Genomic DNA, 144,179 nt, shown 5'->3' with positions numbered 1-144,179 from the left:
GAGCTTCTGAGCTTTCTTGAAATGATCATGCCAATTTGCGATGACATTCCCGATAGAAAAAGTGGATAACTTTGTTACAGCCATTACTCATATATATGTCAATTTTGATCATGTTTTCTTCCCTGGTGATTGATGTAATTATTCTTAAACTAGTCTCACATTTTTTTCTACAATTAAAGGCAGTGCACTGCTCAAAGTATCTTACATGCATCAATTTTTTTTTTTTTTGAGTATGCTAGAGGTTTTGTTTTGTTTTGTTTTGTTTTTTTAGGGAGGGGGAGAGAGAGAGAAAGTGAGTGAGTGGGTGGGGAGGAGCAGAGGGAGAGGGAGAGAAAGAATCTTAAGCGGGCTCCATGCCCAGCACAGAGCCTCATTCAGGGCTCCATCTCACAACCCTGAGATCAAGACCTGAGCCAAAATCAAGAGGCTGACCCTTAAACAACTGAGCCATCTAGGTGCTCCAAGATGTTTTTTTTTTTTTTCTCAGTCACCTCTTCTTTGTTTTTATTAATCTAAAATAGTTGCATTTTTAAAGAAAGAGAATAGGGGCACCTGGGTAGCTCAGTCGTTTAAGTGTTTGCCTTGGGCGCAGGTCATGATCCCAGGGTCTTGGGACGGAGCCCTGCATCAGGCTACCTGCTCGGCGGGAAGCCTGCCTCTCCCTCTGCCACCCCCCCTGCTTGTGTTCCCTCTCTCGCTGTGTCTCTCTCTGTCAAATAAATAAATAAAATCTTACAAAAAATAAAGAGAATGAATAAAAGAATAATAGAATAGGACTTAAAAGGATGAATGTATAAACTAAAATGAAGGATGAGTTATTCTGAATTACTTAAGAAAAGTGAAAGAATTTTTTACCATTATTGAAATATGTATTTAATGGATGGCTTTTTTGTTTACAAATAAAGGATTATTAAAATTTATGGAAATATTTAATATTTATATTAAGACAGTTGTGAGAAGGGAGGGGTTAGCTGATAGTCCCCAGCTGTTAACTGCTTTAAGTTTTGCTTCAGCCATTGCAAACTGAAATCTCACTTTGCTGATAACACTGCCAATGAATGACTGAGCAAGGTGGGGTAGTTGAGGACTTGGTTTTCCAGGGTGGATTGCAGTCAGTGTTTGAGCAGGTAAGTCAGTGTTTGAGGAGATAGGAGTCTCAACAGGGACTGCTAATTAATCAGATTTCAAAAAAGTAAGTTTGTTTGAAAAGATTGTTTCTCACAGCTTAAAAATACTCATCTTCTCCCTTGGCACAGGATTTACATACAGCTCTGTCTCCATTCTTCAACCTCTTTAAAACTCATCAGAGTTTTCTACCTCGAGGCTTCAGGAGCCTTCCTCCCATAACAAGAGGCAGCATTTACATTTCTTGTAGCTGTTCTTTGGATTATGTGATTTCTTTTAGCATTTCATTATATTCAATTTAGCACTTTCTTGCTGTATTTTTGCATTATTCCCTAATTTAAAAGTGCCTAACATGTCATCTTTGTCCAAAGACTGTAGTCTTGCAGGGAGAAACAATGTCAATTCTTTGTTTTGTATCCATTTTTTGTTTACTCACAATATTGTAACTTCTAGTAGGGATGAACCATGTCAAGTATTTAAACATCCAGGAGAATGTTTAAAGTTTCATAACACTTTTATTAAATTGAACTGACAGTAAATCTAGTGTGGGTAATACTGTTCTTGGTGCTATCTTCAGTTAATATGGCTGAACGAATGGAGTGAGTCATTCATGGATACTGAATTTTATATGTATATTTTCCATGAATAAAATTCACTATGAAAATCACTCTATTGAGGGATCTGAAGATTAAATAAAAGTATGAAATACAACACATCTGTTTTCTTTTACAGTGTTGGGATTCAATTATAGCTGCATGTGAGAAAACATTAGATATATATAGTTTTCACTTAACTATAGTTTGGTTTCTTTGTCTTTGATCCTTCTTTTACCTCTCTGAATTTCATTGGTGATATAAACAGGTTATAGAAACTCCCACCCCAGTTTTTATATCTTAGACTGAAGAACCCAGGCATATTTGAGTGGCCCTAAGTGAAGTAAAGATGGGACTAATTTGTACACTTGGATCCTATCTTTGCTCCATCTAATTACTGGGTGTTAAAGATTTTCAAGACTCTTTCAAGAGTTAACAATGAGACATGGGGCATTAAACACCAGCGATATTTTTACAAAATCAATCAATTACATATTTATAATATATAATTTAAATTTAAAAGTGTAATCGTATAAATGAATTATATATATTTATATATAATTGAATCAACATTGTTTAGAATTCCCTTTAATATTGTTTTATTTATTTTTATTTGTGTATAGGAGTAGTAAAATATAAACCTATAACTTAATGATAAAAACAATTTTCACTTCATACTTGCTTCAACTCTTGTGTGTATTTACTTATTCATTGAACAAATATGTTCCAAGCTTTGTTCCAAGCTCTTGGAATATGCTGGTAAGTAAAAGAGGAAAAAAAAAAATCTCTTCCTCAAGGATTTAGATTGCTGAGTCCTTGAAAATCCAAATGATTGCACTCTTGCATATAGAATGAACAGTTTTTACTGCTACGTTCCAGGTAAAACTGACCTGCTTGTGCAACCTTGTTTGTATACTACTAAAACATTGTTAGTCTTACATGTGAATTATTTATCATAATACTGACATGGTATTTAATAGCTTAAAATCCACATGCAAATCTGTCTTTGTGGGTAGTCTTTGTGGGTAACACAGGTAAGAACATTTATACAAAGTCAAGAACACTATAGAAATCTACAAGAGCTTCTATACCATATTAAAAGTACAGATGTTCCTAAAAACAGATGATAGATTTTGTAGTCACAGACACATGGGTATACATTACACCTCTGCATGAGTATGTGTTTTTGTGTGTGTCCCACAAGCTGATTGTATAAGCCCCAAAATTAGAGACTTAGTAACTGTCACTTTTCTTGGGGTACATCCTCTCATCACCACACAAATATGCTGGCTTAAGGCAGAGCATTTCAGGAGAGCTGCAATTGCATTCCTTCAGGCAGATATATGACAGATGAAATGCGAAAAAATGGATTTAATACAAATAATTCAAGAAAGTTGTCAGCTGTTCTTACTTTTTTCTGAGCAGCCCTAGGGGAAAAAGAGAAATTACCAACTAAGATAGGGTTGTGGGAATCAACAAAGAGGATTCTGCTAATACAATAGCACTTTCATCTAAACAACTGCATTAATGAGAAAGTAGAGTGCTTAATCAGAAGAGTGGCAGTGTACTTTTGGGGAGATATTTTTTTGCATTTAGATTTTTAATTCGCTAAACTGTTCAATTCTGTTCCCTAAAAACCAAACAAAAATAATAGAATAATTGAACTACCAAAAAAATAATTAAGACATTTGAGGCCACATGATAATCCATTATGGAAAGAAATTTAACATTCTCTAACTCTGTTGAAACAGTGGATAAAAGATCAATTAGTACATTAAATTCACCAGTCAATATTCTAGTTTAAGTTATCTTAAGATCAATTAATATTCTTCTTTTTAACATCCATAATACTTGGTGTACACCCACATTTGGAATATCTTCGTACAATATTTTTCATAGGCAAAACTTACTAGTAACTTGGAAATTGTAAAAACAAAACTATTTTAGTTTTTGAGTACCATCCTAATTCAAGAATACTCAGTATAAAATTTATGGATGATAACATAGCCACAGGAATCTGTTTTGAACTCTAGAGCAATGCAATGGTGAGAGTTTAGGAATTATATCAGAATTTCTGCACTACATTTACTGGTAGTATGAGGCTCTACAATGTTCTTTCTTTTTTTTTTTTTAAGATTTTATTTATTTATTTGACAGAGAGAGAGATAGCGAGAGCAGGAACACAAGCAGGGGGAGTGGGAGAGGGAGAAGCAGGCTTCCTGCCGAGCAGGGAGCCCGATGCGGGGCTCGATCCCAGGACCCTGGGATCATGACCTGAACTGAAGGCAGGTGCTTAACAACTGAGCCACCCAGGTGCCCTATAATGTTATTTCAATATTTAAAAAATTAAAGTAGTCATAACTTCCTTGGAATATTTTCTTTTTTTAACGGACTTTTAAAGTATGACATTTATATAAAAGTGTACCTATCATTAATATAGAACATTTCAGAAATCGTCTCCTCTGAAAACCAGTTACCCAGTCTAAGAAACGGAGCATTCACTGACACCCCAAAAGCCCTTCTGACCCTCTCTGTCTCTGCCACCTCTCAAGTTTAGCTACTACTATTTTTGCCACTTTTTAAAATTGCGGTGAAACTTACATAACATGTAATTAGGCATTTAAAATATGTAAGACCGTGGTAGTTAGTACATCCACAATGTTATAAAGTCACTTTTATCAAATGCCAAAACATTCTTATCACCTCAAAAGAAAACTCCAGCCTCTAGTAACCACTAAACTCTTAAAGTCACTGTGGATTTACTTCTTCAGGATATTCCATATTATTGGAATTATATACTGCATGAACTTTTGTGCCTTTCTTCTTTTACTTAGTGTGCATTTTTGAGGTCCATCCATGTTGTAGCATGTTATCAGTGCTTCATTCCTTTTTGTACCTAAATAACTCAACAATAACAACAAAAAATTCAGCTGAATATAGACAAAGAACTTGAATAGACATTTCTCCAAAGAGGATATACAACGGATTAATAAGAATATGAAAAGTTGCTCAACATCATTAGCCATTAAGTAAATGAAAATCAAAACCACAAGATAGCACTTTTTGATGAGTAGTAAAAAAATAGAAAATGAAGACTAGTAAAAAGTAGAAAAAACAAAAAGTGGAAAATAAGTGTTGACAATGATGAATGGGGAAATGATGATGAGTGATGGAACCACTGTGGGAAGCAGTTTGGGTGGCATTTAGTCTTTCATCATCAAGTATGCTGTTAACTATAGGATTGTTCATATTTTTTATCAAGTTGAAGAAATTCCTCGCTATTCTCATTTTCTATTTTTTTTCATGAATAGGTGTTGAATATTATCAAATACTTTTCCTGTCCAGGTTAATATGATCTTTTATTTTTTCTTTACCCCAATAATATGGTGGGTGGATTACAATGATTGTTTTTCAAATATTGAACTATCCTTGCATCCCTGGGATAAACCTCATGGGACATTGTATGTAATTGTTTTTATGGATTGCTGAAATCTATTTGATAATGTTCTGTTAGAGGCTTTTGCATTTATATTCAGGAGGGATATTGGGCCATAGTTTTCTTCTTTTGCTGATTCTTGTCTTATGTCAGATGCAGATGTCTTATGTAATCAGATGCTTGACTGATACAGGTGGGTCAGGATACAGAATGGGTGAATATTTGGGGCAAAAACAATGTCATGTTAAGAAAAATCATCCACTTGTTGGAACCTGATTTCTTTTTATGTGAATGGAAAGTAAGTCTGTCTAAGTTCTAGTTCTCATTTCAACCTTTTCTTTAGACATTTAATCCAAGTTCAGTTAAATTTTGATGGAATATGACAGTGGCACACTATACTTGTTCATTTTCATAGATTTGATATTTTTATATCTCTGACATTTCAAGCTACTGGATGTTTTATATACTTTATTCATAAAATCACTGCAAACAAATGTAATCAGGTTTCTCATTACTTTTTCTCCTGCTTCAGTCAGCACTAGAAGTGAGCATTTTGGCTTAAGAATGTTGAAAAGCCGGGGTGCCTGGGTGGCTCAGTCAGTTAAGCATCTGCCTTTGGCTTAGGTCATGATCCCAGGGTCCTGGGATGGAGCCCCACATCGGGCTCTCTGCTTCTCCCTCTACCCTTCCCCCTGCTCATGATCTCTCTCTCACTCTCAAATATATAAATAAAGCAAATTACTACCCAATTAATATGGGACAGACAAGGAGGGGGGCTGATGGATGATAAGATTCAAGAGCTGCTGTAACCCCATCCACCAGTTACCAATTTGTCCTGTTAGAATAGTTTAACAGAGGATCGGACACTCACCACAATGAATGTGAAAGTAGTGTGAAAAGTAGGTTAGGAACTAGAAGCTGGGAGTTATATGAAGGCTGTTATGATAGAGTTATATGGGATAAAAACTGAACTAAAAAATTAGAACTGAGAATGGAAAAGACTGTTTTTAGAGAAAATATAAGCAAGTCTTAATGATTAAATATGTAAGATGAGTTAGGGAGACAGAAAAGCAAATGACAACTATGCTGTTTGTTCTTAACGTGACCATCACCAAATAGGAAACTGAAACAAATTTGGGTTGGGAGAGGGGAATATAAGTTTGATTTAAGATAATATCAGTTAAGAGACATGATGCTGTGAAAGAAAATCGTATTAACTTCTATCACTTATGGAAAAAACATCAGAAATAGGTTCTTTTAGAATAGTGTTGGTGTTTTATAAGCTGTATGAGATATACAAACAAAATTGAAAAATAATAATTTAAAAGAAAATATATAGCTTTGATTCTTTTTTTTAATAATTTTTTATTGTTATGTTAATCACCATACATTACATCATTAGTTTTTGATGTAATGTTCCATGATTCATTGTTTGTGCATAACACCCAGTGCTCCACGCAGAATGTGCCCTCCTTAATACCCATCACCAGGCTAACCCATCCCCCCACCCCCCTCCCCTCTAGAACCCTCAGTTTGTTTTTCAGAGTCCATCGTCTCTCATGGTTCGTCTCCCCCTCCGACTTACTCCCCTTCATTCTTCCCCTCCTGCTATCTTCTTCTTCTTTTTTTTTCTTAACATATATTACATTATTTGTTTCAGAAGTACAGATCCGTGATTCATCAGTCTTGTACAATTCACAGTGCTCACTACAGCTTTGATTTTTATACACTAAAATGTTTTCATCAATGTCTTGACAACTAAGGAAAACATATCAGAAGATTTAAAAAATAAAGAAGTTCCTACACAATTGCCCTGACTCACCCAATTCCAGCCACATAGGCTTCCTTGGTCTTCCCTGTTTACATCATGGTTGCTTTTACCACAGGGCATTTGCACTGACTTTTCCCTGTACTTGGCTTATTCTCCTAGATACCCACATGGCCAACACCCACACCGCTTATAAATTTGTGTCCAAATGAACCTTCTTGAAGTTGTCTCACTATATTTTTAAAAATTGCATCCTGTTTCCCCTAATACTGAACCCTCAGTTCTACTCTACTTTTTTATAGTACTTGACACCCTCTGACATACAGCTTAACTAATTAATTATGTTTATTGGTCATTGTCTGCCTAGTCTTTTAGAAGTCAAACTTCATTCTTTGAGGATTTCTGTTTTGGTCACTGAATATTAAGTTGCCATAAGCAAATGGTAGATGCCATATATATATATATATTTATACACACACACACACACACACACAGAGTCAACCTAATCAATAGCTGAACAATTCAACCAGTGTGTGTGTGTGTGTGTGTGTGTATATATATATATATATATATATATATATATATAAATATAAATGTAATAAGATTTCCTTAAAGGAGAATGATACCTAGTACTTATAAAACTCATGCTGTTTTGGTAGCAATATTTTGTTTTTATACTGTACAAGTAGAAAGGTAATTGTTCATTTTTCTTGAGCCATAAACATCATAAACATAATCCAAAGACTTTATTTACTTCTCTGTTTTGAGTTGTGAGGTATTCTGATAGAAATATCTATTCAACATCTGGAATTTTAACCTAGAGCTCAGTACTGATCTTATACCAAGAAAAATTATTTGTATTTCTATCACTGTTTGGAAAACTATTACGCATTCAAGAACATATCCTTTCATTTCTTTAAACATTCACATTTATTTAATAGGTATCTATTAAGTGTCTACATGTTGTAGGCACTGGGCTACACACTGAGGTTGTGATGGACAAACATGACTGTGATCCATATCACCAGTGGTTTTATGGATAAAGAGATATGAGGTAAATAGTTAGAAAAAACTATTTTAAAATTTTAGGTGTGACAGGTGCTATGGAGAGATACATGTTACTATGTGAAAAATATTAAATATAGCTAATTTTTGATGTATAACTTTAAAGAACATCTGTTTTAGATATTATGATACAGATGATCATTATGCAATTAGCAAACTGGTTTAATACCTAAATCCCAAGATAATATTTTGTGTGTGGGACTCTTTGTGTTCTGGTGTGTGTTCATGTGTTTATGTGCGTAAAACCTTTCAGTGCTTGATTCTTGGACTCAGCCAGTCTTCTTTTTCCTATTAAATCATTTTGCTATGAAACACAAAAGTAATACAGAAACTTCTCTTTGCTTATTGACAGAAGAGATACAAAATTGGATGTATCATTTGTTTTTGTTTTTAGTTAATTCTAAATCAGACCTTTTTTATGTAATACCCAAAGAAGTTTTTTGTTTCATTTTGTTTCATGTAACTTGTCCTGCTTCATAAGTACTCTGTGGGAGCATGAACTCAATTACAGAAAATGATTTTCAGAATGTAATACAGGGAGCTTTTGTAAGATTAGGGTAAATTATTTTTCAGTCATTCATTTTTTAATGTATACAGGTAAGCGACAGTAATTTTCATAACCATTTAAATTTATTTCTCTATATGTTTCTACTTCTTTATGCTATATTGTCACTATTATTAGTGCTATCCTTTTCATCTTCAATGTAAAGCTCATTATTAAAATGGTAAAAACCAGTACAATAATTTTGTATGGATAATGAAGGCAAAATTAAATCTCCATTACTCTAAGATGAGAAACTTATATTAATAATATTAAATATATTTTATATTCCATTTTGACAAGACAATAAATCACATCACAAAATCTGTTTTCAGATGAGGAATAACAACATAGAGGATAAAAAACATCTATGTTTTTGCCATTTATTTTTGCCCTTCTGTGATTTTTGTTGGTAGCAGAATGCTCAGTATCAATCCAGATTTCATCATTAGTCTCAAGGGAAAGATTAACCTATGGTTGGATCATATATTTAAATTATGTGAAATGGGATGTACACTAGGAGGAAAACTAATAAGCCATATTTAAGAAAATAAAATATATTTATTAATTATCTTCTAGTTCCTTAAAAAGTTTTTAAAATTTTCCAACTGAAAAGTTGATGCAAATAGTCAGTGTTTGTTGTACCAAAAAAAAGTTAATTTTCTCTAAAAATCAGGAAATTTATTAGTTTTTTAAATCACAGAAAGTTAAATTATAAAGGAAGTGAGATCCACCCCTTCCTCCCCAAATTATCAACTGCCAGTTCTCCCTATGACTTTGAATATATTAGGTCATTGTGAAAATGCCTGATTATATAAGCAATAAAATATTCTTCTACTTAAAAGTTTGCTTTGCTTTCTAAACTAAGCCAAGCAAAATAAAATGAAATACTCTTATTAATTCTCTTATAAATGAATACATTAAAATGATATCTTGATTTCAAGCAGACTTCAGATGAAATTTGGTCAGATTTTTAATAAATTACTGTAGTCATAACTATTTAAAATTAGAAACAAGTGGGATATTTTCTATATCTCAAAACATTCTTTCCAAATAAATCTTAGTTTTATATAAAGTTCTACATTAAGATATAAGAGATAGTTTACCCAAAAATCTTTTTTAGAAATCTAAAAAAAGTATTTTGTTTCTCATTCTTTATTTTATCTAAGGATAGAATTATAAAGCCCAAACAATCTATTCCTGAACCTTTTCAGACCTACCTCAAGCCAAAATGCATTTACAACATTCTGAGAAGTTCTTTTTTCACAAAATAGGACTATATTTTCAAGGCCAGAGAACTTCAGATAAAGAGTTGAGCTCTGAGCCTCTTGTCTAAAACCTCAATGCCAAAACTCAAATTTACGCACTTGCTCCCATAATCCATGAAATTTATAGAAAACATACTTTTCCTCGTGCATATCCTTTTTCTGATCTAGCTATTTATAAGTGAATTTGGTGGAATGGGATGTTTTTAAAGTGTGTGCTTATAGTTAAATGAAATTCTTATTTAACTCAGAAACATCATTTCTATAGGTCTTTATATATGTAAAATTTTAAATAAAAGAGAATATAATTTATGACAGAATTTGTAAGAAATAGTACACAGGTTCAGGAATATGGATGGCAGGGCAATATATACAACAAATGATTTTAGAACAGTGTTAGAAAGATAGCTTATTAATTTACTGCCGATATTAAGCCAAGTCCTTTCCACCCACCAATGATAGTATTTTTTTTAATGTAGGAGGAAATCCCATAAAGATGTGAGGAGTAGAGAAAGCAGGAGAAAGTAACAGGAAAGTCTAAAAAATCAGTAAAGGGTCATTGAAGAGTAGGTATAATGCTGTGGGCAATAGGGGTTTAATCTTACTGGGGTCCTCTAAGAAGCTTTGTGGAATAAGTCTCAAAATTGTCTTCCTGGGTTTACTTTCACAAAGGATATGGAAAGCTGGTAAGACCAGTCACTGCTGTCCTCACAAAAAGAAAAAGCTGGATTAAAAATTATAAATTTTCTTCAGATTATTGAAGAGCAGAAGTTTCAGAGCAAGCAAGTAGCCTGAATTCTTTGGAAAAAACTAGCTCCTCCAAAGAGAAATGGAATATCAACACTGGATCACCTTCGCAGAGCATGAGCCAAATAGACACCAAGCACCACATGATTGGATGAAAATAATGTAGCCACAATACTTATAAAGTGCTAAACATTGAGTGTGTACTAGGGGGAGAGAATAGACCCCTGTGAGCTTCAGACACAAAGGGAGTTGGGATGCACTTGCAGGCTTTCTTCATAGATCTCTACTGGCTACTTAAGATGATGGTTAGAGATGAGGCAGGCACTGAAGAAAGTCTCCCTCAATGGTACAGACCTGAAGGATAAAAGTTGCTGACATTGAAGGAAGAAAAATCGCTCAGAAGGACAATTATACTCTACAGAACAAACATTTTAAGTTACTGGAGAAGGTCACAATCTCTGTGAGCACATGTGAAGATCCCATGTGGCTAGAGGAGAGGAACTAAAGACAAAACAAAATCCAAAAAATGTTTGCCACTCGCTGAGGGGAGGAAAATGTAGAGATTTCCTAGGTCTGAAGAAAAGATAAGAAATCCTCTCCTACATAAGAACTGCCAAAAAAGCTAGATCACTCACTCATTTTCAACAAAAATGTAGTCAGTGATTCAGTTCTTAGACTTAAAATAATTGTCTTTATTTTTTCCTGGATTTACATGAACTTTATGAACATATGCTTGGTGAAAATTAATCATAAGGTGATTGAGCAGACCATAAATTGACACGGCATTCAAAGAATGTGCAGGCTTGCTTAGGCTGGCTACCTTGCACATAGTAGGTAATTTTATTTCCTTGAGTCCCATGGATTCTAGACTCTTGAATATTAAAAAGGGATCCTTCTATTTTCTAGAGTTTGCTCCCATGAAAGAATATCATATATGGTATGAGAAACTTTATTTTGCCAAAATCAGCTGGGCATTGCTAGATGAAAGAGGAAATTCAGATGCACAAGCAGGTTCACATAAGAGGATGGTATAACAGGGCGCCTGGGTGGCTCAGATGGTTAAGCGTCTGCCTTCGGCTCAGGTCATGATCCTGAAGCAATTATAAGCAGCCGGTCAAAAAGTTTCATATTGTTCTCTCATCGTCCAGAACAATTTGGTAAAGTTCAATTAACCAGCAATACTATCACCTCTAATTTAAGATTTATATTAGTTACTTTTAATAATTTTTCCTAGCAAAAAATTTTCTGTAGTTATTACCGGATGTAACTGTGCTACAAAGAAGGTTTATATCATCATCCAATAATTTAATAACCCAGATCCCAGGGTTCTGGGATCGAGTCCCGAATTGGGCTCCCTGCTCAGCAGGGAGCCTGCTTCTCCCTCTGCCTCTCTCTCTCTCTCTCTGTCTCTTATGAATAAATAAATAAAATCTTAAAAAAAAAAAAAGAGGATGGTGTAACAGAATATATATATATATCAGGAACCACAGGGGTGATTTGTATAATAGCAGGAATGGGTATTAATGGATAATGTACTATCTGTGACTAAAACCACAGGTCTTCTCAAACCTAAACAAGGTTTTGTGATGATGACTATCTTTTCTAAACCTCTTTTTCTGGCAGTATTTTCAGTAGTGTTCCCAAGGAGCTGCCCTTTTGTGCAATGTAACTCTAGCCTTAGTTGACGGATACACAGAAGAGTCCTAAGAACATCTGACACCTGGTTCTAGTAGTTCCTAAGGGGTCTCCATCACTAACATTCTGTAGCTGTCCCATTGTATCTCACTAAGGTTAAAATAATTTCTCCCCTTTTCTTGGGTTTCTTTCTACCTGAGTCAGCTTTTGCTGCTTAACAATCACCACAAAATGTACTGTCTTAAAACAACATTTTATTATTGCTTAAGAGTCCATGAGTCAGCTGGGCAAGTCTGCTGATCTCACATTAGGTAGGCACACTGATGTCTGCACTTGCTTCCACATCTTTGTAGTCATGTAACAGACCAGCTTTGCCTAGTTAGATTAGGACAACTTCTGGTGGATGCCTTTTCTGTGCACCATATGGTTTCTCTATGTCCAGAAAGCTGGTCCAGGCTTGTTCAAATAGCAGCTGGGAGGTCTCCAGGAGAAGGAAAGGAAGAGAGCAGGGCCACCTAAAGTATAGGCTTGGGACTTTTACACTGTTCCATCTGCCACTATTCTCTTGACAGAGGAAGTCACAAAGCCAACCCAGATTCAAGGGATGGAGAAATGAATTCCAGCTCTTTTTTTTTTTTTTTTTTTTTTTTTAAGTACCCTCCATACCCAGCATGGAGAATGCTGTGCTTGAACTCACGACCCTGAGATCAAGACCTGAGCTGAGATCAAGAGTCAAACACGAAACTGACTGAACCACCCAGTGCCCCAAATTCCAATTCTTGATGGAAAGAACTGTAAAATCACAATTTAAAGGAGCATAATCTGAAGAGTGGTGGAGAATTATGACTACTTTTGCTACTGTCTACTGCAGTCTAACTTGTCTTAACTAATATAGAGTCCTCATTATGAAGCGAATTTTGTCCTAAAACAGAAGAATCTTGCAGTAGGGCTCAGGTTCACTTTCGAATGCTTTTTATACAACAGAATTTACTAACCCCTTGGTTAATTAAATTATTGGATGATGATATAAACCTTCTTTGTAGCACAGTTACATCCGGTAATAACTACAGAAAATTTTTTGCTAGGATAAATTATTAAAAGTAACTAATATAAATCTTAAATTTGAGGTGATAGTATTGCTGGTTAATTGAACTTTACCAAATTGTTCTGGACGATGAGAAAAGCAATTTTTGTCTTTCTGTTACCAATATTGAGAGAGCAATATGAAACTTTTTAGCCGGCTGCTTAAACCATAATGTGCAAGGAAAGTAAGAGCTGTTAAACTTGAGGGTATTAAATGCATGAAGCACAGATGGACTGAGTAGATGAGGAAATTAGAGAATTATTACATGATAAGTCAACTGAGGAAGATAACAGTGAAGATATCTTCTATATTATAATGTCCTATCACCACAAAGAGAAGATAAAACACCAGATATAGTAGATTGGAATCCTGTTTAGATCTATTGCAGTACTGATTCCCATTTTGATGATAGTGATGCAGACAAGAGGTCAGAGAGAGTTGAATTATTTTTAATCTAAATTATCTTACATAGCCCTTATTCATAACAATGTAAAATATTATTCTTTGCTATAAAAGGTGACTGCAGGGACACCTGGGTGGCTCAGTAGGTTAAGTGTCTGCCTTCAGCTCAGGTCACGCTGGAGTCCTGGGATCGAGTCCTGCATCGGGCTCCTTGCTCGACAGGGAAACTGCTTCTCTGTCTGCTGCTCCCCCTGCTTGTGTTCTCTCTCTTTCTGATGAATAAATAAATAAAATCTTAAAAATTTCATTTAAAAAAAAAGATGACTGCAAAATCATACCAATCACCAACAAGAAACATTAATAAGTCCTTATGGTGGACACTTTGCTGGGTGGGCCAATCAAGAGTCTTTCTGAAATGAATTCTAATCAAGACCTAAGTATTTCTGGGACTGAGACCTTCACCCTCCTCACTTTGCCAACATTTCTGAAAGTTAGTGCTTCTCTTGCCTTTTTCTATTCTTCTGAGACTCGGTGTAAGTTTTCATTGATGAGTAGATGCAAACTAATTTTTTCTCCTTAGTCTTTGGCTGCTAATTTTCAGGATGTAGGGAATATTAGCAGTAACAGAACCTATTTGCTAACATCTCTTCCTAATCAGTATAACATATAATTTTAAGCAAGTCTTCATGAAAATGTTGCAGATCATAGAGAAAATAAATAGCTTGGACACATGGCTGTGACCACATTAAAGAAAAACCTCAGGACATCTTCCCACCTATAAGAGGCAGGGGAAACAGCCCAGCCCATCAGGAAAAACAATTAGGTGAATTGATACTTATTTTTAAAAATAGTAAGGTATAAAATTTGTCTAATTTACCCTTTTAATGTAATTTAGAATTATGAAAATGATTATTACTGATGAGAATGTCGTATTTCATGACTTAGTAGTTTTCAATTTTAGAATATAGTAGACATCATTAGTTTGAGCCAATTTTTACATATTCAGAATACTGTTAGTGTATTATAAATTATAGTTAGCATATAAACATGAATATATCTTGATTACCCATGAGTTTACATAGTTATTTGTATAGTCAGCACCTGGCATTGAATCTTACATTTAGTATGTGTTCAGTTAAAAAAATGTAGTGCTTTTCATTGAATATTAATAACAAGATTGAGAGCATCAAGAAAATAAATGCCTTGGACACATAACTGTAACTATGTTATAGAAAAGCTTCACAAGACACCAGGTCTAATCCAGCTCATCGTCTGACCTATAGGAGGAAGAAAAAATACTTGGATAAATACTAATCATAAGTTACTTAACTTTGAGCTTTTCTTGGTAAGATCAAACAATCATTTCCTGGTTATCAGTCCCTTGAATTCTAGTTCTGATTCAATAATATGCAAGATGAGTTTACTATTGAAATAGATTTACTCTTAAAAACTAGTTAAGAATAAATTTGTTGAAAATTTTGTGATTTTTTTTTTGGTAGGGAGGGAAGACACATCTTTTTTCAAAATTTAATTTATCCATTTTAGAGAGTGAGAGAGAGCATGGGGGTGGGGAGAGGGGTAAAGGGAGAGGGAGAGAGAATCTTGAGCTGACTCCACACTGAGTTGGGAGCCCAACACGGGGCTCAATCCTACAACCCTGAGATCAGGACTTGAACCAAAACCAAGAGTCAGTTGCTTAACTGACTACACCACTGAGGCACCCCAGAAGGACATATCTTAGTGCTTATGACTAAGCATTATATTTTCAAAAAGTTAAAAAAAAAAACAACTAGGGAAAAATGTGGGTTTTCTTCCATTGAATATGGAACAGTGGCTGAATGAGAAAACAATTAGCTTATTGTTATACTAAAAAAAAAAAGAGACATCAAATTATTCTTAGTAACTGCATTTTTATTGTTCAAACAAAAAAAATCTTACTTTTATATATGAGTGCGAGATCTACAATCTCGTTACATGCATTAATATTATCTGACGAGTTCAGGATTGACAACGCTTTAAGGAACTTTCAAAGAATGGGAATGGACGTTCTATAGTCAACTAACTGCTTTTACATTTAAAAAAGAAAAGGGCAGAGATTGAAATTCCAAATATTTCACCCCTTACTTGAAAGCTGATGAAAACCATTCTCCATTCATTGTGAAAAATGGAGAAAGCAGAGTAAATACAACCTCATTTATGGCAAAGGTGCTTAGAAGATTTTTCTATATAACCTGCTAAATTTTCTCTCCTATAATGTTCTCTCCCACCCCTCGCTTTATTGAGATATAATTGATAAAACCTGCATATATTTAATGTATACAATTTGATGAGTTTGGACATACGCATATACTGGTGGAACTGTTACCACAAGCAAAGTACTAGACCCATCCATCACATACAAAAGTTTCTTTATGGCCTTTTGATTTTTTTGCTTGTTAACACTTAACGTAGGACCTATTCACTTAACAATTTTTTAAGTGCAAATGTAGTATTGTTAACTATAGATGCTATTTTATACAACAGATCTTTAGAACTTGTTCAGGATATATATTCAGAAAAATTGAAATCAGGATCATGAAGAGATAGAATGGTGATTGCCAGGGGCTGGTGGAAGTGGGAAATGGGGAGTTGCTGTTCAATTGATGTAAATTGTCAGTTATGCAGGATGACTAAGCTATTGAATTCACTCTACCCAAGCTTTGATTCTGATCACCAAACAAATTATTTTTGTCAGAGTTGCTAAATTCAATGTTCAACTCTCAGCCCTCCTCTTAATTGTTCTGTCAGTGCATGTAATACAGTGGATTAGTTGCTGCTTCTTGAAATTCTTGCTAATTTTGATTCTAGGTGAACACATTTTATTGGTGTTTCATAATTCTCACTGACTGACTACCTAATCTCTTTTTCTGGGACTTCCTCTTCTTTTCAAATTCTAAGTGAAGTAGTAGCATTTCATCCATTCTAAACTAAATCTCTTAAGTAAGAGACTCATGGCTTTAACACCAGGTGTATGCTGAAAAATCCCAATTCCTTTATGGAAATATAGTTAACATACAGTATTATATAAGTTTCAATTGTACAATGTAGCAATTGGACAATTCTGTGCATTGCTCAGTGCTCAGCATGATAAGTATAGTCACCATCTACCACCAAACATTATCACAATATTATAGACTACATTCCTTATGCTGTACTTTTCATCTCTATCACTTACTATTTTATAAGTAGAAATTTGTACGTCTAATCCCCTTTATCTATTTTGCCATCCCCTCTGATGACCACCAGTTCTTTGTATTTAAGAGTCTGGTTTTTTTGTTTGTTTCTTTGTTCATTTTTTTGTTTTTTAGATTCCACATATAAGTGAAATCACATGGCATTTGTCTTTCTTTGTCTTATTTCACTTAGCAGTATACTCTTTAGATCCACGCATCTTGTTGCAAATGAGAAGTATTCATTATTTTTTATAGCTGGGTAATATTCCATTCCCTATACAGACAACCCATCTTCTTTATCCATTCATCTATCAATGGACACTTGGATTGCTTCTATATCTTGACTATTGTAAATAATGCTGTAATAAACATAAAGGTGCATATATCTTTTTGAAGTAGTATTTTCATTTTCTTTGGGTAAATACCCAGCAGTGGAATTACTAGATCATATGGTATTTCTATGTTTAACTTTGTGAGTAACCTCCATATACTGTTTTCCATAGTGGTTTCACCAATTTATATTCCCTTCAACAGTGCAAACCCATTCCTTTTTCTCCATATCCAGGCCAACACTTGTTATTTCTTGTCTTTTTGATTCTTACACAACTCAACACCAAAAAAACAAAACAATCCAATTAAAAAATGAGAAGAGATGAATAGACATTTTTCCAAAAAAGATAGACAGATGGCAAACAGACACATGAAAAGATGCTCAACATCACTTATGAGTGAAATGCAAATCAAAACCATAATGAAAAGTCACCTTACACCTATCAGAATAAAACTCCAAATTTTAAAATTTTAATATATTTTCCGCTAAACTTCAGTCTTATATAATTCTCTACCTACCTGATATGTATATGTGAATGTCCTCTTAAACCACACAGCTAAAACTATTTTTTTTTTCTTTATGAGAGTCTATATAAGAGTTGATTATCCTTGGATTAAGTTACTAGAGGCATAGGGAGAGTCTGATCACGTTCTGGATCTATTTTGAAGACAAAGCCAGCAGAATTTGCTGAAGGTTAAGATGCTGTGAAGACAGAGAATTAAATGAGCAAAGACATGTTTTATATATTTCTTGCCTGAACAAACAGTGAATAGGAGTTTCATTTATGTAAAATTTTAAGGGAGGTGGATATATGGGATGACGTCAGTTCTAAATTCATCAAACAATATGAATCATATGAATCGATGCTTATAGAAGATTGTATATATTGCACTTAAAGGTAATACATGCCTTAAATCATACAAAAATATTTGGTGAGGGCTTACCTGGAGATAGAGCAATGAACAAAAACACGAACAATTTGCTGTCATGGCACTTAGATTTTAATGGGGGGGGAGGCAGTAAAACAAAGATAAGGTAATAAGATAAATGTACATAAATAGTAATAGATTTAATCTGATATGTTTAAGATATTTAAGATCCCTGAATATTATGAAATGAGGTGATAACTTGACAGGATGAGAAGGGGGATTATTTTAGATAAGGTGGTTAGGGAGAGTCTTCAGAGATGACAGACAAAGATCTGGGGATAGCATGTTCTAAGCAGGTTTGGGGTCCACTGTCTAAATAGCTGACAACCATGATAAGCCCTGGAGAGCAAGGGTTAGCAATTTTGTTCCCAGTGAAATGGGAAGCCACTAGAGGGTTTCATGCAGGAGGGTTATGATTATATTTTGATTTTACCAATAATGAGGTTACACATATGTATGTGGTTTAAGGGGTTCAAGAATGACAGCAAGGAGAAAATTTGGGGACAGTGTGACACTTGTAGATATGACAATGACTTGGATTAGTGTTCTCTGGCCAAATTTCAAAGCCCACAAATATTAATATATGGTATTATAACAGATATCAGTGCATATTTCTGGAGCTTTAAAGATTTTTGAGAAAGACTTCTTTTGCTTTATGTTAATTTATGTCTTCAGGAAATATTTGTTGAACACATACTTTGTGCTGGCATCATAGTCCTTTTTAGTCACTTTTAAAAGATTTAGGAATACTACAACTGGCAATTATTTGATCATAAAAAGAAGAATTTTTTGTTTTTAACTCATCTAAGCTTATAAGCAATAGGCATTACCTAATCAATCCTTCCCTCAGATAACTGGTAAGAGCCAGACACAAGTTAGATGTTTTTCTTCTTTTCCCCGATATAAGCTAAATTATTTTATCTTACTATTTTAAAAATAAATATAATTGCGCCTTCTTCTATTAGTGGCAAATATTTCATTTCTGTAACTGTTTCATAGGTAGTTTGTGCTAATGTGTTGGAGAAGCAAAACCTATATGCCAGCTCTAGGAACCACTTAAAGTTATTGTGAATTCTTTGAGAGTGGAATTTAGAGTATAAATATATAAAGAAGTAAACAATATTTGTTTCTCCAGTCCATTGTTACTTATTTCAAAGCTGTGGACAGAATGTTATAGAACAATAGGAAAGAGAAGAAAAATTTGAAGAATCAAGGTAACTGCATTTTTGTTGCTAGGATTGTAATAGAAACACAGTTCCTATTACACTGCTGTTTTGGGTTGCAATCTAATACAAAATAGGCAATTTTACCAAAATATAAATTCTATTTGATAACTTTTATTTGCAATGGGAATGGAAACAATCATTCATTATTGATACAGTTTTGCATTATGTTAAAGCTTTGGGTTCTTTTATTTCCCTATTCCATTATGTACAACAAAGAAGTCATCAATTACCCTCAATATTTTTATTCTAACTTCGACTAACTTAATTCAAGCTCTCATCTTATCTCACTGATGTATTGTCCCACCTTTCTTACTAGCATCTAGTCCAACTTCCATACCACTTCCAGAACAAACTGTATTGAGTGTAACAGTAGGTATAGAATGGTTCCCCAAAGATGTCCATGTCCCAATCTCCAGAGCCTATAAATATGTTACATGGCAAGAGGGAGTGAAGTTTGCAGGTGGAATTAAGTTTGCTAGTAAGCTGATCTTGATATGTTTAGGTTAATCTGGATTATCCAGGCAGGTCCAAAGTTATCACAGGGTTCTTTAAGGTGGAACAGGGAGGCAGACTAGAATGTCAGAGAGATGTGATATAAGAAAGACTCTTCCAGACCTTGATGGTTTTGAGTAAGAAAGGGGACTTGCACCAAGGGATGTGGTCAGCCTCAAGAAGCTGGAAACCAGTATTTTCCTCAAGCCTCCAAAAGGAAAGCAGACCTGCAGATATCTTTTTTTAAATAATTTTTTATTGTTATGTTAATCACCATACATTACATCATTAGTTTTTGATGTGGTGTTCCATGATTCATTGTTTGTGCATTACACCCAGTGCTACACGCAGAATGTGCCCTCTTTAATACCCATCACCAGGTTAACCCATCGTCCCAACCCCCTCCCCTCTAGAACCCTCAGTTTGTTTTTCAGAGTCCATCATCTCTCATGGTTCCTCTCCCCCTCCAACTTTTTCCCCTTCATTCTTCCCCTCCTGCTATCTTCTTCTTTTTCTTTTTCTTAACATATATTGCATTATTTGTTTCAGAAGTACAGACCTGTGATTCAAGTCTTGCACAATTCACAGCACTCACCATAGCACATACCCTCCCGTGTCTATCACCCAGTTGCCCCATCCCTCCCACCCCCCACCACTCTAGCAACCCTCAGTTTGTTTCCTGAGATTAGAAATTCCTCATATCAGTGAGGTCGTATGATACATGTCTTTCTCTGATTGACTTATTTCACTCAGCATAACACCCTCCAGTTCCATCCACGTCGTTGCAAATGGCAAGATCTCATTCTTTTGATGGCTGCATAATATTCCATTGTGTATATATACCACCTCTTCTTTATCCATTCATCTATCGATGGACATCTTGGCTATTTCCACAGTTTGGCTACTGTGGACATTGCTGCTATAAACATTGGGGTGCACGTACCCCCTCGGATCCCTACATTTGTATCTTTGGGGTAAATACCCAGTAGTGCAATTGCTGGATCGTAGGGTAGCTCTATTTTCAACTGTTTGATGAACCTCCATACTGTTTTCCAGAGTGGTTGCACCAGCTTGCATTCCCACCAACGGTGTAGGAGGGTTCCCCTTTCTCCGCATCCCCGCCAACGTCTGTTGTTTCCTGACTTGTTAATTTTAGCCATTCTGACTGGTCTGAGGTGGTATCTCATTGAGGTTTTGATTTGGATTTCGCTGATGCCAAGCGATGTTGAACACTTTTTCATGTGTCTGTTGGCCATTTGGATGTCTTCTTTGGAAAAATGTCTGTTCATGTCTTCTGCCCATTTCTTGATTGGATTATTTGTTCTTTGGGTGTTGAATTTGATAAGTTCTTTATAGATTTTGGATACTAGCCCTTTATCTGATATGTCATTTGCAAATATTTTCTCCCATTCTGTCAGTTGGCTTTTGGTTTTGTGGACTGTTTCTGTTGTTGTGCAAAAGCTTTTTATCTTGATGAAATCCCAAGAGTTCATTTTTGCCTTGGTGATGTTTCTAGGAAGAAGTTGCTGCGGCTGAGGTGGAAGAGGTTGCTGCCTGTGTTCTCCTTTAGAATTTTAATGGACTCGTGTCTCACATTTAGGCCTTTCAACCATTTGGAGTCTATTTTTCTGTGTGGTGTAAGGAAATGGTCCAGTTTCATTCTTCTGCATGTGGCTGTCCAATTTTGCCAACACCATTTCTTGAAGAGACTGTCTTTTTTCCATTAGACATTCTTTCCTGCTTTGTCAAAGATTAGTTGACCATAGATTTGAGGGTCCATTTCTGGGCTCTCCATTCTGTTCCATTGATTTATGTGTCTGTTTTTGTGCCAGTACCATACTGTCTTGACGATGACAGCTTTGTAATAGAGCTGGAAGTCCGGAATTGTGATGCCGCCAGCTTTGCTTTTCTCTTTCAAGATTCCTCTGGCTGTTCAGGGTCTCTTCTGGTTCCATACAAATTTTAGGATTATTTGTTCCATTTCTTTGAAAAAAGTGGATGGTATTTTGATGGGGATTGCATTGAATGTGTAGATTGCTCTAGGTAGCATTGACAACTTCACAATGTTTGTTCTTCCAATCCATGAGCATGGAACGTTTTTCCATTTCTTTGTGTCTTCTTCAATTTCTTTCATGAGTATTTTAGAGTTTTCTGAGTACAGATCCTTTGCCTCTTTGGTTAAATTTATTCCTAGGTATCTTATGGTTTTGGGTACAGTTGTAAATGGGATCGACTCCTTGATTTGTCTCTCTTCTGTCTTGTTGGTGTATAGGAATGCCCCTGATTTCTGTGCATTGATTTTATATCCGCTACTTTACTGAATTCCTATGAGTTCTAGCAGTTTTGGGGTGGAGTCTTTTGGGTTTTACACATACAGTATCATAGCATCTGCAAAGAGTGAGAGTTTGGCTTCTTCTTTGCCAATTCGGATAACTTTGATTTCTTTTTGTTGTCTGATTGCTGTGGCTAGGACTTCTAATACGATGTTGAATACTAGTGCTGATAGTGCACATCCTGCCGCGTTCCTGACCTTAGGGGAAAAGCTCTCAGCTTTTCCCCATTGAGAATGATATTCGCTATAGGTTTTTCGTAGATGGCTTTTATGATATTGAGGTATGTACCCTCTATCCATATACTCTGAAGAGTTTTGATCAAGAAAGGATGCTGTACTTTGTCAAATGCTTTTTCTGCATCTATTGAGAGGATCATACAATTCTTGTTCTATCTTTTGTTAATGTATTGTATCACGTTGTTTGATTTGCGGATGTTGAACCAACCTTGCAGCCCAGAGATAAATCCCACTTGGTCATGGTGAATAATCATTTAATGTCCTGTTGGATCCTATTGTCTAGGATTTTGGTGAGATTTTTGCATCCATGTTCATCAGAGATATTGGTCTGTAGTTCTCCTTTTTGATGGGGTCTTTGTCTGGTTTTGGGATCAAGGCAATGGTGGCCTCATAAAATGAGTTTGGAAGTTGTGGTTCCATTTAATTTTTTGGAACAGTTTCAGGAGAATAGGTATTAATTCCTCTTGAAATGTTTGGTAGAATTCCCCCTGGGAAGCCATCTGGCCCTGGGCTTTTGTTTCTTGGGAGATTTTTGATGACTGCTTCAATTTCCTTAGTGGTTATAGGTCTGTTCAGGTATTCTATTACTTCCTGGTTCAATTTTGGTAGTTGATACATCTCTAGGAATGCACCCATTTCTTCCAGGTTATCTAATTTGCTGGCATAGAGTTGCTCATAATATGTTCTTATAATTATTTGTATGTCTTTGGTGTTGGTTGTGATCTCTCCTCTTTCATTCATGATTTTGTTGATTTGGGTCCTCTCTCTTTTCTTGTTGATAAGTCTGGCCAGGGCTTTATCAATCTTGTTAATTCTTTCAAAGAACCAGCTCCTAGTTTCGTTGATCTGTTCTACTGTTCTTTTGGTTTCTAGTTCATTGATTTCTGCTCTGATCTTTATGATTTCTCTTCTCCTGCTGGGTTTAGGCTTTATTTGCTGTTTTTTCTCTAGCTCCTTTAGGTGTAGGGTTAGGTTGTGTATTTGAGACCTTTCTTGTTTCTTGAGAAAGGCTTGTATTGCTATATACTTTCCTCTCAGGACTGCCTTTGCTGCATCCCAAGATTTTGAACAGTTGTGTTTTCATTTTCACTGGTTTCCATGAGTTTTTTTAATTCTTCTTTAATTTCCTGGTTGACCCATTCATTCTCCAGGAGGATGCTCTTTAGCCTCCATGTATTTGAGTTCTTTCTGTCTTTCTTCTTGTGATTGATTTTGTAGTTTCAAAGCATTGTGGTCTGAAAATATGCAGGGAATAATCCCAATCTTTTGGTACCGGTTGAGACCTGATTTGTGACCTAGGCTGTGATCAATTCTGGAGAATGTTCCATGGCCACTAGAGAAGAATGTGTATGTCATTGCTTTGGGATGGAAAGTTCTGAATATGTCAGTGAAGTCCATTTGGTCCAGTGTTTCATTTAAAGTCTTTATTTCCTTGTTGATCTTTTGCTTAGATGATCTGTCCATTTCAGTCAGGGGGGTGTTAAAGTCCCCCACTATTATTGTATTGTTGTCAATGTGTTTCTTTGCTTTTGTTATTAATTGCCTTATGTAATTGGCTGCTCCCATGTTAGGGGCATAGATATTTACAATTGTTAGATCTTCTTGTTGGATAGACCCTTTAAGTAGGATATAGTGTCCTTCCTCATCTCTTATTACAGTCTTTGTTTTAAAATAATTTGTCTGATACAAGGATTGCCACCCAGCTTTCTTTTGGTGTCCATTAGCATGGTAAATGGTTTTCCACCCCCTCACTTTCTATGTGGGGGTGTCTTTGGGTCTAAAATGAGTCTCTTGCAGACAGCATATGGATGGGTCTTGTTTTTTTATCCAATCTGATAGCCTGTGTCTTTTGATTGGGGCATTTAGCCCATTTACATTCAGGGTAACTATTGAAAGATATGAATTTAGTGCCATTGTATTGCCTGTAAGGTGACTGTTACTGTATATTGTCTGTATTCCTGTCTGATCTATGCTGCTTTTAGGCTCTCTCTTTGCTTAGAGGACCCCTTTCAATATTTCTTGGAGGGCTGGTTTGGTGTTTGCAAATTCCTTTAGTTTTTGTTTGTCCTGGAAGCTTTTTATCTCTTCTTCTATTTTCAATGAGAGCCTAGCTGGATATAGTATTCTTGGCTGCATATTTTTATCGTTTAGTGCTCTGAAGATATCATGTCAGTCCTTTCTGGCCGGCCAGGTCTCTGTGGATAGGTCTGTTGCCAATCTAATGTTTCTACCATTGTAGGTTATGTATCTCTTCTCCCGAGCTGCTTTCAGGATTTTCTCTTTGTCTCTGAGACTCGTAAATTTTACTATTAGATGTCAGGGTGTTGACCTATTTTTATTGATTTTGAGAGGGGTTCTCTGTGCCTCCTAGATTTCTGTGACTGTTTCCTTCCCCACATTAGGGAAGTTCTCTGCTATAATTTATCCACTATACCTTCTGCCCCTCTCTCTCTTTCTTCTTCTTCTGGGATCCCAATTATTCCGATGTTGTTTCGTCTTATCGTATCGCTTATCTCTCGAATTCTGCCCTCGGGATTCTGTAGTTGTTTCTCTCTCTTTTTCTCAGCCTCTTTATTTTCCATCATTTGGTCTTCTATATCGCTGATTCTCTCTTCTGCCTCATTTATCCTAGCAGTTAGTGCCCCCATTTTTGATTGCTCCTCATTAATAGCCTTTTTGATTTCGACTTGGTTAGAATTTAGTTCTTTTCTCCAGAAAAGGTTTCTCTAATAACTTCCATGTTTTTTTCAAGCCCAGCTAGTATCTTTAAAGTCATGATTCTGAACTCTAGGTCTGACATCGGAGTAATGTCTGTATTGAGTAGGTCCCTGGCAGACGGTACTACGTCTTGTTCTTTTTGCTGAGGTGATATTTTTCGTCTTGTCATATTGTCCAGAGGAGAATAGATGAATGAGAGAACAAAATGGTAACAGGTTAACAACGTCCCCAGCAAATATACTCTATACAAATCAGAAAAGACCTGAGACCAGGGGAAAAGAAAGGGAAAGAAAGAAATAAGAGAAAAAAAAAAAAGAAAAGATAAAGATAAAGATAAAAACAAAAACAGAACAAAAAAAATATGAATCACAGAATATGATCAAATATGATCAGGCTAGTGCATAGATCAGTGCCACACACTAGATTTTGGGCGTATTTTGGTCTGTTAGAAGAAAGTGCCTCCTAAAATTTTAAAGGAAGAAAGACTTATATATGTACATATAAGGGTTGATACAATGAAGGGATGGCAGATGACTGTAAAGATGAGAATTATAAAAGATTTTATAAAAGAATTGATAAGATTAGAAGTTGTTTGAAAAAAGAAAGAAGAAGATTAAAAAAAAGAAAAGAAAAAAAAAAAGGAGAGAATGTGATCAGGCAGGAGACTAGAACAAAGCCATACAGTAGTGATTTAGGGTATATTTTGATCTGTTAGAAGAAATTGTATCTCAAAATTTTAAAGAGAGAACAACTTATATATATATGCCAAAAATAAGGGTAACTACTATGAAGGGATAAAATATGACTCTAAAAATGAAAAATAAAAAATGTTTTTTTATTAAAAAAAGGATTGATAAGATGTTGGTTGAAAAAGGGAAAAAGAAAAATTCAAAAAAAAAATAGTTAAAAAAATTATCTTTGAAAAAACTAATGAATCATGGTAAAAAAGCCATGATTTCTATGTGCACTATTTTCCTAGCGCTGGAGTTCTCCTGTTCTCCTTGATAGGTAAACTTGGTCTTGGCTTGCTGGCTGTTCGTGCTGATCCTCTGGGGGAGGGGCTTGTTGCCGTGGTTCCCAAATATCTTTGCCGGAGGCGGAATTGCCCCGCCCTTGTCGGTCCGGGCTAAGCAAGCTGCTCGGGTTTGCTCTCAGGAGCTTTTGTTCCCTGCAAACTCTCGGTACAGCTTTGGAGGACCAGGGTGAAAATGGTGGCCTCCCAATCTCCACCCGGAGGAACTGAGAACTCGGAGCCCCGCTCCTCAGTGCGCCCCCAGAGAAAAGCAGTCGCTCCTGTGTCCCCGGTCTCCGGCCGCACTCCGTGCTCACCCGGCCTGTGACGGAGCGTTTCTATCTCTGGCACCCGACCCCGTGTGGAGTCTCCAAACCCAGCAGATCCCTGCGGTGCGCTTCCGCGCTGCTCCTCCCGGGGGAGGAAGGGGAGTCTCCCCAGATCTGCCGCTTGTTGGGTCCCTGCTGGAGGAACAGTGGCCCGACTGGGCCGCGGATCACCGTTTATGGCCACCCCGAGCTGAGAGCCCGCGCCCCGGCTCCGTCTCTGCAGCCGGCTTCCCCGCTCCGATCCCTGGGAGCTCTGCCGCACTCAGGCACCCCCGGTCTTTCTGTGACCCCTAGGGTCCTGAGACCACACTGTCCCGGGAGGGTTCCACCCCCTGCTTAGCCACTGGAGCGACGTCCCTCCGCGGAGCCAACTTCTAAAAGGTCCGATTTTGTGCTCCGCGGCTCTAGCACTTGCCAGAAGCGGCCGGCGGAGGCCCCTCCCCCGCCGTCCATCCTCCCGAATATCGCCTCGGATTCACTTCTCCGCGCGTCCTACCTTCCAGTAAGTGGTCGCTTCTCTGTTCAGAGAATTGTTGCTGCTCTCTTCTTCGATCTCCTGTTGAGTTCGTAGGTGTTCAGAATGGTTTGATCCCTATTCAGCTGAATTCCTGAGACCAGACGAAACCCAGGTCTCCTACTCCTCCGCCATCTTGCTCCGCCCCCCTCATATTCTTAATATACATAAGAGGTGCAAAAAAGATTTGTTCTATTTGAGACAGAAGTAAAGAAGTTGAGAGAACTAAGACAGATTGAGTATGAATGGAATAATTTTGGTAAATGACCAAGGATAAGCCCCTCATTTCTTAATATTCTCTTTAGTACTCCACATCGTGCTGGAAGCACCAGCCCTGTGAAATCTGGGATATTGAATATAAATCAGCTCACTGAAAATGAGAAATCCTCAGGTTAGATTTCTAGAGGACGAAAACAAATAGCTTTGTGCTCTTTACAGGGGCCAAATTTTAAAAAAAATAGATAAAAAGAGTAAGAATTAAAAATCTCAAATTGGAGAAAATAAAGCCAGTATAAATCATAATATAAAACCTAAGGTGAAGAAGAGTAATTAAGTAAAAGAATAACAGAAAATGTTCAAACACTCCACGAAAAATGATATATCAGTCATGTACTTATAAGCAAATCAACTAACAAGATAGAATCAACTTATAAAGTGAAAAGTATTTTATTAGAATACACTGGCAAGCTTACAAATAATTTGGAAAAGTTGAGTTTATCTGTTTGACAATCTTATAGATCAAGAAGTAAAAGGGAGAGGGAAAAGAAACAGAAAGTAAATTATTCCAGTTCTGATAAGTAAGGTAGTTACAAGAGTGGGTCCTTCTACTTCCACCAGATATCCTATATGAAACATTTGAAAAATAATTTTTAGAAAAAACTTTGATAACCTAGCAAAAATGTAAGGTCTTAATTGTACCATTTACTGAACCTGCACATATGCATTGTGTCAAGGATATATTAATTAATATGTTGATTAACTGTTCATAATTTTATCATATCTGTACTAATTTTTTTAGTGTTAATCAGCACATGCTTAAGATTTCATAGATGGCATTATTCAGTTAGAATCTAGAGCTTCATGAGAAATAACATTATAAAAGAATGATCTATTATGAAACATAGACGTCCACAAAATCTATTTTATTCTCTCTAATATCTTTAAGTACCCAGATTTCTGATGTTGAGATCAATTTTGTTGTTTGATAACCTGTAGCACTGGTAGTCTGTAGTGATTCAAGGAGGGTAAGAAGCTTCTTGGCTGAGGTCTCTTTCAGGGGCCTGTTTCTAAGTACATGTCACACTCGAAAGACACATCAACCAAGATGGCAAAGAAGAATTATAGTGACTATGCGGTCTCCCACTGTTCATTATTTTGTTTTGACTGACTTTTCTGGAACACTTGTGATAAGGATCCTGGTCTCTGGTGTGTTTGGAGATGGGACTTTTTAAAAAAAATGAGTTCATGGCCCATATCTGAATCTATATTAGCTCCAAAATTATTTACAGCTCACCAGGCGCTCTTACAAGAACTGTATGAATAGTGAACCATTTGAGCCTCTGACTACCTTCCAGTAATGGTGTCCTCAACTGAGAAATGAGAAACTTAGGCAGAGATAGGTAAGGTAAGTAGGTAACTCTCTCTGAGTCACTCTGCTGAGTGGCAGAGTTGGAATGTTAATCCATATAGTCCGTCTCGATGGTTTGTCCATTTACAGTCTATGCTGATTTATCAGCTCCTTTCACAAACAGAACAGTGATGTCAATTGCATGATAGAAAATGGACACGAGTTAGCCCGAATATTTCCTCAGTCAATGTACTTTTTGTTGCAAGTACCAAAATCCACATTTACCAGATAAAACAAGGAGAAAAATGTGCCAAAGTGTCTAACAAAGTTTATCTGGTCCCAGAGCATAATTCCCAGTCAAGTCCCATGAGACACTAATCCTGTTCTTTTCCTTTCCTTCTAGTATAACCTCGTTTCTCACATCTGCTTCTCTTGGTTTCAGCTTCGTTAATTCTTACTGTAGAAACAAAACAAAACAAAAAAACTCCTCCATAGGGACTTTAATTGTGATTTCCCAATTAGTCTTACCTCCAAGTCTGTTTGGTGTAATTATTCGGGTTTCATATTTTGTGTTAGACTTTTCTTAACTCTGGTGCTCCTGGAGTTATTGCAATATAGAAAAAAACAAAAGCTAGATTCTTTGTAAGTGGCTATCCATGGTCAAGTTGGCACTGTGACCAACACTTCCATTCCTGCCTGGGCACTGTTTCTATGTAGTTCTTAGAGATGTCCAGTGATGGGAATTCCCTCCAGATTCACAAAGCCGAAGTGAGACAATAACCATTGGGAAGTCATGAGTGATTTCCTAGAGGCTTCATCAGTTTGTCGACTTTGCTGTTTACTTCACAGCCTCCCATGTGGCAAATGCAGGAGCTTCTAGGGAGCTATCCCCTAGCTTCTAGTCTGCTTTTGTGGTGAGCACTGCAGATTTCCCCACAAACTCCCTTTGCAACCTGCATTCCTGTGCTTTGGTCCAAGACCCACACGTGGGTGTATCTGACTTTGGGCAGCAACTACCCACATCTTCAGAGACACCGTTCTTGAACTTCTCTCTCTAGTTTTTCTAATGGTCATGTAGGATCATGATTTCTTTTAAACTCTTTTTAATAAGTATACATAAACTTCTTTTTTTGAATAAAACCTCTTGCTATATACCCTTGTAACATCTCAAGACATTTTTATGTTTGTTTTCCGTATGTAGTATGTATTTGAAATCATGGGCCAATAAATCAATTTAAAATTACTGGCTATTCTTAGGACAGTGACAATATGTTTAAGTTTTTTTTTTTTTTTCTACTTTAGCTACAACACACATTTAATGGCTTAAAATACCTACATTAGCATGTATGCATATAACAATAACTCTGCTTGAGTGAATTTTTGGATAGCTCATTTATGGAAAGTAGAGAATACTCAGCCCTATGAGAACACTAAAGCTAGTGTCCCCTAAAATTAATGCGCACTAAGTAGACTCACATTATTAGAAAGAATTTAAATTTTTCTATACTAGATTTAAAATCTCTTTTATGGTCAGAAAAAGAAAAATGAGAGCACAAAAATTTGGAGTGCTCCCTGTTAAGAGAAACTCCATTCATTTTAACAGACTGGGCCTGTAGATCTAATAAAACGGTATTAGCGGACCAATATGGTCAGCTACGTTTCCATCCTAGATTTTCTCCAATAATAAAACTTTCAATTCTCACACAAATGCCATTTATATAAAGGAAAAAGATAATCAAGCCAGGAAAGGAAGTCAAACTTACCTCCTAGTGATGATAATGATGAGAACAAAAGAAGAATGAGGAGACAAAGTCTGAAACCCAATTTGTTGGCTGCAATCCTGGCTTCCTTTTCTCATCAGTTTCATAAAGAATCACATGCAGAGGAAATAAATATGAGGAAAAAAGATAAAATTATTCAAATGAACCTGTATCAAAGAAAATAGATTTCACAATTAGAGTAATTTTCTTAGTGTATCACTATTTCCAATATTTAACCAATTTTTCTAGCCTTATGAAAGAACTATAATGGTAAAACTAATTCAAGATTTAAAAATGAGGAATGAGGAGCACCTGGCTGACCAGAATTTTCAAAATTTAAAATAGATATTGGAGAGTTTAAATTGAAGAAGGGCTAAAAAACAAAAGGCAAAAAGATTGGACTATTAGACTATCGGGCCCATTTCCATAATTCCCCAAGGGTCACAATGTCTCTGCAGCTGCTTCTAAAACAACTGAGGGTGTTAATATTTAGGTATGAAAATGCCAAAAGAAAACTTTTGTTATTCCAAGGGAAGCTTTCTATTGACTGAAATTTCTTTTTTTCTTTTTCTTTTTCTTTTCTTTTTTTTATTATTGTTATGTTAATCACCATACATTACATCATTAGTTTTTAATGTAGTGTTCCATGATTCATTGTTTGCATATAACACCCAGTGCTCCATGCAGTACGTGCCCTCTTTAATACCCATCACCAGGCTAACCCATCCCCCCACCCCCTCTCCTCTAGAACCCTCAGTTTGTTTCTCAGAGTCCGTCATCTCTCATGGTTCGTCTATTGACTGAAATTTCTGGATAGCCACAATTTACCAGATTACAAAAGAACAACACAATAGTTTCTACCTTACCTTCCTACGTTGGCTTTCTTAATAGCCAGCGCTCACTCAAGCACACATATGCATATAAAAAGTTGTCCTTGAACATTTTCTATTTTATGAACATGAATGTGGTAATGTGTGGATAATATTTCTTGAGGCTTAAATAAGATATATGACACCGGTAGTTAAAAATACGGTATGTTAGATAAACTTTATAATGCAAACCTTAAGGCAAGGGAACTCCAGCCTATTATTCTAAGTAATCTCATGGATTTAAAACATTATATAATAGAGACTGAGAACCATATCATGGTAATAATAATGTGAGATGTAAACCTTTCATATATCATGATATAAAATGATATCATTAAGTTTAAACATTACTTTCATTCTATGGAAATAATATTTAAATAGCACTATGATTATTTTACTCATAAAACTAGACATCATCACAGATGTAGGCAAAAGTTACAAGTTATTTTATGGCTAGCACTCTTTTCTGAGTAAAAGGAAGAGTTTATTGAATGGAATAAAATTCAACTTAATTTTAACATAAAACAGAATTTGTGTTATAAATGTAAAACTGCCAAGTATTTTTATTATATATTTTGATTTTGTATGTTTATATTCTTTTAAAAATTATGACATTGTCTTTTTTTTTGATTTGTAAATTCAAATTACCAGGTGCACATTTAAATATGTGTATAAGGAAACACACATAGAGATAAAACATCAGAGCTCTAAATATCATAAATGCCAACCCCTCCATTTTGCAATGAAATCCAGGCAATTGCTACTTGGTTTGTAATCCAAGACCCTGGATTCTGTCTCATAATACTTGTTTCCAAGCAACAGTCCTCCTTCATCATTTGACTACATGTAACTGCATTCAACAGATATTAGTTAAGTACTTACTATATGCCAGGCATTGTTCCAGAACAAGAGAACACACAAATGAAAGAACCCTACACTTTAAAGGGTTTAAATTTTAAATAGAACAGGGGCGGCTGGGTGGCTCAGTCAGTTAAGCGTCTGCCTTCATCTCAGGTCATGATCCCAGAGTCCTGGGATCAAGCCTCATGTGGGGCTCCCTGCTCAGAGGGGAGTCTCCTTCTTTCTCCCCCTCTACCCCTTCCCCTGTTCCTTTTCTCTCTCTCTCTCGCTCTCAGATAAATAGAATCTTTAAAAAAATTTAAAAAGAGCTGATTTTGACACGTACATAAACAAGTGTGACAGATTATCCTAAGTGTTTTATTAAAAGTGTGCAGCCACGGACTATGAAGTTTTCAGTGAGATCACCGGGAGCAGGTAGGGGATGAGAATCGCAACTGGAGTGCTGAAAAGTTAATATATAACAACACTGAATAAGCGGAAGAGTTGGAGCTCAGGGTTTGAGTCAACCAGGAGAGAATTGGAGAGTGAAGTAAGTATATGAAGAGAGAGAGAGGTGAAATCACAGATGGCTTTATTTTTTTTAAGTAAAAATTTGTTTCTTATATTACAAAACTCAATACTATCCCCCACTGCCAGGTGCAGCCAACTCAGGAGTATGTGTGATAGAGAAGAGTATTCTGTATTAGTCCCTTGAAAAGTTCCATCTATATGTAGTCAGTTCCATCCCTCAATCTGGCTGTACCAGCAAACACATGCTCAACTCTCAGTTAAATTATTCGAAAATTGCATAATAGATTTGGAGAGTCAAATTTGTCTGTCATCTGCCTGGGTTTTATTGCCTTACTTGGCTGCCCTGCACTCTTTCCTGATACGTGGAACTGCTCTAACTTCAGTTGCCTCACGATAAGACCTAGCCCACTGTCAACCTACTACCCAGGTTAACAGTAGACTTGGGTTTTATGAACCCTCCTATTCTTTAGCCATTCTATACTTCTGCTTTCAGAAGTAAACTGTTCTTACAGATCTCTGTGTGAACTCTGTATACTTCTGCTTTCGGAAGTAAACTATTCTTTTTTTTTTTATTTTTTTATTGTTATGTTAATCACCATATATTACATCATTAGTTTTTGGTGCAGTGTTCCATGATTCATTGTTTGTTCATAACACCCAGTGCTCCATTCTTAAAGATCCCAAAAACGTAAGGACTTTTTAAAAATTTCATTTGTCAAGATTTTCTTTAGAATCTTTTAGTTACAAATTAGTTCAGAGAGATTTGTTACCTTTCTTCATCACATTGTTTTAATGCCAAAGAAATCATATTGTCATAATGAAAATTATGTTGCTAGTTTGTTTCCAAAAGGCAAAAGCAAACAAACAAACAAAAAAACCCAAAAACCTTTAAAATAATGCGTCATCACTGAAGTGTTTAAATCAAAACACCTCAATCTAAACTTCTCCTTCCATTCCTGGTGTACACAGCTAAGAAAAATAAAGTGGCTGTGTTCTTGTCTTTTCGGACAAGCTATTACAGATAGCTGAGGAGGCTTACATTTCTAATGTGAACACATTATTGATGTCGGTAGAACGGTTCAAAGTGACCCAGAATACAAGCAGCTCTTCCAGTTTTAGTATTAGTGAGTTTCCGTGAAGTTTTCCCATGACACCAGCAATTGTTCCATGAGGACGTCTTAGTAATATTTTCATATGCTTGACTCTCTTCATGAGCATTTTGATGAAACAGATTGAGAGAAATGTGCTTGCTTTCCAAGTTATAAACTTGTTTTTTAATAATTGCTACTTAGGACATCCATTGGTTGTTAATCTTTAACAGATATGATACGCAGGTGTGGCTTTCCAACTTTATATGATTCTTAGAGATTATACCTATTCCTCGAGTAAGTAGGAGTGGGCTCATACAGTATATAAATGTTATGTAGAGATGAGATTTTGGAAAGGTAGAAATTAAAGATGATATGAGATTTTATGTCTGAGTAAATAATAGGAAATCTTCACTGGCAGAGTTTTGGTGTACATATTCTAACAATTACTGAGAGAGCGAGACAGAGAGAGGTTGATGTCTCCAACTGTAATTGTGGACAGGTTTATTTCTCCTTTCAGTTCTAGCAAATTTTGCTGCATCTATTTTGAAGCTCTGATTAGTCCATACAATTTAGAGTCTTTAAGTTTCTTGGAGAGCTGACCCCTTTATGACTGCATAATATCCCTTTTTAGTCCTGGTAAATTCCTTGTTCTGAAGTCTATTTTGTCTGAATTAATATGACAGTTCTAGTTCCTTTTTAAAAAAAAGGATTTACATGTTAGATCTTCTCTGTCATTTTTCTTTTAACCAATTCATGCCTTTATTTTTTAAAGTGACTTTCCTATAGACCACCTACAGTTGGATATTGCTCGTTCATCTCACACGACAATCTCTGTATTTTAATTGATACTATATTGTTTAATATTATTATTGATAAGTTTGGGTTAAAATACCATTTTTGATAGCTGTTTCCCATTTTTTCTATCTGTTCTTTGTTTCTTTTTCCTTTTCTGCCATTTTTGGTTAGTGAGGTTTTTTTTTTTTTTGAAGTTGCTATATAGAAAAGCACAAGGTTAGTATTTAAATGATATGTCAATAAAAGCAGTAATGATTTTGTAATACTTCTGTTCACACTTTACATAAGAACAAGAAGACTAGTATCTTCTAGTCTAGAAGGACTAGTGATCCTTGTCTATGGGAGGTGATGCTAGAGCCCCTCGCCCTCCTCCCGGAGGCTCCGTAATGAATACATCCAATACCAAAAGTTGCCTACTGTGTCGTTCAGGACACTGCCCTGTATATGAAGATTCTCGTTTTTGTTTTTTTTTTCTTTCTGACTTTTCCCTGACATGTGGGTCCAGGTATTGTTTGTTTGTTTATTATTATATTATGTTAATCACCATACATTACATCATTAGTTTTTGATGTAGTGTTCCATGATTCATTGTTTGTGTATAACACCCAGTGCTCCATTCAATATGTGCCCTCCTTAATACCCATCACCAGGCTAACCCATCCCCCCACCCCCTCCCCTCTAGAACCCTCAGTCTGTTTCTCAGAGTCCATAGTCTCTCATGGTTCGTGTCCCCCTCCAATTTGCCCCCCTTCATTTTTCCCTTCCTACTATCTTCTTCTTTTTTTAGCATATAATGTATGATTTGTTTCAGAGGTACAGGTCTGTGATTCAACAGTCTTACATAATTCACAGCCCTCACCATCGCACATACCCTCCCCAGTGAGATTTTTAAAAATTCAATTTTATCTATACTATTGATTTATTTTTAGTTTGCAAATATTATAAATATTGTTCTAGGGCTTATGGTATACATCTTTAAATAATAAGAATCTATCTTCAAATACTATTACACCACTCCATATGTGGTGTAAGGACCTTACAATGGTATATTCCCAATGGCTCTTTCCATCCTTTATACATTTTTTGTCACGTATTTTATTTTTACATGTGCTACAAACACATAGTACACTGTTACTCTTTTACTTTAAATAGTTTTCTAATAGGTATATTTAATGGAATATGTTTTATTTTTATTTCCTCCATTTCCATATTTTTGTGTGGATCCTTGTTTCTGTCAAGTGTTATATTACATCTGCCTGAAAGTCTACCTTAACATTCCTTTCAGGGCAAATCTACTGGCAATTAATTCACTCAGTTTTTGTCTGTCTGAAAGTCTTTATTTCTCCTTCAGTTTTGAAAGATATTTCCCTGAGTAGCTAGTAAACACTCTGGTACAGGGGTGAGGAAAAGCACAAGAGCAAATGTCAGTTTTCCATTTTTACATAAAAGTTCTGGTTAGCAAACAATAATCATGTTGTATTGAACATCATTAATCCAAGGATTAGTAAATATTGTCTCAGCAAATTAAAGTGGTTGAGTTAGTGAGACTTAGGCAGCTATTTTTAATGACTTGAACTTAGGTGAAAGTAAGCCCCCGTAAACATAAAACCGCATCTCTTATGTTAACGATCTTGGAGCAAAGGGAGCAGGGAAAGGTAGGAGAAATGCCGAATGAGAATTGATTCCTGGTCTTGGGAGACTGCTGTGGTACCAGGCCTGCCTGATTTCATAACATATTTATCGAGCTACAGCTGAACACTTTGGCTTCCACCTCTGCCCCAACAACCAAAGATGGGAACCTATGAGTGATTAAGGCAAGGGGCTAATGTCCACTGCCAGATACAGTAGTTAAGGAATCAAATTAGATACTTGTCTTGGTTTTAAGAGTGGGAATTTAGAGGGGACAGACAGTAGGCACCACTATCTATTCTACCAATTCATCTAAAAATAAGCATTTCTTTTTTCCTTTCAGGAGGAAAGTGTTGATTCAATTGGAATAAGCTCTGTTACTTTGTCTGAAATTACTGTAGCCAATTCAGGGGACCAATGGAAAGAAACAAAGTTTTAAAGAATTCTAAAACCCATATTTACCTACTTATCAAGTTCATATACAAAAAAATAACTTTTTATTCCTCCCTGAGCAATGCGAGTTAGGTCATAATGTAAGCTCTTCCACATATTTTTAGCAGATTTCCTGTATCTATGATTATTAATTTATTCATAAGTAATTTACTCCAAGATTTTAAAAAGTCAGGTAACTGCTATCTTGCTGCTGGAAGAACAGCAGCTTACAGGGATACAGAAAATGCAATGCAAAAGCTAAGTTTGAAACATGAGACAAGAAAAACATGAGTAGAACAACAGGAATGTGTGTGTGTGTGTGTGTGTGTGTGTGTGTGTGTGTGTGTGTACGAGCATGTGTGTGCGTGATTTTAGAGGATTTTAAAGAAAACCAAAAGGTGTAATGCCCAGACTTCTCTATAGCCCTCAAGTCTCTCAGTACACAAAGTACCAGAGAAGCCTACCTGTACCACTCTTCCTCATGTTGTCGCATTGCTACCTCAACTTGCTCTCTCCAGGTCCTTGTTTTCCAGCGCCGTGCTCTCTGGATGATTGACAGCCTGTCTCTTCCCTCACACCTTGCCTTCCTCTCTCTGCCTTTGGTTGCTGCTGTCCTGCTGACTAGGCAGACAACCCTCTGGGTGGCTGAATCTTCCTACTTAGCTCAAGGAAATACAAACAAAGCCAGATGTTGGAACTGTGAACTTTCTATTTAGACACACTTTGTCAGTTTTTGTGAAACCACTTTCTGTCAAAAGTCTGTCATGGGATTTTATAAGAAAGATGAACAGAAAATTTCTAAAAACACAAAATGCAGGCTTAAATAACTGAAGGCAGACTCAAAGGGATGAACTAAAATGTAGTAACCATAGTAATGACCATAGTAATGAGACGACTATAATAATAATATAATGTATTTGCTCCTCTCGTTACTACCTTAGGAAATTGCAGCATATAGTGATTAAGTTAATGGTCCTCATTTATGCATTTATAAAAGAGCAAAACCAAAATCTAGTTTCTTCAGGAACATTAAGCCTATGTCCTTTCTTCTACAAAGCATGCTTTAGTCAGTTGCCAGAGCATGGTGGCAGCTTTTCCAGATTGCAAAAGGTCTGGCGTATCTTGGCCAACTAGAAAACATATTCGTGGAAAAAATTTATGTGAAAAATCATAAATGTATCTTAAATTTAGTATATGGAATATATATCACTGCTTTAAATATTACGGAAAATAATTTTTAAAAAATAAGTCCGGAAGTGGGTGGGCAATAGGTGAAATAGATAAAGGGGAGAAACAATAAGTTAGACTGAGAAAGACAAATACCAAATGGTTTCATTCATGTGGAATCTAAAAAAGAAAATAAATGAATAAACTAAAAGCAAAATCAGACCTATAAATAGAGAACAAACTGATGGTTGCCAGAAGGGAAGAGGGTAGAGGAGGAAGTCAAAATGGGTGAGGGAAGTGGGAGATAACAGGTTTCCAGTTATGGAAAGGAAGGAATAAAGGGCACAGCATGAGAGGTATAACCAATGATACTGTTATAACGTTGTATGGTGACAGATGGTAACAACACTTATGCTGAGCACAGCATAACTTATTGAGAAGTTTAATCACCATGTCTCATACCTGAAAGAAATGTAACATTTTGTGTCCACTTAGGCAAACAAGTATTTTTAAAAATATTTTAAAAATAAGAGAAAGCTAAAATTATTACATTTTAAATGTGTCAGTCTTCTTTTTTGGAAATATAGAGTGGGCTTTGTCCGTAGTTAGAAAATAACACTTTCACTTCCACGAAATATACCAATGAATTCTGAGGACAAAATAAAATCACATGATTATATCCATAGATGCTGAAAAGTGTTTGAAAAAATTCAGTATTCTTGATTTTAAAAAATCCATCAACTATATGTAGATATATACTTATCTCTCTCAGATAATTTTTAATGGGAAAATCTGTCATTCACTTTATTTTTTGTCTTTCAAAACTAGAACATTTACTTTAAAAAAATGTTATTCACTTTAAAGTTAAGAAAAATGCCCTCTGTCTGTCAAAACTACTAACAATTCAACTGGAAGTATTAACATTTAGTTAAGCACAGAAGTAAAATAAAGTATTAAAAATGGGAAGAAATAGAAAAACATTGCCAATGATACAATTATGTAGAAAACCCTAGAGAGTGAAAGATTTATCTTAAAAACCGTACAAAGAATAATCCAACGGCATATGCACAGTGACATAAAAATGTATGTATAGGTAGCAACTGATTTCATGTTTACTATGAACCTGATAGAAAATACCACAAGATGAGAAGACATTTTTACAACAGCAATACAAAGTTATACTACATGGGAATAAACTAACAACATGTATGCCCTATGTAAGAAAATATAAAATTGGACGTAAAGGAAAAAGCATACCAAGATGTTGTATAAGGTTACTCAACATTATTAAGACATCATTTGGCTCTGGTTTAATTCATACATTTACATTACATCTGAAAAACTACCAAAGTAATTCAATCTCTTTTCAGTAAGTGGTGCTTGGAACAAATAAATATCCATATAGAAAGAAAAATAAGCTTTGTACTCTACCTCACATCAAACACAATTCCATTCGTATTTTCTCAATTATTGTGCAATTGTTTTCATAGGTTTTATTTTTACATATATTGTAGAACACATAATATTTGTTTATATAGTCATATTTAAAAGAAATATAAATAAGAAACCTAAAATGTAACCAAAATTTAACCAGATAGAACCATAACCTTATACATACCATTTCCAGTGAATTCTATTCTTTTGTGAAGATTCCTATTTCCATCTGGTATCATTTTTCTTCTGCGTAAAGGATTTCTTTTAAGCTTTTGTGTAGTGCAGATCTGTTAGAAATAAATTGTCAGCCTTTGTACATTTGAAAAAGTTTCTGCTTCATTTTGGAAATAAATTTTTTTCTGAATGGAGAATTATATGTTGAGAATTTTTTTCTTTCAGTACTTTAGAGATTTTAATATACTCTTCTCACTTGCATTGTTTCCAGTGAGAAATCTGCTATTATTCTTCCATTTGTTCTATATAAGTAACATGCCTTTTTGTTTCTGCCTGATTTCAAGACCTTATCACTTTATTTTGAGAAATTTGGTTACAATGTGTGTTGGTGTCATTTTCTTCACATTCCTTTTTTTAATTTTTTTAAAGATTTTATTTATTTTTCAACAGAGAGAGAGAGACAGCGAGAGAGGGAACACAAGCAGGGGGAGTGGGAGAGGGAGAAACAGGCCTCCCGCTGAGCAGGGAGCCCGATGCGGGACTTGATCCCAGGACCCCAGGATCATGACCTGAGCTGAAGGCAGACGCTTAACGACTGAGCCACCCAGGCGCCCTTCTTCACATTTCTTGAGTTTAGAATCCATTAAGATTTTCAGATCTATGAGGTTGTAGTTTACATCAATTTTGAAAATGTTTTGATCACTGTTTCTTCAAATAATTTTTGTTGCCTTTCTTTTCTGTCCTTGCTGCCTTAAAATTCTCTAAAATCCATGAACTGGGACAACAGTAGAACTAACCTCCTTTGTTTCCTATCTGTTAGGGATTAGTGTCATTCATTGCCTGGTGTCTGCTGTCCTGAAAACGACTATTTCATATATTTTTGTCTGGTTTTGTTGCTGTTGTTGGTAGGAGGGTAAGTTTGTCTTCTATTACACGATGGCTGGGAGTAGAATCTCAACATTCTGAGGCATTCTCAAGAAAATGCAACTCACTTATTTTACATATGATCTAGGTAGAAAAGTTAACTAATGCATATTTTTTTATGTTCCCCTTTATAATCAGAACTGTATTAGTTGCTATTAATTACAATTTTCCTAGTTAGGTTAAAACATATTTTCAAAGAACAATTATATTGATTTAGCGTGTTATATATTGTTGATGTTACATGAAAAGAAAATTGACATATGAATATTCATTTTATACTAATACTTGGAAATACAGAAGATGTAAGAATTCTGAAATTTTTCTTATTTAAATAAAAATGTCATGTGCACTTTAAACGTACTGATAAATTTAGGAAATACAGCTGATACGTAGAAATGGACATTTTACCAGTAAAATACATATACGTTTTCAAAATTAAACAAACACAAAAGGAACACAAAATCAATCACCATATTTATGTGATATGCACTATTAGAATTCTCAGCTCTTGTTCATTCAAATTAAGTCTGTAGTCCTCTCAATTTTTCCAATATTTAAACTGTCCCAGATGTACTGGTGAAAATACATCTGGAGATCTTCATACTTCTGTGCTTACTTGAAGATACACCTGCCCTGATTACTGCTCAGATTCCAAAACAAGTATTTTTCATCATTTCCTGCAGCAGAAGCCTACCGAAAAAGGTGGAAGAAACAATCCTTTGCTATTACTATATGCTTGCTCATTTTCAGTTTAAGCAAACAAGACCTACTTGCTGTATTTCTGTAAAGAGAAATAACATCAGATTTCTCTAAGGAGTTGCAGATAAATAGAAAATATAACCAATTTGATCTTACAAAATTTCTGTTTTTTTAATTTTATTTTTTTATTATGTTGTTAGTCACCATACAATACATCATTAGTTTTTGATGTAGTGATCCACGATTCATTGTTTGCGTATAACACCCAGTGCCCCACGCAGAACGTGCCCTCCTTAATACCCATCACCGCGCTAACCCATCCCCCACCCCCCTCCCCTCTATAACCCTCAGTTTGTTTCTCAGAGTCCGTAGTCTCTCATGGCTTGTCTCCCCCTCCGGTTCCCCCCCCTTCATTTTTCCCTTCCTTCCCCTAACGTCCTCCCTGCTATCCCTTATGTTCCCACCACAAAGTATATTTTAAAATTGATTCACTAATTACAAGAAGAGGATTTTTGTTAGTCTTGTTAATTATAAGAATAACAGCTATGGTAAAGATAACACTGAGGGCTCACATGATGTCAGTTACAGTACCTAAAGCTTTTGCATGTAATTAACAATTTCGTCTTCAGAAAACTCAAATTATTCTTATCTCCGTTTTACTGATGTAAAACCTGGGGCACAGACTGGTTATGAACCTTGTCATATATCACACCTAGATGGGTGAAGCCGGGATTAAAAACCAGAAACATGACCTAGACCTGGAACTCTCTCTCTACTACTGCCTTATCTCTTATGTATACCGACCTTAGAAAATCAATAAATTATTATTTTTTCTTGACAGGTCAGAGTCATCAATAAAATTACTCTCATCCACTCCATATTTCTAATTACTATATTTTCCTAACTTCAAAATTTATATCTTTTAATCCAGAAATCTCTCCTGAGATACCTCAAGCATCTCCATCTTGTCTTCAACATCATCATGCATGAGCTTTATTATTTTCACCCCCCCCCAGTATGATTGTTCTTGTCCTTATTTTTACATGCTGGTAGAAACTCTTTCAATAAGTATCTATACTCACTATTTCTAATTTTTCTAATAAAGAGGCTGAGAAAAAGGGAGATAAACAACTACAGGATCCCGAGGGCAGAATTCGAGGATAAGCAATAAGATAAGATGAAACAACATTAGAATAATTGGGATCCCAGAAGAAGAAGAAAGAGAGAGAGGGGCAGAAGGTATATTGGAGCAAATCATACCAGAGAAGTTCCCTAATGTGGGGAAGGAAACAGCCATCAAAATCCAGGAAGCACAGAGAACCCCTGTCAAAATCAATAAAAATAGGTCAACACCCTGACATCTAATAGTAAAACTTACGAGTCTCAGAGACAAAGGGAAATCCTGAAAGCAACTCGGGAGAAGAGATATGTATCCTATAATGGTAGAAACATTAGATTGGCCACAGACCTATTCACAGGGACCTGGCAGGCCAGAAAGGACTGGCATGATATCTTCAGAGCACTAAACGAGAAAAATATGCAGCCAAGAATACTATATCCAGCTAGGCTGTCATTGAAAATAGAAGGAGAAATAAAAAGCTTCCAGGACAAACAAAAACTGAAGGAATTTGCAAACACGAAACCAGCCCTCCAAGAAATATTGAAAGGGGTCCTCTAAGCAAAGAGAGAGCCTAAAAGCAGAAGAGACCAGAAAGGAACACAGACAATATACAGTAACAGTCACCTTACAGGCAATACAATGGCACTAAATTCATATCTTTAAATACTTACCCTGAATGTAAATGGGCTCAATGCCCCAATCAAAAGACACAGGCTATCAGATTGGATTAAAAAACAAGACCCATCGATATGCTGTCTGCAAGAGACTCATTTTAGACCCAAAGACACCCCCAGATTGAAAGTGAGGGGGTGGAAAACCATTCACCGTGCTAATGGACACCAAAAGAAAGGTGGGGTGGCAATCCTTATATCAGACAAATTAGATTTGAAAACAAAGACTTTAATAAGGGATGAAGAAGGACACTATATCCTACTTAAAGGGTCAATCCAATAAGAAGATCTAACAATTATAAATATCTATGCCCCGAACATGGGAGCAGCCAATTACGTAAGGCAATTAATAACAAAAGCAAAGAAACACATTGACAACAATACAATAATAGTGGGGGAATTTAACACCCCTCTGACTGAAATGGACAGATCATCTAAGCAAAAAATCAGCAAGGAAATAAAGACTTTAAATGAAACACTGGACGAAATGGACTTCACAGACATATTCAGAACATTCCATCCCAAAGCAACGGAATACACATTCTTCTCTAGTGCCAATGGAACATTCTCCAGAATTGATAATATCCTAGGTCACAAATCAGGTCTCAACTGGTACCAAATTGGGATTATTCTCTGCATATTTTCAGACCACAATGCTTTGAAACTAGAACTCAATCACAAGAGGAAAGTCGGAAAGAACTCAAATACATGGAGGATAAAGAGCATCCTACTGAAGAATGAATGGGTCAACCAGGAAATTAAATAAGAATTAAAAAAAATTCATGGAAACCAATGAAAATGAAAACACAACTGTTCAAAATCTTTGGGATGCAGCAAAGGGAGTCCTGAGAAGAAAGTGTATAGCAATACAAGCCTTTCTCAAGAAACAAGAAAGATCTCAAATACACAACCTAACCCTACACTTAAAGGAGCTAGAGAAAAAACAGCAAACAAAGCCTAAACCCAGCAGGAGAAGAGAAATAATAAAGATCAGAGCAGAAATCAATGAAATAGAAACTGAAAAAACAGTAGAACAGATCAACGAAATTAGGAACTGGTTCTTTGAAAGAATTAACAAGATTGATAAACCCCTCGCCAGACTTATCAACAAGAAAAGAGAAATGACCCAAATCAACAAAATCATGAATGAAAAGGAGAGATCACAACCAACACCAAAGAAATACAAACAATTATAAGAATATATTATGAGCAACTCTATGCCAGCAAATTAGATAACCTGGAAGAAATGGGTGCATTTCTAGAGATGTATCAACTACCAAAATTGAACCAGGAGGAAATTGAAACCTGAACAGACCTATAACCACCATGGAAATTGAAGCAGTCATCAAAAATCTCCCAACAAACAAAAGCCCAGGGCCAGATGGCTTCCCAGGGGAATTCTACCAAACATTTCAAGAAGAATTAATACCTATTCTCCTAAAACTGTTCCAAAAAATAGAAATGGAAGGAAAACTTCCAAACTCATTTTATGAGGCCACCATTACCTTGATCCCAAAACCAGACAAAGACCCCATCAAAAAGGAGAATTACAGACCAATATCCTTGATGAACATGGATGCAAAAATTCTCACCAAAATCCTAGCCAATGCGATCTAACAGTACATTAAAAGCATTATTCACCACGACCAGTGGGCTTTATCCCTGGGCTGCAAGGTTGGCTCAACATCCGCAAATCAATGAACGTCATACAACACAATAACAAAAGAAAGAACAAGAATCATAGGATCCTCTCAAAAGATGCAGAAAAAGCATTTGACAAAGTACAGCATCCTTTCTTGATCAAAACTCTTCAGACTATAGGGATAGAGGGTACATACCTAAACATCATAAAAGCCATCTATGAAAAACCTACAGCAAATATCATTCTCGATGGGTAAAAGCTGAGAGCTTTTCCCCTAAGGTCAGGAATGCGGCAGGGATGTCCACTCTCACCACTGCTATTCAACATCGTATTAGAAGTCCTAGCCACAGCAATCAGACAACAAAAAGAAATCAAAGGCATCCAAATCAGCAGAGGAAGTCAAACTCTCACTCTTTGCAGATGATGTAATACTGTATGTGGAAAACCCAAAAGACTCCATCCCAAAACTGCTAGAATTCATACAGGAATTCAGTCAAGTAGCAGGCTATAAAATCTATGCACAGAAATCAGTGGTATTCCTATACACCAATAACAAGACAAAAGAGAGTGAAATTAAGGAGTCCATCCCATTTACAATTGCACCCAAAACCATAAGATACCTAGGAATAAATTTAACCAAAGAGGTAAAGGATCTGTACTCTGAAAACTCTAAAATACTCATGAAAGAGATTGAAGAAGACACAAAGAAATGGAAAAACATTCCATGCTCATGGATTGGAAGAACAAACATTGTGAAGATGTCAATGCTACCTGGAGCAATCTACAAATTCAATGCAATCCCCATCAAAATACCATCCACTTTTTTCAAAGAAATGGAACAAATAATCCTAAAATTTGTATGGAACCAGAAGAGACCCCAAATAGCCAGAGGAATCTTGAAAAAGAAAAGCAAAGCTGGCGGCATCACAATTCTGGACTTCCAGCTCTATTACTAGCTGTCATCATCAAGACAGTATGATACTGGCACAAAACAGACACATAGATCAATGGAACAGAATAGAGAGCCCAGAAATGGACCCTCAACTCTATGGTCAACTTATCTTTGACAAAACAGGAAAGAATGTCCAATGGAAAAAGACAGTCTCTTCAACAGATGATGTTGGGAAAATTGGACAGCCACATGGAGGAGAACGAAACTGGACCATTTCCTTACACCACACACAAAAATAGACTCCAAATGCTTGAAAGACCTAAACGTGAGACAGGAGTCCATCAAAATCCTAAAGGAGAACACAGGCAGCAACCTCTTCGACCTCAGACACAGCAACCTCTTCCTAGAAACATAGCCAAAGGCAAGGGAAGCCAGGGCAAAAATGAACTCTTGGGATTTCATCAAGATAAAAAGCTTTTGCACAGCAAAAGAAACAGTCCACAAAACCAAAAGCCAACTGACAGAATGGGAGAAAATATTTGCAAATGACATATCAGATAAAGGGCTAGTATCCAAAATCTATAAAGAACTTATCAAACTCAACACCCAAAGAACAAATAATCCAATCAAGAAATGGGCAGAAGACATGAACATACATTTTTCCAAAGAAGACATCCAAATGGCCAACAGACACTTGAAAAAGTCCTCCACATCGCTCGGCATCAGGGAAATCCAAATCAAATCCTCAGTGAGATACCACCTCACACCCGTCAGAATGGTTAAAAGTAACAAGTCAGGAAACGACCGATTTTGGCGGGGATGCGGAGAAAGGGGAACCCTCCTACACTGTTGGTGGGAATGCAAGCTGGTGCAACCCCTCTGGAAAACAGAATGGAGGTTCCTCAAACAGTTGAAAATAGAGCTACTATACGATCCAGCAATTGCACTACTGGTTATTTACCCCAAAGATACAAATATAGGGATCCGAAGGGGTACGTGCACCCCAATATTTATAGCAGCAATGTCCACAATAGCCAAACTGTGGAAAGAGCCAAGATGTCCATCGACAGGTGAATGGATAAAGAAGAGGTGGTATATATACACAATGGAATATTATGCAGCCATCAAAAGGAATGAGAGCTTGCCATTTGCAACGACATGGATGGAACTGGAGGGTATTATGCTGAGTGAAATAAGTCAATCAGGGAAAGACATGTATCATACGACCTCACTGATATGAGGAATTCTTAATCTCAGGAAACAAACTGAGCGTGCTGGAGTGGTGGGGGATGGGAGCGATGGGGTGGCTGGGTGATAGACATTGGGGAGGGTATGTGCTATGGTGAGCACTGTGAATTGTACAAGACTGATGAATCACGGGTCTGTACTTCTGAAACAAATAATGCAATATATGTTAAGGAAAAAAAAGAAGAAGATGATAGCTGGAGGGGAAGAATGAAGGGGAGTAAGTCGGAGGGGGAGATGAACCACGAGAGATGATGGACTCTGAAAAACAAACAGGGTTCTAGAGGGGAAGGGGGCGGGGAGATGGGTTAGCCTAGTGATGGGTATTAAAGAGGGCACATTCTGCGTGGAGCACTGGGTGTTATGCACAAACAATGAATCATGGAACACTACATCAAAAATTAATGATGTAATGTATGGTGATTAACATAATAATAAAAAAATGAAAAAAATACAATCTTTGCATATCGGGTTATCTATTGTTTAGAGGCAATATACAAAATATGTGAAAACCAATGCTGTGTTGATCCAACCAACCAGAATATAGGTGTAGTCATTTAGAACAGCTGGGGAATGTGTACCCTACCCAGAGATGACAGCTGAAATTAGCTCTGTTTATGGCCAGTGGATGAGGCTTGTTTATTGTGTTGTTCAAGTCTTACATATATTCAATATCTTCTTGTATATTTAGCATGTAAGTGTAATCGAGGGAATAGTGTTGAAATCTCTGCACATGGTGCTGGACTTGACAATTCCTCAAAGTATTGTATCCATTTTTGTTTTACAAATTATAAAGCTTTCCTTTTTAAATTTTGTGTATATTTGATGTAATTATATTGTCCTCATAAGATATTTTATTAAGTTCAATTAGCCAACATATAGTATATCATTAGTTTTTGATGTAGTGTTCAGTGATTCATTACTTGTGTATGACACCCAGTGCTCATCAGATCACCTGCCCTCCTTAATGCCCATCACCCAGTTACCCCAGCCCCTCCCTTCTGCAACCCTCAATTTGTTCCTCAGAGTCTAGAGTCTCTCATGGTTTGTCTCCCTCTGATTTCTTCCCATTAAGTTTTCTCTCCCTTCCCGTGTGGTCCTCTGAGCTATTCCTTGTATTCCACATATTAGTGAAACCATATGATAATTGTCTTTCTCTGTCTGACCTATTTCACTTAGCATAATATCCTCCAGTTCCATCCATGTCAGTTCACATGGTAGGTATTCATCCTTTCTGATGGCTGAGTAATATTCCATTGTATATATGAACCACATCTTCTTTACCCATTCATCTGTTGAAAGACATCTTGGCTCCTTCCACGTTTGGCTATTGTGGACATTGCTGCTATGAACATTGGGGTACAGGAGCCCCTTCTTTTCACTACATCTGTATCTTTGAGGTAAATACCAAGTAGTGTAATTGCTGGGTCATAAGGTAGCTCTATATTTAACATCTTGAAGAACATCCATGCTCTTTTCCAGAGTGGCTATACCAGCTTCCATTCCCACCAACAGTGTAAGAGATTTCCTCTTTGTCCACATCCTTGCCAACAGTTGTTGTTCTCTGTCTTGTTAATTTTGGCCATTCTAACTGGTGTAAGGTGGTATCTCATTGTGGTTTTGATTTGAATTTCCCTGATGGCAAGTGATGTTGAACATTTTTTCATGTGTCTGTTAGCCATTTGTATGACTTTGGAGAAGTGTCTGTTCATATCTTCTGCCCATTTCTCATAAGATTTCTTATCATGGTATCATAAGATCTGTTATCATCATTTGTTAATCTTCTTTATCTAGAATAATGTATCTTTAAGTGTAATTTTTTTCTAAAATTTGTCTATTTTATTTCTCTTTACAGAATTTTTTTGGTGTTACTCATTTGTTCTTATAGATCAAAATTTTGTTGGAGTTGTACTTACATTATAGACATCTAGTATTTCGCCATCATATCTGCCCAGTTATTCAAGTTATTTATTTATTTATTTATTTATTTCTGTTCTTTTTAAATTTAATTCTATTAACATATAACGTATTATTTGTTTCAGGGGTACAGGTCTGTGATTCATCAGTCGTATATGATACCCAGTGCTCATTACAACACATACCCTCCCCAATGTCCTCCCTCCAACCCCTTCCCCTCCAGCACCCCTCAGTTTGTTTCCTATAATTAAGAGTCTCTTACACTTTATCTCTCTCTCTGGTTTCATCTTGTTTCATTTTTTCCTCTCTTCCCCTTTGATCCTCTGCCTTGTTTCTTAAATTCCATAGATAAGTGAGATCATATGATAATTGTCTTTCTCTGATTGACTTATTTCACTTAGCATAATACCCTTTAGTTCCATCCACATTTTTCATCAAAAAAAAAGTCTTTATTTATATCTTCCTTGCCCATTGCTTTTTAATTTTTCTTAGTTATTGCTTTTTACAATAATGTGATAGAGATCTCATAATAAAACATAGGATCTTTTATTTTCTAGCTAATAGTTGGTACAGAGAAAATATATATTATACATATATTTTATGCCTATTTTATCAATTTTACTGTATTTTGGTTTAACATATTTTAGATGATATTTTTTGTGAATGATCATTTTTCTTTTATAAATTTTGCATTAAATGAAGAACATGAGGGAAATCTTGCTTTTTTTCTTTCTACTGTTTTTAAAAAATTGTTAACACTTCAAAAATTTTATTTTTAGCATGACATAAATAACAAGCAAATAATTTAAATATAAAATGCATCAATTTAAACAAACATTTAAAGACATTTTATAGCTGCACATTCCTCAAATGAATTTAATGCTAATAATATTCTTGATGATTGTTTAGATAGTTATTTTCTTATAGGCTTAAATTGTTAAAGCAATTGAGACCAAGACAAATTGTCTGAAAGGGTCACAATTATTTAAAAGGCATTTGCTTGTGTGTGTTTGGACCTGTAAATGTAAGTGCAATAGGATCCAGCTAAATCAAATAAACTTGTTTCTCAGGGTGAATCAGTTTGGTCCCCTAAGAAAAAAGATAAAACAAGTTGAATGCTTCAATGTCAACAGGGTCTATCAACCAGGGTTACAATCATGTATGTCTAAGATACCTCAAGGTTATAAAATAAATTCCTAAAAGTTCAGGTTTATTGCTTCACACTGAGTCACTGTCAAACCTGAATCCCTTTGGGAACCTTTTATTTCAAAATCAATGTTGGAGTTGTTTGAAGAGAGGAGAACTATCTCTGAACCAATGCTCAAGCAGTTAGAGAGGATTACAGGTATTTGAAATAAACTTTTAAGAAGCTTTCAAAATTTGAAGAATGGACATAAGAGCTACCTTTTACATCCACAAGAACACTATCACTTAGATATAATTAATACATATTATGATAGAGAATTTTTATGGACATTATGGGAAGCATTTTTATTTGGTCAAAATAGGGATTTAAATTTGTAGTTTTTCAAGTAGATGTCCAAGAGCAGTGTTGATGTAGGCTTGGAAAAAGAGGGAGCAAAATTGCATTTAGAATTTACAAAGTTTTTACAGATATTTATAGTAGGTGGCTATTCATAGTTTGAAAAAAGGTAATGTGAAGAATCAAAACATTTATTTAACTCCACTTATATACGCTGGTTTTGACTTAATATAAACACATAGAGATCATACATGATGCTTGTTCTTCAGAGATGAAGAGACATCAGTAGAGACAATTTAGAGTTATTTCTTGTTTTGAATTACTTCTTGAATGCTAAGTAAGGAGGTTACCCATTGACAAATATTCCATAAAAATGATTGAGTAATGAGCTAAAAAATTTCCCTCAGCCTTTGGAGGCTAATTTTATTCACTCACATGTCTCCTTTTGTCTAGCAATGACATATTGTTGTGTGTCCTACTCTACAATTGCAGGTTCAAAACTATTCTGCTTTTTGGGGTTAACACAGAATGCTCATATAGGACTTTCTTGAACCCATGCTGGAGGAATATTTTCTCTCTATTTTTTTCCTCCTATATACAGTTGATCTAAAATGTTCCATGAACTATTGAATGTTTTAAAATGGTATGTCTAACATGTTAGAAAGATTAACAATAATATATACCCTCATGGATACTACATGCAGTGTTTTTCACAGTTCTGAAGAATAGAAGTCTGAGATCAAGGTTGTTGAATTCTGAGGGCCATAAGGGAGAATCTCTTCCAGACCTCTCTTCTTGGCTTGTAGGGGCCATCTTCTCCCCATGTGTCTTCACATTGTCTCCTGAGTGTATCTCTGTGTCCCAATTTCCCCCATCCATTGTGGTGCTTCTCAGTCTTGTTCGGCAGGGGGTGTTCAGTCCCACACCTGTGTTCTAGGATTTTCATTCTGGTGTTTTGTCCATGGATAGTTGCTAGTTGGTCTTCTTGAGTGGGGGACTGAAGTCTGGAGCAACGTGCATCACCTTCTTGATAACATCACTCAACACAGTTTTAAAAATAGAGCATAGCACATGCTCTTTCCCTGTTGACATTTTCCTTGCTTTTCTTTGTGGTACAAACACATATGAAAGACTAAAGACTACAATGTTCATATTTCCCTTATTTTTGAACTTTATATAAATGCAATATTTAAATAGTTTTATTTGCTCTTTTCCTTCAAAATTAAAAAATCTTGAGATCCATTATGTTGACGTAATTATGTAGTTGATTCACTTTATTACTGCTGTTTTTTTTCAGTTTTACTGAGGTATAATTAATAAAAATTGTATATATTTTAAGGTGTACAACTTCATGGTTTGACATTCATAAACATGAATTGCACAACATGCATATATATGTGCAATGATCACCACAGTCAAGCTAATTAACATGTCCATCATCTCTCATAGTTACCCCTTCCTTCTTTCTTTCTTTCGTTTATGGTAAAAACATTTGGGATTTACCCTTGTAACAAATAATATTGCTATTTAGAATTAAATACTGTTTTTTTATAATTATAAATATATAATATTTTTATATATAATATATATTTATTTTATATAATATAATATTAATTTATATTAATTATATATTAATTAACTTATATTAATAAATATAATATATATATTTTATATATAATATAATTATAAATAAATACTGCTATTTATAATTCCATTACTTGAATATACGACAATTTATTTTTCTGTTGATGGACCTTATTTTGTTTTTGATATATTTTTTCTATTATGAATATTCTTTTTTTATTATGTTAATCACCATAGATTACATCATTAGCTTTTAATGTAGCGTTCCATGATTCATTGTTTACATATAACACCCTGTGCTCCATTCAATATGTCCACTCTTTAATACCCATCACCAGGCTAACTCATCCCCCACCCCCCTCCCCTCTAGAATCCTCAGTTTGTTTCTCATAGTCCATAGTCTCTCATGGTTCATCTCCCCCTCCGATTTCCCCCATTCATTTTTCCCTTCCTACTATCTTCTTTTTTTTAACATATAATGTATTATTTGTTTCAGAGGTACAGGTCTGTGATTCAACAGTCTTACACAATTCACTGCGCTCACCCTCCCCAATGTCTATCACCCAGCCACCTCATCCCTCCCACCCCCCACCACTCCAGCAACCCTAAATTTATTTCCTGAGATTAAGAATTCCTCATATCAGTGAGATCATATTATGAATATTCTTATACGTGTTTCTTGTTATTTATACACCAGTGTACCTTTAGAGTGGAATTGCTAGGTTGTAAGATGCAAGAAAAGCCAAATTGTTTTCCAAAGTAATTGAATAAATGTAAGCATGAATTCCCATTGTTATCATTTAGTTTTCTTAATTTTTGTCAATCTGATGATTGCAGAAGTTTTTTTTAATGCCTTTAATTTTCATTTTCTGATTAAAGTTAGGTTAATTATCAAATATTTCTTAGCAACTTGTGCATCCTCATCTATGTTACTCCCAATTTGTTGAAATTTTAGAATTGATTTACAGAAGTCCCTTGTTTATTCTATTTTAGCTATGTTAGTTATATATGTTGTGTTTATTTTTTATTAATTTTTGGTTTGTCATTTTCATTTTAATAGAAATTCATACATTCTTTTGTTTTTAAGTGGCCAGTCTTTTTCGCAATTGCTTTTTGTGCTTGTATAAAACATTTTATTCCTTTTCTTAAGTTATAAAGGTGTCCTCTTGTTTTTGTTTCTAGAAGATTACACATTTTCTTTTTACATTTAATTCCTTGATTTATGTAAAATTACCTTTTGGAAATGGTCACAGCCTTAAAATTTTTCTTAAAGATTCCCTAAAGAAACTTATGTATTGCTTTGAAAGTTTTAATTTGACATGTCTGATATTTCAATAAATGTAAATAGTTGCAAAAATAAAATTTGGGGTATTTTGTCAGTTTTGGCATTCAGTAGAGAACTTATGTCACTTTTATAAAACAGTATCCAGGGGCACCTGGGTGGCTCAGTTGGTTAAGCTTCAGGTCATGATCTCCGGGTCATGAGATAGAACCCTGTGTTGGGCTCTACTCAGGTATGGAGGATGCTTGAGATTCTCTCTCTTTCTCTTCCTCTACCCCTCCCATGTTCATGCATGCTCTCTTTTTCTTAAAAAAAAAAAAAAAGTCCAGTGAATCAAAATACTCTGACAGTTTGATACCTACAGTCCTCTGGGTAAAAATATTCAGCAATTAGAGCATACTTAACGTTGAGATTTTTTCCTGGTATTCAATATTTAATATGTTTTCTGATTCAAATTATTTTAATTACCTATGATATATAACTATAATGAAAATGTCAACATGATTCAAAATAATATTTTGAGAATTTTTGTGTGTCGAAAGCTCTCTACAATTTAAAATTTTTCTCAGGATTTTTTCATTACATTTGAATTAGTATGAGGTGTGAGTGTAAAAATGAGCAAAAAACATTTTGATGTTATCTGAATAATTATTAAAGATAAGGAGTAAAATATAAACTCTAAATTACCTTTTGTGAGATAGAGGAAGATTTTTTGTTTTTTTCCAATTAGTTCATATATGCCTGGATGATTATTACTAATTGCTAGAATGAGAACTTTTCCTAGTTTTCTTTAGTATAGATGTAAGTGATGAGGAAATTTGTGTATTTAAAAGGGGAGATACAAATGAAACAAGCTCTGTAATAGCATTGTTTCTCAGTGCTTTAAACTTTTCAAATTATATTCAAATAACAGAGTGGTTTCTCAGAAAACCTATTTTTTTTCAGAGAAAAACATGTATCTTTTGATCTCACTGATATGAGGAATAGTAGGAAGTCATAAAACCAATTTTTTAATGTTATATCAGCTGACAACTTGATTACTTCCTCCTTCAGTTTTATTGATAGCAAGAAATTGGAAATGACCTAACTTTCAAAAAGATATGTTACCTAGTCATAAAGATCAATCACATACTGTTTCTAGGAATTATACCTAAAAGACTTCTTAAAAGACCATTAGTTATTTCTTTTAATTCTTTCTCAATTTAGAGGCAACATATTTAATCTGATATACTAAAAGTTTATTAGAAGAAAATAAAAATAGAATTGATTTCAATATACCCTTAGTGCAATATATAATTTTAATTAATGTTTTTATCTTACTTCATGTCTTAAATATATTTGAGCAAAAATAATGGAGCCATAGTTAACCTGTTTATTGGAAATCATCTTTCCAATATAACCTAATTGGCAAAGTCAATCCCTGTCAAACAAATCAGCCAAGTGAGATTTACTTTTTTTAGAAAGTAATGTGAATGTGTTAATAAGCTTCCCTTGGCAATCATTGAACTTCTAAATTCCAACTCTAAAATGGATAGATCATTTTGTGGTCTGGATAAAATAAAGGGCTACATCATCAGCATTTCTTAAGTTTTCATTCAGTCTCATCCATTTCTCCTCTCCCTCCCTGCCTTCCTCCCTTTTTCCCTCTCCTCTGTATTGCTAGACTTCCCCCAGAAGGGATGCATTAAATATTTGACAATAATTTTGAAATATTTGGGAATAATTTGGGACTTTTTCAGTTCTGTACTCCATGTGGAATAATCTGATGAAGAATATTTTATATAGAACAAAATGTTATATTTCTCATGTTAAGCTTTTTTCTTAGAAAAAAATATACATAAGAGAGAGGAAATGAGAAAACCTCAGATCAGAGTTATGGTGTATTGGTCCAATGATGGCATCATTTTAATTTCTTCCTTTATCAGGTACTTGGGCAGTTTTATACCACAGAATAATTGTGGATGAGTGAGAGGTACAGCCCTCTTTTGCAAACATAGAGAAAGGTAAAAATTTAAAGGACGTTAAAAAAAAAAAGGAGACTATCAATGATGCCTTCACCTCAAGTGTATTCTCAGGCAGAGCAGTTTTATAAAAGAATAGATATTGAAGTTAAAAATTGAGAATCTTTTTCTCTTCAAAATATCCATGCTTTTGTAAGATTTAAGCAGTCCTTAAGCTCCTAGTTTTCACATATGCCAGGTTGAAAGTGATCGATATATGGCATGAGGTAAGGATTTATTTATCTTTATTTTCCTATATTTACAGCCAATTGAGGTATCACCATATACTAAATAGGTACCATTGGTCTGCAGTGATAGCTGGGTCAATGATCAGATTTCTGTTCTAGTGCCTTTCCTTGTATCAATACCACTGTGTAATTACCATGGCTTTGTAAAAATTCTTGATATATAGTATAGCAAATCAGTTACTTTTATTCTCCTCCTACATTTTGTCTTCTCTTCAGAGTTCCGTTGCTATTTTCTTTTATGTAAACTTCTAATTAAATTTTACTGAAAACCCTTTTGAGATATTTAGTGGAACAAGATTGAATTTAATATCAATTGAGAATTGATATATTTATGATATTGTGTTTTTTGTTTACATACGTGCTATGTCTCTCCATTTATTTAGGACCTTGTTAATATTTTACATTTTATAATTTTTTCCCATAAAATGATTACCCTAGTTTCCAGTTTTATACTTAAGTACTTTGTATTTGTATTGTTATTTTTAGTGGCATTTTATTTATAAGCACCTACTAAGTGAGAAATTATTTGCTAGGTACCCTTTTTTTTTTTTTTGAATACAAAAAAGAATTTAATGTTTTGCCCACTCGCAGTTTTCTCAGGTACAAACACAATCTGTATGATTCTCCTTAGTTAGCTGATTCTTTTCATTCCTTCTGCTGTACATGTTTTATTTGTGTGTGTGCTGGCAGAGGGGTTTTCTGACAGTGCAACAGATCCAGCCTCCCCTGGGCACCTGCTTCCTCCAGCTTATTAAAATTTCTCTCATTTTTTTAAAACATATATTGTATTATTTGTTTCAGAGGTACAGATCTGTGATTCAGCAGTCTTGCACAATTCACAGCGCTCACCATCGCACATACCCTCCCCAATGTCTATCACCCAGCCACCCCATCCCTTCCACCCCCCACCACTCCAGCAACCCTCAGTTTATTTCCCGAGATTAAGAATTCCTCATATCAGTGAGGTCATATGATACATGTCTTTCCCTGATTGACTTATTTTGCTCAGCATAACACCCTCCAGTTCCATCCATGTCATTGCAAATGGCCAGCTCTCATTCCTTTTGATGGCTGCATAATATTCCATTGTAGATATATACCACATCTTCTTTATCCATTCATCTGCTGATGGACATCTTGGCTCTTTCCACAGTTTGGCTACTGTGGACATTGCTGCTATAAACATCAGCACGTACCCCTTTGGATCCCTACATTTGTATCTTTGGGGTAAATACCCAGTAGTGCAATTGCTGGATCGTATGGTAGCTCTATTTTCAACTGTTTGAGGAATCTCCATACTGTTTTCCAGAGTGGCTGCGCCAGCTTGCATTCCCACCAACAGTGTAGGAGGGTTCCCCTTTCTCCACATCCCCACCAACATCTGCTGTTTCCTGACTTGTTAATTTCAGCCATTCTGACGGGTGTGAGGTGGTATCTCATTGAGGTTTTGCTTTGGATTTCCCTGATGGCTACGCACATTTTATATGTTTCAGGAAACCTGGAAAACAAGTATAGTTGTCCAATTTTTAAATTTTATATTAGTTAATTCGTAGAGAAGTTAAACAACTGAAGGGCAGAGGCTGGTTTTGAACAAAAGACTGACTAATTTCTGGGCGCCTGTGTTGCTCAGTTGTTAAGTGTCTGCTTTCAGCTCAGGTCATGGTCCTGGGGTCCTGGGATCGAGCCCTGCATCAGGCTCCCTGCTTGGCGGGAAGCCTGCTTCTCCCTCTCCCACTCCCCCTGCTTGTGTTCCCTCCCCCTGCTGTATCTCTCTCTGTCAAAGAAATAAATAAAATCTTAAAAAAAAAATACTAATTTCTTTTCTTTTTTTTTTTTAAAGATTTTATTTATTTCTTTGAAAGAGAGAGAATGAGAGATAGAGAGCACGAGAGGGAAGAGGGTCAGAGGGAGAAGCAGACTCCCTGCCGAGCAGGGAGCCTGACGCGGGATTCGATCCCGGAACTCCAGGATCATGACCTGAGCCGAAGGCAGTTGCTTAACCAACTGAGCCACCCAGGCATCCCAGGACTGACTAATTTCTAAGGCAGTATCCTCCCTACACCTTCCATTCTAGAGAAACATAAATATGCACAGAGGAGACTGAATGTGAAGAAATTACAAGGCAGTGTAAATAGTATCAAATGCCGACCTATGAAAGGATAATTATAATCCAGAGGAAGAGATAATAGATTTTTCCTTGCTTACATTAAAAGATATTTATATCAGGGCGCCTGGGTGGCTCAGTTGGTTAAGCGACTGCCTTCGGCTCAGGTCATGATCCTGGAGTCCCGGGATCGAGTCCCACATCGGGCTCCCTGCTCAGTGGGGAGTCTGCTTCTCCCTCTGACCCTCTTCCCTCTCGTGCTTTCTATCTCTCATTCTCTCTCTCTCTCTCAAATAAATAAATAAAATCTTTAAAAAAAAGATATTTATATTAGATAAAAATATATATAATGTATTATATTTTATGATATATAGTTATTAATATATAATTATGTAAATATATACGTTTTATTTGCTCCTGCCTACATGGGGTACATCAGGCTATCAGAAATTTTGTTTATCTTTCAAATATACTGAATTGTCTTATTTATGAACAAACTCAGAGGACATATCCACAGAAAAGTCCTAAATAGGCTGGTACCATTCCTTTTTAACTTTGTCACTTCAATGTATTTACCCACTCAATCACTACATGAGAGGACAGTAGTCATATATTTCACTATCTGTAGAAATTTCTTTTGTAACACTCTTAATATTACCAATTTCTTTGCTTCATCTTAGAGTTGTTCCAGGTTAAATGTGTATGAGGCAATTGAACAACCAGTCCTTAGATGGTTCTGTAGACTATTGTTAATGGTAATCAGGTTAGAACCATAGAGTCATGGTTCCAAGAGAACAAGGAGACATGACATTTTTTTTTGCAGCACACTTAATATGTGCATACATGCTAAATTTACTTCTAAATGATCTTTTCCCTACCCTTTAGTTTTCTCACTTTTTATTTATGTGGTTTTATTTATCTTTTTTTCCCCTTATATTGTTCTCTCTCTTGTCTAAATTATGTTATCTCAAAGGTCATTTGTGGAGTTCTTAGCTGCTAATTTGTTATGCCACATACTGCTAAGGGTAAAAAATACTGATTTCACATACGCCCTGTGCTATAGGAATTTTTAGTCTTCAGTCTATTGTGAAACATGCTTTATTCACAAAAGTAAAAATCAAAGCAGAAAGCAGTGATGAAAGCAAGGGGTGAAAACAGACGTGAACAGTCAGGAAGAGACCACCTCCACATGTGGTCACCAGGAAAGACTAAGTCAGAAGATAGCTTTTGGTCTTCCTCTTTAAATAATTATAGGATTTGGTAGGTGTGGGCAAGAAAGAAAGTAGGTAGTGGGGTTATTTTCTTTGTCTTTTTTTTTTAATCTGGCTCAACTATAACTATTTCCATATTAATTATGTTCTTAGGGAGGCGAGTACATTAGGCACTTTTCTCTCCAGGAGTTTGTGTACAAAGTGCAGTAATGTACTTATAGAATCACATCTGGGGGTGCCTGGTTGTCTCAGTCAGCTAAGCATCTGACTCTGGATTTTTGGCTCGGGTCATGATCTCAGGGTTGTGAGATTGAACCCCATGTCAGGCTCTGCACTGGGCTGCCCCCTTTCCTCTCTAAAAAACAAAACAAAAAAAACAACAACAAAAATCCACATCTGAAGTAGCTTCCATAGCTGTATACTACTCTTGTGACTTTGCTTAAAAGAATCTAGACATAACAGGCTTTTTAGAAAATGTGTAATGGTAACAACTCATCTCTGCTAATGCAAGTGCAAGTTGTATGCAAGCATACTCTCCCCTTCACAAGTCATTTTTATCAAATTTACTATTGAATTGATTCTCTTCTGCAATGCATTAATTACATTAAAAATCCCCAATTTTCCCAACATTTTGTCTGAACCATAATAATGCTCTTTATTATTATTATGTCACAGTACATCTTATAACCGAAATTTCCTTCTCCAAAAGAAAGAACAAAGTCAGGGCTCCTGGGTGGCTCAGTTGGTCAAGCGACTGCCTTTGGCTCAAGTCATGATCCTGGAGTCCCAGGATCGAGTCCCTCATTGGGCTTCCTGCTCAGCAGGGAGTCAGCTTCTCCCTCTGCCCCTCCCCTCTCTCATACTCTCTCTCTCTCTCTCTCAAATAAATAAAATCTTAAAAAAAGAACAAAATCATCTGTCTGTCCAGTTTAGTTCTCATAATTTTTCTTTTAGTGGCTATCCTAGATACCAATCCATTCTTTCACTGATGAAACTCTTACAAGAAATTTGTCTTGGAACCTTCCACATGGTCTCAATATGTTCAAGAATTTATGTACAGGGGCACCTGGGTGGCTGAATCAGTTAAGAACTCGACTCTTGATTTTGGCTCAGGTCTTAATCTCAGGATCATGAGTTCAAGCCCTGTGTTGGGCTCCACGTTGGGCATGGAGCCTACTTAAAAAAAAAAAAATAAAATAAATTCATGTACAAATTCATTGCTTACAGAGGAAAAGATGACTATAAAAACATTTTGAAGACCCCATCTCCCTCTCTTACAGACTAAAATAAGTGAACATCAGTGTCAGAGTTTATTACACTTTTTCTCTTGTTTGAACTCTGTATGACTGCTGTTTAAACATTCCATTATCCCTATGTTTTCATAAACCAAAAGCTTTATTTTCCCCCAAATTCTGAACATTGATAATAGAATAAAATTTTGGATTTTTTTCCCTAGAGCTATGACATTTCTGTTTGGAAAAATTTATTTTTCTTTATGTTCTTGGTCAGAGGGGTGAGTATATAGACTAGGGAAGGAATATTAATGAGAAATAGTGTGAGCATAAAACAACTTCTGTGTTTGGAATTATATTTCTATAGAATATAGAATATGTGTCTTGGGACAATAAAGCTTGTTGAACAGAATTACTCATACTCTTTATGTGTTCTTTGCTTATGGTTACATTGGTATAAAAGTGGGTACTCTTATGTTATGATAAGCACATTTCTATTAAGGTGTATAAAATGAAAATCATGGGAAATATTCATAACAAATCTACAACACATGGTAATTTTGAATAGACATCATCTTAGAAGTAATTTTTACAATATTTCTTATCTTCTTGGATTTGTTTTCTTGCTATTAACACAGTTCACCAAGTGTTAGCTACCGCAGTGGTAAATATTATGAAGCCAGTCTTCTGAGACTTATCATAAAACCACCTAGATATTGTTTAAATTCACATTGTTTTTGTGAATTTGGCTGGGAGAGCCTACTAAGATAAGGTTACTGATCCTTAAAAAAAGCAAAAGCAAATGTAAGTCCAAAAGTTGAATTTCTTTTATATGCCACTGTGACATTTTGAGGCTCATTATCTTACTTGATTCAAACAATGGATAATGTCACAAAATTTTATTTTATTTTTTTAAGTTTGGAAACTGTCTCTTTTATTTTTAAATTGCAATTCCAATATAATTAGCATGTAGTATTGTATTAGTTTCAGGTTTATCATAAAATGATTCAACAATACTATACATTACTCATTATCACCATAAGTATACTCTTAATCCCCTTCACCTATTTTACCCATCCCCCCTCACCTCCCCCTTGGTAAACACCAGTGTGTTCTCTATATTTAAGAGTCTGTTTTTTGTTTGTCTCTTTTTTTCTTTGTTTGATTGTTTTGTCTCTTAAATTCTACATATGAGTGAAATCATATAGTATTTGTCTTTCTCTGACTCATGTCACTTAGCATTATACCCTCTAGATGCATCCATGTTGTTGCAAATGGCAATGTTTCATTCTCTTTTATGACGGAGTAATATCCCATTATGTGTGTATGTGGGTGTATGTGAGTATACGTACACCACTTCTTCTTTACCCATTCATCTATTTATGGACACTTGGGCTCTTTCCATAATTTGGCTATTATAATCTACAATAAATGTAGGAGTTCATATATCATTTGAATTAGTGTTTTCATATTTCTTGGGTAAATACCCAGTAGTGTAATTACAGTGGCATATGGTAGGTCTATATTTAACTTCATGAGGCACCTCTATACTCTTTTCCAAAATGGCTACACCAGCTTCTATTTCTACCAACAGTACACTGTGGTTCCTTTTTCTCCACATCCTAGCCAATACTTATTGTGCTTGTGTTTTTGATTTTAGCCATTCTGACAGGTGTGAAGTGATATCTCATTGTGGTTTTGATTTGCATTTCCCTGAGTTCATGTGTCAGCCATTTGGTGGTCTTCTTTGGAGAAAGGTCTGTTCATGTCTTTTGCCCATTTTTAATTGGATTATTTCTTTTTTGTCTGTTGAATTGTATACTTTCTTTATATATGTTGGATATTAACCCCTTATGGATATGCCATTTATAAATATCTTCTTCTGTTCACTGTGTTGTCTTTTGCTTTGTTGATTATTTCTTTTGCTGTGGAGGTTTTTATTTTAATGTAAACCCAATAGTTTGCTTTTGTTGGCCTTGCCTCAGGAGACATATCTAGAAAAATGTTGCTATGCCCAGTGTCAGAGAAATTACTGCCTATGCTCTCTTTTAGAATTTTTATGGTTTCAGGTCTCCCATTTAGGTCCTTATTCCATTTTGGGTTTATTTTTGTGTATGGTGTAAGAAAGTGGTCCAGCTTCATTCTTTTGCATGTAGCTGTCCAGGTTTCCCAACACCATTTATTGAACAGATTATCTTTTTCCCACTGCATTCTTCCTTCCTTTGTCAAATATTAACTGACCATATAATCGTGGATTTATTTCCGGGCTCTCTATTCTGATCTGTTGATCTATGTGCCTATTTTTGGGCCGGTACCATAAGTTTTGATTACTACAACTTTGTAATTTAACTTGAAATCTGGGATTGTGATAGCTCGAGTTTAGCTCTTGTTCAAGATTGCCTTGGCTCTTTGGGGTCTTTTGTAGTTCCACAGACATTTTGGCATTGTTTTTTCTAGTTCTGTGAAAAATGCTGTTGGTATTTTGATAGGGACTGCATTAAATGTGTAGATAACTTTGGGTAGTATGCACATTTTAACAGTATTTGTTCTCCCAATCCATGGGCATGGAATATTTTTCCATTTGTCTCATCTTCAATTTCATTTATCAGTGCTTTATAGTTTTCATTGTACAGACCTTTCACCTCCTTAGTTAAGTTTATTGCTAGGCATTTTATTCCTTTTGGTGCAATTGTAAATGAGATTGTTTTCCTAATTTCCCTTCCTGCTACTTCATTATTAGTGTATAAAAACACAGCAGATTTCTGTATATTGATTTTGTAACCTGTGACCTTACCAAATTCATTTATCAGTTCTAGTAGTTTTTTGGTGGAGTCATTAAGGTTTTCTATATATAGTACAAAGTCATCTGCCAGTATTGCAAGTCTTACTTCTGCCTTACCAATGTGGATGCCATTTATTTCTTGTCTGATTGCTGTGACCAGGACTTCCAGAACTATGTTGGGAAAAAAAGAAAAGGTGGTGAGAGTGGAAATCCTTTCTTGTTTCTGACCTTAGAGGAACAGCTCTGACTTTTTCACCATTGAGTATGTAGTTAGTTATGGGTTTTCATAAATGGCCTTTATTACATTGAGGTATGTTCCCTCTAAACCTACTTGGCTGAGGATTTTTGTCATGAATGGATGTTGTACTTCATCAGATGCTCTTTCTGCATCTTTTGAATTGATCTTATGATTTTTATCTTTTCTCTTGCTGTTGTGATGTGTCACATTGGTTAATTTGTGAGTATTGAATCACCCTTGCATCCCAGGAATAAATCCCTCTTGATCATGGTGAATGATTTTATAATAAATTGTTAGATTCAGTTTGCTACTATTTTGTTAAGGATTTTTGTGTTGATGACCATGAGAGATTCTGGCCTATAGTTTTTCTTTCTTTGTTTCTTTGCTTCCTTCTTTTTCTCTTTCTTTCTCTCTCTTTCCTTCTCTCTCTTTTCTTTCCTTCCTTCCTTCTTTCTTTCTTTCTTTCTTTCTTTCTTTCTTTCTTTCTTTCTTTCTTTCTTTCTTTCTTTCTTTCTTTGTTTCTTTTTCTTTCTTTCCTTTCCTTTCCTCCCTTCCTCCCTTCCTCCCTTCCTCCCTTCCTCCCTTCCTCCCTTCCTCCCTTTCTTTCTTTCTTTTCTTTTCTTTTCTTTTCTTTTCTTTTTTCTTTTTCTGTCTTTATCTGGTTTTGGTATCAAGGTAATGCTGGCTTCATAGAATGAATTCAGAAGCAATCTCTCCTCTTCTGTTTTTTGGAATAGTTTCAGAAGAATAGGCATTAATTCCTTTTTTTTAGAAGTGATCTATAATAAACATTCAATAAACACTATTTTTCCCCAAAGCTATAGCACATTAAAAAAAACAACACAAAATAACAGTAAAAAAAAAAGCTCATATCTGTTACTGTGGTACATTTACAAACATATTAAAATTACAAAAAAATTCCCCTTCAGCAGTTTTGTAGAGTTCTTATCAATGTCTTTTTCATAATTATATTTTGATTAGCACATACAGCTTTTTTATTATTTTCTTATTATTTTTGTGTGTGTTTCATTTTTTATTGTTATGTTAACCACCATACATTACATCATTAGTTTTTGATGTAGTGTTCCATGATTCATTGTTTATGCATAATACCCAGTGCTCCATGCAGAATGTGCCCTCTTTAATACCCATCACCAGGCTAACCCATCCTCCCACCGCCCTCCCCTCTAGAACCCTCAGTTTGTTTTTCAGAGTCCATCGTCTCTCGAGGCATTAATTCTTAAGTGCTTTGTAGAATTCACCTAAGTATCCATCTGGTCCTGGACTTTTATTTGGGAGTTGTTTGATTAATGATTCAATTTCATTGCTGGTATTCTGTTTCTTGACATTTTGTATTTTCTCCTGATTCAGTTTTGGGAGGTTACACTTTTCTAGGAATTTACCCATTTCTTCTAGGTTGTCCAATGGGTTGGCATACACCTTCTCATAATATTCTCTTATAATTCTTTGCATTTCTGTGATATCATTGTTACTTCTCTTTCATTTCTGATTTTAGGTACTCCCTCTCTTTTTTTAATGACTCTGGCAAATATTTATCAATTTTATTGATCTTTTCAAAGAACCATCTCCAGGTTTCATTGATTTGTTCTATATTTTCCATTTATTAGTTTCTATTTCATTTATTCCTGCTCTAATCTTTATTACATTTCCTTCTACAGGTTTTGAGTTTTGTTCTTTTTCTAGCTCCTTGAGGTATAGGTTTAGGTTGTTTGAGATTTTTCTTTCTTCTTGGGGCAGGTCTGTAATGCTATAAACTTCCCTCTTAGAATAGCTTTTGCTACATCCTAGGGGATTTTTGACAGTTGTGTTTTCATTTACACTTGCCCTCATGCATTTTTTTAAATTTCTTCTTTGATTTCTTGGTCGACCCATTTATTGTTTAGTAGCACGTTATTTAGCTTCCATGTATTTGTGTTCTTTTCAGACTTTTTTCTTATTGATTGCTAGTTTCTTGGCATTGTGATCAGAAAAAAATGCATGGTATGACTTTGTTTTTTGAAATTGTTGAGACATGTTTTGTGGCCTAATGTGTGTATTTTGATGTTTTAGGATGAAAGATTCTGAATATATCTGTTAGAACCATTTGGTCCAGTTGTCATACAAATGTGTTATCCATTGTTTCCGTGTTGATTTTCTGTTTGGATGATCTATCCATTGATGTAAATGGGGTGTTTAATTCCCCTATTATTATTTTATTACTACTTTATGTTTTTTATTAGCTGCATTATGTATTTGGTGCTCCCATGTTGGGTTCATAAATATTTACAACTGTTTTATCTTCTTGTTAGGTTCTCTCCTTTGTTATCATATAGTGTCCTTCTTTGCCTCTTGTTGTAGACTTTGTTTTAAAGTCTATTTTGTCTAATATAAGTATCGCCATGCAGCTTTCTTTTCACTTCCATTTGCATGATAAATGCTTTTCCATCCCTTCACTTTCACTCTGCATGTGTCTTTAGTTCTGAAAAAAGTCTCCTGTAGGCAGATTATAGGTGGGTTTTGCTTTTTTTTATCTGTTCTGTTACCCTATATTTTTTTTGATTGGAGCATTTAGTCCATTTATATTCAAAGTGTACTTTGTGCCATTGTGTTACTTGTTTCATGGCTGTTTTCAAAATTCTCTGTTCCTTTATTCTCTTGCTGTCTTCTCATAGTTTTCTGGCTTACTTAAGTAATATACTTGAATTCCTTTCTCTTTATTTTTCACATATTTATTACTGGTTTTTGATTTGTGGTTAACCTTAGTTTTATATATAACATCTTATGTATATGCAGTCTATAGTAAGTTGATTGTTGCTTAAGTTTGAACCCATTCTCAAAGCATTACATTTTTACTCTTTCTGCCTAATTTTAGGTATATGGTGTGATATTTTTACATCCTTTTATTTTGTGAAACCCTTGACTGATTTTTATAGATATACCTAATTTTACTGCTTTTGTGAATTGTACATTTACTCCTACTTATGGTTTTCATTTTCCATGCAAAGAGACCCCTTTAATATTTCTTGTGAGGCTGGATTGGTGGTGATGTATTCCTTTAACTTCTTTTTTGTCTGAGAAACTCTATCTCTCCTGTTCTGTTTATCTCTCCTTGCTGGATAGAGTATTATTGGTTGTAGGGTTTTTTTTTTTTTCTTTCAGCATTTTGAATATATTATGCCACTCCTTTCTGCCCTGCATTGTTTTTGCTGAAAAATCCACTAGTAACTTTATGGGGTTTGCCTTGTATGTAACTGTTTTCTTTTCTATTGCCACTTCTAAAATTCTCTCTTTATCACCACTTTTTGTCATTTTAATTATTATGCATCCTGGTGTGGACTTCCTTGGTTTGATTTTCTTGGGGTCTCTCTGTGACTCCTGAATCTGGATTCCTGTTTCCTTCTCCAGATTTGGGAAGGTCTCAGCTATTATCTCTTTAAATAAATTTTCTGTTCCACTCTCTCTCTCTCTTCTTCTGGGATCCATAGAATGCAAATATTATGCTTAATGGTGTTGCTGAGTTCCCTAAGTCTATTTTCATTTCTTATTATGTTTTCCCTCTCCTGTTCAGTTTGATTGCTTTCCATTACTTTGTCCTCCACACTGCTGATATTTTTTTTTGCTTCCTCTAGTTTACTATTTATTCCATCTAGTATATTTTTAATTTCAGTTATTGATCCTTCATCTCTGGTTGGTGATTTTTAATATCTTGTCTCTTGGTTGAGGTTCTCACTGAGGTCTTCCACTCTTATCAAGACCAGTGAGTATCTTTATGACCATTACTTCAAATTCTCTATCAGGCATATTACTTATCTCTGTTTCATTTAGGTCTCTCGCTGTGGTTTTGTCCTATTCTTTTATTTGGGATATATTCCTCCATATTCTCATTTTATCTTAATCCTTGTGTCTGTTTCTATGTGTTAGGAAAGTCAGCTGTCTCCTGCTTTTGAAATAAGTGGCTTTTTATTTTAAGATTTTATTTATTTATTTGACAGAGAGAGACAAAGCGAGAGAAGGAACACAAGCAGGGGGAGCGGGAGAGGGAGAAGCAGGCCTCCTGACGAGCAGGGAGCCCGATGCGGGGCTCGATCCCAGGACCCCGGGATCATGACCTGAGCCAAAGGCAGATGCTTAATGACTGAGCCACCCAGGCGCCCCAAAAGAAGTGGCCTTGTGAAGAAGTGGCCCTGTTGTACCCTGCAGTACAATGTCCCCAGTTCACCAGAACCTGGCACTTCAGGGGTATTTCCTATGTGTGATGCCTGCACCCTACTTTTGTGGCTGAGCCATGTTTGCTTTTTGTTCAATCATCTGTAATAATTCTCTTTGCCTATTGTGGTCAGGGTTTGGTCCCTATTGTAGAAGAGCACAGGCCGGGCACTGTAGCAAGCTACATGGAGAGTGTCGAGGCTATGCAGGTGGTCTTTGTATCTAGGCTGGGGGGCAGAGGAAGAAAGTGGTGCTGCCAGGTTTTTTGTCCTTGGAAAAGTCTCCTAAAAAGCCCGCCCCCCCCCCCCACAAATGCTCTAAGATTAGTAAAAAATCTTCCTGTATACCCTAGGCATTTTTCAACTGCCACTTCTATACTGTAACTTAGGAGGGCCTGTTTGTTATTCTGTCTCTTTAATGGCAGACACTCAGTTCCCTCTTGCCTTCTGGCTCTCCCAGTGATGAGCCTCCTGATTTTTTTAAAGCTCCAGGTTTTAAGACCCACTGACTGTAAAAACTCATGAATTTAAGCCCCTCTGATTTGCAAAGCCAAATATTATGGGGATTTGCCTTCCCAGTGCAGGCCTTCCATGCCTGGAGTGCCTGAGATGCAGTCTGCTCCTTTCGCCAGTCTGAGTCTGCCTCAGGCTCCCTCCTGAGGACAGTCCCATGAGTCAGTTTGGCTCCTCACCATGTTTCCACCCTTTCTACCTTCTTTGGTTTGGCCTCTTCTTTACATTTAGGTGTGGAAAGTCTGTTCTGCCAGTCTTTGGGTCATTTTCTAGGGTATTTACATTGATGTGGGTGCTTTCTAGGTGTATCTGTGGGATGAGGTAAGCCTAGGATTCTCCTTCTTCACCATCTTCCCTCCATCACAAAATTTTAAAGCAATTTTATAGCTAAGGAAATTGAGGTTTGTTGAAAGACAGTTAATGGGCTTCACATTTCTGAATCTTAGGAACAGAGGCACTGGATTTTTTTTCTTTTGGATTATCTTTCCAAAGATGTTTGTACAGCACAATCTTGGAAGATAGAGATAGCATTCTTCTTTGTAGTAGAGGGCAGATTTGTGTACCGATCTGTATAATAAAGACAATATCTCTTTCCAAGGCAAATATTAAGCCCATTTCCTTATAGCCCATTATAAAAAGCTGGGTTTCCTAAGCTTGCGGTTCTTTACCTATGATGAAAACCCACTACACATGCAGCATTCACTTGTGCTGCTCCATAACCCAAGGGGAAACAATGTAAATGTGGGTAATGAAGTCTTTGTCTTTGACTCATGAGTGTCATGTCATTTGCCAGCATCTATGAAACCATTGAAGGCTTACTTTTTAGCTTATGTGTCAGGTAAAAGTCTCATGCCCTTATCAGTTTTTAACAAGGCTCAGAGAAAATAGGTGCAAGTAGAAATACTGGATACAAATGAGAGTTAGTACTGTTGTTGTTATTATATATCATTTGATTATAGTTAATTATTTAATTTCTTAGAGCTATTTTTGTTAAATGTTATGTATCCTGATATAATTAGTTTTTGCATTAAAAAGTACTTAATAATGCAAAAATTCCTTATTTGCTGACTTTAAAATATTTTTCTTTAAATACTACTAATTATTATTTTAAGGTGGAATAATATGTTATAATTCATTTATAACGTTTGGAGGCTAACTTTTATAAAAAACTAAAATACATGAAAATTTTTTAAAAAGTATTTTTTTTATTTATGTATTTTTATACAGTCTTCTGTGAACATATATTTTTTTCATCCAGTTAAGCTCATGCCTCAAATTTTATTATTAAAAATTCATTTATGGCAAAACTTGTTTGGAAAATAATGAAGTTAAATATGTAACTCAGTATCATTTTTGTTTTTCCCCACTTACTGCCATACCACAAACACTTCAATATGCTACTAAAGTGGTTAATAAAAGTTATTCAACGGGTGCACATTATTCTATTGATTACACAGCAATTTATTTAGTATTTCCTTCTTTTTGGAAAACTTACGTTTTATTTTTCACCATGTAATTAAATTGATCAGTTTTGTGCATAAATCCTTATTCACAAATACAGCAAAATTGCTTGCCCAAAATTTGAATACAGTTAAGAACTTTGATTTTTATTAATATTTTTTTAGAAATGTTGTATCAGTTAACCTTTAGTGTTAAGAAATATCAGTAATATGGCAAGGGAAAGGTACAGGTTACACTTGGCTTTATTTGGCTTCTGAGTTTGTGAGGTTAAACATGAAAAGTATATTAATTATTTATTTATATATCCACATTTTTAAATCACCTGCCTGTGTTTTTCAGCTGTAATCCCGTTCTTGCTTTCCCCACTGTGATCAATTTCTCTCTCATCTAACTCCATAAATTATAGAAGAGGAAAAGGAATTGCATCCTGAAATAAACCCCCTTTACTTATCTCTGTAACCACATATCCCTGAATAGTATGTACATTTTATGTTCAAATACTTTAACCCAGCATTAATTCTATGAGAATCATTCATGCTATTGCGTATATCAATATTTTGTTACTTTTTATTATTGAATAGTCCACTGTATGTATATATCACAATGTTTTCAGTATTGATGACAAATTTTTCTAACTCAAGGTACACAGGCATTTCTACTTTTAAGTTCCTTTTGAGTAAATTGCCAATCAAATATTCTTAGATAATGTCTTCTTCCAACACAAGGGCTGAACAGGTTTTCTTGCAGCCTATTATAAAAAAACTGGAGTTTCCTAAGCTTGGACTTGCTCAGCTATTATGAAAACCCACTACACAGATAGCATTCATCTGGGCTGCTCTGCATAACAAGGGGGAAACAGTACAAATGTGAGTAATAAGGTCCTTTGTCTCTGACCCACGAATATCATGTCATTTGGTAGTACCTACGAAACTACTGAAGGCTCACATGGAATTCTGTTTGCTATAGACCAAATGTTTTAGCACCCACCCCCCTTCATATGTTGAAACCTAATTCCCAATCTGAGGACATTTGGAGGTGGAGATTTTGGGTTGTGGTTAGGTCACTTTGGAAGATGATTAGGAAGGGCATTAGTGTCCTTATAAAGAGATCTCAGAGAGCAAACTTATTTCTTCTGTCGTATGAGGCTATAATAAAAAGTGTTCTTTGTGAAACAGGAAGGAGTCTCTCAGCATACACTAAATGTGCTGGTGTCTTGATCTGAGACTTCCCAACCTCCAGAATTGTAAGAAATCAATTTCTGTTTTTATAAGCCATCCATTTATGGTATTCTGTTATAGCAGCTTGAATAGGCTAAGACTGCTTAATATTTACTAGCAAAGAGGGCTCATGTAATTGCAAAAGTTTCCAATTAGCATAGCCAATGAAAACTGTGTGAAGGGCAGGCTTAGCAGGTAACGCCTTTAAAGGACAAACACATTATGATCTTTTCACACATAGTATCCATTCAAAATATGCATCAGGTAAAGCCTACTTATTCTCTGAAATATCTCTCCAGTCACTTTTCCCACTTTGTTACATTACATTTATATTTGTTCCCTCCAGCATAGAATCTCTAAACCCATACAGTTTCATGTTAGAACTTTTAGCACTGTCCCTATCTCCCATAATATTTGCTGTCCATTGAACAGAAGCATCTTGAAATTCTAAGAAGTTATGCATATTACCCATAGACCACTTCACCCAAATTACTGTACATTTACTAAGGTCCCTTGATGGTGGGCACTAATTTCTGCAATTCTATAGGAATGAGATATGCTTCTGGTTTACAATATTGCTAGAGTGAAAAAATTCCAGAAGATTCCACTTAGGCATTCCTATTACATTGTCCATTTCTCCATGGGTCAGAGAGCCAATATGGAAATTCTGAGAATTGTGAAATATGTCTATCTGAACTATACATTCAGGACATAACCACAAGATGGGTCACTTCCTGACCCCACTATGAGTTCACCTTGAACCAAGTTGCCATCTATAACCTGACTCCAAAACTACACACTTTGTCTAATGAGCAGCTGTAGCATTTTTGGTGCTCAGGAGTTAGTGTCCATTCAGAGCCAGGGTCTAATCATCTTTGAAAAGTCTCAGCATTTCTTTCTCCTCAGGATACAGTCATTCTAGTAAATTGTTTTAAGCCCTTTTGGAGGAAGATTTGGAGGATGATCTTTGTTTTATACTGTGACAATTCTGCAGGGTCTTTCCTCAAATGGTCCTAGCTTCCCTTTTTATTTTTAATGGACTATTTTTGAACAGTTTTATAATTACAGAAAAAAATCATGCAGATATAAAGACAATTCCTATATACTTATCCAAGTTTCTCCTATTAACCGTAATTAGTGTAATTCATTTGTTACAATTAATGAACTAGTATTTATTATTATAACTAAAGTCCATACTCTATTCAGATTTCCTTAGTTTTTATCGATGCCCTTTTTCCATGGTCCCATTCAAGATAGCACATTACATTTAGTTATATGTCTTTTTTATTATTATGTTATGTTAATCACCATACATTACATCATTAGTTTTTGATGTAGTGGTCCATGATTCATTGTTTGCATATAACACCCAGTGCTCCATGCAGAACGTGCCCTCCTTAATACCCATCACCAGTCTAACCCATCTTCCCACCCTCCTCCCCTCTAGAACCCTCAGTTTGTTTCTCAGAGTCCATAGTTTCTCATGGTTCGTCTCCTCCTCCGATTTCCCCCCCTTCATTCTTCCCTTCCTACTATCTTCTCTTTTTTTTAACATATAATGTATGATTTGTTTCAGAGGTACAGATCTGTGATTCAACAGTCTTACATAATTCGCAGCGCTCACCATAGCACATACCCTCCCCAGTGTCCATCACCCAGCCACCCCACCCCTCCCACCCCCCACCACTCCAGCAACCCTCAGTTTGTTTCCTGAGATTAAGAATTCCTCATATCAGTGAGGTCATATGATACATATCTTTCTCTCTTTGACTTATTTCGCTCAGCATAATATCCTCCAGTTCCATCCAAATCATTGCAAATGGCAAGATTTCATTCCTTTTGATGGCTGCATAATAATATTCCACTGTATATATATATACCACATTTTCTTTATCCATTCATGTGTTATATGTCTTTTTAAGTTCCTTTTGGCTGTGACAGTTTCTCTGAATTTCTTTTCATCTGATGGCCTTGATAGTTTCTCAGAGCATTGGTTGGGTATATTATAGATGCCCCTCTATTGAAATTTTTCTGATGATTTTCTCATTAGACTGATGATGTGAATTTGGGACAAAAATTACAGAGGAAAAGCACCATTTTGTCACTCATGGAAGTGGTACACAAATCAATAGGATTTATTAATGTTAATAATGACCTTGATTAACTGAGTCAGGTAGTGTGAGGTTTCTCCACTACAAAGATACTATCCCCCATCTCCATTTCATACTCTACTCTTTGGAAGGAAGTAACTATGTACAGCTCACAAATAAGGGGTGGGGAGTTATGGTACACCTTGAGAATGGTATGGAGTTATCTATATAGTTTGAAATTCATCTCCATGGGATATTTCTCTCTTCTCCCCCTTATTCAATCATTTTTACTGATATAAACTCATGGGTATTTATACTTTGAGTTAGAATTCAACATTGCTTTATTAGTTGTGGCTCAAATTATTCTAACTTTAGCCATTGGACACTCTCAGTTGGCTCCTTGTGACTTTGCCATGCTCCCATCATTGAAACTTTTTGAGCAACTTCTAACTCGATGGCACTACAAGATACTCCAGACTCATCTTGTACATTTACTGCACAGTCTTATAATCAGCCATTTCTCACAGGAGCCCTAGGTGTGTGCACACTAGTGAGGTGTCATAACTTCTAGACCCTTGCAGCACACAGAGCAAAGAAATATATCTGGGTATGCTAACCTGTATATATACACATATCTATAAATATTTCTATATGAATAATATGTATCTATATTAAACACAAGTACAAGTTCTTACTGTCTCCAACTATAATCCATTACCACATGGATCATTCTAACCACTCTCACTTGCTTATCTATAAATTTCCTCCTCAACAGTGAGAAACCTGACTCTCACAGTCACGCATCCATTTACCTAAGTCCAGCATATCCATTAGTAATTGTACAGCAGTATCACAACTGTTAACCTGTACCTCAATAGAAAACAAAATTGTCAAGGAGAAGACAGAAATTATGTGCAGTCCCTTTGACTTTAGTCTTACATACACCCCTAACTCCTTTAGTGTGGTTGTTTAATTCATTTATAATACAGTTAGATTCTCTTGTCACAATCTGCATTCTTTCTGGGGGTCCCGTAATATCCTAAACGATTCTTTTCTTTTAAATTGCGTACCCATAGCATGCAAATTGCTTGTTATTAAGTTCTAAAGATTTTAACAAATGGATAATGTCATATATTAACCATTACATTAATATACAGGACAATTTCACTGCCCTAAAATTGCCTGTGGTTTACCTATTCCTACCACCCAAGTCCACAATCCCATTGCAACCGCTGATATTTTACTTCCTGTATAATTTTGCTTTTTCTAGACTGTCATACAGTTGTAATTATACAGACTGATTCGTTTCACTTATCAAAATATATTTAAAGTTCCTCCAAGTCTTTTCATAGTTTGATAGTTCATTTCTTATTATTGCTGAATAATATTCCAGTGTATAGTAGTAGTATCAGAGTTTGTTTACCCATGCATTTTTTGAATGCCACCTTGGTTATTTCCAATTCGGGGTGACTATGAATAAAGCGGCTATAAACATTTAGATTTGGGTTTTTCTGTGGACATCAGTGTTATAATTAGTTGCATAAATACTTAGGGATATGAATTCTGAATCATATGAAAACACACTATTGAGATTTGTAAGTAATTGCCAAAGCGTCTTTTAAAATAGTTGTGCCGTTTTGAATTTCCACCAGTAAAGAATAAGAGTTCCTGTTTATACATCTTTATCAGCATTTAGTATTGTTAGGTTTCTGGGTTTTAGCCATTCTAGTAGTTGTGTTGTGGTATCTTGTTGTTTTAATCAGCAACTACCTAATGACAATAATATTGTTTATCTTTTTATATGCTTATTTTCCATCTGTGTATCTTTACTGGTGAGGTGTCTGCTCAGATCATTTGACCATTTTCAATTGAGTTGTTTTCTTACTATTGAGTTTTAAGAGTGCTCTGTAAATTTTAAATACAATTTAAATAAGAGTACATGATAAATTTTAAATCCTTTATTAGAGGTGTTTTGCAAATGTTTTTGCAAAATATGGCTTGTTTTTTTTCATTCTCTTTAAAGATTCTCTCACAGATCCAGTTTTTAATTTTACTAAATCCAACTTTATCAAATTTTTTCTTCATGAAATGTGCTTTTGGTGTTATATATAAAAAAGTCATTGCCAAAGCCATGGCCACCTATGCTTTATCATGTTTTCTTCTAGAAGTTTATAGTTTTTTTTTAAATTTTATATTTAGATCTATTAGATATTTTTATTTAATTTTATTGAGAAGTGCTTGTATATGTATGTCCAGCTGTTCAAGTTTCATTTGTTGCAAAGATGATCCTTTCTCTGCTGAATTGTCTATGGTCTTTTGTCAGAGAACAGTTGACTGTAGTTGTGTAGGTTTATTTTTACTTTTTGGCTTTTTTAAGTTTTTATTTTAATTCCAGCTAGTTAACATAGAGTGTAATATTAGTTTCAGGTGTACAATATGGTGATTTCACTCTTCCACACATCACCAGTGCTCATCACAAGTGTACTCCAAATCCCCATCACTATTTCACCCATCCCGCTACCTACCTCTCCTTTGGTAACCATCAGTTTGTTCTCTATAGTTAAGAGTCTGTTTCTGGCTTGTCTCTTTCTCTGGTTTTCCCCCTTTGCTCATTTGTTTTGTTTCTTAAATTCCACATATGGTGTTTGTCTTTCTCTGACTGACTTATTTTGCTTAGCATAATACTCTCTAGCTCCATCTATGTCATTACAAATGGCAAGATTACGTTCTTGTTTTATGGCTAAATAATATTCCATTGCCCATATGAATATTATATATATCTCAAATCTTTATCCATTAATCAGTTGGTGGACACTTGGGCTCTTTGTAATTTAGCTATTGCAAATAATGCTGCTATAAACATAGGGGTGTATATATTCCTTTGAATTAGTGTTTTGGTATTCCTTATTTTTTAGTTGAATTTTTATTATTTAACAGAACAAGGGTGTTGTGGTTCTTTTCTTTCTTTCTTTCTTTCTTTCTTTCTTTCTTTCTTTCTTTCTTTCTTTCTTTCTTTCTTTCTTTCTTTCTTTTTCTTTCTTTCTTTCTTTCTTTCTTTCTTTCTTTCTTTATTATGTTCAATTAGTCAACATATAGTTCATCATTAGTTTTTGATATAGTGTTCAACAATTCATTACTTGCGTAAAACACCCAGTGCTCATCACATCACGTGTTCATAACAGCAATGTCCACAACAGCCAAACTGTGGAACAAGTCAAGATGTCCTTCAACAGATGAATGGATAAAGAAGATCTGGCTCATATGTACAATGGAATATTACTCCAGCCATCAGAAAGGATGAATACCTACAATTTGCATCAACATGGATGGAACTGGAGGGAATGATGCTAAGTGAAATAAGTCAAGCAGAGAAAGACAATTATTTGGTTTCACTTATATGTGGAATATAAGGAATAGTGCAGAGGACCATAGGGGAAGGGAGGAAAAACTGAATGGGAAGAAATCAGACAGGGAGACACCATGAGAGATTCTGGACCCGGGGAAACAAACTGAAGGTTACAGAAGGGAGGGGGGTGGGGGATGGAGTAACCGGGTGATAGGCATTAAGGAGGGCATGTGATATGTTTTGGTATTTTTTTGGTAAATACCGAGTAGTGTGATTGCTGGATCATAAGGAAGTTCTATTTTTAACTTTTTGAGGAACCTCCATACTTTTTTCTACAGTGGCTTTACTAGTTTGCATTCCCACCAACAGTGCATGAAGGTTCCTTTTTCTCCACATCCTAGCCAACATCTGTCGTTTCTTGTATTGTTGATTTTAGCCATTCTGACAGGTGTGAGGTAATAGCTCATTGTAGTTTTGGTTTGCATTTCCCTGATGATGAGTGATGGTGAACAACTTCTCATGTGTCTCATCTGTATGTCTTCTTTGGAAAAATGTCTATCAATGTCTTCTGCCATTTTTTTAACAGGATTATTTGGTTTTGGGTGTTGAGGTTTTTTTTAAGATTTTATTTATTTATTTGACACATACAGACCCACAGAGAGAGGGAACACAGCAGTGGGAGTGGGAGAGGGAGAAACAGTCTTGCTGCTGAGCAGGAAGCCCAATGCAGGGCTCCATCCCAGGACTCGGGGACCATGACCTGACCTGAAGGCAGATGCCCAATGACTGAGCCACCCAGGTGCCCCTGGGTGTTGAGTTTTATAAGTTCTTTATATATTTTGGATACTAGCCCTTTCTCAGACATGTCATTTGCAATATCTTCTCCAATTCAATAGGTTGACTTTTAGTTTTGTTCATTGTTTCCTTTGCTGTGCAGAAACTTTTTATTTTGTTGAAGTCCCAATAGTTTATTTTTGCCTTTGTTTGCATAGGTTTAAATATGGGCTATTCATTGTATTCTCTGTATCTGTTCTTTAACTAATACCAAATTATGTTGACTTCTGAAGCTGTATGAGAAATCTTGTGGTTGGGTGGTATCGGTTCTCTGAATTCGCTCAGTATTATATTGGTTTTTCCTGATCTTTTCCCAATCTATATAACTTATAGTTTCTGTTTGTCAATAATATAAAATTGCTTGCTGGGATTCTGGTTGACTTGCAGTGAATATATGAATCAAGATTGGAAGTATTCACATTTTAATAATATTAAGTCTTCCTATCTGTAAACATGGAACATCCTTTCATTTGCTTCGATTTTTAAAATGTCTTCTATCAAAGTTTTATAGTTTTCTGCATATAGATTCTATACATATTTTGTCAAATTTATGACTGAGTTTTTCTTCTTCTTTTTGGGGGGGCAAATGTCAATGATACTGAGTGGAGGAAGCCACTCAATAGATCAAACTGACTGATGGTGTTTACAACAGATCAAAATAATTGATATTGTTTACCATAAGGATATAGCTATTTACTTTATCCTTACTAATTCAGTTTCTTATGGAAACATAGAGCTGGGTCTTGCAATTTTTAATACACTAGTACAGTATCTTTTAATTGATACTCTGATTTAATGAATAATGTTATAAGGAATTCACATTTAAAATAATTATTGATATGTTTAGATTAACATCTACCATATTTTTAATAGTTTTCAGTTAATTTCACTTACTTATTTTTTATCTTCTTTTTTCTGCCTTCTATGTTTTTTTTTTGTTTCTGTTTTTGTTTTATACATTGATGAAGCAATCAAAACTCTAACTGCTGGAAGGAAATGGTACAGTTTTAAAAAAAAAGATTTTATTTATTTATTAGAGAGCGAGTGAGAGCACATGAGTGGGGGGAAGGACAAAGAGAAAAGCAGACTCCCTGCTGAGCAGGGATCCTGATATGGGGCTCAATCCCAGGACCCTTAGATCAAGGCCTGAGCTAAAGGCAGATGCTTAACTGACTGAACCACCCAGGTGCCCCAGGAAATGGTATGATTTAATGAGAACCTTTATCAGGAGAGTTTGAGGCAGTTTGGAAAATCAGAATAGATGTCTCTGAGCAAGTGGATCTGAGATTGGAAGGATTAATAGGAATTAACTAGTTGAAGCCATGTGTGTTTGTTGAGGGGGGAATGTTAGGGTATACATGCAAAGGGGCCCCTTGCCAAGAGTGAGATGATGCTTCTAAGAAAATAATGTGTGATGAAAGCACAAATATCAGGTAGACAGGTAGTTCCAAGTGCTCCTGGAGAAGTCAGTTTCAAAGCTCAAAGAGCCTAGGAGGTCTAGCCTCAAAACACTAGTCTTACACCATTGAAAGGTATTACAATGTGGGGCTTTTGGGGAGGGGTGCAACTAATTCTCTTTAATAAATGGTCACTCTCTCAGTATGAAGAATAGGTTAGAAGGGTGCAAGAAGAGAAACACAAAGATATTTAAGGGACTTGCAAAGGTCCAGGGAAAGATAATGGTAGTTGAACGTGAGTAGTGATGAGAAAGCTGGAGAGAAGTACAATGCTAAGAGATGTGCTAAAAGATAAATACCTCTCCCTCCCTTCTGTCTGTGCATGGTTTCTGATGTTAAGTCCAATGTAATTCTTATCCTTAGTCCACTACTGGTGAAGTGTGATTTTTTTTCTGTCTTCTTTCAAAATTTTCTGTCTTTGGTTTACTACTGTATAAATATGATATGCCCAGATGTAGGATTGTTGGTATTTATCCTGGTTGGTATTCTATTAGCACCCTGCATCTATGGTTTATGACCTTATTTAACTTTGGAAAATTCATCATTAGTAGCTTGAAATGTTTCTTCTCATTTTTTCCCTCTACTTCCTATATTTCTATTGCATGACTATTACACCTTTTGTAATTATCCCTCTCTTCTTGTAGGTTTATTTCTGTTAAATATATTTTTTTCTCTTTGTGTATCATTTTGGGAAGTTTTAACTGACTTGCTTTGAAGCTTACTGATTCTTTGGCCATGTCCAGTCTATTGATGAGCCCAAGACAAATGTATTCTTCATTTTTTTAATGACACTTCTTTTTTTTAAGATTATATTTTTTTGACAGAGAGCGTACGCACATGTGCAAGCATAAGTAGGAAGAGGGGCAGGCAGCGGGAGAGGGAGAAGCAGGCTCCCTCCTCAGCAGGGAGCCCAATGTGGGTCTTGATCCCAGGGCCCTCGGATCATGACCTGAGCCAAAGGCAGACACTTAACCAACTGAGTCACCCAGGCGCCCCTTATGACACTTCATTTTTTATTTTTTCAAGTTTTTATTTAAATGCTAGTTAACATTATGGTTCCAAGCATAGAATTTAGTGATTCATCACTTATATATAATACCCAGTGCTCATCACAAATGCCCTCCTTAACACCCATCACCCCTTTAGCTCATCTCACCTCTCCTCCCTCCATCAACCCTCATTGCTTTTGATTCTTTCTTGGAGTTCCCATTTCTATACTTATGTTCCTCATCTAGTCTTTAATGCTGTCCAATTGTATCTCTCCATTAGAGTCCTTAACATATTAATCATTGTTATTTTAAGTTCTCTGTATAATAATTCCAGTCTGTGATATTGGAATCTGGTTCAGATAACTGTTTTGTCTCTTCAGACTGTGCATTTCTTCACACTTAGCATTCCTTGTAATTTTTTATGGAAAGTCACAAGTAATATATTAGGTAACTGTACATGAGGTAATGAGGTAATGTGTTTAATGTTTGCTGTAGTTTTTGATGCCAGAAGCTACACTTTGGTGTATTGTTCTTGTTTATTTCTGCTTTGTGTCTTTAGGTAAAAAAAAAAGAAACCTAAAAGCAAAACCAAAAACTTACTTTACCCCCAGCTATAGTAATATATAATTGACATATAACATTATATAAGTTTAAAGTGTACAACATGATGATTTGATACAAGTATCTGTTGTGAAATGATCACTGCAGTAGGGTTAGTTAATGCTTCTGTTGCCTTACATAATTACCGTGTGTGTGTGTGTGTGTGTGTGTGTGTGTGTGTGTGTGTGTGTGTGGTGAGAACTACTGTCTTAGCAACTTTCAAGTATAATACAGTATTGCTAACTATAGTCACCCTGATGTACATTGGCTCTCCTGAATTTATTCATCCTAAACTGCATCATACTCTTGACCAATATCTTCCTATTTTGCCCACTCACTCTGTCCCTGGCAAACACCATTCTATTCTGTTTGTATGACTTTAGCTTTTTTATATTTCACAGTTTTGTTACCTAAACTTTTGGGTCCTATCCAAAAACTCCTTACCAAGATCTATATCAAGGAGCTTTTTTCCTATGCTTTCTTTCAGGAGTTTGATGGTTTCTGCCATTATGTTTAAGTCTTTAATTCATTTTGGTGGTATAAGAAAGTGAGTGGTATAAGAGAGGAGTCGAATCATTCTTCTGCATGTGATTATCCACTTCCACCAACATAATTTAAGAGACTCTCCTTTCCCCATTAAGTACTCTTACATCCCTCATCAAATATTATTTGACCATATATAAGAGTTTATTTCTGGGCTCATAATTCAGTTACATTGGTCTATGTATTTATTTTTATGCCAGTACCATACTTTTCTGATTACTATAACTTTGTGATATAGTTTGAAATCAGGAGGTGTGATGACTCCAGCTTTTTTCCTAGGAATGCTTTGACTATTCAGTCTTCTGTGGTTCCATATGAATTTTAGGGTTTTTTTTTCTATTTCTGTAAAATATGCCATTAGAATTTTTTGTAGAGATAGCATTGAATCTGTAGATGGCTTTGAGTAATATGGGCTTTTTAACAATATGAATTTTTCTGATCTACAAAGACGGATCATCTTTCCATTTATTTGTGTATTCTTCAGTTTCTTTCACCAAAGTCTTACAGTTTTCAGTGTACAGGTCTTTCACCTCCTTGGTTAAACTTGTTCCTCAGTATTTTATTATTTTTGATACTATTGTGAATGGGATTGTTTTATTTATTTCTTTTTCATGTATTTTGTTGTTACTGTATGGAAGAAACACAACGATTTCTCTGTTGATTTGATTTCTACAACTTTGCCAAATTTGTTGATTAGTCCTAAGAGGTTCTGGTGGATCCTTTAGGATTTTCTCTGTATAAGAACATATTATCTAGACAGGTAATTTTACCTCTTCCTTTCCAGTTTGGATTCCTTTTCCTTCTTTCTCTTTACTAATTGCCCTGGCTAGGACTTCCAGTACCATATTGAAATGGAATTATGGGACTAGGGCACACTTGTCCTGTTCCTGATCTCAGAAGAAACACTTTTGAACTTTCATCATTGAGTATGATGTTAGCTATGGGTTTGCAATAATTAGTCTTTATTATATTGAGGTACATTCCTTTTATATCCCATTTGTTGAGTTTTATCATGAAAGGACATTCTGTTTTGTCAAATACTATTTTTTTGCATTTATTGAGATGATATGACTTTTATCACTCATTCTATTAATATGGTGTATCATATTTATTGATTTGCATGTGTTGAACCATCCTTGCATCCCAGGGATAAATCACACTTATCATGGTGTATGATCTTTTTAATGTGCTGTTGAATTTGGTTTGCTAATATTTGAGAATTTTTGCATATATATTTTTCAGGCATATGGGCCTATAGTTTTCTTTCCTTATAGTCTCCTCGTTTGGCATTGCTATCAGGGTAATGCTAGCCTTGTAATGTGTGTTTGGGTGTGTTCCTCCCTCTTCAGCTTTTTGGAAGAACTTAAGAAAAACTGGCATTAATTCTTTAAATGTTTGGTAGAATTCACCATCTTGTCCTGGGCTTTCCTTTTTTGGGAGGTTTTTGATTACTAATTCAAACTTCTTACTTGTTTTGGTTTGTTCAGACTTTCTATTTCTTCAAGATTCAATCTAGGTAGGTTGTAAGTTTCTAGGAATTTATCCATTTCTCTACATTATGAAATTTATTAGGTGTGTATTCATAGTAGTCTCTTATGAGCCTAGTGTATTTCTGTGGTATCAGTTATAAGATCTCTTCTTTCATTTCTGATTTTATATACTGAGTCTTCCCTCTTATTTTCTTAATTAGTCTAGTTAAAAGTTTATAAATGTTATCATTTAAAAAGCAGCTCTTAGTTTTATTCATCTTTTCTACTGTTTTTCTGAATTTTATTTCATTTATTTGTGCTCTGATCTTTGTGACTGTTTTTGAGATATAGTTGAGGGTTAGTGTGAAGGTTGCAAAAAAACAATTAAGTACATTTCAACCTTCTTGTCTCCAGGGGTTGTTTGACTCTTTTTTCCACATCATTCCTGGGAAGGTCTATCATTCCAACCTCATTAAATATATGCTACCTTTAAATCCATGTTACTGTCAAACCAACTAGGTAGCTGATGGAGCTACTGTCAGCTGCATGAGCTAATACATTAAATCCAGAATCTCTAGTAAAAGCATGTCCTAGTGTTTTATTCTAACCTTGGTCTAATGCCCTTAGGATCCTCTTTCATATGTATTCCCAAGATATTCTTGACATATATTTGTTAAATTTTGGAATTGTTTTGTGTGTAAGCTATTTCTTCTTGGGTCATAGTTTGTACCTGGCCCAAGGATCATGCTGATATTTGACTTCAGCTATGGATCTGGTGCCAACCATGGGTAATGGTGGTCAGTTTGAGGAAAATAAGTATCTTCCTACAAGACATATGACCCAGGTGAGGTTAACAAAGAGTTTTCAGCAAAGAAAGGCAACTTTTCTCAGACAGAGATGGACAGCTAATTTCACAGGCAAGGGAGGCTCAGGGTAACTGGGTACACAAGATTCTAAGTTTCACTGGAGCCCTCCCAGACACCTTCATTCTAAGTGTCTAGGTCCCTATCCTTTTCAGTCAAAGCCTTAACTTTCATATGAGAAACTGGCAAAATTATGAAGTAAATCAGCATTCTAATTCTGTAACCACAATTAAATTTTGTTTGATAGTCAAAACTCTTGGCTCTGAGGCTGCAAAAAATAAATTATTCTAGTACTACCATGAAAGCTATCTAGTTTTAAAATCATGACTTGAGCTGATAAGTTAATCATCTGAACTCCTTAGGATCTTGCTTCCTTTGTCATATATCACAATCAACCACAGGTAACAACTTGATTCAGTGTATGCCAGTGTACACCATAGATTATTATCATCCCATTTTCCATAAGCAAGACGTTCAGCAAGACCATGACTAATCCCTTCCAAAAATTCCATAATTCAGGTATGGCTTCCAAGGACAACTGCTGACACCAATTCTGTATTGGCCGGGATCCTATCACAAGGGAGAAACCATATTAAAGATTTTAGTAGACACAGATTTACTAAAATATAACTTCCTCAGTGAAACATTCTCTTAACACCCTATTTAAAATTGCAACCTCATGTACTGTCTAGACATCACTTGATTTATTTTCCTCCAAAATTCTCACTGCAATTTATTCAAATATAGATTTCATTTTATGTGTTATCTATGCTTTATTACACTAAAATTTAAGCTCCACAATGCCAGAGATGTTTGCTTGTTTGTTTATTGCATTATTCTCATCACCAAGAACTGTGCCTGAGATAGGGCAGTTCTCAGTAAACATTTGTCAAATAAATTGAACAAACGCCATTCCAAATGAAGAAAGAATGTATGCTATCCAAGTTGGGGTGGGGGGTATTGAGGGCTTGCATTTCCTTCTTAAATTGGGACAAATTATAATCTCAATGTGTTTAAGAGCCATATATATAATCAGACTTTTAGTCTGATCAGACTTTAGTCTGATGAAATGTTTTCATGAGAGGCTATCCTAAGAATAATGATGTTGATTTTACAAATGGTTTTTGGCTTTAAACATTAAAAGCATTTTTTTTGTGGGAATGCACAAAATGTTTTCTCTACCATTTGAGAAAAAATAAAGAGGCTTTTAAAAAATCATTTTAAAATTATTTATATTAATAATAAAATTGAAATGTGATGGTAAAGAGCTGATGGTATTGCATTGAAGTTGTACATTTAGTGAATGTTTATGTGCTTTTAGCTTCACTAAACAAACTAATATTTCTGACATTGAAAATTAATATGTCCTTATATCCGGCTTTAGAAAAAGTATTCCATCTACATGTTGGTTATATTTGTGTTTTCCATTTATGTCCTGGCCTTCTTGCCCAGGGCAAAAGGAGTGAAAAAGAGCTAGTAATGGTATTTATTACAAAGAGTAATCAACCATAAAGACTGTAATTGAACACACAAGTGTAGTCATTACATGATTAATTACTTTGGTGAATCAGCCTCCTACATATATCATAAAAATATTCAAAGGAGCTAGAACAGAGTGTACAAAAAGCAGACTTTTCATCAGCATAATCACCACCATTCATGGCCTGTTTTCAATATTTCTCAGTTTTCATCATTTTTCCTCCCTGCTAATCCTCTATATTAACTACATTTTAAGGTAAATGTTTTGATGATTAAATGGTAGCAATGCAGGCATTGGCTGAGGCCAAGTTTTTTGTCACACACACAAAAGATTAAACTCAAAGATTTATTTGGCATCTTATATGTCTATTGTCGATTGATATATTACTGCACTCATTTCTAATATTTTTCTAATGCTTCAGTTTAGTAGCAATATATGAATATAATTTTTTCTCAAGTTAAAACCAATGCCATATATAAAGTTCTGGAAAAATAGTGCAGAGAATAAAGTCAGATATGATGAAAAGTGATTAATAGGAGCTGATTTCCTTTGCTATGGATGTTCTCATGTCTGGATATAAAACCTAGAACTTCTATAGCCATTCCATAACCTTGAGGGGAATCAGCCTGAGGGAGAAATCTGTCATACTTCAGAGGGTGTATCAGAAAAGTGAGAAGAACCCAGATCATGGGCAACATCATTAAAGTATTAAGACAAGTAAAACAAGAATATGCCCTGAATCTGGACTTCGAGGCTTCTCACACTGTTTCTCTGCTCAGAAACCTGTAGTGCCCCCCAAGTATACCTATGCTGTTACTAAAATAACTTATCACTAAAAACAACAGGAATCTACTTTGAATTTATTTCTAATAATCTAACTCAGAGTGATCTTTATATAATCTCAACCCTCCAATCAAATTACTTATTTTCATCCAAAATTACAATAAAAATTTCTGATATCTGCTTTGATTGAAACACCTATTGGATGGTATACCACTGCTCTTATCTGTTTGGTTAGAATAGGTTTCCATAACACTCAGATCCCTTTCCAGTGATTCTTACCCCCTCCAAACTGGTCATCTCCTAAAGCTGGGGTGTATATGTGTCCCCTTGGATTTTAGAAATAACTCTAAAGTATTCTATTCAGTCCATAGGTGCACTAGTCGGGGGTAGGGGCAGAGGGAAAGAGAAAATCTCAAGCAGACTTCACAGTGAGTGAGGAGCCTGATGCAGGGCTCAATCCCACAACCCTGAGGTCATGACCTGAGCAGATATCAAGAGCTGGAAGACTAACTGCCTGAGTTACCCAGGCACCCCAAATTCAACCATCTTTTTTTAAAGATTTTATTTGTGTATTTATTTATGTATTTAATTAATTAATTTTATTATATGCAGTTATTTATCAGAACAAGCAGGGGGGAGCAGCAGAGGGACAGGGGGAAGCGGGCCCCCTGAGGATCAGGGAGCTGGATGCAGGGCTCCATCCCAGTACCCTACGGTCATGACCTGAGTCAAAGGCAGATGCTTAACTGGCTGAGCCACCCAGGCATCCACCACTCAAGTATTATTGTTCCAGTAAATCATGAAGATATAACTCTGGAGTGCTGGTGATCATGGTTTCTATTAGGAAGGTTAAGAAACTGGAAATTCATTTCAATTGGAACATAGATAAAAGTGGCAAAATTAGCCAAGGAATAGGGAAATAATAGAGCAATGTGAAAGAGAATGCTATGCATATATTGTCACATATTGAAATCATGTTACTTTTGAAAATGGAAGAGTAAGGGGAGACATAGGGCAATAAGGTTGAATATGAAACAATGTTTTATGTTTTTTAGCTTTATTGAGGAATTAACAATATAGTTGTGTATATTTAAAGTGATTTGATATACATATACATTGTAGAATGATTACCAAGATTGAGATAATTAGCACACCCATCACCTCACAAAGTTACCATAGGTAATTTTTTTTTAGGATATGTGGTGAGAATGCTAAAGATATGCTCTAGGGACACCTGGGTGGCTTAGCTGGTTAAGCGTCTGCCTTCAGCTCTGTCATGATCCTGGGGTCCTGGGATAGAGCACCTCATGGGGCTCCCTGCTCAGCAGGGAGGCTGCTTCATTCTCCCCTGCTGCTCCCCCTGCTTGTGCTCTCTCATTCTCCCTCTGTCAAATAAATAAATAAATAAAAACTTTTAAAAAGTCTGCTCTAAAACACTTTCAAGTATATAATACCATATTATTAACCATGGTCCCTGTGCTATGCATTAGATCCTCAGAACTTATTCTTGTAACTGAGTATGTGTGCCCTCTGACCTCTAGCATCTTATTTCCTCCTTCCCCCTCAGGCACTGGCAAGCACCATTCTATTCTCTGTTTCTATGATATCTTTTTTAAGATTCCACATGTGATACCATACAGTATTTGTCTTTGTCTAACTTACTGCACTTAGTGTAATGCCCCCTAGATCCATCCAGTTGTTGGAAATAGCAGAATTTCCTTTAAAAAAAAAATTAAATTCCAGTTAGCTAATAGAAAGTGTAACATTGGTTTCAGGTGTACAATTTAGTGATTTAGCACTTCCATACAACAGCCATTGCTAATCACAAGTATACTACTTATCCCCTTCATCTATTTAACCAATCCACTCACCCACCTCCCCTCTGGTAACCCTCAGTTTGTTCTCTATAGTTAAGAGTCTGTTTCTTGGTTTGCCTCTCTTTTTTTCCCTTATGATCATATGTTTCCATTCTTAAATTCTAAGTATGAGTTAATTCATATGGTATTTGTCATTCTTTTTTATGACTAATATACCACTGTGTATATATACCACATCTTCTTTATCCATTCATCAGTTGATGTACATTTGGACTCTTTCCATAATTTGGCCATTGTTGATAACGCTGGTAGAAACATAGAGGTGCATGTATCATTTTGATTTAGAATTTATGTATCCTTTGGGCAGATACCTAGTAGTACAATTCCTGGATCCTAGGGTAGATCTATTTTTAAATTTTGAAGAATCTCCATAATGTTATCCACAGTTGGCTGCACCAGTTTGCATTCCCACCAACACTGCACAAGAATTCCCCTTTCTCCACATCCTTGCCAACACCTCATTTCCTGTGTTGCTAATTTTAGCCATTCTGGTAGGTGTGAGGTGATATCTCATTGTAATTTTGATTGCATTTCCCTGATGATAAGTGATATTGAGCATCTTTTCATGTTTCTGTTGCCCTTCTGTATGTCTTCTTTGGAAAAATGTCTATTCATGTCTTCTGCCCATCTTTTAACTGGATTATTTGTTTCTTGGGTGTTGAGTTTTATAAGTTATTTATATATTTTGGATACTAACCCTTTCTCAGATATGTCATTTGCAAATCTCTTCTCCTATTCCGTAGGTTGCCTTTTGTTTCAATGATTGTTACTTTCACCATGCAGGAGATTTTTATGTTGATGAAATCCCAATAGTTTAATTTTGCTTTTTTTCCCTTGCCTCAGGAGAGGTATCTAATAAGAAGTTGTTATGGTTGATGTCAAAGAGGTTACTGCCTGTGTTCTCTAGGATTTTGATGGTTTCCTGTCTCACATTTAGGTCTTTCATCCATTTCGAATTTATTTTTGTGTATAGTGTAAGAAAGTGCTCCAGTTTCATTCTTCTGCATATTGCTGTCTAGTATTCCCAACACCGTTTGTTGAAGAAATTGTCTTTTTTCCATTGGGTGTTCTTTTCTGCCTTGTTGAAAATTAATTGACCATATAGTTGTGGGTCCATCTCTGGGTTTTCTATTCTGTTCCATTGATCTATTTGTGTATTTTTGTGCCAATACCATCTTGTTTTGATCACTGTCACTTCATAATGTAACTTCAAGTCCAGAATTGTGATGCTTCCAGGTTTGCTTTTCTTTTTTGGGTTGCTTTGGCTATTTGGAGTCTTTTGATATTCCATACAAATTTTAGGACTGTTTGTTCTAGCTCTGTGAAAAGTGCTGGTGGGATTGCATTGTATGTGTAGACTGCTTTGAGTAATATAGACATTTTATCAATATTTGTTCTTCCAATCCATAAGCACAAAATGTTTTTCCAGTTCTCTGTGTCATTTTCAGTTACTTTCTTAAGTGTTTGATAGTCCAGAGTACAGATCAGTTAGGTTTATTCCTAGGTATTTTATGGTTTTTGGTACCATTGCAAATGGCATTGATTCCTTGATTTCTTTTTCTGCTGTTTCATTATTATTGTATAGAAATGCAACAGATTTCTGTATGTTGATTTTGTATCCTTTGACTTTACTAAATCATGTATCACTTCTAGCAATTTTATAGTGGGGTCTTCTGGGTTTTCTACATAGAGTATCATGTCCTCTGTGAATAGTGAATGTTTGACTTCTTCCTCATTAATTTGGATGTCTTTCATTTCTTTTTGTTGTCTGCTGTGGCTAGGACCTCCACTATGATGTTAAATACCAGTGGTGAGAGTGGACATCCCTTTCTTGTTCCTGATCATAGAGGAAAAGCTCTCAATTTTGACCTACTGAAGATGATATTAGTGGTAGGTTTTTTGTATATGGTCTGTATTATGTGGAGGTATGTTCCCTCTACCTCAACTTTGTTGAGGGTTTTTATTATGAATAGATGTACTTTGTCAAATGCTTTTTCTGCATCTACTGAAAAGATCATATGGTTCTTATCTTTTCTCTTATTAATGTGGTGTATCATGTTGATTTGCAAATATTGAACCACACTTGCAGCCCAGGAATAAATCCTACTTGATCATTGTGAATGGTTCTTTTAATATACTGTTGGATTCAGTTTGCTAGTATTTTACCAAGAATTTGTGCATCCATATTTATCAAGGATATTGGCCTATAGTTCTTTTTTTCAGTGGAGTCTTTATCTGGTTTTGGTATCAGGGTAATGCTGGCCTCATAGAATGAATTTGGAAGTTTTCCTTCCATTTCTACTGTTTTGTAGTAGTTTGAGAAAAATAGGTATTAATTCTTCTTTAAATGTTTGGTAGAGGGACGCCTGAGTGGCTCAGTCGTTAAGCATCTGCCTTCAGCTCAGGTCATGATCCCAGGGTCCTGGGATCAAGCCCCACATCGGGCTCCCTGCTCCGCGGGAAGCCTGCTTCTCCCTCTGCCTGTTCCCCCTGCTGCTCCCTCTGCTTGTGTTCTCTTTCTCTCTCTGACAAATAAATATATAAAATCCTAAAAGTTTTTTAAAAAATAAATATCTGGTAGAATTCACCTGTGAAGCCCTGGACTTTGGTTTGTTGGGAGATTTTGATTACTGATTCCATTTCTTTGCTGGTTATCAGTCTATTCAAATTTTCTATTTCTTCCTATTTCACTTTTAGTAGTTTATATGTTTCTAGGAATTTATCCATTTCTTCCAATTTGTCCAATTTTTTGGCATATAGTTTTTCATAATATTGTCTTGCAATTGTATTTCTGTGGTGTTAGTTGTTGTCCCTCCTCTCTCATTTGTGATTTTGTTTATTTGGGTCCTTTCTCTTTTCTTTTTGATAAGTCTGGCTAGAAGTTTATCAATTTTATTATTTTTTTCAAAGAACAAGCTGCTGGTTTCATTGATCTGTTCTAGTGTGTTTGTGTGTGTGTGTGTGTGTGTGTGTGTGTGTGTGTGTGTGTTATCATTTATTTCTGCTCTCATCTTTGTTATTTCCCTTCTGCTAGCTTTAGGTTTCATTTGTTCTTTTTCTAGCTCCTTTAGGTATAAGGTTAGGTTGTTTGAGATTTTTCTTGCCTCTTGAGGTTGGCCTGTATTGCTATATATTTCCCACTTAGGACTACTTTTGCTGCATCCCAAAGGTTTTGGACCATTGTGTTTTTATTTTCATTTGTTTTTATTTTTTTTTTTATTTCTTCTTTGATTTCCTGGTTGACCCATTCTTTCTTTGGTAGCATGTTGTTTAATGTCCATGTATTTTGGTCTTTCTAGCTTTTTTTCTTGTGGTTTAGTTCAAATTTCATAGTGGTGTGATCAGAAAATATACAATTGAGATTGTAATCTCAATATTTTTGTACTTGTTGAGGACTGATTTGTGACCTGTATGTGATCTATTCTGGAGAAATGTCCCATGTGCACTTGGAAAGAATGTGTATTCTGCTGCTTTAGGACAGAATGTTCTGAATATATCTGTTATGTCCATCTGATCCAGTGTGTCATTCAAAGCCATTGGTTTTGTTGTTGTTGTTGTTGATGATTTTCTGCTTAGATGATCTGTCCGTTGATGTAAGTGGAGTGTTAAAGTCCCTTACTCTTACTGTATTATTATCAATGAGTTTCTTTTCTTTAAGATTTTATTTATTTATTATAGAGCATGAGCATGAGCCAGGGGGTAGGGGCAGAGATAGAGAAAGAGGGAGAAAATCTCAAGCAGACTCTCTGCTGAGCAGGAGCCTGACCTGGGGCTCAATCTTAGGACCCTGATATCATGACCTGCACCAAAATCAAGAATCAGACACTTAACTGGCTGAGCCACCCAGGCACCCCTATCAATCAGTTTCTTTATGTTTGTTATTAATTGTTTTATATATTTGGGTGTCCCCATGTTGGGTGCATGAATATTTACAATTGTTAGATATTCTTGTTTGATTGTCCCCTTTATTATGATATAGTACCCTTCTTAATCTCTTGTTATAGTCTTCAGTTTAAAATCTAGTTTGTCCAATATAAGTATTGGTACTCCAGCTTTCTTTTGATGTCCATTTCCATCGTAAATGTTTTTCCATTCCCCTACTTTCAATCTGCAGGAGTCATTATGTTTAAAATGAGTCTCTTGGGCACCTGGGTGGCTCAGTTATTAAGTGTCTGCCTTTGGCTCAGGTCATGATCCCAGAGTCCTGGGATCGAGCCCTGCATCGGGCTTCCTGCTCCACAGGAAGCCTGCTTCTCCCTCTCACACTTCCTCTGCTTGTGTTCCCTCTCTCACTGTCTCTCTCTGTCAAATAAATAAATAAAATCTTTAAAAAAAATAAAAAATAAATAAAATGAGTCTCTTGCAAGGAGCATATAGATGAGTCTGTTTTTTATCCATTCTGACACCGTATATCTTTTGATTGAAGTGTTTAATCCATTTATATTCAGAGTAATTATTGATAGGTATGTGTTTAGTGACATTTTATTACTTGCTTTGTCATTGTTTCTGGTGATTTTCTCTGTTCCTTTCATCTTTGTCAATTTTGGTCTCTCCTTTCCACTCAAAGTCCCCTTTAATACTTCTTGCAGGGCTGGTTTAGTGGTCATGAGCTCCTTTAGTTTTTGTTTGTCTAAAACTGTCTCTCCTTCTGTTCTGAATGATAGCCTTGCTGGATATAATATTCTTGGCTTTGGATTTTTCCCATTCAGCACATTGAATACAACATGCCATCTGGCTTGTCAAGTTTCTGTGGAAAGATCTGCAGCTAGCCATACAAGTGTTCCCTTTTAAGTTAGGGACTTCATTTGTCTTGATACTGATAAGATTTTTTTCTCTATCATGATATCTTGCAAATTTAATTAAAATACATCTTGGTATTGGCCTGATTTTGTTGATTTTGATGGGAATTCTCTGTGCCTCCTGGATCTGGATGTCTGTTTCCTTCCCCAAATTAGGGAAGTTTTCAGCTCTTTCCTCAAATAAAGTTTTGCCCCCTTTCCTCTCTCTTCTTCTGGGACTCCTATAAAACAAATGTTAGGGATAAAGAAGATGTGGTATATATACACAATGGAATATTATGCAGCCATCAAAAGGAATGAGATCTTGCCATTTGCAACGACGTGGATGGAACTGGAGGGTGTTATGCTGAGTGAAATAAGTCAATCAGAGAAAGACAGGTATCATATGACCTCACTGATATGAGGAATTCTTAATCTCAGGAAACAAACTGAGTGTTGCTGAGTGGTGGGGGGTGGGAGGGATGGGGTGGCTGGGTGATAGATATTGGGTAGAGTATGTGCTATGGTGAGTGCTGTGAATTGTGCAAGACTGTTGAATCACAGATCTGTACTTCTGAAACAAATAATGCAAGATATGTTAAGAAAAAAGAAAAAGAAGAAGATAGCAGGAGGGGAAGAATGAAGGGGAGTAAGTCAGAGGGGAGATGAACCATGAGAGACGATGAACTCTGAAAAACAAACTGAGGGTTCTAGAGGGGAGGGGGGTGGGGGGATGGGTTAGCCTGGTGATGGGTATTAAAGAGGGCACGTTCTGCGTGGAGCACTGGGTGTTATGCACAAACAATGAATCATGGAACACTACATCAAGAACTAATGATGTAATGTATGGTGATTAACATAACAATAAAAAAATAAAAAAAAAATGAATGTTATTGTTTGATGGAATCACTGAGTTCCCTAAGTCTATTTTTGTGTTCCATAACTCTTCCTTTTTTGTTCAGCTTCATTATTTTCCATTATTTTATCTTCCAAATCACTTATTTGTTCCTCTGTTTCTCCCATCCTTGTGTTCATTGCATCATGTCTCTTTTGAATTTTAATTACTGCGTTTTTCATTTCTTTTTTAAGATTTTATTTGGGGGAGAGAGAGAAAGTGTGTGTGCACAAGTAGGGGGAGGGGCAGAGGGACAAGCAGGCTCCCCGCTGAGCAGGGGCTCAATCCCAGGACCCTGAGATTGTGACCTGAGCTGAAATCAGATGCTTAACTGACTGAGCCACCCAGGCACCCCACTGCATTTTTCATTTCTGATTATTTTTAACTCTTTTATCTCTGTGGAAAGGGCCCCCCTGAAGTCTTCCATTCTTTTCTCAAGCCCAGTGAGTATCCTTATGATTTTTGTTTTAAATTCTCCATCAGGAATGTTACTTATATCTGTTTCACTTAGATCTCTCTTGTGACTTTATTTTCTTCTTTGATTTTGGATAATTCCTCTGGCTTGGTATTCTAAGTCTCTGCTTTCTTCTTTGTGTTAGAAAAGCCCATTATGTTTCTTGCTCCTGACAGTAATGGCTTTATAAAGAAGAGGTCATATAGTTAGGGCTTGGTGCTTCAGGGAGTGTCTCTGATGTGTGCGGCATGCACTCGGCTATCTTGTTCTTATTGTTTTGTTTTGTTTTTTTTAATTTATTATGTTAGTCACCATACAATACATCACTAGTTTTTGATGTGGTGATCCACGATCCATTGTTTTCGTATAACACCCAGCGCTCCATGCAGTACGTGCCCTCCTTACCATCCCTCCAATCCCCCCCCCTCATTTTTCCCTTCCTTCTCCTAGTGTCCTCCAGGCTATTCCTTATGTTCACAAATAAGTGAAGCCATATGAAAATTGACTTTCTCTGCTTGACTTATTTCACTTAGCATAATCTCCTCCAGTCCCAACCGTGTTGATGTAAAAGTTGGGTATTCATCCTTTCTGATGGCTGAGTAATATTCCATGGTATATATGGACCACATCTTCTTTATCCATTCATCTGTTGAAGGGCATCTTGGCTCTTTCCACAGTTTGGCTATTGTGGACATTGCTGCTATGAACATTGGGGTGCATATGGCCCTTCTTTTCACTACATCTGTGTCTTTGGGGTAAATACCCAGGAGTGCAATTGCTGGGTCATAGGGTAGCTCTATTTTTAAATTTTTGAGGAAACTCCACACTGTTTTCCAAAGTGGCTGTACCAACTCGCATTCCCACCAACAGTGTAAGAGGGTTCCCCTTTCTCCACAACCTCTCCAACATTTGTTGTTTCTTTCCCTGTCCATTTTTGCCATTCTGACTGGTGTAAGGTGGTATCTCAATGTGGTTTTGATTTGAATTTCCCTGATAGCTAATGATGATGAACGTTTTTTCATGTGTCTGTTAGCCATTTGTATGTCTTCTTCAGAGAAGTGTCTTTTCATATCTTCTGCCCACTTTTTGACTTGATTATTTGTTTTTTGGGTGTTGAGTTTGAGAAGTTCTTTCAATCAAAATTCCAATGACATTTTTCACAGTGCTGGAACAAACAATCCTAAAATTTGTGTGGAATCAGAAAAGACCCTGAATCGCCGAGGAAATGTTGAAAAAGAAAAACAAAGCTGGGCACATCACGTTGCCCAATTTCAAGCTATATTACAAAGCTGTGATCACCAAGACAGCATAGTACTGGCACAAAAACAGACATATAGACCAATGGAACAGAATAGAGAACCCAGATATGGACCCTCAACTCTATGGTCAAATAATCTTTGACAAAGCAGGAAAAACCATGCAATGGAAAAAAAGACAGTCTCTTCAATAAATGGTGCTGGGAAAATTGGACAGCCACATGCAGAAGAATGAAACCTGACCATTCTGCTACCTTGTTTTGACTGCTCTATCCCTCAGGCCAGTCATCTGCAGAGGCTCTCTGCCTGCAGTGGACAGTGTTTTGTCCTTGGCCAGAATGTGGTGAGTTTTAACTAGGCATGCTCTGGTCTGCTTGCTAAATGAGAGCTGATACCACTTCCACTAGAACTGAAACCCTACAGAACTCTCTGGTCAGGAGATACGGCATGGGCAGGGGTTTCTGCTGGTCTTTTGGGAAAGGGCTCACTGTGCTGGCCTTGAGGCAAGCTTGACAGAGAAGGGCAGTCACACCAGAGTGCAGAGGTGTGGGGCTTTGTGTAAGCAGGTTAGGCAGCAAGTGTCAGCAATGTGCTGCTTACTGCAGGTGGCTCTGTATTCATACTGAGGGTGGGGGGAAAGGAAATGGTGCCAGCTGTCTCCTTTGTCCCTGGAGAGGCATCTCAGGTTTTTAAGGACTTAAAAACTCCAGTCTTTAAGTCCTGCTAGTTGCAAGAATTCATGAAACTCAGCCGCTCTCATTTCTCCAGACAGTGGTTTTGGGGAAATGTTCTCCTTGTGCATTCCCCTGTGTGCTCCTCTCTATCTCACCTTTCTCTGCAACCACAGTTCCCTCCCCTCTGCAGCACTCCTGCTCCATTTCTCCCTCAAACCACATGTCTGCACTTCCTACCTTCTTCAAAGTGGTTTTTTCTCTCCCTTTAGTTGTGGAGTTTGTACTGTCACTCTTCAAGTTGATTTCTGGGGTATGGAGAATGTTTTGATAGTTATCTAGTTCTGTTCTAGGGACAACAAGATGAGCCTAAGGTCTTCTTACTATGTTGCCATCTTAGCTCCCCTCCCAAAATTTCCTTCTTTCTTATGGCTGAATAATATTCAATTGTGTATGTATACCACAGTTTCTTTATTTGTCAAAGGACCTTTAGTTTTTTTCCATATCTTGGTGTTGTGAATAATTTTGCAACACACATGAGTGTACAGATATCTTCTCAAGATACTAATAATATTCATACTGTTTTCTAACATGGCTATACCACTTTATATTTCCACCAACAGTATAAGGGTTCCCTTTTCTCTATATCTTCACCATTAGTTATCTCATTTCTTTTTGATGATAGCCATTCTAACAGATGTGAGGTTATAGATATCTCACTGTGATTCTGATTTGCATTTCCCTGATGATTAGTAATATTGAACACGTTTTCATATACTATTGGCCATTGGTATGTCTTTTTGGAAACATGTCTATTCAGGTCTTTGCCCATTTTTAATTGGATTACTTCCTTTTTTTTACCATAGAATTGTATGAGTTCTTTATATATTTTGGGTATTGACCCCTTATCAGGTATAAACAGGCATATATACCAGTGGATTAGAATAGAGAGCACAGACATAAACCTATGCATATACAGCCAACTAATTTTTAACAAGGGTGCCAGGAGCACAAAATAGGGAAAGGAGAATCTCTTCAATAAATTGGGCTGAGAAAACTGGATATCCTCATGCAAAAGGATGAAACTGGATTGGTACATTACACTGCTGACAAAAATGAACTCAAATGGATCAAAGGAATAAATGTGAGACCTGAAACCATAAAACTCCTAGAAAAAAACTTAAAGGAAAAGATCCTTAACATTAGTTTTGGAAATATTTTTGGATAAGACATCAAGAGCACAGGAAAACAAACAAAAAAAAAACTAAAATAAACAAGCAGAACTACATTAATATAAAGAGCTTCTGCACAGAAAAGAAAATGATAAGTGAATTGAAAAGGCAATCTACAGGTTACATTTTTTCATATTTCAAAACATATTTTATAAAATAAAAAAAAATATATTACAAAAAAGATAAACCCCAGTGGATTTTAATAAGAGTTAATTAGCAAAACTATGAACAGAAATGATAAATTTCTGAGAAAATCACCAAATCAGCACAAAGATAAAAAAATGTATGAAAATGTCAGTGTCTAAGAGAAATGGAAAACAGAGGAATAAAGCAGTAAGAGTTGGAGAATTAAATGTGGTGTGAGAAAAAGGTCAATATTTACAGAGAAATTTGTATATGTATTATAAAATATTAGGGGTGGAGGAATGACTTCTCAGAGTGAAGAGACTGATTCCTAAACAAGACCAAGAAGGCATTTGCCATTGGAAAAGAATCACAGTAAAATAGAAATTCAGTGGCAAAATCTGAACAGCTACCACAGAGAAAAACAGATTACATCAAAGAAAATAAAGTTGGACTAACTATATATTTCTACCTTTTAATAAAAGATGCTAAAAGTCCATAAAATGATATGTTCAAAGTATTGTAAAATAATAATTTCCTACCTAGAATTTTACATTTGAGAAAAATAACAAAAATATTTAGATGAGCAAATACAGAGAGGATATTTTTCCCTAAGCATAATTTAAAAAGAAGTAAAACTACACTCCACTTAAAATAAAATTAAACTCAGAAAGGACTGGAAACTAGAAGTATTAAGGAACAAAGAAATTATTAAACACATTATTGGTATATCTAAATTACCATTGGCTGTAAAAACCATAATAGTGGGTACTCAGGATTTAAAAAAAAAAAGATTTAAGCTTTTGTAATATTGTTTTCTAGGTATTGTGATAATTTCTCTTGCAACCCAGTACATAAAAATGCCAGATAAATTACTTTAGAAAGCCATTTTAACATAATACTCTAAGTCAGAGAAGGACAAATATCATATGACTTCACTTGTATGTGGAATTTAAGAAACAAAACAAATAAATGAGCAAAGGGGAAAAAAAAGAGAGAGGCAAACCAAGAAACAGACTCTTAATTATAGAGAACAAACTGATGGTTACCAGAAGGGAGATGGGTGAGGGGATGGTTTAAATGGGTGATGGGGATTAAGGGATGCACTTGTGGTGATGAGCTCTGGGTGATGTATGGAAGTGTAGAATCACTATATTGTACACCTGAAACTAATATTACACTGTATGTCAACAAACTGGAATTTAAACAAAAACCTTTTAAAAACAACTTTCTTTTTAAATTCGCAGCTAAAATTGTAACAAATAAAAGGAAATCAAAGATGACTAAAGTAAGAAATATCTGAAATCTACAAACTACTTCCTTTCTTCAAAATTCAGAATGTGTTTTAAATAAGACAGGTAAGGCAGATATGAAAAGCAGACATTTCTTTCTTCCTCCATGGTAAAATAGGCTTCTTCTAGCTTAATGGAGTGAATACATCTCAAAACGTGTTAGGATTATAGTACTTTATACTTTTTATTTTTACCATATTTTCCCATATTAAAAATTAGCTTTTAAAACTTTACTACCCTTTAATTTTTTCCCTGTACTCAGCATTGTTTTTTGAATAGAATAGTTTATACATTATTTCTGGTTTTAGTTTTTATTTTTAAGTTGATGTTCTTTCATTAATATTTTTTTTAATTTCCTAGTATAGTTAATATACAGTGTTATATTAATTTCAGGTGTACAATATAGTGATTCAACAAGTCCATACATTATTCAGTGTTGATCATAAGTGTACTCTTAATCCCCTTTGCCTATCTCAACCATCCCCCACCTACCTTCCCTCTGTTAACCATCTCTTTGTTATTTATAGCTGAGTCTGTTTCTTGTTTTCTTTTGTTTTTTCTTTGTTCATTTATTTTGTTTCTTAAATTCCATGTATAAATGAAGTCATTTCTCTGATTGATTTTTAGTAGGGGTTTGCACCTATAGGATGGGGTTTGCACCTAGGATGCTTTGTCAAGATCTGTTTCGAAAATGACTTTCTGTTGCCCGGAGAGTTGTATGATAATTTTGCTGGATATAAAATTCATAGTAGAGAGTTATTGTTCTTTGAAAATACTTTATCTTCTGGTATTTTTATTCATTGAAAATAAGTCTAAGATTAATTATTGTCCCTGTGTAGATAATCATTTGGCTATTTGGTAGCTTTTAAGATTGTGTCTATTCTTGATATTTTTGCTTCATTATTGAGCATGTAGATGTAGATTTACTTTCTTTTTCACTGCTTAGAAATTTAGATTTGCCACTAATGGGGAAATTCTAAGTCAACTATTTTACAGTGATTTCAAAATTTACGTATGAAATGAAGCTCCTCTTATCCACTATAGCAATTAAGTTAATAACATGTAATTATGGGTTCCTCTATCTTCCTTCTCTGTATTATTTTCCCTTGCCACCACCAATATTTCCTTTATTTTACAAGTAAGCTACTTATACCTGAATCCTCTCTCTGGGGAAACCCAATCTAATAGAAATTATGATAAGTAAAATTTCTTTGCTTTCTCCTCTTTTTCATAACCACTTAATGTAGAAGTACCCCAGTTCTTAGTGCATAGCTTTCCCCTTTGTCTATCTACACTCATGTTTCTGGTTATCTTATTTAGCCATTGGCTTTGAATACAATAAAAAATTATCTTCAAAATATAGACTCTTTTTCTAAACCTGGACTAATATACCCAACTACCTATATGATACCTCCATTTGGAGGTAAACACTTTAAACTTAGCAAGTCGAAAATTGAACTGCTGAATTCCTCCAACCAACAAAAGCACTGCTTCTCTTCCTTTCCAGTTTCTGGCCACTTATTCTTTCTAATTGCTCACACCAAAAATTTTATAGACATTCTTAGTACTTGTTCTCTTATCCACTACATCCAATACTGTTTTCGATACTTTAAAAATATATGCAGAATCTGGCTACTTCTCTACATTTCCTATTCCCACTTTGGTCCAAGCCATCAAATCTCCTGCCATTATTAGCATAGGAGCACCCTAACTAGTCTTCATGCAACCATACTTGCTACCCTATAGTCTGTGTCATTTATGAAGATCTTTTGAAAACATATGTCTAATCATATTACTCCTTTCTTCAGTGGATTTTCACCTCCCTCAGAAAAATCAAAAAAATTATACAATGAATGGCCTGCAAATCCCCACCAGATAAGTGATTCCATGATCCCTCTGACCTGTCTTCATAGGCTCTTCCCCATTACTCACTTTGATTTGGCTACAGCATTCTTCCTTCCTGTACTGTTCTATTCCCAACTATCCTAATGGCTACCCCTTTCACCTCCTTCAATAATTTTTACAAATACCATTTTCTTTGTGGAGCCTGCATTGATGGCCCTAATTAAGATTACAAAACAGGGCGCCTGGGTGGCTCAGTTGTTAAATGCCTACCTTTGGCTCAGGTCATGATCCTGGGGTCCTGGGATCGAGCCCCACATCGGGCTCCCTGCTCAGTCTGGAGCCTGCTTCTCAACCTCTCCCACTCTCCCTGTTTGTGTTCCCTCTCTTGCTGTCTCTCTCTCTGTCAAATAAATAAATAAAATCTAAAAAAAAAGATTGCAAATCACTTCCACCCCATTTATATATATTTTATATCCCTTACCCTATTTTTGTTTTTTAAGCACTTATTAACTGTTAATATACCATAACTTAAATTATTTATTATATTTAGTGTATTGTGTTTTTCCACCAAACAAAGTATTAGCTAAGTTAGGCAGAGATTTTTGTTTGTTTGTTTTATTTATGATGTAACTCAGGTACCTGGAATAGTTAATGATATTAGGTGGTCAATAAATATTTGCTAAATAATGGACTATGTGTGTGTGTTTCCGTGAAAAGTTCTGAAATGATAAACAAGTGACTATTTTGTCATTTTAGAGTCAGTTAGTATTTGATTCTGATTATTTTCAGCAAACAGTCTATAAGAATCATGTAGAATATATCTAGTCCTAATCTGTTGTTATTATTATTTCCATTGAATTATTTCTAAGGCAGTACTGATACTTCCTTATACTCATTTTTCATCCTGAGAATTTCCTTGTGATTACACTTGGCAGGAATTTCACACTGAGCAATGATCAGTATTATAGTGCTCATTTTGAATAGAAACAATAGTGTGCATGCAACAGTTTATTAATTAAATATACAAATGGTCCCCTTCCAAGTGTTTATGATGATCTGGAATTTACCCCAGAAATTAAATCTTTTTTTTACCATAACTAACTACATGATTCATGAAAGCTTGTGGAGATTAATTCTAAATTATCTATATTGTCAATGAGACTATATGATGAAGTTAAAACATAAATGACAAAAGAAGATATATCTCTATTCTGAAATAATTATTTTGGTTATCACCATATTTGATTGCATTGCTTCTATGAAAATATTTCCTTCAGGGCGCCTGGGTGGCTCAGTTGGTTAAGCGACTGCCTTCAGCTCAGGCCATGATCCTGGAGTCCCAGGATCGAGTCCCAAATCGGGCTTCCTGCTCAGCGGGGAGTCTGCTTCTCCCTCTGACCCTCTTCCCTCTCATGCTCTCTGTCTCTCACTCTCTCTCTCTCTCAAATAAATAAATAAAATCTTTAAAAAAAAAGAAAATATTTCCTTTAGAAATCAGACACATATGCTAACTATAACATAATCAAAGATGAGAGTGCTTCATTTATCCAGAAGTCATTCATGCAACAAACTAACCTTCCTTAAAATAAAAAGCCAATAAATCTGAGATCAGTGAAGCAAAATGTTTCTGAGCAGCGGCCATAGATAGAAACCATGGCAAAGAAATGATACATACTCTTGGAAAAATGTGAACATATTTAGGATGCTATAATAACAAATACAAATGCATTATTATGGTTTAAAATGTTATATAACTAAAACTATATTTTTTCATGGATATTTCCTTCATCAATATGTATTATTTGTTTAGGAGTAATTCAAAAGAAGTTCTGATAAAATTAATGTGTGTTGGGATGGGATGTTTCAACAGGCAGCCTTTAGGCAACAGAGGAATTAGGTTTACATACATGTGTTGATACATATATTATTTCTAATGCAAGTTGAGATAGTTTTAGAAGCAAAAACAATTTTTAATATTATGTATGTTTGTGGCTTGTTTTTTTTTAAGATTTTATTTATTTGACAGAGAGAGACAGCCAGAGAGGGAACACAAGCAGGGGGAGTGGGAGAGGGAGAAGCAGGCTCCCTGCAGAGCAGGGAGCCCGATGCGGGGCTCAATCCCAGGACCCTGAGATCATGACCTTAGCCGAAGGCAGACGCTTAATGACTGAGCCACCCAGGCATCCCTGTGGCTTGTATTTTATTTACTTAAATATACTGAAGTTTTTAAAAAAGCAGAAATTAAATATTCTAAAAATAATCATTTTTGTAATATCTAAGACATCTGTGCTCAAACCAAATGTTTTTTCTTTAGCAACTGAAAGATTTTTAGTTTTTTATTTAGGTCTATGAGTTAATTCTTGTAAGGGTCATTATTTTGCATACTGATATCCATTTGCTCCAGCATCATTTTTTGATGATTCTATATTCACCATTAAATTGTTTTTTTTGAAATCATAGAAAATCAATTGGCCATAGGTGTATTTGTTTACTTCTGGACTTTCTATTCTATTTCATTGATCCTTGTGTCTATACTTACAAAACTACTACATCATGCTGGTAATTGTAATTTATAGTAAATCATGAAATTATGAACTGCACATTTAACTTTGTGCTTCTATTTACAAAATTGTTTTTGTTTTTTAAGATTTTTTTATTCATTCAAGACACAGAGATAGAGAGAGAGAGAGAACATAAGCAGGGTGAGAAGCAGAGGGAGGGGAAGAAGCAGAGGGAGGGGGAGAAGCAGGCTCCCCGCTGAGCAGGGAGCCCGATGCGGGGCTCGATCCCAGGACCCTGGGATCATGACCTGAGCCGAAAGCAGATGCTTAACCATCTGAGCCACCCAGGCGCCCCTACAAAATTGTTTTTGTTATTCTAGTTCCATTCCTTTCCATAAAAAAGATTAAAATCCATGTGTTAGTTTCTACAAAAAACACAAATTTTTTTTAAAAATTCTTGTTGGGATTTTGATTGAGACTATGTTAAATTTATAGACCAATGTGAGGAAAATTAACATTCTATAAACTTTGATTCTTCAAATTTATTTTTTTTATTTTTTTAAGATTTTTATTTATTTATTTGACAGAGAAACAGCAAGAGGGAACACAAGCAGGGGAAGTGGGAGAGGGAGAAGCAGGCTTCCCGCCGAGCAGGGAGCCCGATGCGGGGCTCCATCCCAGGACCCTGGGATCATGACCTGAGCTGAAGGCGCACTTAATGACTGAGCCACTCAGGCGCCCCCGATTCTTCAAATTTATAAAACTAGGATATGTTGAAAAATTTTTAGTTTCACTTTGAATTCTATCATCAGTCTTTTATTGTTTAAAAATAAGTCTTGATAATGGCAAATATATTTTAACTTTATTTAAAAGTTGTTTTGTGTGTGTTGTTTTTTCTGATTTTTTTATTGAGATATAATTGACATATAACATGAAGTTAGTTTCAGGTGTACAACATAATGATTCAATATTTATATAGTAAAATGATTACCACAATAAGTTTAGTTAACATCTATCTCCTCACTTAGTTATAAATTTTTTTGTCATGAGAACTTTTAAGATCATCTCTCTTAGCAACTTTCAAATCAACAATACAGTATTATTAACTATAGTCAAAAGCTGTACATTATATCCCCATGAGTTATTTGTTTTATAACAGGAAATTCATACCTTTTGACCACTTTCAGCCATTTTGCCTATCCTCTAAACCTCCACCGCTGGCAACTGTCAGGCTCTTCATCTCTTCTCTGTATCTATGAGCTCATTTTTTTGTTTGTTTTACATTCTACATATAAGCAAGATCATGTGTCATTTGTCTTTCTCTCTCTGATTTATTTTACTTAGCATTATGCCCCCAAAGTCCTTCCATGTTGTCACACTGAATAATATTCCATTTATACACACACACACACAGACACAGACACATATACACATCTTCTGTATCTTTTCATCCATTGATAGACACTTGTTTCCTTGGTTATTGTGAATATTGTTGCAATGAACAAAAGAGTGAGTAGATCTTCTTTTAAAAAATTCAATTAACATACAGTATATTATTAGTTTCAGAGGTAGAGTTTAGTGCTCATTACATCAAGTGCCCTCCTTAATGCCCCATCAACCAATTACCCCATCCCTCCTCCCACCTCCACTCCAGCAACCCTCAGTTTGTTTTCTGTAGTTAAGAGTCTCTTATGGTTTGTCTCCCTCTTTAATTTCGTCTTACTTTTCCCTCCCTTCCCCTAAGATCCTCTGTTTTGTTTCTTAAATTCCACATATGAGTAAATCATATGATAATTGTCTTTCTCTGATTGACTTATTTTGCTTAGTGTAATACCCTCTAGTTCCATCCATGTCCTTGCAAATGGCAAGATTTCATTTTCTTTAATGGCTGAGTAATATTCCATTAAATGTATATACCATGTCTTCTTTATCCATTCATCTGTCAATGGGCATCTAGTCTCTTTACACAGTTTGGCTATTGTGGACATTGCAGCTATAAAAATTGGGGTGCAGGTGCCCCCTCGGATCACTATATTTGTATCTTTGGGGTAAATACCTAGTAGTACAGTTGCTGGGTCATAGGGTAGCTCTATTTTTAATGTCTTGAGGAACCTCCATACTGTTTTCCAGAGTGGCTGCACCAGCTTGCATTCCCACCAACAGCGTAGGAGGGTTCCCCTTTCTCCGCATCCCCGCCAACATCTGTCATTTCCTGACTTGTTAATTTTAGACATTCTGACTGGTGTGAGGTGGCATCTCATTGTGGTTTTGATTTGTATTTCCCTGATGCCAAGTGATGTGGAGCATTTTTTCATATGTCTGTTGGCCGTTTGGATGTCTTCTTTGGAAAAATGTCCATGTCTTCTGCCCATTTCTTGACTGGATTATTTGTTCTTTGGGTGTTGAGTTTGATAAGTTCTTTATAGATTTTGGATTCTAGCCCTTTATCTGATATGTCATTTGCAAATATCTTCTCCCATTCTGTCGGTTGTCTTTTGGTTTTGTCGACCGTTTCCTTTGCTGTGCAAAAGCGTTTAATCTCAATGGAGTCCCAATAGTTCCTTTAGCTTTTGTTTTCCTTGCCTTTAGAGACGTGTCTAGCAAGAAGTTGCTCTGGCCAAGGTAAAAGAGGTTGCTGTCTGTGTTCTCCTCTAGATTTTAAGGGATTCCTGTCTCACATTTAGGTCTTTCATCCATTTTGAGTTTATTTGTGTATATGGTGTGAGAAAATGGCCCAGTTTCATTCTTCTGCATGTGGCTGTCCAATTTTCCCAACACCATTTGTTGAAGAGACTTTTTTCCATTGGATATTCTTTCCTGCTTTGTCAAAGTTTAATTGACCATAGAGTTGAGGGTCGATTTCTGGGTTCTCTATTCTGTTCCATTGATCTATGTGTCTGTTTTTGTGCCAGTACCGTACTGTCTTGATGATTATAGCTTTCTAATATAGCTTGACATCCAGAATTGTGATGCCACCAGCTTTGGTTTTCTTTTACTTTTGAGTTAGATTTTTTATTTTCTTTAGATATATACCAGGAAGGAGATTTTCTAGATCATATGGTAATTTTATTTTTAATTTTTTTATGAAATTCCATACTATTTTCCGTAGTAATTGCACCACTTTACATCCTTCCAACACTGCACAAGGGTTAGCTTTTCTCCATATCCTTGTCACCACATGTTATTTCTTGTCATTTTGACATTAGCTATTCTAACAGGTGTGAGGTGATATCTTATTGTGGTTTTGATTGGCATTTCCGTGATGATTAGTGATGTTGAACACCTTTTCATGAATCTATTGGCCATCTCTGTCTTCTTTGGAAAGAAGTCTATTCAGGTTGTCCGCCCATATTTTAATTGAATTATCTATTTTTTGCTTTTGAGTTGTATGTGTTCTTTATATATTTTGAGTATTAACCCCTTATCATATATGTGATTTGCAAATATTTTGTCCCATTTAATAGGTTGCCTTTTCATTTAATTGATGAGTTCCTGTGCTGTGCAGAAGCTTTTTAGTTTGATGTAGTCCCACTTGTTTATTTTTGCTTGTAGTTTTCAATTCAAAAATCATCACCAAGAATGATATCAAGGATCTTACCACCTATGTTTTCTTCTAGAAATTTTATGGTTTTTGGTGTTATATTCAAGTCTTGAATTCATTTTGAGTTAATATTTGTGTATAGTGTAAGATAGTGATCCAGTTTCATTCTTTTGCAGGTGATAGTCTAGTTTTCCCAACACCATTTATTGAAAAGATGGTCATTTTACCATTGTATACTGATTCCTTTGTCATAAATTAAATGACCATATGTGCAGGAATTTTTTTCTGATTTTTTTGCTACTGTATATGGGCATTTAAAATATTTAATTCCCAAATGTTTATTGCTAGTACATAAAATATGATTAGTTTTTATCACTTGCAGCCCAGTAATCTTGATTAAAATAACTACTATAGTAAAACTATGTACATCAAAAGATAAAGAATGACATCATTAAAGGACTGGCAGGAAATAAAAAAAATCCTATAAACCAAGACTTACATACCCAACATGTAAAGCAATAGATTGTTACTTTAAGGTAGACTATGAATAATTTAAAAGGTATATTGAAGCCCCTGGACAATTAATTTTTTAAAGGTTTCTTTATTTGACAGAGTGCAGTGGGGAGGGGCAGAGGGAGAGAGGGAGAACAGTTTAAGCAGACTCATGCTGAGCATGGAGCCTGACATGGGGCTTGACTTCATGACCCTGAGATTATGACCTGAGCTGAAACCAAGAGTTGGATGCTTAACCAACTGTTCCACCTAGGCGCCCTTAGGCAAAAATTATTTTTATAGTTACTAATGATGAGCCAATATTGGAGATAAAATGGAATCAAAATAAATAATCCAAAAGCAAGCAAGTAAAATAAATAAAAGCTGAAGTAACAAGTAGAAAATAAAGATAATGGTAGACATTAATCCAATAATATAATTAATAGCAAGGTAATACTGAAAGATACTTAAGGGTGCAATTGAAAGAAGACACTTAAATCACCAAAAATATAAATAAGTACTCAACCATGTTGTTACGAAAATATGGAACAGTAGCATTCTCACATGCTATTGGTAGAAATAAAAATATGGGAACTTGGGAATGTGTTGGAAAAAATTTCTAAACTTGTAGAAAATATGCATTTTCCCTCAGCTATCTTATTTTTAGTTGTAACTCCCAAGGAAAACCTGTGAACATGTTGATTAAAGCCACAGAGTAAAGACACACTGAGCCTGATACATAGTAGGTGCTCAGGATATATTTTTTCAATGAATGAATATTATTTGTAACATCCACCAATAAAAGCCAATGGCTGGATACAAGATCAAAAAAAATAAAGACACACTGAGCCTGGTTGGCTCAGTCAGTAGAACATGTGACTCTTGATCACAGGGTCATGAGTTCAAGCACATATTGGGCATGGAGCCAACTTAAAAAAAAAAAGACACAAAAAAATTTCATAGTAGCATTATGCATAATAATCAAAATCTAGAAACAACCTAAAAGTTTAATACATAAATAGAAAAAAATAATATGATCATAAAAGTAAATACTATACAGCAATAAATGCAAATTACAACTATACACAACATGAACTCTTGAAGAAGCTATGAGAACTTATTTCATCTATGGAGCAAGAACCATTCTAACTTTGTTTTTCATTATCTCTCTGTGTGTGAATATCTCTCTCTCTTCTTTCCTCTCTCCTTCCCTCCATAATTAAAACTTCTGTTTGTATAGAGTGCTCCAACACACTGAAGGTTAAGAAATACTTTTATATATCTTATGACATCTGAACTCTTGTAATTCAGAAGGTACAGGTGACATGTTTTATTTCTTTAATTTATCCAAAAGAAGCATTTTACAGAAGTCAATTTTCTTTTAATCAAGTTTTGATATCTCACTGGGAATCGAGGGCAAGAAAAGAGGACAGTCATAAGCCTGAGAAAATGTGGGAAAGATGTGTGGAGAGTTTGCTTCATCTGGAACATTCTGAAAGAGGAGGGATAAGGGGGCTTTGAAGAGACAGACAGCTTCTGAATTTATGTGGTGATTATCCTAAATCTTCCAATGAAACTAAATTACTGATAGATATTTTTTACCCCAACATTATCTGAAATAAATGGCTTTTTGTTTTACTTTTCTCAGGAAAAATAGCCTCTTCCTTCCCTAAATACATACTCAGATTAGAAATAGGAATTGCTTTACATGGTTACCTGGAAGTCAACCTTTTGTAAGCTTATGATTACTCTCCTCATTTGTTGTGTGTTTTTCTCTGTGAGCTTTCAGTTAAATTATGTTATGAAGCATAATATTTCATATAAAAATATAACATATTATTGAGATTTGTAGGATTCCTTCATTGTCAAATTACTGACCCATACACAGAAAATTTTGTAAAAATTTTGTAATTTGATGAAAGTTATAAGCTCTTTAATGAATCAATTTTCTAGCCGCATTGTACTTTTCAATTTTAACATTTCATTATCAATGGTTTGGCACCCCAGATAGCTCATTTTTAGAGGTTTATTCCTCTTTAAGAAAAAGTAATTCATTTTCATATTATAAAAATTCAAAAAATTGATGCGGATTTACTCATACATGGCAAAACTATCTTAATTATGTAGCTTCACAAGTGAGGAAACTAAATTAATTCTTGCCTGTCTTAACTCCTTATGTAAATAAGAGCTAGAGTACTACCTATATTACATATATATGTATGTATATATATATATAGTCCCTCTTCAGTGCTTAATTACCTCTCAAATATTATCTTCTTTAAGGATATTGTATGAAACCACTTCTGCAGTGTTCTCTGTGATAGCATATATACAAATTATTTTAATGTTATAAAGAATGTAAATCCTTTGGCCTGGGACTTTTAACTACTTTGAAATGCTTAGATGATTTTTTCCATACTTTCTCATTTCTCAGGACCTGCAGTTAACCCTTTCTTATTTTAGTTATGCCCTTCAGAATCTTATGAAGGTAAAAGTACAGGAGTTTTGTTGTACTTCCCCCTTTTTACTAAGTCTTTGTTGTTGTTGCTGTTGTTGATGATGATGTTATATTATATGTTTCAAGTAAAGGGAATCTTTCATTCTTACTGCATTTCTTGCTAGGCTCATGACTTAACAAAATTTTCTGTCATCTTCTATTCTATAAGTTACTTATCAGAGCAGTCTTTTTTCTTTGAATATGCCACCTTTCACAATTGCATGATCAGGAGTGTCTGGGTGGCTCAGTTGATTAAGAGCCCGACTCTTGGTTTTGGCTCAGGTCATGATCTTGGAGTTGTGAGATTAAGGCCCATTTTAGGCTCAGCACAGAGTCTGCTTCAGATTCTCTCTTCTTCTCTCTGCCCCTCCCCCACCGCTTGTACACTCTCTCAAACAAATAAATAAAATCTTAAAATAAACAATTGCATGATCAGAAATACAATTTTTGAAATTTCTTAGCCTTTATGAATTATATTAAATTATAAAATTTGTATATAGCATGATTAATAGAGCATCATCAAGACATTGCATTGCCTCCTGTTGTCCTGTTGTGTTTGAATAAGAAATACACAGCATCACCTATGGTGTATTCTTAGTTTGAATGTAGCTGACCAGTTTATATACACATTACAAGGATTTAATAAGTAAGTTATACTCTACTCCAAAGAAATAATCAAAGATGTGCAGAAGGTTTGGCTATATGTATGTATGTATATATGTAGGTAGGTAGGTAGGTAAGTATGTATGTATAAAGATTTTATTTATTTGTCAGAGAGAGAGTGCGAGTGTGCACAAGTGGGGGTGGGGGGCAGCAGGCAGAGGGAGAAGCGGGCTTCTCGCTGAGCAGGGAGCCTGATGTGTGACTTGATCTCAGGGCTCTAGGATCATAACCTGAGCCAAAGTCAGATGCTTAAAAGACTTGGCAATTTTTTAAAGGAATTGGCCTGTTCTTTTCAAAACCTCAATAAATTAAAAAATATGGTTGAGAAGGAGTTCTGTAGATTGGAAGAAACATAACATTTATGAAAAACAGTTCAATATGTGGAACTTATGTACATACTAATTTGATCAGATCAAGGTCCAACAAACCATGATTAAAGATTTACTTTGGGACAACATTGAATATGGACCAGCTATTAGATGAATTCAAGATGTTATGGTTAATTTTTAGTTGTTAAAATGACATATTGATTCAGAAGGTAAGGGAGTTTGTTCAAAAATGACACTAATATCTTTCTATAGTTGTCTGGATTAAGAGCAATTGTGAATCAGGGGCTCCCTACTTCTTTCAGAGTGTTTAAATTAATCAACCATTATAATGGAATATTTTACAATTTACAGTCAATTCTCATTATTTGTATTATGTTCTATAAAGTTACAGTGAATACTGACACACGGCCCCTAGAGGAAACACAGGGTTAGGTTCCTGTAAGCTTCTGGTCATAATATTTACATCAACCAATCAGTCTCTAACCTTGTTTTATGTGTATTTCTGTTTAACAACACCTTATTTAATATATATATTTGATTCATTAACATTGGGGGGAACTCACAGTGAACAGCAGTATGACTCATATATTCTCCATAATATACATCATAGGACTTATATTCAGGAATACTAGATAGCACTTCAACACTACCCTTAAGGGCCGTTTTAAGGAGTGAAATCAGCAGTAAACACAAATGTGAAAAGCATTGCACTAAATAGAAAAAGGATACTTTTGATAGCATGAGAACTGAAACAAGATAACAGAGCATTGCCTTGTTTGACCTTAGCTGAGAACACACATACTTATTGGATGATGAAATTTGTTACAGTCCTGTGCATATGCATGTCCATGAATGATGAAGGTGGTACAAGTATGGATTTGGGGACACAAAATTTTAGTGAATAGACAAATTGCAAATGTGAAGTCCACAAATAATGAGAATTGACTCTATATTTTAGTTTGATAGTATTACTCTGTTAGCATTATGAACATCAGCATTGTCTATTCAACATTAACAACAGATTAAATAATGTTTATAATTATCATTTTGTTAATGTTAACATATTTTTATATAAATGCAAATGATAGAAATATTGTGAACAAGACAACAGTTTAACAGGTCATATCACACTCTGTACTGAGCAATTTAAAAATATACATTTCGGGCGCCTGGGTGGCTCAGTTGGTTAGGCGACTGCCTTCGGCTCAGGTCATGATCCTGGAGTCCCGGGATCGAGTCCCACGTCAGGCTCCCTGCTCAGCGGGGAGTCTGCTTCTCCCTCTGGCCCTCTTGCCTCTCGTGCTCTCTATCTCTCATTCTCTCTTTCTCAAATAAATAAATAAAAATCTTAAAAAAAAAATAAATAAAATAAAAATATGCATTTCAAAAATTGTCCATGTGTTAAACCATAAGAAAGCTTAAAGACATTTCAGTGAATTAGTACTCTATCAACCTTCATCTGTGAATATAGTGTAACAAAGTTAAAAGTCAGTATTTGACAAGTAACATTTAAAAAGTCCAAATATATTAGAAAATTTAAAATCCACTGTGCTTTTGGATTCAACTTATGGTGTAGAAAGATGACAACAGCATCACTCCTACTGTAATTACAAAAAAGTCAGAAAATATACAAATTTATGACTTTTCTTCATGCAGTCAGAGAGTTGAGACTTCAGGGCAATCAACTAGCCTAAAATCTAAGGAAAGACAGACACTTCCAAAGGAGAGATGGATGTGAGAATTGCTTCATGTGTGGCAGAGTATGTAAGGAAGAGAGGTAAATAAGAAAAAATATTGGGGCACCTGGGTGGCTCAGTTGTTTAAGTGACTGCCTTCGGCTCAGGTCATGATCCTGGAGTCCCGGGATCAAGTCCCGCATCGGGCTCCCTGCTCAGCAGGGAGCCTGCTTCTCCTTCTGATCCTCCCCCCCCTCATGTGCTTTCTCTCTCTCATTCTCTCTCTCTCTCAAGTAAATAAAATTTAAAAAGAAAAAATATTGTTTTTATCAAATTGCTAAAGACCAAATGTGTCCCCACCCCCGAAAAAATTAACATAGATAGCCCGAGACTACTACCCTTAAAAAAGCATGATTGTAAGGTTGAACTTTGGCTTGTGTCTGGGAACTTGAATTTTGGGAGGAATCCCACCGTTCTATAATAAGAATGGTTTCCTGTGCTCAAATTGTGTGCATACTGTGTTTTTTGTGGAACATCTCTTTTCTCCTGGGAGTCTGGAATTTTGATAAATGCTAGGCAGAAGGTGTCAACGTAAACTGTCCTCAATAAAAATCTTGGGCATTGAGTCTCTAATCAGCTTCTCTGGTAGATAACATTTTATATGAATTGCTACAAACTTGCCAGGGGAATTAAGCATATTTTAAAAATATATATTCATCTGGGAAGGACTTTCTAAGAAAGATGCAAAAATGTATTAATCAAAAAGAAAACACTTGATATACTAGATGACATTAAATTTAAGAACTTCTATTAATCAAGACACTGAATAATTGGAAAAAAATCAATCAAAATGATCCATATGTGACCAACAAATTGCAACAAAGGATTGATGGCAGAATACATAAAATTTTCTTTAAAACACACAAAAATATGGTCCTATTAAAATGGATAATTAAAACAAATCATGCATAAAAAATAAACTTGTTAAGAAATATCCTCAGTTTTTAACCATATAAATTCAAATTTAAAAACCGAGAAATACTGTTTTATCCTTACCTAACTGGTAAAACTCTAACAATAGCTGTGGATAATATGGAACAACTGTGTTTCTTGGAAATTTATACGACACTATCCAGTAAACTTAAATATGTAAACATATTTTTAGTAGTGCTATCTCTAAGCACCCTAGAATAACTCATGTTCAAATATATATGTAATATAAATGGCCATACATATTAATACAGTCAGCTATGCTGAGCCTAAATACAAGTTTGACTAGAATATTTAAGTTTGCACCTATAAGTCTGACTAGAATTATTTCTAAATTCATTCTCCTTCAAATACTTAAAGTCATTACATACCCATTTTACAATTTTAAAGTGTCCATAATATCTTTTAAAAACCACCTATACTCTCATCAGTTGGCAATACTTACCATTATTTTTTCCAGTTTAATTTATATATATAAGGATATAGCTTATGCAGTTAGATACCACTAGATCTTCTACTTATATACAGTTTTACTTTGGGTTAATTATTTAACTTCTCTAAGACTTCTTACTAATCTGTTTTAAAAAAAGAGAATAGTGTTAATTATTTCATAGGTTTTAGGGGGTTTTGCTCATAGTTAATAAGATAAAATATGTAATGCACCTCACCTTCTATATTCTCTTTGTTTCTTTCTCCAGCCCTCCCCCTCTCCTTCCCTATGTATTGATCTCTCTCTCTGTCTCTCTCTCTCTCTCTCTCTCTCTCACACACACACACACACACACACACACACACAGTGTGGCTTGCCATTGGGATGTTCCTTGTTATCATCTACTTCTACGTCTGTCACAAACAATGGAAAACATATTTCTGGGAGCTGCACACCTCCTCTGGGGAAGGTTCAGTGGAATGTGGACTCTCTTTAGGGAAATTAAGGCTGTTTTATTGGCTGTAAAAGTATTTACAAACATTAGAAATTGTCTAGTATATTCTTCTAATCAATTTCATATATTACTAATCATAGTTAAAGTTCTCATCCAGATATGGTGAAGCCTGAACATTCTTACTTTTTATTTACTAGGTTTTGTATTCTTTCCACCTCCTATTCATTAAAATTACACTATTTTTGAATACACTTCAAAAAACTGGCTCAAGTAGGAATGCCATTCTTTATTCCTACCTTCACCAGTGTGTTTACTCCTGTTATTTAGCAAGAGAACAGTAGGAAACTTGTTTAAAGGGGTTTGGCCACAACGTTACCTACTACTAATGCTTCCCTTTAACATCTGGAGTCGATAAATGCACCAGGTTAAAATACAGTAGAATTCATCATTTTACCCCAGCTAGATTCCAAATTAATGAAGTCTGAGTGAAATTAGACTGCAAGCCATTGGAAGATAGATTCTGCAAGCCTTATTTCTTTGATCTCTGCTTACTTCCCTCCTGGCTCTAACTTTAGTTTATTAACTGAAAGTAACATAGAAAATTGAGCATGTGCTATACTTATATTTTCTTCTGTGATAGCAATGTTTGTGATGTTACAGCCTAGGTTGGCATGTTATCTTCCTCTTCCAATATACATCAGGCAATAATTGGAACACATATTTTGCTGACACAACAAGACTTATTATTTCTCTAGTGTACAATACCTGAATGCTTAGTACTTGCCTTATGATCTTCTCCCTTCAATCAATTCCATGGTTGATGATCTGTTAATTGCAATACACATGTCCAGGTACAAAACTTTTTATATCATTTAGAATTAAATTTATTCTGTATAACATCAAAAGAACAGTTACAAAAAAGTAATAATACAGTAGATTTTTTAACATTTCTTTTAAGTACTAGGGTCCCAGATACAGGCAGATTAGGGTTGATATGGTTTTTACGGAGTCTTTGGTGTCATAGGGAATGTTATCTCTTTTTATCTGTACTGTGGTCTTTCTGATAAGTTTCCAAACACAAGGACTGACTCATTTTCATGAGACAGTCATTGTAGCTCTAGTCATCAAATCCATGTTCTCAGAAGCAAGAAGGAGGGAGAAGTAACAATAAAACACAGAGTAGCCAGCAGAGTCAGGACTCTTTAAGGAGATTCCTGGGAAGCAAAATCCAACAGTTTCTGTTTGAAAATAGAACTTTATGATCTAGGATATGTCCACATATTTAGTTAGTTTCCTAAAGGAAAAAACTAATGGAGATTATATGCTAAGCAAGCAAGTGGAATTCTCTGATATGTAACTCATATGTTACACTTCATGGGCTCCCAGAATGTAGTCATTATGAATGAGGATGGGTTGGTGTTGACTTTATCTCATAAAACTTTTCAGGAATTCTGTTAAAGTGCATATTGGCAAATTCCATAAAACATTATATGTTTCAATATATTAATTTCCTGACAAGCATACTTTAGTATTCTACCAAATGCAGTCCACTTTCCATTTTTTATTTTATGAAAAGTAAAAAACGCAGACATGGCTTTAAAAGAAAATGCCCTGCAGTAAATTTTAGATTAGATTTTGGTTTTTATATTGGTTCTACTGTTATTTTTTAATGGAATTTTCTGAAACAATAAAACAACTCACAAGATTAAGCTTTTTTAATGAAACCAATTTCATACATTAAAATTCACATATTTTAAAAGATAACACTGCTTATCAGTGCTATAATAGTGCTCATTTAGTGCTCATTTTTTTGCACTACATCAAGCTTTATCTTGTTATACAACTAGGGAAATATCATAAATAGCATAAATTCAATCCAGAATCAAACACAAAGCAATACTTTATTTATTTTTGTAGCTGGTTCTCTATTTTATTTATTTATTTTAAAGATTTTATTTATTTGAGAGAGAGAGCCAAAGAGAGCACAAGCAGGGGCAGCAGCAGAGGGAGAGGGAGTAGCAGGCTTCCCACTGAGCAGGGAGTCCGATGTGGGGCTTGATTCCAGGACCCTGGGACCATGACTTGAGCTAAAGGCAGCAGCTCACCTGACTGAGCCACCCAGGCTCCCCACAAAGCAGTACTTTAAAAGCAAAAAAGAAACTTATTTGTTTAATAGCATTAATCTCAGTTAAATACACAAACATTTTTTTCTATTTTTTGTGTTTCTACTGGACCCTAACATTAAAAGTCCATATAATATTAGACACTTTCCAACTCTCCAAATTTCAAACAGAATAAATTCCATACATAATCTGTAATAATAAAATACAAGATTGATCAGTTCTTTCATTTGATCAACTGGGATTCAGGCAAGTTTGGAAAATGATTGTCCCTTATACATCTCCTCCCACAACATTCATGTATTCATCTTCATGGCAAGGGTGTATACATGTGTAGAATTAACAAAAAATATATTTTCTGAAGGCTAGTACACCAATGAACATAGCATTATTCACACTACCCAAAATGGAAGTAACATAAGGGTCCATCAATGGATGAATGGATAATAATATGTGGCATACACATACAATAAAACATTATTTAGCTTTAAAAAGAAAAGACATTCTGACACATACTTCAACATCAATTAATTTTGAAGACATTATGCTGAGTGAAATCAGCCATTCACAGAAAGATGAAAACTGTATGATACAACTTAAATGAGGTATTTAGAGCAATCAAACTCATAGAGACATAAAGTAGCTGCTTCTGAGCAGAGAATCTGGAGCAGGGTTTGCGCCACAGATATGATAGAGAGTTTCCACTAGTGTCAGCTTTATTTTTTTTTAAATAATTCACATTGCAGACAAAATACAGTATACATATAAGGTTAGGTATATGGCCTTGTAGCTGATTTAATAGACTGTGTAATTGTGTGTTTGTGTGTGTGAGAGAGAGAGAGAAAGAGACACTCTGTGGGTTGTACCTGTATTTAACAGATATGAGTTTATACTTCCAAACCAGAAAACATGGCTATGTGGTAGGCTTTTCACTTTCTCTTCCTTATTCATCATTGCTGTTTCCTTTAGTCTACTACAACTCATCTCACAGAATGCTATTAGTACATTGTTCAAATATTACAGTTAACATGTGTCAATGGAGTTAGGGAGATAATAAAATATTCATTTAAGAGATGCATTTTATGTTTTAATACCTCAGTTGAAGGGAATTGATACAATGTATTCAAATGCCAGCATTTTATACTATTTTATTAAAATATCAAATAGAAAATGAACAGGGAAATATGAGGAACATTTTATACATCTTTTAATATATGACTACCAGGTTTTAAGTATACAAAATATTTTATTTATGACATTTTTTTCTTTACAGGAAATAAATTTTATAGTGATCAGATCAATGAAATATCGCTTAAAGATTTACTAATGTAATTTATAACATCAAAAACATGGATTCTAATGGCTATTTTTATTGATGCATAATATTTATAATTTAAACCAAACAGTATTTCACTAGCAAAATTACTATAGAATTTATGAATATGAACTGAGTATTTATATTCAATAATAGCATTAATATGGGAATATATTCAGAAATTTAGAGATTTTGAGATGTATTGCAAAATATGCCTTCTACTTAAGTCATCAGCTATTTTTATCTTAGGATTTTTAGCATGAAAAATTGCAGCAAGTGGAGTTACAGAATTTAAGAAAGAAGTCTAAATTGTCTGGTATATGTACATTTCAAAGATATTCAAAGGAACATGATTATCCCATCTGCAATTCAGTTTTAAAATCTGAATACAACATACACATTATTTGTCACAATTTCTCCTTTAGAATTCTATAAGCTGACAGCCCACACATTAAGTTCAGAGTTTTCAAAAAATGTACTAACAGAACAAAAACAAGCTAGAATATTGGAAGATTATAAGCACTGTATTTGTCTCTCTGAACTTTTGTTTTCATAATAATGCTACATTGTTACATCTATAAACATATTTATGTTGTGTCTGACACTGGGCAGGAGACAGGTATATTTTCAGTGAAAGGCTAGTGATTCAATCTGGTTTGGCTTGGGTTGCTCATATTACAAGGCTCATGTTACAAATTGGTGGATGCGGCGCCTGGGTGGCTCAGTCGGTAAGCATCTGCTTTCAGCTCAGGTCATGATCCCAGGCTGCTGGGATCGAGCCCCACAAGGGGCTCCCTGCTCCACGGGAAGCCTGCTTCTCCCTCTCCCCTACCCCTGCTTGTGTTCCTTCTCTCGGTGTGTCTCTGTCAAATAAATAAATAAAATCTTAAGAAAAAAATTGGTAGATAAATAGAGAAGCTAAGGAGAGATTATTGCCTATCATTAATGCAATGGGAATCTCATGATCTTTAATCTGCAATATGATAGGTGCTATGACAGGTTTTTTAAATCAGAGGATGAGGGCACCTGGGTGGCTCAGTTGTTAAGTGTCTGCCTATGGCTCAGGTCATGATCCCAGGGTCCTGGGATTGAGTCCCACGTCGGGGGAAGCCTGCTTCTCCCTCTCCCCCTGCTTGTGTTCCTGCTCTTGCTATCTCTCTGTCAAATAAATAAATAAATAAAATCTTTAAAAAAAAAATCAGAGGATGAATGTCATTAGCATTAGAAGTCTAATCCTGGGGAAGGAAGAGACCCTAGGAGTTGAGGATTGGGCAGTAGCAACACCAGTGTAGAAACATTGCAGTATTCTGGGTAGGGAGTATTAAGATCCTAGACTATGCCAGTGGCAATTTTAATACAAAGGGAAGGATAAACATAAGAAATTTTAAGAAAATAATTGATGCTTTTTCTTTTTCTTATCTAATTACTGTGGCTAGGACTTCCAGTCACTTGAATAGAAGTGACAAAAGTGGGCATCCTTGCCTTGTTTGAGATCTTAGAGAAAATTATTTTTCACCATTGTGTATGACGTTTGCTGTGGGGTATTAACATATGGCTTTTATTGTGTTGGGGTAGTTCCTTCTATACCTAATTTGTTGAGGGTTTTTTTTCATGAAAGTGTGTTGAATTTTATCACATGCTTTTTTCTGCATCTATTAAGATGATCATGTGATATTTATTCTTAATTCTGTTATATGATTATTGATTTATATATGTTGAACCATCCTTGCATCCAAAGGATAAATTCTACTTGGTCATGATGCATGATCTTTGTAACATGCTATTGAATTTGGTTGGTAATATCTTGATGAGAATTTTTACATCCATGTTCATTAGGATAGTGGCTTGTAATTTGCTTCTTTTCTGGTGTCTTGGTGCCTTTGTCAAGGTGATGATGGCCTCATAAAATGAGTTTGGAAGTATTTCTTCCTCTTCTGTTTTTTTGGAAGAGTTTAAGAATGATTGGTATTAATTCTTCTTTTAAATGTTTAGTAGAATTCACTTGTGAAGCCATCTGGTTCTTGGCTTTCATTTTTGGGGAGGCTTTTGATTACTGACTTAATCTCCTTATTTATTATCAGTCTGTTAAAGTTTTCTATTTCTTTTCAATTTAGTCTTGGTACATTGTGTACCAGGAATTCATCCATTTCTTCTAGATTGCCTAATTTATTGGTGTATAATTTTTCATAATATTCCCTTGTGATTTTTTTTGTTATTTCTGTGACATCAAATTGTAATGTCTCTTCTTTCATTTTTAATTTCATTTCTTTGAGTCTTTTTTCCCCTTCATTAATCTAGCTAAGGGTTTGTCAATTTTGTTTGTCTTTTCAAAAACTATCTCTTAGTTTTGTCATTTTTTTCTATTGTTTTTATATTCTCATTTATTTATGCTCTAATCTTTATTGTTTACTTATTTCTGCTAACTTTGGGCTTAGTTTGTCTTTTTCTAACTCCTGAGGTGTAACGTTAGGTTGGTTGAATTCTTCTTTTTTAATGAATGTGTTTTTCACTATAAACTTCCCTCTTAGTATTATTGTATTTATTGTATTCCACAAGTTTTGCTGTAAATTTCCCTCTTAGTATTATTGTATTTATTGTATTCCACAAGTTTTGCTGTGTTGTGTTTTTGCTTCATTTGCTTTGAGATAATTTCTAACTTATCTTTTGATTTTTTGACCCAGTGGCTGTTTAATTGTGTGTGTTTCCACGTATTTGCAAGTTTTTCCATTGTTCCTTTGTTACTGATTTTTAGAGCATTTGGAAACATATCGGTTCATTTACTACAAGGATAAAATGTATTTTTATTTGTGAATAAGAAAAATATAAATAATATTTATATTATATATAAATATATAAATATAAATAATAAATAATAAAATAAATAACTGTATTTATTTATTATTGTATTTGTGATTTTTAGTGTTAAAGCACTAAGAGAATGATGCAACTAGGGAAAATACAGAAGTCAGTGGTTTGCCAAGGAACTCAGGAGGGCAAAAGCTGATGGGGTTGGATGGAAGATTTATAATCTGCCAAATTTTAGGATGAATTCAGTTTACAGGATGGATACAATATTCAAATGAAAATGATGCATAAAAATGTAATTGCTTCTTGAGAAAGAAATGTTCAAGGAAATTACATTTTGTTGTTCATGACTTTTAATGTAAAGGAAATCTATAAACTTGGTTTGATCATGAAGAACATGTGTACTTTTCTTTTGTCCTCACTGTTGGCATTACTGAAATATACAGCTGTATGAGTTTGGGTTGTATGTGGTAGGTCGCACGGGGCTAATATATCGTCCACCACTAAGCCTTGTTCTTAATGTCAGGGCTACTGTTCTTCAACTTGAAAACTCAATACTAAAGAAGCTGGTCATCAATTTTCCTCACAAATATTACATCAACTGTACTCTCAGCTCTGAGAGTACTATCACAGAATAACAAGTTTATGTCAGGAGTATACTTTCTAAAATGAGACAATTATGAATTTCTACCTTAACCTGGTGAGAGGTGGCAAAATATAAAGAGATTTTAGCCATCTCAAAAAACCCAAATTTTATAAGATCAAGTTACCAAACTAATGTTTACCACCTTTGATTTAGATGAGAGAAGAAATACTAGTTACCTGTAGCTTATAAAAATAGATTCATATGTATGTATATATGTATGCATCCAGCACTTTCACTGGTAACATGAATTTAGTTTGTACCATTTCAGAAGTTTGTAGAGTTACCAAATAAAAATTCATTAGGTAGTGTCTCTTTATAGCCTGGGGACTGAGCCTGCAAAGCAAGAGAAAGAGAATATTATCCAGGAAGACAAATGGAACTGCATTATACCTCCTTAATTCCAAAGAAAATGAATCATTATTCATAATAAATTTATGGAGAAAATATTAACATAACAGTGTGTTTCAAAAGCCTGGTCTGTCGTATTTGACTGGGAACTTAGTTTTCCTCCAGGGCATATTATATCATTTAAATTATAGAAAAATGTGATGAACCTGAAATAATATTTGAAATAATAGAACCTAAAATTTATCTTAAATAAGATTAGACTATGCCATTGTTCCTAAAGGTATATGTCTTTTTAAACAGCTGTTGGGAAATATATCATTTCAGTATCAATTCTAATAAAACCACTATATATCTTTTGAGATTAATTGGCTCCTCAAAACTTTCCATCTATGTATTAAAAAAGAAGAAAGCAAAGAGAGGCTCTTCATTGTAACTGGAGGTCTGTATCTGAGACAGTTAAGGTGCCTAAGATATTTAATAATTTCTCTATCTTTCCTTATAAAATATTAGCTGGGTTTTTATGAGAGTGATAGGGAAGACTTGACTAAATACAGAAAGCATCTCATTTGTTTCATCTATATCATGTTAACATAGATTTTTTTAAAAATCCACAAGGAAAATTTCAGAGTAGGACAGAGCCAAAGTCACATATTTTAGCATATTAATATTCAAAAGGGGTCCCTGCCTTAGGATAACTTCAAATTCTTATTTAACTTCTGATTTGCTAACAGAATATTTTACAAGAGGCAGTTAGAGTTTGGTGAAATCAAGGAAAACTTATATGGTCAACTCTGGAAAAGGAATTGTCCCCCAGATAACCTCTAAGAAAGTAAGGATTTGTCGTATCAGGACACTAAATATGTTTTAAACTTTTCTCCTATGATTTCTTCTATATAAAATGATTCATTACAAATTATTTTATAGGGGTCCCTGGGTGGCTCAGTCGTTAAGCGTCTGCCTTTGGCTCAGGTCACAGGTCCAGGGTCCAGGGTCCTGGGATCAAGCCCCGCATCAGGCTCTCCGCTCCACGGGAAGCCTGCTTCTCCCTCTCGCACTCCCCCTGCTGGTGTTCCTGGGCTCGCTATTTCTCTCTGTCAAGTAAATAAAATCTTTAAAAAAAATTATTTTATAGGCTTGAATTAATAATGAATAAGTAAAAAATACCTTATTGTGATTACTATAAATAATTTCATAAAAACCTTGAGATGTAACAGAAGTAATCACATGGCTCATTTATATTGCATTTCATATAATGTAATATTGAATTACATATAATACTTCACTTGAATATGTACAAGAAAAAAGGCAACTAAAAATAATCTCTTCCATCCTTGTCAGTTTTCTCTCTAATTTTACTATATCAATGTTATTACTTTAATCTAAAATTTTCTTTTCTGCACAGTATCATTGTCAGTGGAATTTTAAACGGTTATTTAGTACTATGTTTTGATTCTGCGCTGTAAGTACAGGAAGATCTGATTGTGATCAGAGTACATGATACCCAAAGAGGAAAGAGCAAAAACAGCAGGTGGTCAAAAGTAGTACTGGCAAGAGGTGATAAAAAGGACCTGAAGCCAAATGTCACCTGTTTCAGTCTTTCTTTGTGCTGCCACTACTCAAAAGATACTAGAGTTTCTTTGTTCTCTGTTACAAATGGAGATAACTCCATCATATTGGGAGAAGACAAGTACTTTCTAATTCTTACTTTATTCCCATCCTGAAAAAGCAAAATAAACATCCAACTAAAATGACAGATAGAGAAAATGCTTTGTCTTTAAAATTTCTGGGATAGAGTATCTATTTCAGACTTTAGTATGCAGTTGTATGTACCCTATTTACTTTGGAACATTAAAAAGAAACAAGTTAAAGATTTTTTTCATAAAGTTAGATAAAAATAAATAAATTTAGTCATATATTTTTTTTAAGATTTTATTTATTTGACAGAGAGAGACACAGCCAGAGAGGGGACACAAGCAGGGGGAGTGGGAGAGGGAGAAGCAGGCTTCCTGGCGAGCAGGGAGCCCGATGCGGGGCTCGATCCCAGGACCCTGGGACCATGACCTGAGCCAAAGGCAGATGCTTAATGACTGAGCCACCCAGTTGCCCCAATTTAGTCATGTATTGTTAAGAGCACTTCATTTTTGTAATGATTTTACCTTTACCAAAGGGCAATATTCTCTTGTCTATTTGTAACCTAGTCAATAAAATACAATCCATGTATAACCCTAGGATATTTTTCAAGTATAAGTTAAATTTATTCAGCTCTCATATATTTTGTCATGGTTAGAATACACTATCAAAGATATATTAAAAATCAAATAAATACTTTCTCAAAGTCATTATTTTCAAGAGTGTCATGTTATATTGGTAAAGGTATATTTGAAACAGAGAGGATCTTATTAGTTATATTTAAATATTCTGAGTCTTTGTAGGAATTGATATACTTTAAAGCAAAAAAAATTAATAAAATAGTAACAGTGTTTTCAGTGAGGATAAAATAATAGGGACTAGATTTGCTTTACTGTCTGAAACAACCAAAAAATGAACCAAATTAATGGAACAGTGGTTTTAAGAACACTAGATATCAGGAAGTGAAGGGCAGAAATCCATGAGATGTAGTAAATAAGCAAGGTGAGCCCTATGAACAACCAAATGAACTATCTTGAATGAATTTCTGGGTTGTGAGAACCTGAAGCCCAACTGTGTCCCTGAGATGAAAATTGAAGCTGAGAGTATGGGTAGATCAACAAGTCTAGAACTATCAAGACTTGGAAACAATTGGAAGTTACAAACAGTGACTCACACCCCTTAGAAATGAAAATTAGAATACGTGAGATGAAAAACTCACTGAACGGTATATTCATGGCAGACAACCAACTACAGTAGAAAACATTAGTGAACTTAAAGACATCACAACAGAAAGTATTTAAACTTAAACACGGAGAGAAAAGAGAATTAAAAGAAATGAACAGTGAGTTTGGGGATAAAGTCATGTAACCTAATATGTATAAGTAGATTCCACAATGAAATTTTGGCAAATGAAATTCAACGATATATAAAAGGGATAATATATCATAACCTATTGGAGGTTATCTCAGGTATACAGGGTTTTAAAACATTCAAAAATTAATGAATGTAATTGAACATATTAACAAACTGAAAAATAAAAATCATGACTATTGTAATCAATGTAGAAAAAGCATTTGACAAAATCTGACATCCATTTATGTACATCATATTTAAATATGGAGAAAAATGGCCCCCACTAAGATCAGGAGAATGGCTAAAATGTCTGCTCTCACCACATTTACTTGACATTGCACCAGACATTCTAGCTGGCACAGTAAGGTAAGAAAAACCAATAAATGTGATACAGAATGGAAAGAAAAAGTTTATCTTTATAAAAAAAATTATCTTTATTTGTATGCAACATTCTACGTATCAATTCAATGGAATATATAAAAAGGTAATAAGTGATAATAGTAAGATTACAGGATACAAAATCAAAAAGCAAATATCAATAGTATATTGATAACAAATCATTAGAAACTGAAATCAAAATAATTATGCAATTTATAATAGTATCAGAAGTATAAAATCCTTAGAGATAAATCTGACAAAAAAGCTGCAAGATCTGCACACTGGAAACAATAGAGGAGAACTAAGTGGTATCATGTAGTACTTGTACTTCTGTGTCTGGCTTATTTCATTTAGCATAATATTGTTCAGATTCACCCATGTTGTTGCAAATGGTAGGATTTCCTTCTTTTTTAAGGCTACTATTTCATGGTAAGTATATTCCATATTTTCTTTATCTGGTCATCCACTGATGGACATTTAGGTTTGTTTCTATTTCCTTCTTGGCTCTTGTGAATAATGCTGCAATGAACATAAGAGTGTAGATACTTCTTTGAGATCCTGATTTCAATTTTTTTTGATATATACCCGGAAGTGGGATTCCTGCATCATATAGTAATTTTTTAATTTTTGAGGAACGTTCATCATGTTTTCTATAGTGGCTACACCAAGAGGCCTATTGTTATATACCCGGAAGTGGGATTCCCGCATCATATAGTATATTCTTAATTTTTGAGGAATGTTCATCATGTTTTCTACAGTGGCTATACCAAGAGGCTTATTGTAACAGCATAAAGCCTATAGTACGGTCTTGAATACTTAAATATCTACAGAAAGGGTAGATATTATGTTAAGTGTTCTTACCACACAAATGGTAATAAAGAGGGTTGGAAGAAACTTTGGGAAGTGATGGATATGTTTATGGCATAGATTGTGGTGGTGGTCTCATGGATATGCACTAATCTCCAGAAAAAAAGAGAAGAGTCGATGCCATACACTCTATCCTTTCTTTTTTCTGCCATTTACACTGTGTCCAGGTGAAGGCACCACAAATGTTAGGTGAAACTTTTTGCTTCAGGAATAAAGTGATTTTTAACCTAAGAAAGGTAGCTGGGACTGCATCAGGAAGCCATTTTTTCTGGAGGTTCATTTGAAGATAGAAATGTCACTTGCTTTGAGGTTGCTTTTATTACTGAAAAGACAAGAAGGGACAAGATGTGATCAGAAAGGAGGACTTAAGGTATTTTTCTCTTTCTTTCCCTCACTTGGCTGTATCCTTAAGGGAAAGAGATAGAAGATTCCTACTTAAGTTTTCAGACCCAGCTTGCCATCATATGAAAGGAGATATAAATTTGGTCCATGAATTAAGTGTGTGTATTTGACAGTAAGGTCCATTGTGGTTTCTTTCTCTGAAAACTGAGAATAAACAAGAATTGTTTCTTTTTCTATATCTCAGGGTCCTGTATTCTAGCTCCGTATTTATAGGATTTTGTTTTATATCAGAGAATACTTTAAAAAAATGTGATGCTGGACCAAACAGATCAGATTTTATTGTTAATAGTACTAACTGCCAAAAAAGATTGTTTTATTTTTTAAAGAGAGAGCAAGAGAGAACACGAGCAGGGTGAAGGGCAGAGGGAGGCGCAGACTCCCCTCTGAGCAGGGAGCCGGATGCAGGACTTGATCCTGGGGCTCAGGGATCATGACCTGAGTTGAAGGCAGATGCTTAACCCACTGAGCCACCCAGGTGCCCTGAACGATTGATTGTTTTAATCACTTAAGTTTTAATAGAGGTTTCATTAATGATCTCTTCATTTAAACACAATTACTAAAGAAGTTTATTTTTAATATTTTAAAATATCATTTGGATTAAACATATAAGTTAAAAATGTGTAATCAAATATATTCATCTGCTCTTTGTAGGGCATTAAAGTGTGACTTTTTGTCAATTGCAGATGTAAAAATACAACTTGGAAATTTTACATAAAATTCTATAGAGTAGAAATAACCTCTAAATATTTAATAGTAATTAAATAATTACCTAATGAGATATTAAAGCAGAACAAAGATGTAAAGTTAAGGAGAAGGTAAGTCTATGGTACATAGATAACAATACTCAGATGACATTTCATAACTTATGTTACTTTCATTACAATGTGTCTTACAATTAAATAATAATATCCACCAGTATGTTTTATTTCAGTGCCTCAGCAGAACTGGATTTTCTCCTTAGTGACATTCATAGCCATGGATGAGGAACCTAATATTACTTTATTAAATTCAAAGGCAATGAGGGCAATATTAATATTCAAAATGTATGTTTAAGAGCTAGAATGTGAATATTTGGTTGTGAAAATACCAATTGAAACTATAATTTGGTTTGTTACTTAGTTTGAAATTTAGGAAGTAAATTATACAATGAATGTGACATATTATGTGACATTAGGTAAAGTATTGAATCTACTTACCCTTACATGCAAACATAATTATAAAATACCTAATTATACCAATGAATATATGGACTGTTTTTATATAGCTCCAGGATATTGCCTTTTGAGTAGAACACAACATCTTCCTCCATAAAATAGGTAAAGTCTTAACTCCCGAGGACTAGGCATTTGTGTGTGTCTTAATAGTGTTATTACTTTTACATCTCTGATTGATTTAAATTGCAGTGTCCTGACTTTAAAAATATATATAATTTTCACTTCATATTTATATTTTTTATAAACCTACTTCACAAAATTATATTAGAAATAAAATCCTTTCCTTGAGATACCTAAAATATGTAGAAATCTATATTCAAAACATAATTTGTAAAACCACTAAATCAGATTATTTGATATTTGCTGACGTGATTTTTTCTGACATTCAAGCATTTCATAAATCAGTTTGATCTATGCAAATCAAAATTATTGAATTAACATAAACTGTTAGATGTCACACAAAATGTAATGCTGGAATTGGCATAGGGAAACAATTTTCCTCATCATTTAAATTCAGAAAACAGTTAATTTAGGAGAAATTACTTTAAAATTTCAATATTTATTATCAGTGTAATATTATTTTAAGTTAAGCTTCTTTTTAAAGAACTACAAGATGTCCCCCAATTTTTAATAATTAGGAAAAATGAAGAAATTGATTTTGCAAATATTTAATATTCCAAAATTTAAAACCAAACACAGTAAAGGCTAATCAAATCATCATTTATATGTCACAAAAATATTTTAATAATAATTATATTTAAAAGGTAAGTATTGTGAATTTACTGTTTTTTTATTGTTTCAAAGGTCTAAGCATATTGCAACAGAAATGGTCCATATGCTTTCTTTATAAGGAGTTTCTAAGATTAATACAACATATGTTTACTGAGTATTCTATTTGCAAAATTTTCTGGAGTTTTTAGAAGGTATAAAGATAAATAGAGTGCATCTGTTTGCCCTCAATGAGCTCATATATCATGGAAGAAATAAGATAAATGCATAAACAAACATAAAACAAATTAAAGGTACCTCAGTATCAATAAATACAAATAAAATAATATCATTTATAGAGGGGGAAGGAAAATTTTAGACTGACATTTTCTGCTATGATATCATCTGTTATTTAGATGATATGGAAAAGTTAACTAAATCTTAAAGGAAAAGAAATCTTCCATATGTACAGGTGTCTCTATTAATTGATGCCTATGCAACACTTTTCCATACCTGTCAGTGGCTTGATTTTATTCACCAAGAGATAGCACAGGACATACCATCTATTTCTCAGCATTTTTCTCCCAGCAGTAGCATAGTCACCAACACCAATATGAATAACAATAGCAACAATAGCAAAAACATTCAAAACAACAAGATATTTGACAGGGGAAGTATTCTGAATGACAACACAAGCAATAATATTTAATGCCCAAACAGATTCTCTTCATTTTTTGACTGTTCAAAATTTTTTCTAGTGTTCTTAAAAACATCTTAAAAACGCATTTAGCCTGAGTGGTTTATTTTAAAAAACAGCTTTATGAGTGATAATGTAAACATGCCATAAAAATCATCCATTTCAAAGATGGCCTTTTATATTTACAGAGCTTTGCCATCATCACCACAATACAGTCTTAAAACACTTCAATCACTCTGAAAGTCGATCTCACTGACTGATTAGTTCTTACACTGTCCTTCTTGAACTTCTCCAAATAATGGCATGAGTGGGGAACGTTTAAAACATTTGGAAATGTTAATAAAAGTGTATATGGGTTTTTAACACACTCTAAAATTCTTATCAGAACTATTTACTAGCTAGGTACTAAAGTACTTGTAATAATTTTGTCATTCATGGAATGTGAGTTCATGAGGTTATTAAATATAGAGTTTTCAGTAATATTTCTTTCAAACCATCTGAGTGAATACTTTTGTGTAATTGGTTGACCTTCTGACTAAATATGGTTTCATATTTACCAGGTGAACACAACGGGTTAAGCACATTTTATTCAAAGATGATAAACAGTTTGTCTTTAATTAAATATCTTATAGCATAAAGTAGTCTTTATTATTAAATAATTCAAAAACAATGATTTAAATACCATTTCAATGAAATTACAGTATCATTTAAATAGTTTACACTAATTATAAAGCCATCTCTAATATTATTAGATATGTGAGATTATGGTTGATTTTTTGCCTCCTCTAACACCAAACAGCAATAATATAAACAGGTTCTATTTTAATACATAACCTATAGTAATGAGAAAAGACAGGTAATAATACTTTTTAGGCATAATATCTATAAAATTTTCACTCATGTCATAATTTTCCCTTAATAATTGTTTAAAAATATTCCTAAATTAAATTGAATCATCATTCAAGATCTGTCATCACAATATACTTATTAGTAAAATTTAACTTACTTTTTAATTTTTTTAATTTCAATTTTTTATTTAAATTCTAGTTAACACATAGGCTAAAATTGGTTTCAAGTGTAGAATTTAGTGGTTTATCACTTAGACATAACACCCAGTGTTCATCACAAGTGCCCTCCTTAATACCCATCACCCACTCAGCCCAACCCCCACCACCTCCTTCTGTTTGTTCTCTATAGTGAAGACTCCAAGAGTCTCTTATGGTTTGCCTCCCTCTCTGTTTTTGTTTTAAGATTTTATTTATTTATTTGAGAGAGAGACAGATAGCAAAAGAGAGCATGAGCAGGGAGGAGAGGGAGAAGGAGAAATAGGTTCCCTGCTGAGCAGGGGATCAAGATGCAGGGCTCAATCCCAGAACCCTGGGATCATGACCTGAGCTGAAGGCACATACTTAACCAACTGAGCCACCCAGGCACCCCATCCCTCCTTTTTTTCTTCCCTTTCCCCATGTCCATTTCTTTGTTTCTTAAAATCCACATATGAGTGAAATCATATGGTATTTGTCTTTCTCTGACTTATTTTGCTTAGCATAATACACTATAGCTTCATCCACATCATTGCAAATGGCAAGATTTCATTCTTTTTGATGGCTGAGTGATATTCCAGTGTGTACATATATCTCCTACCTCTTCTTTATCCATTTATCAGTTGATAGACACTTGGGCTCTTTCCATAATTTCGCTATTGTTGATAATGCTGCTATAAACATCAGGGAGCATGTGGCCCTTTCAATCTGTATTTTTGTATCCTTTGGGTAAATACCTAGTAGTACAATTAATGTGTTGTAAGGTAGTTCTATTTTTAACATTTTGAAGAACCTCCATACTGTTTTCCAGAATGGCTGCACCAGTGTAAGAAGGCTCCCTTTCTCTGCATCCTCACCAACATCTGTTGTTTTCTGTGTTAATTTTAGCCATTCTGACAGGTGTGAGATGGTATCTCTTCAAGGTTTTGATTTGTATTTCCCTGATGACAAGTGATGTTGAGCATATTTGCATGTATCTGTTAGCCATCTGGATGTCTTCTTTGGAAAAATGTCTGTTCACATTTTTTGCCCCTTTCTTAAGTGAATTATTTTTGGGGTGTTGAGATTAATAAGTTCTTTATAGATTTTGAATACTAACCCTTTCTCAGATATATCATTTGCAAATATCTTCTATTCTGTAGGTTTTTAGTTTTGTTGTTTCTTTTCTTGTGCAGAAGTTTTTATCTTGATAAAGTCGCAATAGATCATTTTGCTTTTGTTTCTCTTGCTTTTGGAGATGTGTCTAGTAAGAAGTTGCTATGGTTGAGGCCAAGGGTCGCTGCCCCTGTTCTCCTGTCTTTTTTTTTTTTTTTTTTTGGATGGTTTCCTGTCTCACATTTAGGTCTTTCATCATTTTGAATTTATTTTTGTGTATGGTGTAAGAAAGTGGTCCAGTTTCATTCTTCTGCATGTTGCTGTCCAGTTTTCCCAACACCATTTGTTGAAGAGACTTTTTTCCATTGGATATTCTTTCTTGCTTTGTTGAAGATTAGTTGATGATAATAGTTGTAGGTCCATTTCTGGGTTTTCTATTCTGTTCCACTTATTTGTTTCTGTTTTTGTGTCAGAACCATACTGTTTTGATGACTACAGCTTTGTAAAATAGCTTGAAGTCCAGAATTGTGATGCCTCCAGCTTTCGGTAGTTTTCAGAGTTGATCTTTTACTTCTGTGGTTAGGTTTATTCCTATGTATCTTATTGTTCTTTTGGTGCAATTGTAAATGTGATCTATCCCTGATTCCTCTTTCTGCTGCTTCATTATTGGTGTCTAGAAATGCAACAGATTTCTATACATTGATTTTTGTATCCTGCTACTTTATTGAATTCATGTATCAGTTGTAGCAATTTTATGGTGGAGTGTTTTGGGTTTTCTACAGAGTACCATGTTGTCTGTAAATAGTGAAAGTTTGACTTTTTCCTTGCGATTTTGGATGCCTTTTATTTCTTTTTGTCCAATTGCTGAGGCTAGAACTTCCACTACTACGTTAAATAACAATGGACTTAAGAGTGGACATCCCTGTGTTGTTCCTGAGTATAGAAGAAAAGTTCTCAGTTTTTTTTTCACCATTGATGATGATATTAACTGTGGGTATTTTGTATTTGGCCTTTATAATGTTGAGGTATATTGCATCTATTCCTAATTGTTGAGGGTTTTTATTATGAATGGATGTTGTACTTTGTCAAATGCTTTTTCTGCATATATTGGAGGATCATATGTTTGTTTTCCTTTCTTTTATTAATGTGCTGTGTCATGTTGATTGGTTTCCAAATATTGAATCACCCCTGTAGTCCAGGAGTAAATCCCCCTTGATCATGGTGAATAATTCTTTTAATGTACTGTTGGAATCAATTTGCTAGTATCTTGTTGAGGATTTATGCATCCATGTTCATCAGGGATTTTGGCCTGTAGTTCTCCTTTGTAGAGGGGTTCTTTGTCTGGTTTTGGAATCAAGGTAAGGCCGGCCTAATAGAATGAGTTTGGAAGTTTTCTGTCCACTTCTATTTTTTGGAACTGTTTGAGAAGAATAAGTATTAACTCTTTTTTAAATGGCTGGTAGAATTCCCCTGGGAAGCCATCTGGCCCTGGACTTTTGTTTGTTGGGAGTTTTTTTTTAAGATTTTATTTATTTGACAGAGAGAAACAGCAAGAGAGGGAACACAAGCAGGGGGAGTGGGAAAGGGAGATGCAGGCTTCTTGCTGAGCAGGGAGCCTGATGCATGGCTCGATCCCAGGATCCCAGGATCATGACCTGAGCCAAAGGCAGATGCTTAACGACTGAGCCACCCAGGCACCCCTGTTGGGAGACTTTTTGATTACTGATTCATTTTTGCTGGTTACGGGTCTGTTCAAATTTTTCTGTTTCTTCCTGTTTCAGTTTAGCTTACTTTCATGCCATGTCTTGGAATGTTCTGAGTAGTTTATGTATAGTATATTTATTTAAAAAATTACACTTGAGTACAATATTATGACTTGATATACATAGTTAAATCATTACTACAGTCACGTAACATATCTCCTCACATAGTTATGATTTTTGGTGCATTATGAGAATATCTGAAATCTATTATCTTAAATTCCCAGTTTTCAGTAGAATATTAACTATTATATGCTGGCCATTATCTCTAGACATACTCATCCTACATGACTGCAACTGTGTACTCTTTAACCATAATCTTCCCATTTTCCCCTCCTTCCTCCCTTTGGTAACCACCATTATACTTTCTGCTTCTCTGTATTCAACATTTTGGATTCCAAATATAAGTGAGATCATGCAGCTGTTTTTTCTGTGTCTGGCTTATTTCACTTAGTATAATGTCCTTCATGTTGATTCATGTTGTTGCTAATGGAAGTATCTCTTTTTTTTAAGGCTGAATAATATATATATAATGCATATATAATATATAATATATATAATGGAATATATATAATATATAATGGAATATATATGTATATGTATATGATGGAATATAATTCATATATATATATATATATATATATATATATATATGCATGCCACATTTTATTTGGTCATTCATTGACAGGTACTTAGTTTGTTTTCATATCTTGGCTATAGTGAATAATGCTACAGTGAACATGGAAGTACAAATATTTATTGGGGGTACTGATTTCATTTCCTCCAGGTATATGACCAGAGTGGGATTGCTGGATTGTATCATGCTCTATTTTTAGATATTTGAGGAAGTGATATACTCATTTCATAATTGCTGTAAAAATCTGTATTCCCATCAAGAGTGTACAAGTGTTCCAGTTTCTTGACACCCTAACATTTGATGTCTTTTACTTTTTGATAATATCCATTCTAACAGGTATAATGAGGTGGTACCTCATTGTTTTCATTTGCATTTCCCTGATGATTAGTCATGTTGACCACCTTTTCATGTACCTATTGGCCATTTGTATCTCTTTTTTGGAAAAATATGTATTCAGGTCCTTTGCTCATTTTAAAGATTGGATTGTTTGATTACTGCTATTGAATTATATACACTCCTTATATACTTTGGATATTAACCTCTTACCAGATATACAGTTTGCAAATATTTCTTCCCAAACCATAAGCTGCCCTTTTCTTGTGTTGGTTGTTTCATTTGCTGTGCAGAAGATTTTAGTTTGATGTAGTCTCATTTATTTTTGCTTCTGTTGCTTGAGCTTTTCATGTCCTACGCAAAAATCATTGCCACGGCCTGTTGGGTTTGGCCAGCAAACCTGGAGGCAGTGAATGAAAAGATTACTCCAGACACCTAAATGGGAGAAAGGAGAGGGCCAGGGAACCAGTCGCTCTAGTGGCAAAAGGTCCTGAGCCAGTCCTAGTCTCCACTTTTATTGCAGGTCTTATCAATATATCAAGTAAGAGCAGAAAAATAGAAAGGAATGTTAGGCATAGACATATGGGGCAATGCATGATTGAAGTAAGTGGTGTTTGTGATGTGTGTGCAGGCTAAGGGTATGATAAATACATGACCATAAGGGTGAGGGTGTTCTTCATCTACTCCCTAGGTGAGAGCATTGAGCCCCAGTAAGGATCTGGCTGCTTTCAGCTCAGAAACTTTAAAGGAGACCAAGTGTTCCAGGCACTCCTCCTTTGCTTTTCAATCGGTCTCGCCTCAGGATACGTGTCTCACTTAAATCTTATCTATCCAGACACTGTGAATCCCCACAAAGGCCAATGTCAAGGAACTTTTTTTTTTTTTTAATGATTTCTTTTAGGAGTTCTGCAGTTTTCAGTTTTATGTTTAAATCTTTTTTTAAGATTTTATTTATTTGAGAGAGAGAATGAGAGATAGCACGAGAGGGAAGAGGGTCAGAGGGAGAAGCAGACTCCCTGCTGAGCAGGGAGCCCGATGTGGGACTCGATCTCGGGACTCCAGGACCATGACCTGAGCCGAAGGCAGTCGCTTAACCAACTGAGCCACCCAGGCGCCCCATTACTGATAATATTGTCTTAAAACCTACATTATCAGATACTAACAGCTATCCTAGCTTGTTTTATGCTTATTGTGATGGTTAATTTTTTTGTCAACTTGACTGAGTCATGAGGTTCCCAGATATTTTGTCATACGTTATTTCTGTTGTGTCTATAAGGATGTTGCTGGATCAGATTAATACATTAATTGATAGAATGAGTAATGCTCCCCCAAATGCGGGCCTCAATTTTGTGAAGACCTGAATGAACAAAAGGGCTGACCCTCCTCATGCCTGTCTTTGAATAGGGACATTGTTTTTTCCTGCCTCCTTTTTCTTTAATATTTTATTTATTTAAAGAGAGCAAGCGTGAGTTGTGAGAGGGGCAGAGGGAGAAGAAGAATCTCAAGCAGACTGCACACTGAGTGCAGAGCCCCATGTGAGATTCAATCTCATGACCCTAGATCATGACCTGAGCTAAAATCAAGAGCCGGGGGCTTAACTGACTGGGCCACCCAGGTGCCTTTCCCTGCCTTCTTTCAGACTGGAACTATATCATTGGCTCTTCCTGGTCCAGCTTGCCAATTGCAGATCCTTGTCAACTTTTATAATCATGTGAGTCAATTCCTTATAATATATGTCAACTATATGCTGAAAATATGTGTATGTATCCCTTTGGTCCTGTTTCTCCAGAGAATCTTAATCTATTAGTCCATTCAGGCAGTTACAACAATGACCTACACTGGGTGGCTTAAATAAAAAAAAAATTTTTTTTTCACTCTTCTGGAGGCTGAGACATCAAAACCAAGGTTTTTGCAGATTCCTCGTCTGGTGAGTACCCACTTCCTGATTCATAGATGGTCATTTTCCCATTGTGTCCTCATATGGCAGAAGGAGAAAGGGTCTCCTTTATATTGACACCAATGCTATTCATGAGGAATCCTCCCTCAGGACCTAATTACATCCCAAAGGCCCACCTCTCAATAAGATCACATTGGAGATTATAATTAAAACATGAATTTTGGTGAGACACAAATATTCAGTCTATAGCACTATCTTTTTTATTGTTATGTTAATCACCATATATTACATCATTAGTTTTTGAGGTAGTGTTCCAATATTCATTGTTTGTTCATAACACCCAGTGCTCCATGCAGAATGTGCCCTCTTTAATACCCATCACCAGGCTAACCCATCCCCCTACCCTCCTCCCCTCTAGAACCCTCAGTTTGTTTCTCAGAGTCCATCATCTCTCATGGTTCCTCTCCCGCTCTGACTTACTCCCCTTCATTCTTCCCCTCCTGCTATCTTCTTCTTTTTCTTTTTTCTTAAAATATTTTGTGTTATTTGTTTCAGAAGTACGGATCTGTGATTCAACAGTCTTGCACAATTCACAGCGCTCACCGTAGCACATACCCTCCCCAATGTCTATCACCCAGCCACCCCATCCCTCCCACCCCCAACCACTCCAGTAACACTCAGTTTGTTTCCTGAGATTAAGAATTCCTCATATCAGTGAGGTCGTATGATACATGTCTTTCTCTGATTGACTTATTTCACTCAGCATAACACCCTCCAGTTCCATCCACGTCGTTGCAAATGGCAAGATCTCATTCCTTTTGATGGCTGCATAATATTCCATTGTGTATATATACCACCTCTTCTTTATCCATTCATCTGTCGATGGACATCTTGGCTCTTTCCACAGTTTGGCTATTGTGGACATTGCTGCTATAAACATCGGGGTGCACGTACCCCTTCGGGTCCCTACATTTGTATCTTTGTGGTAAACACCCCGTAGTGCAATTGCTGGATCGAATGGTAGCTCTAATTTCAACTGTTTGAGGAACCTCCATACTGTTTTCCAGAGTGGTTGCACCAGCTTGCATTCCCACCAACAGTGTAGGAGGGTTCCCCTTTCTCCACATCCCTGCCAACATCTGTCATTTCCTGACTTGTTAATTTTAGCCATTCTGACGGGTGTGAGGTGGTATCTCAGTGAGGTTTTGATTTGGATTTCCCTGATATAGCACTATCTTTTATTAATCTACTTTCAGGTTCTCTGTTTTCACATATACATATGTAAATTTGCTCTTTTAACAGTCCTGGTATTTTTCTCCCTGTGTTACAATCTGTGCCTATTATGGCAAATGTTTAGCCACTTAAAAATAAATAAGGACTGACATTGTTGAATTTAAGTCAACCATGTTAGTATTTGTTGTGTATTTTTCCCATTTGTGCTTTGTTCCTTTATTCCTAACTTCTTTTAGGTGTTTTTAATACTTTCCTAGTATTCTATTTTATGTTCTCTATGTCCTTTTAGCTATATTTATTTTATGTTAATACTGATTGTTCTAAAGATTTAAATATTCATTTTGCACTTCTAATTTTAAATGAATAAAATAGCCTAATTACAACACCTCATTTATGTTTTATGCTCTTTTTGTCATTTGTTTTACTTACAAAATGATAGTATTTTACCTAAAGTAGTAAGTTGCTTTTGGAAAAAAATATAGAATATTTTTATGTACATATAATCACTCTTTATTCTGTATCTTAAGGTTTCAATGTGATATCATCACCTTCTTCCCTGGAAAACTTCTCATACTTATGTGGATATATATGTCTGCTGGATATATATGTCTGATATCTCTCATTTTTGTGTTCCTGAAAATGTCTTAATTTTTCTTTCAATTAGAAGAGAATTTTTGCTATATGTAGAATTCTGAGTTAGCAATCTCTTTATCCTCTCTCATTTTGATTGAGAAGTCATCCATCTGTCCTTAATTATGTCCTTTTATTTAATATGACCATCCTCAATATAACTGTTTTTAAAAGTTACTCTATCTTTCCTATTCACAAGTGTAACTATAATATGCTTTATTATGGTTTTCCCTGAATTTATCCTGCTTGGGATTCCTTTGATTCTTGGATTTGAGGTTTGATTTTTTTTAATTTTGCAAAATCTTAGTCACTATTCTCTCTTTCTGGCATTCCAATTATATTTTATATTTTATTTAATGTTCAAAAGTCTCAGATTCTGTTACATTTTCTTAATTTTATCCGTAATGACCTTTCTTCTAATTCATGGCCTCTTTCCTCTGTTGTCTTCAATCTACTACTGTTAAGACCATCAAATGAATTATTATTTCTGATATACAATTTCTCATAGGTAGCATTGTCATTTTTTTTGAGAGGGAAGTTTCATTTATCTTTGATCAAATTTCCCATCTGTTAATTCATGTTTAACTTGTTTAACATTTATCATAGTTACTTGAAAGTCTCATCTGGGCATTTGTGAGTGTGCTTCTACTGACTGATTTTTCCCTTAATCATGTTTAACACCTTTCTTCCCCTTTATCATCACTTAAGCAATATTTATCTTCAGGAAAGACACATTAGTATTATCATGTCACAGCTTTAGGCAGAGAGCTGAGTTAAAGTTAATCTGCAGCATTTGGGTTTAAATTTTGTTGTAGGTTTAATTGGATTAATTATCCCACTAGGTGTGAATATTTTGAAGTCATGAATTATGGTATTTCCTGAGAGGGACTTGAGGTCTTCGAAACAGTAAGACTCTAGAGATTTCTTTTTGCTTTATATATCAGGTGCCAGCTTTGCAAATTATGGTGAAGTCTCCTATTTTTCAATATAGTTATCAGGTTTTACATCACTAGGGAATTTTCTTTGCTCTCTATCCTTATTCTAATCTTTCTACATCTTGATAGATCTCTCACTATCCTATGGCACTGCCCACAGACTTTGGAGATTTACTGCAATGCCCTCAGTGGAGTCTCAGAAATATTTGTTTGGCTCATGTGCTCTACCACCATCTTATGTATTCAAGTATTTCATGATCTCTCCATTCTCTCCACTTCTCACCACTTCTTCCTTCCTACGTGTACACTTTTCTAGTGTATCAGTGGTGCATTTTCATGCCCACTCATGCTTCTGCAACACCTTCAAGTTCATGGCTCACATAGTTAAGTTCCATGGATCATACAGAAGTTTCAAACATTCCTCAGTTAAAAGAGTCCAATTGCTTATGCACAGCCACTCTTACATAAAGCAGCTTTTATTAATTGCTTTCATCCAAAACATCTTTGTCTTAATATTTTGGCCTCTTCACAACTTTTGTATTTTACATCACATATAGAACCATGGAAATTGCTCTAGCATTTCACTTCTCCTAAGCAGTATATAAATTCTCAAGGAGGATAACCGTTTGTTTTTTATCTTGAGTGCCCCCCCCCCACCCAACACAAACATGTGATTTTCTCTTTAGAGGGTAGAAAAAGGTGAAATACTGAGCTGATAAAGAGGAAAGACTGTGACCATTTATAGATGAATTTATTTTTCCTGCTGTGCTACAATCCTTTGTATATGCTGCTCTGTATATGGCTTATACTTTCCACTATACTTTCCCCTGGTGTCTGAGTATTTAATTATATGTAACTGTCTATAATCATATTCTCTTTTAAAATGTGATCTCATTTATGGTAAACAATGTATCTCTGTCATTTGTCTAAGTACAAGCCATTTCACAGTGCTTCACAGTAAGTGATGGGCACATGTTTGCTGAACAGAATTTCATTAAATTACTTGTGTAGTTTGAGGAGCTATAAACCTAAAGGTAGAAAGTATTATAATATCAGGTGGTAGAAAGATGGTATCAGAGCTATCTGCTAAGTCTTTTTTGTTATATTTTCCTTTTTGTTGTTGCTCTATAATTGTTTCCCCTCAAATTACCAGATGTTATATTTAATGCTAGTATGCATTCAGTTGAAGATTATACCTTATATTAAGTGAGAAGTGATTATATAGGAAAGGAATTAGATAAGGAGCTGCAGCTCAGAAAATACAGTAATATTGAGATGCAAAAGAAAACACTGGGAACAGAAACCAATATGTGTATAACGTAACACTGTGTTGATGAGAACTGAATGTTAAATAGAATGAAAATACCAGTTAGAGGTTGTGTATGGTTTCCATTTTTGAAGTAATTAATGAAATTTAATTTTGGTAGCTAAGAGTTCCTATGTATAGGAAACATCTCTTTATTATAATTTTACATGTAAATGTCAAAGTATATTACCTGCTATTGTTCTTAGAATAACTCAGATTCAGGGAAGTATTCCAGGGACATTTTTTTTAAATTTTTTATTGTTATGTTTATCACCATACATTAAATCATTAGTTCTTGATATAGTGTTTCATGATTCATTGTTTGTGCATAACACCCAGTGCTCCACGCAGAATGTGCCCTCTTTAATACCCATCACCAGGCTAACCCATCCCCTCTAGAACCCTCAGTTTGTTTTTCAGAGTCCATCGTCTCTCATGGTTCATCTCTGCCTCCGACTTACTCCCCTTCATTCTTCCCCTCCTGCCATCTTCTTCTTTTTCTTTTTTCTTAACATATCTTGCATTATTTGTTTCAGAAGTACAGATCTGGGATTCAGCAGTCTTGCACAATTCACAGCACTCACTATAGCACATACCCTACCCAACATCTATCACCCAGCCACCCCATCCCTCCCACCCCCCACCAATCCAGCAACCCTCAGTTTGTTTCCTGAGATTAAGAATTCCTCATATCAGTGAGGTCATATGATACATGTCTTTCTCTGATTGACTTATTTCACTCAGCATAACACCCTCCAGTTCCGTCCATGTCGTTGCAAATGGCAAGCTCTCATTCCTTTTGATGGCTGCATAATATTCCATTGTGTATATATACCACTTCTTCTTTATCCATTCATCTGTCGATGGACATCTTGGCTCTTTCCACAGTTTGGCTATTGTGGACATTGCTGCTATAAACATTGGGGTGCATGTACCCCTTCGGATCCCTACATTTGTATCTTTGGGGTAAATACCCAGTAGTGCAATTGCTGGATCATAGGGTAGCTCTATTTTCAACTGTTTAAGGAACCTCCATACTGTTTGCCAGAGTGGTTGCACCAGCTTGTATTCCCACCAACAGTGTAGGAGGGTTCCCCTTTCTCTGCATCCCCGCCAACATCTGTCATTTCCTGACTTGTTAATTTTAGCCATTCTGACGAGTGTGAGGTGGTATCTCATGGAGGTTTTGATTTGGATTTCCCTGATGTCGAGCAATTCCAGGGACATATTTTTAAGAGTTATCTGTTACCACTTCTGTCTGATAATTTTGTATATGAATGCATTTAACATAAAATGCTACTGTGAATTTAAGGAATCCTCCCCTAAATATTTGTTGTATGCCAAAAGTGTTTGTTTTATAAAAGTATGTGTGTTTTTGTGTATTCTAAACATTTGTGCGTTCCTCAAACTAATGCAAAGACCCGTGTTAAGATCAGGCTTTTAAAAATCTTATTAATGGAATATGGAAGACTGGGAAAAAAATCTGACATTGGCTCAATACTTCCTGAACTAGATGACTTGTGCCTAATATGTAATATAGTTTAATAGTTGATAATGTAGGCCTTCAGAAAGTGTACTCTAACACTATTGGGAATTTATTCTATGGAATATAGGGGCAGGAGAAGTATTATGTGGGGAAAAAATCTGGAGTAATCACTTTTGTAATATTAATTATGAACAGTCAGGGAATAAAGTGAATATTGGAATGAGGGAGTTTGCCTGCATATTTTAGGGCCTAAAATAAAAACTATGAAGACATTTGGAGAAGGCTAATGACAGATACTAAAGTGGGACCCACAATAAGGAGGAAAAGAAGAACTCCCACACTATATTTGGAACTGTGGACTCTAAAAGAAACTATTTTTAATAGCAGCTTTACATTGCTCTCCATTGAATTTCCCTTAGCCCCAAAGCATAAGGAAAGCTTTCTAAAAGTCACAGACTAGACTTAACTCTACTGACCTATTATGTAAAAAACGTCTCCCCACTTCAAGTCAGAAGGAGAAGAGCAGAAGAAATCAATAGGAAAATAGCTATGTCCAATAAAATATCAGTATGCTGTGGAGGTTCACCATTAGAGACAGCCACCAACAGGACTAGAAGGGCAGGTGTAACTTAAGGATCCTAGAAGCCTTAGGGTGTACGTGGTTGGGGATTCACTGACTTTATGATAGGTCCAAAATTGTGACTTTCTCACAGGTTGCCAGTGAGTTTCTCTCCCATAATAACTTGTGCATCTATATAGAAATTTTATTTAATTCCAAGCCAGTGACATATGGGTTAGGTAATTAAAAGATATAGGAGAGTGATAAAATAAGAGATACAAGAAAAGGTATACAAAGTTATTTTTAAGCCTTGCAATTACAGATCCACATTAGGAAAGGTAAGGAACTTGCCCAAGGTCAATACAGCCAGTAGCTGCGGGGACTGGGATTTGAACCCTCTGATCTGTGGTTTTAGTACCATGTCTACTGCCTTTGGCAGGAGTGAGGCACAAGAATCCTAGAAATGGATAAGGCTCATTCTCCATTTGATAAACTGTTTTTTTTTTTATATTTTTACAGCAAACCTTTTTTCAGAATCTGTTCCAGTTTAGTTTTTCATCTTTCATATGGTTCTAATTCCAAGACTTTGAAATCCTTGAAGGTAAATGCTAGTTTTATTGCACCCTTAAAACCCTGGAATTTGGTAAGCTGATTTTAACTGTTGGATACGTGTCATTTGAATCCGGAATGGAGCCATTTACTACAGTAAAAATTCAATGAGGAGTTCTTATTCAAGATGGCAATTTTAGTGGGATCCTAAACTTACCTCCTCACATGGACACACCTTATCTACAGCTACATATAATTTCCTCTGAAAAACCCAAAACTAGCTGAGTAGATCTTCCCCATTGGGTAAATGAAGAAAAAATCATATCAAAGCAGGGAAGAGAGGCTGAGACAAAAATCTCATCATTAACTCTAACCCCAATGTGGGGTGACCCACAGGAGGGAACATAAAACCTTGAGCTTCTCCCTAAGGAGTGAAAGGTTTAAACCCCACATGTAGCACCCCAACTTTTAAGATTTACACCTGAGAGATGAGCCTCCAAGTCCTCTATTTTTGAAAGCCAAAGGGTCTTGTAGTTAATTAAGAATCATTTCTTAAGGGTTCATGCATGTAGACTCAGCTGCCCCAGGGCCCCATACAGAGGCAACTAACTGAAAAGTTCCCAAGACTTTCTATAAAACAAGCTAATCTGCACATCCTAAAGCTCAGCCTGAAGTCACCGTCTTTGCACTTTCCCTCACTCTATCTTGAGAAAGGAGTTGGTATACTCATCTGGCACCTAGATTTTTTGTGACTGCTGCCAGGGAACTCCTCTAGATTGCCTGGCTCTGGTACCTAGTGGTGCTCATGTACATGGATTCAATGGGGCAGTTGCAAAAAGAGTTACTTAAATTTTTTTTCCCGTATAACTAACATATATTGTTACATTAGTTTCAGGTTTACAGTATAGTGATTCAACAATTCTATACATTACCCAGTGGTCATCACAGTAAGTGTTTTCTTAATCCCCTTCACTTATTTCACCCATGCCCTGGATCTCCCCTCTTGTAAGAACTTTGTTCTCTATATTTGAATTTTTTTGGTCTTTTTTTTTTTTCCCTTTGTTCCTTTATCATGTTTCTTAAATTCCACATATGAGTGAAATCATATGGTATTTGTCTTTCTCTGACTGACTTATTTCACCTAGCATTATACCTTCTTGATCCAACCATGTTGTTGGAAATGAAAAGATAGCTTCCCTTTTTATGGCTAATATTCCATTGTATCTATATATATATATATATATATATATATATATATATATACCACCTCTTCTTTATCCATTCATCTATGGATGGACAGTAGAGTTGTTTCCTTAATTTGGCTAATGTAAGTGGTGCTGCAATAAACGGGGGGGGGGGTATCTACCTTTTCAACTGAGTGTTTTTGTCTTTTTTGAGTAAATACCCAGTAGTAGAATTACTGGATCACATGATAATACTACTTTTAATTTTCAAGGAACCTCCATACTGTTTTCCATAGTGGCTGCACTAGTTTATGTCCCCACCAATAGTGTATAAGTGTTCTTTTTTCTCCACATCCTCACCAACACTGGCTGTTTCTTGTGTTTTTTATTTTAACCATTCTGACAGGTATGAGGGGATATGTCTTTGTGGTTTTGATATACATTTCCCTAATTAGTGATATACAGCATCTTTTCATGCTTTTTTTGGCTATTGTGTGTCTTTGGAGAAAGGTCTGTTTTCATCTTCTGTCCATTTAATTGACTTATTTGTGTGTGTGTGTGTGTTCAACTGTAAAGTGCTTTATATATTCTGGATATTAACCCCTTATGAGATATATCATTTGCATATATCTTTTCCCATTCAGTAGCTTGTCTTTTAGTATTGTTGTTTCCTTTTTTGTGCATAACATTTTATTTTGATGTTGTCCTAATAGTTTATTTTTGCTTTCCCTTGCCTTAGGAGACAATCTAGAAAAATGTTACTACAGTCAATGTCAAAGCAGTTACTGCCTGTGCTCTCTGCTAGGATTTTTATGGTTTCAGGTCTCACATTTAGGTCTTTATTCCATTTTGAGTTTATTTTTGTGTATGGTATATTAAAGTGATCTAGTTTCATTCATTTGCATGTGGCTGTCCAGTTTTGGCAACACCATTTTTTGAAGAGACTGTCTTTTTCTCATTTCATATTCTTCCCTCCTTTGTTGAAGATTATATACTTGTGTGTTCATTTCTGGGTTTTCTATTCTGTTCTATTGATCTGTGTCTATTTCTGTGCCAATACCATACTGTTTTGATTACTACAGCTTTGCAGTATATCCTGATATCTGGGATTGTGGCTATCTCCAGTTTTCTTCATTTCCAAGATTGCTTGGGCAATTGAGAGGCTTTCAAAATTTCCATACAAGTTTAAGGACTACTTGTTCTAGTTCTGTGAGAAATGTTGGCATTTTGATAGGATTGCATTAAATTTGTAGATTGACTAATGTATAGATGTTTTAATAATATTTGTTCTTCCAGTCTATGAGCATGGAGTATCTTTCCATTTGTTTGTGTCATCTTCAGTTTCTTTCACAGGTGTTTTATAGTTTTGAGTAGAGGTCTTTCATCTCCTTGGTTAATTTTATTCCTAGGCATTTTATTATTTTTTATATAATTGTAAATGGGACTGTTTTCTTAATTTCTTTCTCCCCCATTAGTATATAGAAATGCAACAGATATCTGTATATTTTGTATCCTGTAAATTTACTGAATTCATTGATCAGTTCTAGTAGATTTTTTTACCTTACCCATTTGGATGCCTTTTATTATTTTTTCTTGTCTGATTGCTGTGGCTAGGACTTCTAGTACAATGTTGAATAAAAGTGAATGGACATCCTTGTTTTGATCTTGGGGAGAAACCTCAGTTTTTCACCATTGAGTTTAATGTCAACTGTGGGTTTTTCATATATGCCTTTTATTATGTTGATATGTTTCCTCTAAATCAGTTTTGTTGAGGGTTTTTATCATGATGAATGTTGTATTTTGTTAAATGCTTTTCTCATTTAATGAGAAATGATCATATTGAAATGATCATATAGTTTTTCTTTCTCTTATTATGATGTATCACACTGATTTGTGAATATTGAACCACCTTTGCATCCCAGGAATAAATCCCACTTGATCATGGTGAATTAGTTTTTTAATGTATTGTTAGATTTGGTTTGCTAATATTTTGTTGAAGATTGTTGTATCCATGTTCATCAGGGATATTGGCCTATAGTTTTTTTTTTTTTTTCTTTTTTGGTAGTGTCTTTATCTGGTTTTGGTATCAAGGTAATTTTGGCCTTATAAAATGAATTTGGAAGCTTTGTCTATTCTTTGGAATAATTTGAGAAGAATAGGTATTAACTCTTCTTTAAATGTATGGTAGAATTCACCTGTGAAGCTATCTGATCATGGGTTTTATGAATTTTTTGATTACTGATTTTCATTGCTGTAATCATTCTGTACAACTTTTCTATTTTTTTCCTGATTCAGTTTTGGGATGTTACATGTTTCTAGGTATTTTCTTCTAAGTTGTTCAGTTTTTTAGAATATAATTTTTCATATTATAATCCTTTGTATTTCTGTGGTGTCAGTTGTTATTTCTCCTCTTATATTTCTGATTTTGTTTGAGTCTTCTCTATTTTTTTTTTTTTTGGATGAGTGGCTAAAGGTTTATCAATTTTTTTTTTTTACTTACAATGTATTTCTGTTCTAATCTTTATTATTTCTTTCTTTCTATTGGTTTGGGGTTTTGTTTGTTCTTTTTCTATCTCCTTTAGGTTTAAGGTAGGTTCCTTGAGATTTTTCTTGCTTTTTGAGGTAGGCCTGTATAACTATAATCTTCC

This window comes from Zalophus californianus, chromosome 12 (genome assembly GCF_009762305.2).
Source record: "Zalophus californianus isolate mZalCal1 chromosome 12, mZalCal1.pri.v2, whole genome shotgun sequence".
NCBI classification, from domain to species: Eukaryota; Metazoa; Chordata; class Mammalia; order Carnivora; family Otariidae; genus Zalophus; species Zalophus californianus.
The sequence above is the reverse complement of the archived record's forward strand: the minus strand, read 5'-3'. Positions refer to the sequence as shown.